General features: G+C 43.1%; 1 protein-coding gene across 1 annotated transcript; it reads right to left on the bottom strand.

The window, feature by feature from the left end:
- Positions 1-57628: 57628 nt before the first annotated feature.
- LOC126252558 (spidroin-1-like) lies at positions 57629-135527 on the bottom strand. The gene is made up of 3 exons (XM_049953459.1): positions 135243-135527; positions 101165-101290; positions 57629-57940 (listed from the first exon to the last, which is right to left on the bottom strand). Exons 1-3 carry the CDS (start codon positions 135525-135527, stop codon positions 57629-57631), a joined length of 723 nt encoding a protein of 240 aa, XP_049809416.1.
- Between the last annotated feature and the right edge of the window lie 8652 nt (positions 135528-144179).

Here is a 144179-nt window from a genome sequence, read left to right as displayed (position 1 = left end):
CATTTCATTAGGCATTTCTGTAAATATCATAAATTAAGAGCTCCACAGTGTAATCATATGTTTTCAAGTTCGACCGTGTCGTATTTGCAACGTCCTGCCAAAATAATATGTCGTAAATGTTCAGGCAGTTTGATTAAGCAAATGCGGATGAGTTCTGAGGGGCTGTATGGATTTGAAAGATACTGATTCTTATGCAACATGTCTTCAAAATATTTCATAAGACTGGAAAATTCAGATTGTTCGAAACGTTTCATCATTATGATGCTATGTTTTACTCGGTCTTGTGTGGCTTGAGACCAATATGCTGAGAGGAAGGCATGGTAAAACTCTCCTTCACTGTGGCAATCGTGAATGACTGATCGCATTCTTTCAGCTGGTTCATTCTCTAAATAGCCACACATAAATTCTAATCTGTGCTCCAATGACCATTTGGGAGGAAAACAATGAGAGAATTGATAGAGCCACGCTTGTGGGTGAATGTCGTTGACAGAATTCTTAAACGTTTTTAATTTACGTGTAGTAATGAACAGCTTATAGTCAAAACCATCGTGTCGGCGAGTCGCATGTCGGTCATTGTTACGTCGTGTCGGCGGTTCAATCTCAAAATTCGGTGCACATTGCCAATTTCTTTCATAACTGCCGAAATGCCCTGTGTTATTATTTTGTGGCTGTTCCGTATTTCTATGTCCCTCTTCCCGTATTGGAGCGCGAGTGACCTCTGAAATACGTAATTCTTGTACTACTTGTGCCAACTGATCTTGCACTTCCCGGATTTCTCTTTTGTACTGTGTATTGATTTGATTTTGATTTTGTTTGAATTTTCTAATTTCTTCATACTCTTCAGTGTCAGTGAAGGCTACAGGTGTTGTGTCATTCAGATCATCATCTACCTTTATAGATAAGTTAGTGAACTGATCTGAAAGTTCGGCTACTTTATCCGGTAGTGTACTTATTTCCTCAGTGTGTTTTTCTGAACCAAGTTTCAGAGTATCTACTGTGTCCTTTAAGTTTTCCTGGGTTTTTGCAAGTTGCGTAACCGAATCGGTAGATGCAACTGAGTCAAATTTAGCTTGCAAGGTCTCATGATTTTCATGAACAACAGTTTGCAGTTCTTTTATGGCTGCTTCGTGATTCTGTAATGCATTTTCATGCCGCGAAAAAATAGGTTGAAAATGCTCACAAATTTGTGTTTTTACGTCATTACAGACTTTTTGACATTTCGATTCAATGTTATGTAACTCAGTAGTTAAATCTTCACGTGTTTGTTCAAGCGTGGTGTCTAACTTTTGAAGATTTTGTTCCATTGTGTCTAACTTTTTAAGATTTTGTTCCACTGCGTCCAACTGTTGCTGTGTTTGTCTCTGGTGTTGTTCTATTGTGTCTAACTTTTTAAGATTTTGTTCCACTGTGTCTAACTGTTGCTGTGTTTGTCTCTGGTGTTGTTCCATTGTGTCTAACTTTTGAAGATTTTGTTCCATTGTGTCTCTTTTGAAGCCTTTGTCCCATTTCTTGCATTAATTGTAATAACAATGCACTGGTGTCTGAAACATGTTCCTCAGTGCTTTTCGGCAGTGAATTTGCACCGGCAACATTCACATTTTGACAAGCAGAAAATGTGTCTTGACTTATTTGAGAAAACGGTGAGGACCCAAAACCTGAATCTCCAGTATTTGCGAGATTGTTTCCTGTCATTTCGGATTCCTGAGGCGAGCTGTTGCCGACCGATCGATCGATAATGCTTCCCTGTTCGCTAATTGTTTCACTGTCTACACCATTGTTTGACGCCCGCTCCATTTCCCTATGCACAGTTACCAAATGACTACTTTGAATGTCTGTTAATTCATTACACAGCGGTGCTGGCAAGCTACGCTCGTCGTCACTGTTATTTCTCAGTTTACTTTGTAGCCTAGTGTTACGTTTTTCACACGCCATTATTGTCACAATATTTCACACGATAACACAGAAAAGCACAATTTGAAGAGCAAAAACAAGAGAACACATTAACATAACACTGAAAATAATATCTAGTTAATTGCAAGCGCAGCTGCGAAATACTTGATGCAAATTTACATGCGTGCCACACCTGTTTTACTGTACAACAATGAAAGACTGCAACTACAAAGGAGATTCTCTCTACAATTACGCGCTAGCAATAAACAAAATCTACACTAATTACACAAACTACAAGAAAAAATCAGAAGATTCCAGTGAGGTATCCTCGGCTAAGGGTCGACATATGAAACATCCCCTTTTGAACAATTTATACACGACTGTGCTTAAGCTGAAACACAATATTTTTAGCGCAACGCAATCTGACTTTCAAAAATCCATACAAAAGAATGGCCCTGACTAACATTAACCTGTACGTTTCACAAATCACTTACCTCACAAAAATCTTCGCTACTCAAGCTACTGCAATACAGCGAGCGCCACTACTGCCAGCTAAATAAAAGATTCAAAGTACTGAAGGCACTAAGTACTGATAGGCACAGTTAGCAAATGAAAGATTTTGATAGAGAACAACCAATGTATTTACCCCAATAGTCGTAATATATATAGCAGTTCATGACAAATTTCAAAACTCCGCCATCTCTCCCCCACATCCACCACTGCTGGCGGCTCACCTCCAACTGCGCAACGCTACGCGCTGTTCACAGCCAGCTGCCTAACACTACAATGGCGAGTATTACAACAATGCAAAGCAGCCACAGACTGCACACAGCACAGCCAGTGATTTTCATACAGAGGTGGCGTTACCAATAAAAAAACCTCAACAGCCTACTTACAAACTGAGCCAATTAAATGGAACGCTGCGATTAAGGAGGATCTTGAAAGAGGCGGCATAACTCAGACAGACGTTATAGACAGAAAAACATTCAGATAAACCATCAAAAGCTACACTGATTGATTGTACCTCGTGTGGTCCTACTGGGCCCATAAGTGAATTATACCACTGTGAGTATATCAGTTTCAGTACTTGTATTTGTTTTCATTGCTGAACCTATGCGATGCTGAGAAAGTGTACTATCCCCACTGACTGACCAAATCTGAAGAAACCTCAAAGAGTAAAAGAAAAAGCTTGGAGTTACGCACCATGAAATCAAGATTGGGCAGTGTGTCCGGTCGTAAAAAAAGCTGGAAGCCGTGGGATTAGCTGACAAAGGATCCAATTTAAGGTACGTAATTGTAGCGTACGAATCATTCACACTGGTTCGTGAATCGTAGCATCAGCCATTGAGAAGTACGTAATGTTGTGTAAGTGTTAACTCTTTGCTTCTTCATCGCCAAAGGGGTCAAATGGTAAGAGGGGTAAACAGTGGTTTGAAACAGGTGAAGCTTTACATTTGATTGGCGCAATTACCGGAACAGATAAAGTATTATGATACCGAAAAATTACAATAAAGGGCGATTTTCACTCATCTTTTCCACCACTTGTTCATTCTTCTGTAAGAGGCTTATATTTTGCGCAGTTTTTGCCGTAAGCTACGTCATTAATGTTAAGAGATAATCAGGAACGAATAACAACGTAGCAAATAAAATCTTTGCCCTTAGTGTTTTTATTCTGTATCATGGAATGTCAAATATATATTAGGGTCAATCGTACTGAGGAACAGTTGAAACTGCTAAAATCAAAGTTCTAGGTCGCGATGGAACCCCTGTCAGACTCTATAAAGAATTTATTTCAAGCATAATATACCGTATATTCTTCAAACAAAACCTATGTCCAGAAGTTGGAAGAAAGCAGAGTCAAAAACCGACTACAAGAATGGTAACAGAAGTGATCCACTAAACTAACGTCCGATATTCTTGAAATTCGTCTGTTATAGGTTATTGGTACATATTTGGAACTCTACCATACTGCAGTGTCTCTAACGCAATGGCCTCTTCTACTATCATGGATTTAGAAAATATCGATCAGGAAAAATCGCGCTTTTCTGACATGAATTTCAGAAAGCCATGGATCAAGGTTATAAGGTGGATACGGTATTTGTAACCTTTCGAAAAGCCTTTGACTCAGTACTCCAGCAACGCTTGTTAACGGAAGTACGATCAAATGGGTATGAAACGAAATTTATCAATGTGCTGAAGATTTCTTGGTAGAGAGGACATCGACAGTTGTAGAGGTAACTTCAGCTGTACAGATCCTTGCTGTCCATGTTGTACATTAGATGAAGTTTTGAAATTTTCCGACTTTGCCACAAGAAATTAACTTATTACATCTTGCACGATTGGCCAATTTCGGCCGTACAGGCCATTTCCAAGCGCAGTAGGCGTCTATATGTTTCAGAATTGTCATGTTATTAACGGCAGCTGTAGTCGATCAGAAAACGATTGCCCCACATGAAGAAAATGATTTTGTACATTATTGACCTGTCGGGCAATGTTAATCGGAACCTCACACTTTTTGCAGATTATGCTGTTATCTGTAATGGTATACTATCAGAAAAAAGTAATATTTTTCCTTTGAAGAACTCATCTCATTGACATTACAATTTGTACGTGAAGGCGTATAGATACCGCTATAATGCGACTTCATCTTTGTATATAGTAAAAATTGCTAATATTCCCTATAAATCGCTGTTTCATAAGCTAGTATTACCTTCTACTGTTCTATCAGAAATACGATACATATTACGCAGTTATAATTGATCAGATGATGGCGCAAATTCGGTTTAATGAGTACACGAATTCCACATCGAACGTTGTTTTTCTTGAAGGGAAATTAGTTCGGCTTTTTGCAGTGCGATGATGCTGAGCGGGCAGCAGACATTCAAGGCGAGCGATTCTCCAGCAAAAGACATGGCCGTAGGATAATCACGGACGTGAATGTTCTGCACGCGCAAGAGTATTCATCATTCTGTAAAACAGTTAGCAATGATCGATGGGCGTCGATATTTACAAAATGTCGGTGTTGCTATCTGAACCATGAATCGTTTAACGACGTTGTTGAAGACAAAGTATCGACTTTCCCTATCCGCAAAGAAACCAGGGTATTTGTTAAATCAAATAACAGTAGTATTTCAGATTCATTGCCTAAAAACTCTCTTCAGCCAACAATGAGTTCAAGTTTTTGAAATATCTCATAATATACTAAAGAAGCTGGTGGGAAAGTTGTACATTTGTGCAAACCAGTTTTGTGCGTGATTTGTCAATATTTGCGAAAATCTGTTCAGTTTGATAGGGAAGAAATGTACTGAAAAATCTGACAAACTGCCTGAGTTGATTACTGCTATGAAAAGTATTGTGATATTATTGAAACACAGTGTAGTAGCAAGTGATGAAGTAAGAAAAAAACCAAACCTCTGTCTAATACAAGAAGCATCCATTAGATGGTATTCAATGTTTTATATGAATGAAAGATTCTTGAAGCTGCGTCCATTGATTAATAATATCAAACTAGTGCATCATCCATGCAAAGAGGCGCAGGTACAGTAGGTCTGGCAGGCAGCCTTTATTGACTTTCTGCGACCTGAAGGCGCTACTCGTGAAATTTGTGTAGAAAATTACGTTGGAAGCGGTAAAGTTATGCCAATAACTAGTATGTTGAATATAAAAATATCTAACATGCACCCAATACAGACATTCGAAGAGGATCTGAAGAGAAACGTCATAACAGAAATCGAAACGCGGCTACTACCAACTGAAGTATTTACTTATTAGCCATAATAACGTTGCTCGCTCATAGCTTGAAGAATATACGCTCTCAAGATGCGTTAGCATATTCGAAGGCATTCAGAAGGATAAAGAATTTGCTTGGAGTTATTGAAACTACTGTCAGCGAGGAAGAGGAAGACGCACCATACATTACAGGGAAACACGGAAACCATATTTGCTTTATGGACTGAACATTTAAAAAAACGAAAGTAAATAATAATTTGTAACCTGGAACACAAACAGACCTAAAATCACAGTTTGGTTATTACCGGAAATATCGCCTTCTAGATCTTAAACAAGTCGATTAGAAGTATGAAATTACATCATCGATACTACCTGTCCGAAGCTACAGAAAACTTTAATATTTGAGCTGTATAGGCACATCGTCAGTTTCTGAAAGACAGTTCTCAAAATCAGGGTGTGTTCTCATTCAACAATTCAATAGACTAATGGAGAAGCTTCCCTCAAAAATGTCGTTATTACAGTCGGTGTTTATACAAATTCTTCGTCTAACTTCGATATTCAAAGTACTGGCGTCTTGGGATCGATTATTATCGGATGTCGACGTTTAGAGGTTGATGATCAAATCTGGTTCAAAATCGATGATCTACCATCGCTCGTCCCTAGAAGCAGTATTAATCTGTTCCAGACGAAACGGTTAATTATAGCTTTGCCTTACAGAGTTTCAGGTGTGCTTCACAGACCGGCAGTACTGTAGGGAAAGTAGATAAACTCCTTCTCGTAAGGATTAATGGAAGAATTTTTTGTAAGTGAAGTGTGGATCATGAAAAAAACTGAGTAGGAGACACTCAAGGCATCTAACAGCTGATTCTGTAGAATGAACTTAATAACTAAGTGGACAGACGAAGTAACAAATAGAGAGAAGCTAGTGAAAAATTAACAAAGGAAAACACTTACCACAAGAAAGGACATATTAGTGGGATATCTTTTATAGCTCCCAGTTAATCTGCTTTTTTTTCATCAGTCCTGGTTTGATGCATGCCGACATATTATTTTGTACTTTACTTCTTCCCGTTTTGTATCAGAGTATTTCTTTCGTAATCGGTCCCGCGTCTCCTGCAATGTGCTAATCTCTTCAGCTATACATATACAGGGGACGGCCGCTGTGACCGAGCTGTTCTAGGCGCTTCAGTCTGGAACCGCGCGACCGCTACGGTCGCAGGTTCGAATGCCGCCTCTGGCGTGGATGTGTGTGATGTCCTTAGGTTAGTTAGGTTTAAGTAGTTCTAAGTTCCAGGGGACTGATGACCTGAGATGTTAAGTCCCATAGTGCTCAGAGACATTTGAACCACACACATGGTGAGTCTCGTAAGACGTAACACCTCTTTTATTTCGTGAACGGTTCCAGACACCGAAAGGAGGTTCCCGGCAAGTGATAGTACAGGGACATGTACTTTGGTATCTGATAAAGAGCTGTGTGATCTTGTGTCGATCGAGATATTGAAGCAAGTGTAATCTTTTTAGTACAATGATATATTCTTTTCAGCATAATCCGAAAGCGCTTGAAAAGACGAGTACAGTGATATAACGTTTGTTGGTGTTGAGGTTGAAGTTGAAACTCTTTGCAAAACAATCAGAGAAATATTTTAACACTGAAAGGCACATGCACCGAAACCGGCTATTGTCTTGTAAACACGCTCATTCCAGGCTACGTCGTTGTACAGGCCTTTCGACTGCTTACTCTTCTGCACAGCAGGACTAGCAGGAAGGAACTTGGGATCAGCCAGAATAGTTTCATTCGCATGTTGCATCGACATAAATCCGATCCTATCATGTGTCACATCAGGCACTCGGAGGACATGATTTCGAAAGTCGATCATAATTTTGTTGGTTTGCTCTGATTCGCTTGAGAGACGATACTAATTTTCCAAAGTGTGCTCCTTACCGACGAAGGAACATTTTTGAATCAAGGTAACGTAAACACACGTGACATACACTATTGGGCACTTCAAAATGCACGCTGGTTTTGTCACGTACGACCGTGGAACGTAAACTTATGGTGCGGCATTATAGGAAACACCATTGTGGGTGCTTACTTCGTCCGAGGGATGTTAAATGAAGATAGGTATGCACACTTTCTTAGGAAAATTCTATCTGTTCTTCTAGAACAGATACCAATGGATTAGCGATAGTGTATGTGGTTCCAATACAACGGCTGCCCAGCTCATTCTTCCCGTGTTGCAGCGAAAACACTGAATGAAGAGTTTCTTGACCGTTGGAGAAGACGGAATGCTGCAGTACAAAATATGGCCAGGTCTCTGGATTTGACTGCTTTTGATCTCTATCTATGGGGAACACTGAAAAATGTAGTTTATCACGAAGCCTGAACTACGCCAGACGATATGCGCTGTCTAACCGTCACACCATGCAACGGCATATCATCCAACGCATTTTCACCTAAGACCTGTCTCTCAAAGGGCGATTGTAAAAGTGTATTGTAATCGACGTTAAACAATTTGAGCACGTACTTAAGTAAAGTGTAAAACTATGTTTCGTTGAGAAAGTACTTATTTTGAGGGTGACATGTCGTCAGTCATTCTGAATAAACTGTTTAGTTTAATTACAATTTCGGATAGTATTTATAGACTCATTTGTCCGACAACAGGTGATTTACTTCAAGAAGCATTCAGGCGGCTCTAGGAAAGAACAAGATAGGTGTTTTTTTCCAAATCTAAGAGAGTTAGTTTCCGTTTTCCCATGAATAGGGCTGTTTACCATTATGAATTATGAAAGACCAACGCTTCTGTTTCGGCTGTGACAATTCAGCAGCAACGAGTAGGGTTTCAATGGGAAGCTGCCTGACGAAATTGTAGTTGTTTCCAAAAAACCTGGAAATGTACACACATTTGAAATAGTTTTTCTAAGCACCAACTGATGTTCCAGAATCTTGCATTTACCATATATTCATACACAAAAATCATAGCAGACACTGTATCTACGTCGTATAAGAAATGAGGTTTTATCTTAGTAGCGTATTTTTGTCTTGCTGTATGACAGCTCTGTTTGTCGGTGTTTATGCCATAATATCTCACTCTGCCACATCATATCCCGAAGTACATGTCCCTTAGCGTACTATCATTTGCCGAAAAGCCCGTTTCGATACGTGGGTAAAATGGGTGTTACGTCCTACGCGGTTCACCTTGTATACTGTAACTGCTTTGTTTTTTCTAATCAGCGTCTTCCGTTATAAAAGCCAAAGGAAACGTAAGGAGACAGTAGTTGAGAAAGCAATGAGACGGAATTGTCACCTACCCTCTCTTATCCAGTCTGTACACCGAGAAACGAGTAAAGGAAGAAACATGAAGAAACTTGGTGAAGGGAACTAAAGTTCAGAGAGGAGAGCTAAAACCTTTCAAGTTCAAAACTGCTTTATAAAATACACAATTGTGCCTCTATTTCTTGTTGAAGACGATCGATTTCGATCCAACATCTAACCATCTTCGGGTCTCCTACAAGAAAAGGAGAAAACCAGATAACAAGTGCGTACAGTTCTAACCACTATGTATATAGACATTACGTGTAGGCCATCACATGTTTCATACAAGAGAATACTTACAAACGCAACTCAGCTATTCATTGTCACAGTTGCAATACAAATTATAACCTTCAAGATTTGCTGATGAGATTGCAGTTCTGTCAGGGACGGCAGAGGACCTGGAAGATCAGCTCAACACAGTGGATAGTGTTTCGAAAAGAGATTACGATGTTGACATCAATAAAAGTAAAGAAACGTAGTGAAGTATAGTCAAATTACGTCAGTGCTACTTGCGGCAAGATGGCTCCAAATTGTAGCGTGTAACATGGGAGTGTGCAACGGAATTATGTCCTTACTTGAGAAACAGCGTGCCATAACCGAGTTTCGAATTCGAGAATTTGGCCCACACATGGAGCACCTTCCCCCATTCAGCATGAAAATGTCGGACCACACACGAGCGCTGCGACATTTGTACCAATCCGCCGCCTCGGGTTCCCTGTCATCGATCTCCCTCCACACATTTCCGACTTGGTCCCATCTGATTTTCATCTGTTACCAAAGCTTAAAACACCATTGAGGGTTTCACTTTGTTAGTGATGAAGTAGTGCAAGCATTACTCAGCTTATGGTCCCGTGAACAAAGTCAAACATTGTACAGTGACGGTGTCAACAAACTGATCTCTCATTGAGAGAAATGTGAAAAAGAGCTAATGTGTTTACGGCTGGCCTGTAGACATGAAGAATAAAGATGAAGGATCGTAATAAACTTTATTTAAAGAGGTTAAGAGCATTGATATAAAAATTTCGGAGGCATTACTTTTCAGCACGCCCTCGTCCTAGACGCATTTTGCTCTTCCAAGAGCAAAATTATCGACTGCAGACTGGTTGCAGCGAAAAAAGCGTTCTTGAAAAATAGAAATATGTGAATATACAACACAAATTTAGATGTTAGGAAGTCTTTTCTTTAATTACCTGGCGTGCAGCTGTATTGTATGTAAGTGTATCGTGGACAGTAAACCGTACAGAGACGAAGAGAATAAAAGCTTTTGAAAAGTGCTTCAGAAGAATTCTGAAGATTACTTGCGTAGTTGGGATAACTAATCAAAAGTTAATGAATCGAACTGGGGTGAAAGAGAGCTTCATAGTTCAACTTGACTAAAAGGAAGCATAGGTCATAAGATACATCGTGAAGTGTTAAGGAACAGTTAATTCGGCAACGGTGGGTTTTGTTCCTCACAAAAAAGAAACAAACACTATGCGTTTCCTGCGCTGAACGAGAGTCCCGCAAGCGGTGCTCGGGTTCAAGTTCACAACCACAGAACGAGAGTCTCACAAATCTGTGTTCGGGTTCGATTCCACAGCCACTAAACGCCCATGGATTAACCGGAGAACGTGAGAAGTTGCAAGCCAGCCGTAAACACATTATGTTTTTTTACTTTAATTTTTTTGCATTAAGAAAAATTACAGAAAGAAAAACTAATCAGTATTTGTTCCAATTTCTTAGAGCACCTAATACATACCAGTAACCTCGTCACCTTCCGGTGAATATCAGTGACCTCGTCACCTGCCGGTCATGCGAGTTCCTCTGTTTCTTCTATAAGCTAAATACTACTGTTTTAAGAACAGACAGCGTCTGCAATCGTTGGTCAATATATTAAAAAACTAAAAAGCCGCCTCGATTGCGAAAAAAGCACCTAGTGTTAAGTGTTAACCCAGGTTTCGGCGTAGATAACTACACCTTCTTCAGAACAACAATAAAACCCACAAGTACCTAACAAGACCTTTGTCAATGATTAAAAGAACACCATAGCTATACATTTATAAACGAAAAAGAAGAGGAAAACGCAAACAGTACATATGTACAAAGTCAAAACCACTACTTAACTTAATGGTGTACGCTCCACCTCACACCGGCCTATGTTCGATGGCCATGACCCGCCATAAACTGCAGCTACAAACGGTCGCTCACTTACAAGCCTGATCCGCTATCTATGCACGTGCGCAAGACAAGGGAAGTTACTTGAATGCGCATGGGCATACGAACACGAGAAAGTTTATACATGGGTCGGGGCTAAATAGCCCATATATTCCCAACCGTTGATCAACATATATCAAAGAATGGTTCAGTTTACTTATGCCGCTAAGTATGTGTCTATCTGGCGTACATTGCGGCGCATGGGCCATGCAGAAATTGACATAATGTCCTTAGACAAAAACCTCAATCACTGGTTGCAAGACCATTTTTAGTGTCCTTTTCTGATACATTTAACATTTTTAAATAACCGGTTTCGGCTCAATGTGAACCATCTTAATATCTGACTGTATCTGTTTCAAGAGTAAACTGTTTAACTTTGTCAGCAAAATTTACAAGCTACATCACCAGATAATAACTTTTTTCCTGTGGCGTACCATATGAACTTTACTGTCAGGTTGGACAGGTCACTCATGTAACCAATGCAATCATACCTGAAGATGGTTCATGTTGAACCGAAACAAGTCATTTAAAAAATTAAAGCAATGAAGACAGACAATAAAGAAATACTACTTTATAAACCCCTTCACGCCAGACGTGAACCTGGGTTAACACTTAGACCAGCACACTCGGCGGCTGCAGCAGACCGTCGGGCTCTGCCTTCTATCAATGTGCCGTGTACTGAACACATCGATATCCTAACCCGACGGTGGGGGCGAAGTGAGGGAGGTCCAAAAAGAAACCAAGGTATGAAGAGAATAAGCAGATTCAAAATGTACAATGACCATTTCTTTCTGAAAGGAATTGAAGATTCCAAAACAACATATGATTCCTTGTTTCGGCTACAAAACCCTATTTTTCAACATAATCTCCTTTCAATTTACGCTACCTTACTGGGAGGCCTGTATGCCCGCATGGTACCACTGTACTGGTCGACGTCGGATTCAGCGTCTAGCAGCATCAAATAACCTCTTCATCATTCACGTTCTGATTTCCTTGGAGCGCATTCCTCGTTGAAATGGTCCTTCTTTGCTCTTTATGTCTTCTGTTATGCGGCGAGGTAGCCAACGGTACACGCCTTTCAGAGCCCCAGTTGGTGGACGAGTGTCTCAGCACTGCCAACAGAGATGTCCAGTTGAGCAGCGAATTTGATTGTGATCCGTCGATCACCTCGGATGAGAGTGTCCGCACGTTCCAACATTGCAAGAGTCACAGCTGAGTACGGCCGGCAATCACATGGGGGATCGGACAAGTATATGCGCGGCCTTGTTGTGATGATTACAGACGTCTCACCCTACGACTCACCGTGCTTTTGTTCATTGCTAGGTCTCTCTCTCTAGATGTTCTGCAAGCACCTAAGAATATCTGCGGTGTTCTTGTTTTCCCCCAAAAGAAAGTCAATGACAACTCTGCTTGGAACTCACCTGCGTTACAGACGCCATTTTGAAGGTTACGTACGGTGCGACTGCCTATCGAAACTTCATGAAACCATAGGGCCTGAAGTGGGAATATTCCACGAAGTCTCACAACAAATTTCACATTTTTTCCAACCGAAAATAGCCGGAAAAAAGGTTAGATTATCTACTGAACGCCTCTCGTTTGTAGGGTACAATACTTTTGTGATACGACTCGCAAAGAAAGGCTTGCGAGGAAAGCCGCATCGAACCAGCCCTCGTATTACACCAAGCATTGACCGAGAATATTGTCCCCAATTCACGTTAGATGCGAGGTACCATATGAGGCTGTCCTGTATACATATTGACGGCGGAGTAGACTCCGTGGTACAGTAAAAGTCCGTGATGTTTTTCATCGAACAGATGCTGACAGAGTATAGTTTTTCGTCAGAATGCTGAGGTATTCCTCGGTGCAAGACGCTGCCAGGACCAAAGAAAGTGGCGGCGGCTCTTCTTTCCGGCGAGCAGCGGTGAAAGTCACGGCCGCGTGCGGTCCGATTTGAGCGCGTCGCACGCAGGCAGGCGTCCTGGGAGCGGGCCGCCCCACTTGTGAGGGCGGGGGCGGCTGTGGGGGCGGCGGGGGTGGAGCCGGCGTCACGCTCGTGACCGCCGCCTGTCACCGCGACACTTGCTCTTCCGCACCTCCGCTTGTCGCCACGAAACTTCTTTACCGCCGCAAGCGGTGGACAGCAACGGGAGCTCTCTCGCTCATCCACAGACCAACTGCTATTAAGAATTCCTTACACCCAGTTGAGGTAGTGAGCACTCTTCGATCGTCAGTGAATTACCAAGCTACGTACCATCTTTATTATTATTATTATTATTATTATGTGTAAAGCTGGTAAACGCATATAAAAAACAGAGGAGCAAGAATTTTCTGATCACATTCGTAGACTTCAATAAAGCTTATGGTTCAGACGAAAACTGTTCCAAAGTTTGGAGGAGGTTACTTTGGATGGAAAATCCAGTGAACTAATTAAACAGACAATAGCAACACAGAATCCATGATCAAGTTAAGAGGAAAGCTTTCATAGACCTGCAAGATCAAAACCTGAGTCAGACACAAAGATGGACTCTTGTCTTTGCTCTTTAACACTAGAACACTAAACAGGGGGAGGGGAGGGGGGATGTCGCGTTACTATTAAACCAACGCAAATTTTACTGCACCAAATTTTCTTGAAACGAAGTCATAACTTATAAGTTACACACTAGTTGCTTACAGTTATTAGGTCTCCGGTGATATGTCACGTACAAAATAAGTACAAAACGACCCGTTTTATACCATGTAATGACAGTGTTAGTGCTCAAAACGTTTATGCTATGCATTACTTACAAATTGTTATAATTATGATGACTGCAAGAGTACTTTACACACAACGTGAGTCGAGAGTCTTCGGCTTTTCTTGCACTCTCATTCAGGGATTCTTCATCCGAGTCCTCACTTGCTGCTTCAACATCTGGGTCTGCATCGCTGTCATCTCTACACACAACATTATTTTCTTGAAGAAAATCTTCCTCTTCACTAAATTCTCCACTATCTATCAGCTTCTTGAAGAAAATCCCCTAGTATGTTCGTGTCAAATCAAACTCAGCACCACCCATACTATGCTAATTTCAGTAGAAAAAGACATGATTAACATTGAAGAGGGCTAAACAGATGTAAACTAACACTCTTCTAACTGTGACTGCTTGATATTTCACGTACAGTGACACAATGGGATAAATTCTAAGCTGTAAAACAAGTATGCCGACTATTAGAATACAGGCAAACCATTATCAAACATTCGTAATATTTACAAAGGCATCTTGCACCAGCTGACTGCTGGAGACAGGCAATAAATAATTCAGTCATTGTTATCAACAATGTTTTCCGTGAAGGTAGTCAAGAGCACGTGTTGCTAATGTTCCAAGATTGGCGGGAACCACAAAGAAATACCAACTGCAATCGTAAATTTCACGAGGGTTTAGTAATCTAGCGTTAACTTGGTATTTCATATGGTCAGCATGGAATGGGGACGAGAGATTAAAGAAGTGAGTGGAATACCACAGGGATGCAAGAAATGGGAATACTGGCAGATTGTCTGGCATTCGCAGACTATATTGTGGTATTATTGGCTTCATTAGAGGAGGCGGTTAGCCGAATTACGCAACTGCAGAGACAAGAGGCTGAAGAAGGCCTACAGTCTCTATCGAGAAGTCACAGCATATGAGAAACATAAAGGCTGCTCCTAGATGGAGGGAGATGGAAAGAGCGAAAATTCGGAAGATGGAGAGATTTAAATTCCTCGGAGAATAGAGAGAAACATAGTTGATAGAAAAAGAAGCAATGGGAGCACGAATAAGCAAAACGAATTTAGCCTTCAAACGAACTATGAACATCTACAATAAGACGAGTAATCGATCAATGCAAAATTGAGGCGCTGCCAGGAGTGATCCGCCCTGAATCCTTATGCATAGCGGGAAATCTGAGCCCAGTAAGAACGCGAGTAGTTAAGAGACTAGAAATGGTGTAACGAATGATTCTCATGGAGATATTGGGATCTTGAAGAACAGGAGACGGTCAATTGAGAAGGGGAGCTAACCAATAACGGTGCACCCAGACAGACATTGTGACCATCATTAGGAATAGAACGAGCGTGTTCTTCAGAAACGTTCTTCGACTGGACTACGGTAGATCAAGATATCAAATAACATGGTTTCTTGTCAGTGAGAGAACGAAAGTACGCTGGATACAAGAGGTACAAAGGGCTCTGGATGAAATGGGAAAACAGGAAACAGTGATTTACAAGGTGATTTTGAAATATAAAAATTATGCTTTCACATGTTTCCAAGACCGAAGGAGACATGGGACAAAATCATCATGGGCAGGAGAGCGAAGGAGGTATCTAAGTATGAGATTGAAAGAACACAGGACAGGGATAAAGACTAGAAGAAACGAAGCTGACGCGAATTAACGTGGTCGTCAGATGTCCAAAACGAAGTGTATGAGATCATTTGCGTTCTGCCCGAAGGCAGGTCTTCACACGGTTGCTCCCTATATCCTTCTGTACTCTGCCGCTCTCTTCATTTTCATGTATCTTCCACCTCCTTTAATACCTTTTACCATCTTTCACCTTCCACTTCTCTCCATTCTTCTCCACGCACTAATCTTTCTAATGCATTTACTATCTACCACTCCCGTCGCAGCATGTGGGCAAGCTAATTCATGTTTACTTTTGTTGTAGCTACCAGTAGTCTTCTTCTCTCCTCTATTGTTTCCAGAACCTGTTTATTAGTCATTATCTGTACCCAACTAATCCTTTTTATTCTCCTTGACACACATATCACAAAAAATATTTCCAGTCTTCTTTCGTTCTCTCTTCTCAACATCTGTGTTTGGGCTCCATAGAGTGCCACAGTCTAGATGAAACATTTCTTTAGTCTTTTCTCAGCTACAGGTATGTATCTACCCCTCCACATAATAAATCTTTCAATTGAAATCTTCCTTAGCTACCACAGTTCCGGCTTTGACCTGTGGTGGCACCTTCGATCTTTCCTTATTATGCTTCCTATATACTAGAAATCTGTCCCTCTGCTAATTTTAATTCATTTTTTAATTATTCTGTCTTCTACGCCAGTTACCATCCATTTCGTTTTCCTCTTAAATACCTTCAAACCCTGTTCTTAACAGTTCTCATTCAGATGTTTTAAAATTTTGTTTGCATTACTTTGTTTTCCTGGTAGCAATGCCATATCATCTGCAAATCATACACATGATATTCTCTTTCCTTAAACACAAATTCCATTTTTTCCAACTGAATTTTTCTCAATAATTTCTACTAATTATACAGTTTCCAGTCACATTAATGTGACCACCTGTCAAAAGTCTAAATAACTACGTTTTGCAGCGCGAACAGCTACGAGACGAGCATGAGGAAAGTCCGTCAGCTTCTGAAAGGTACCGACAGAAATGTGGGTCTATGTCGACTCCACTGCCGTGGTTTCTCGGTATGAGGATCCGTGGCGCGTACAACCCGATCGAGGTGCCACTGCTAGTGCTGCCACCTGCCGTTAAGAGTGGTTATTGCACGATGACGTCGAACATAGGCAGTGTTGAAAAGCAACGAGGGAAGGTAGCAGCCTTGTCTCGCTCCCTTTCCAATTATACTTTCCTCAGACCAAGGGGGCGAAAATATTACAAACAGTTTCGTCACATTTACAGCTGTAGATGTTACTGCAACACTTTCAGTATACGTTTCAGCACGAACTAGAACTTCTATACCGTTAAGGAATTCGAGCCGCTGTAGTTGAAATTACTTCCTGGTCTAGCTGACAATAGAATATGTGCAGACGCAAGGGTGTAAGTGCATTTTTCTACACAAATTTCTGAATAAAATTTAGACGTGCCAGATTGATCTATTGCCATCCCATTGCATTTTCGAGATATAAATCGAAAGGGCTACATGGTAAGTAACACACTTGCTAAAATTAAATGTGCAAATGAAAGTATGAGATAAAATGAACTAAACAAAATTTGTGTGTGTGTGTTGAATTGACAACTCATACTTGCAAAACAGGGGTAGTCCCATCCAATGAAATTACGTGTAACATTATTAGCGAAGGCCACATACAATGGAAATTAGCTTTAATAATATTAGAGTCGTGAAAGAACCAAGAGAGCAGGAGATTGTGGACAATCACAGCGGTGGACGTCGTAATAGTGGTAGTAGTGGTAGTAGCAGCCAAATTATTGACTAAGAAAAGATGTAACACGTGTCATTGACGTAGGGTATAAGAAATGTTTAGAAAATAAGCACCACACAGTATCAAGTGTTGACTGTCGTGGAAGGCTTGAGGAGATGTTACATGTGAGACATGTAAGTGCCCTTTTAAGTCATAGTCCTTTACTGTAGCATGACGTATGTAACGCCGAGTGTGTTTTAACTTTGTAGAATTCCTCCAGAAAGTGTTAGAAATAGCTGTATTGTCAAATATTATTATTTTTAATTTTATGACATTCGACAAATGCTGGTCTTCTAATGTGAATGCAGAGTGCTGGCACGAAATGCAATGCCCGATGTCGGAGGAGCTTTACACACTGTGAAGAAGGCAAATCCAGAAGAGTTCCACATCCAAGTATTTCACCAAAATTAAAGCCGCTTTCAGATGATATTTCATTTCTGAACTTTACGTACCTTAAATACAAAAAAATTACAAAACCTCAGTTGCCATGTGGTCTCATTGTTAGCCATTGATCACCAACTAAAACTGTGGTAAGATTACCCTAGTATTAATGATGAACTGTATGGCGTCTAAAGAAAATTTAAGTATAATGATTAACTCGTATCGATATTTTGCAAACAAGTCGTGTAAAATAAATTCCAAATGGTTCAAATCGCTCTGAGCACTATGGGACTTAACTTCTGAGGTCATTAGTCCCCTAGAACTTAGAACTACTTAAACCTAACTAACTTAAGGACATCACACACATCCATGCCCGAGGCAGGATTCGATCCTGCGACCGTAGCGGTCGCCAGGTTCCAGACTGTAGCGCCTAGAACAGCTCGGCCACCCCCGCCGGCTATAAATTCCAGTATTCATCAAGATTTCTAAGCAGATAATTTAAGGAATATAGAAATGCTACGAAGGGAGTGAGAAAATAAGTCTCCGGAATATCGATAACAGAAGAAGAAGCATGTACTAAGTACCCGAAGACATCTAACTCGGTACGGGAAGAAACAATAAGGGAAGAACTGTAAACTGGTTATCAGCCTCATGACTAGTATCAAGCGGCCCGCCACGAATTCTTCTTCTGTGGGCACCTCTTCAACACAGTGGAACACTTACTTCCACACGTCCCTCAATTATGCGTGGGTATATTTCAATTTTTGTGTTCCCCTACAGATTTTAGCCTCTACAAGTCCCTCAAATATCACGGAAATTATTTTCTGATGCCTTAACACGTGTCCTATCATCCTGCATCTTTTTCTTGTGAGTGTTTTCCCTATGTTCCTCTACTCCCCCCCCCCCCCTAGTTTGTGGAGAACCTCGTTATTATCAGTTCTCCCCCCCCCCCCCCAAGATTCAGTATCGTTTTACAGCACCACATCTCAAACGCTTCGATCTCTTCTTTTCCAGTTTTCCGCAGTCCATGAGTCCATGATTCACTTTCGTACAAAGATTTGTTCCAAACGTACATTCTCAGAAAAGTACTCCCCAAATTAAGACCGATGTTTGATAGTGGTAGACTTCTTTTGGGCAAGAATGTCCTTCGTACCTGAGCTAGTTTGCTTTCTGTGTTCTCTTGCTTCGGCAGTCGTGGTTTTTTTTCAACCTAGGTAGCTAAATTCCTTCACTCCTTCTACTACGTGTCCCAGTTTTATTGTTAAGTTGATCGTTAATCTCATTTCTGCTTCTCCTCATTACTTTCATTTGCCTTGTAAATTATAGAGTGCAGCAATCAGTCATCCTTTTTAGATTTTATTACACAAATCCAGATTTCGGTTGGTAGCTAGCCATTCTCAATACACTATTTTCTATTGTCAGTGTACGTAAGTCCCTGTTGTTCGGGCGTCAGTCACAGTTCTTTGAATACTTTCATGTCCAAGATCGGTGGGCGACGAACATCGTAGCACTCGCAAGCAGCACCTCACACTCCAACCGCGCGTGCACGCTGGCAGCGGCTCCGGCCCGACTCCGCGCGACGGGGACTTCTTGCTGCTCCACGCCAACCGCCCGACTGTTCAGGCCCGGAAACGGTGAAAGGATCAAATATACGTCGGCCGATGAGACGACCAACCGAACGACCAACCAACGGTCGTCCCGCTCCAATCTCCCTCCGTCGGACAGTTCACGTGTGTCGCCAGCGGTCGGCGAGCACTGGCTGCTGTCCGCGCCTCACCGACGCTCCGTCCCCGACTTTACTGCTGCTGCGTCCCGACTCCACTGCTGGTCCGTCTCCATCTCCAACCGCTCCAGGACCGATCTCCCACTGACTGACTTCCTTCGGACGGACGTCCCAGAGACACTGGCTCGGACCCAACCATGGAGAGGGAACACAACCGACATCTCTGCACAGGAAGGAACCGACGCAAATACACGTCGTCGATGAGGCGACCGACCGAACGACCAACCAACGGTCGTCCCCGCCACTACTAGCTGTGCGGATCTCCCTGGGGCTCCGTCCCCGACTGCACTGCTGCTACCGACCGCCCTCCTGATCTCCAGCTGACTGCCAGACACACACGACGACCCGGAAATACTATCGGTCGCTCCAGAGATGGTACGACAGGGCACTTACCGATACGCGCTGCTGCTGCTGCCGCTCACGGGTAAGTAAGGCAGGAAGTTAGTGACGCCAGTAAATGGAATAAGGAAACGAGGCGGCAGTACCGTAATAGAAGATGAAAAACAATAAATGGCATGAACACGAGCCGTGCACGGCTCAATACGTTTTTTCTGTCCAACCCATAAAATGTTTTAATGTTACTTAGAAGTCTTCAGAGTTCACTAAAACTGAAGCTTCATTTATTCAGTTGTATTTTTCACTAGACATGACTTTTTCAGAAATGTTTATGTACAGTCCGGGCTGAGCAACCAGTACTTAAAACAGATCTATCTAAATCATTTAGAACTTCCCTGAAGACATTATCATTGCCATTTCTCTTCTCACTATCACAATTACTGTCTTACCAGCAGTATAAGAAATCAACCTTTCTTCGGATTTGTGTTTTTTCACTCACCGCAAAAGATGCTGAGCCAAAATTAGAGGTTTCACCTGACGTTACGTCGAAATTTAAAAGTTTCACATGAATTCCATCCTCCAGAATTAAATATCTTACAGCATTGAGAACAAGTTTACCTTTACTTCTGTTTGAGCTATCCATAATTACTGTTACAGGAGTAATGTCTTTCAGAGAACGCAAGACAATATAAAATATAAATGCTGAATTAACGTTAACAAAAAATGCTTGTGTGTTGGCTCTAAAAGATAAAAATTTTGGGAATATAAATTATTAATCAGTTTAGATGCGCTGTCAGATGTTTTAAAACTGAATTCGTGGGTGAATAGCAGTGTGGTATGCAAATGTAGCCCCTTTAGCAGCACCCTGCAGATCACAATCCGCATCGTTGGCTTTAAAAATGTTCTTACGTTTGGTGAAGCTGTAGCACCAACAGCACTCCAATGTTTACCTGTTTTCACACGGTCTTTCATATCACTCTCCCCTTATGTGCACCGGGAAGCTCTCCAGTACGTAAGTAGGCGGACAAACTATGTTCTGGCACACTTTTGATGTCAAATTGACATCCAAATTAACTAAATTGCGACAGCTGATTGATTTATGTCCTTAACCTACTGTTCTGCTGAGTGGTGTATGACCCCCTGGGGGTTGATTTATGACTCTCTGGGGATAATCTGACCTCCTGAAAAATCCCCTCACACCTCCTCTCCTCTGACCCCACCCCTGTTGAAACCTCCAGCCCTTTCTCCCTCATCCCTCTCACCAATACAAGCACACTTGCAGACCTGTTATTTGAATAGCCCCCTCCCACTGTATCAATGTGATTCACTAATTAATTAAATCAATGAATTAATTAACACCTCCACCCCTGGGAAATCCCTCAGCCCTCTCCCTCCCTCTCTCACCTGGAAATTGTCCTGAAAAGGACATAGTCTATGACAGAGAGGAAGGATCTACGACAGTAAATAGAAACAAATGTCATTCACAGAGCAAAGAATATACTGTTTATTTATAAAATTCAGTTCTCAGGAGTTGGGTCTTTTACATGGTGGGAAAAGTTCATCATTCTCTACTATCTTGTAAAATACATCCAGAAGAAGTAATTGCTCACATTTTTTCTGATCGCACAAGGAATATCATCACGAAATCCAGCCGGCCGTTGTGGCCGAGCGGTTCTAGGCGCTTTAGTCCGGAATCGCGCTGCTGATACGGTCGCAGGTCCGAATCCTGCCTTGGGCATGGATGTGTGTCATGTCCTTAGGTTAGTTCGGTTTAAGTAGTTCTAAGTCTAGGGGACTGATGGCCTCAGATGTTAAGTCCCATAGTGCTCAGAGCCATTTGAACCATTTTGAACCACGAAATGCACATAAATATAACTCACTGCACGTAATCACACTGTTAGAAATCTTTTGATTACATCTTCACACTGACCGCAGGGCACAAATGCCGGCTGGCACATTGTGTGGCCACTGCTTCACTGGACTGCCCCATGCACCGGTGTCCAAGAGGTCGCACTATGCCCACTCGAGCCATGTGACCACTGTCGGCCGACGAACGGCCAGCTGTCTCAAGGTAATAGCTCAGCCATGTGGCTACTTCCTGTTGTGTGTCGCACTTGGGAGAATTATGATCAACCTGTCCAAACCAGCAGATCTTAGTGTCTCAGACTCCTTTTGTTGTGACCGTCTGGCAGCCTGGTCACTTCAACAGCCGTAGCTCCCTTTGATCATGGCGATGTTCTTCTTCACCTCAAGAGGCCTCTTCTTGATGCACAACCTGCACGGTCTGCTCTAAAACACACACCGTGCAAACCAGGTCAGGGGAAGCAGCTGCTTTAGGTGTTCGCCTTGCTGTACAGATATTGACTGAGTTAATTCACAATATCACTGGCAGAGGACGCTGCTAGCAGCAAACCCTCACCCCTTCTCCCTTCAATTCTGTCCCCTTCTCCCCCTCACCACGCTGGTTACTTCCAGCTGGCCGAAGCTTCTGGTGGCAGCAACTCTTTGATACAGCTAGCAGCAACTCTTTGACATTGATGCCTGGGGAATTACTCTCCAACAAACATAGGCTCTCCCCCCCCCCCCTCTCTCTCTCTCTCTCTCCCTCTCGGGTATATGATGTTGAATTTTGGTCCTGTAAGACGTTGTGATCTCCTGACCTTCATTGCTTACATAATCTGCCCGCACAATCATATTCCGCACATCAAGACGCTTCCTTCGAACCCAAACTCTATAAGATGAAGTCAATGTTGTATGAATTCATGTAAACGATATGCAAATAACCAATAAAACGCAAGTGTGCACCGTGGTTGAAATACTCGAGGCTGGCGTACACAGACACATTCAAGACAACGGTCACAAAAGCTTTTAGTTCGGGAGAGGCAAACACCACACACCAGGACACCGGTCCCTTCAGAGGTTTCCACAGGGAGCTATCTATGTCGGCCGGCGGCCGCCCATGAAGCGGACAGCGTGTGCCCGAGTGAAAGGGGGAACGACCCCGTGTTCGGCTTAAAAGCAAATTCCGCTACATTGTATGGGAGCGCCCAACCTATGCATTCTTTAAAAACATAGCACGCAGTTTCAGAGATTTTCACAGGGAGACAGCAAACGCCAAACGCCGATGCTACGGATTTCCGGATTGGCCGCCTTAAACGAAATGTCATACTCCCGTTTTAGAAGAGCAATGCTGATTGGCAGACGATATTTCTGATGCCTTGAGCTGAAGGAGTAATGGAAGAGACCGAAAGATATACCCCTTCACGTCTGGCATGGAGAGGGGCCGTTCCGTTGTCGCTCTTGGAGCGAGAACACATAACAAGAACGTGCACGCTCGTACGTGTACTCAAAGAGCGAGGAACAAGCCTCTCCTCAGTACTTCACTGGGAGAGCACCTCTGTCGAGAGCAAATCGAAGTGCGACTCTATATTGAGTCCCTGCGATTAAGTGTTGTTCACTGTGTTGGCCGCCACACTTATTGCGCTGTGTGAACGGACAGAGTTATAGTTAAACGCCTGTGAGCGAATTTTTGAGTGGCATTGCGGTGGACTGGTTATCTGACCGGTGTACCACACCAATAGTTAGACTAGGGGCGAATAGGAGCCCCTGACTGCATCAAGGCGTAGGGAGAGTTTGATTGGCGAAGGTCAATCCTGATAGTATGAGAGTTATCTTATTTGTCAGCAGCGAGTGGCGCAGACAGCAGTCATCACAGCATACGGTATTGTGCACAACAGCTCTTGCAAGCCCCATATTTTCTCCACAACAGTACACTTCACTGCATTTCACATGCGACAGCCTCGACCGTACCTAGCAACATTCTAACGGATAATTATTTAAGTTGAGTAGGCGCGGCAATAACAATCTCAAACTTTGTATAGAAATTTCATTGGCGAATCCTATCCTTGAGAGGTAACTCCACAATCCGAAAAGAACCAGTATATAACGTGTTCAGTTCATAACTAAAAGTGCCTCTGTGATTTCTCAGAATTTTTGCAAAATAAATAATAATTTTCGTTAGTTTCATGTTTTTCTTACACTAACTAGCACTACTCCAGTACCCAAGTATCCCACTAGTTACGTAAGAAATTTTGTGAATTTTTGTGTCATTTCCTTACAGCGGACGACTCCAGAAGATATTTATTGCTGAAAGTTTTTCAGGCATTTCTCTTTGGAACGTTAGGAGCGTCTGTCTGACTTCTGTAGTAGTGTGGGGCTGGAAATTGCATCTTGCAGGAGCCACAGGGTAAAGGATACATCTCAGATTAATCCGTTGCGCAGAATGACAGAACAGCACCCACACGCTCACAGTCCTTTAGTAATTACGCAGTATTGGCGACTACGCACTTACGCCTTACGGCGACCTCAGCGCCTCGGCTGTGCTCGTGCGCTCGTGTCCCTGTGAGAGGGAGCCGAGAGGCGACAAAAAGCGGGAAGCGGCGGCGCACCCAGGCCGGCCTGTGCCGTAAATACAGCGCGGCACGTGCGGCCTCGGCCCGGCTCGGCTCCTCGCCTCCCGGGGCGCCGCGAGGTGGCGCCCATGTGCGTCGGCCTCCCACAGACCGCCCGTCAACACCACACTCGCAGTCGTAAACTCTCGGCGGCGGTCACTGTCAGCCCTACCGGCTCACATTCCGGAAGGCGTTCGATACAGTTCCGCACTGTCGCCTGATAAACAAAGTAAGAGCCTACGAAATATCAGACCAGCTGTGTGCCTGGACTGAAGAGATTTTAGCAAACAGAACACAGCATGTTGTTATCACTGGAGAGACGTCTACAGACGTTAAAGCAACCTCTGCCGTGCCACAGGGGAGTGTTATGGGATCATTGCTTTTCACAATATATATATATATATATATATATATGACCTAGTAGATAGTGTCGGAATTTCCATGCGGCTTTTCGCGGGTGATGCTGTAGTATACAGAGAAGTTGCATCATTAGAAAATTGCAGCGAAATGCAGGAAGACCTGCAGCGGATAGGCACTTGGTGCAGGGAGTGGCAACTGACCCTTAACGTAGACAAATGTAATCTATAGCGAATACATAGAAAGAAGGATCCTTTATTGTATGATTATATGATAGCGGAACAAACACTGGTAGCAGTTACTTCTGTAAAATATCTGGGAGTATGCGTACGGAACGATTTGAAGTGAAATGATCATATAAAATTAATTGTTGGTAAGGCGGGTACCAGGTTGAGATTCATTGGGAGAGTCCTTAGAAAATGTAGTCTATCAGCAAATGAGGTGGCTTACGAAACACTCGTTCGACCTATACTTGAGTATTGCTCATCAGTGTCGGATCCGTACCAGGTCGGGTTGACGGAGGAGATTGACAAGATACAAAGAAGAGCGGCGCGTTTCGTCACAGGGTTATTTGGTAAGCGTGATAGCGTTACGGAGATGTTTAGCGAACTCAAGTGGCAGACTCTGCAAGAGAGGCGCTCTGCATCGCGGTGTAGCTTGCTGTCCAGGTTTCGAGAGGGTGCGTTTCTCGATGAGGTGTCGAATATATTGCTTCCCCCTACTTAAACCTCCCGAGGAGATCATGATTGTAAAATTAGAGATTCGAGAGCGCACGGAGGCTTTCCGGCAGTCGTTCTTCCCGCGAACCATACGCGACTGGAACAGGAAAGGGAGGTAAGAACAGTGGCACGTAAAGTGCCCTCCGCCACACACCGTTGGGTGGCTTGCGGAGTATAAATGTAGATGTGGAACTACTGGACCGATTTTAATCAAATTTGGTACACATATCACTTTCTGTCGGGAAATCATACCCTTACTTTACTCATCCAGAATCCGAGAATGACAACATTTAGTGACTTACGACAAACATCATTTCAAACCTCCATGAAACTTTCTCTCCCCACGAAATGATGAAATGAATGAAGGCTATCGCTTGCTTTTAGGCTCTCTTTTCACGCAATAAAACTGCCACATGAAACTGTATTCGCGGCACATTTGCATACAGTATTCACACACAACACTGGCTGAACCTGCAAAATTATATCATTGTACGACGCATAGCTCGGGAGATACGACGTCACAAACATTGAACTGCGTGAAAACGAATCTACAGTGGGAAATTCGCTGGATACATGTGTACAAATACATGTGAAAATGTTAAATACATGTGAAATATATTTTACACGTGCGTAGGCGGACAAAGACATCGATAAAAAGCTCATCCTAAACTCTTGGAACGATTTCCACCAAATGTGGTACAGTATTAGTTACTGTGTAGGGAAAGAACCAGCAACAAATTACTGGAGTGGGTGTGGTAACATAGAGACAGAAGGAAGGAGGAAGATATGGACAGACAGAGAGGGGGAAGAAGGAGGGAGGCACAGATAGAGGAGAGGAGGAGATGCACAGAGAGGGAGAGAGAGAGAGAGAGGGAGGGAAGTGGTCAGAAAGCGGAGAGGGGAGAGGAGATAACTGGTGGAGACAGACGAGGAAGAGATAGGCAGAAAGAGAGGGGAGGACGAGATGCACAGACAGAAGTGGGGAAGGAGAAACTGGACAAAAAAAGTGGAAATTATAGAGAGAGGGGAGATGAGGAGATGGACAGAGAAACGAAAGAGGTGCAGTTTGGTGGGGAGAGGGGGAGGAGCAGTTGAACAGAGAGAGAGGGAGGACGAGATGGTGGGGACCAGGAGGAAATAGACACAGGGGGGGGGGGGAGCAGGTGGACAGAGGATGGAGGAGCAGATGAGCAGAGGAAGGAGGGACGAGCAGATGGACAGAAAGATGGGTAAGGGGAGAGAGGGGAAGGAGGAGATGAAAAGAGAGTCTGTGGGAGGGGGGGGGATGGAGGAGGCCTAAAGAGGAGGACATGGACGGAGAGGAGGCGGAGGAGGAGATGGACAAAGAGACTAATAGAAGACTGGAATATGTACACCTCCCTGGCAACACTAGGTACTCAGCTGGCATTACTATTAGGGGAAGACAAATGAAAATCAGACAGATGGAAAAAAGTAAGTAAACAGTTAATTATTTCAAAATAAATCGCCATAACTCTTAATACATTTATCCCACTGTGAGACAAAACGGTCAGTGCCTTCACGGAAAAATATTTGCTGTTACCTGCAGAACCACGATTGTACCCAGGTGTCAGCTTCTTCAGCCGAAGAAAATCGAATGTCTTTCTTCAGCGCTTCACTGCTTCAGATCGGGACTGTATAGAGTATATGTAAGAGCTTCCCAGCGAAACATCTGCAGTCTAAACAACCTTGGCAAAATGTGCGCGGGCGTTATCCTGCAACAGAATGATGCCATTTCGACTATGCTGCAGAAGTTTTGGTGGGAAGACCTTAGACAGCCTCCATACACTCCCGACCTCACCCCATTCAATTTTAAAATTGTTGGAGCTCTGAAGAACGACATTCGTGGCAGTCGATTTGCTTCGGAAGGAAATGTTTTCGCCTGGGTACGATCATGACTCAGTACGCAACCGCAACATTTTTCCGTCATGTAACAAACAGGGATAAATCCATTAACAATTACGCCAATTGCTTTAGAAATATTAAACAGTTTACTAATTTTTCTGTCTGTCTCGTCAATCGTTTGTATGCTTTTTCGCTCAGGCGTTTGAACCAAGCAGAAAGAAGATTCCTTAGAAATTGCACTACGGATTCTTGTCCGAATTTTCACAGCCAAATAAAGAGAGGAATGGACAAATGAGGTATCAGATTGACCAGCGTGAAACCTAGTTTTGAAAATAAATATTTAAATCCTAGAAAGTATTCAGGATGAAAACTTAATTAGTGGTTTGAGAGAAAAATTGAAATATTTCACGAACAGCTGCTGCTAACTTTGTAAATGAAGTGCCAAAAAGTTCGTCTCTTCACGGCCTAGCCTTACGCGCATAAAATGTTACCCTGGTGTGATATTTAACTGCCAGAAAGGCTTCGTTCAAACCTAGTACTAGATTTAGAATTTCCGGAGAACAGAAAGAAAGCAAATGAGATGTCAAAAAGTTCATCTCTTCATCACTTAGTTATTTTTATGTAAAAACTTGTGTGGTACTTGATTTTTAAAATGGCTTTCTTCGAATCAAATACTAATTTTTGAATCTTCGAGAACAGCAGACTCTTGGAAGACAAATAAGATATCAAAAAGTTTATTCTTTCTAACCCCAGCTGTTTTGTGCATAGAAAGTTACTTTGGTGTGATATTTAACAGCAAAATGGTATCCTTCAAATCGAGTACTAAACTAGGATAATTCGACGACAGAAGACACTAGGAAAGAAAATAATGTGTCAGTAAGATTATGCTTCATGAACCATACTTGAAAATAAAAAAGATTGAAAAACGTCCGTCAGATGTTTTGTGAAATGATTTGTCTCAAAGTAAGAAACAAAACAGATTAGAGAAATATTTGACGTGCCTTTGAATGATCCTTGAAATCATGTGCAGCAAAAGAGGTGTGATGATGATGTTTGGTTTGTGGGGAGCTCAAATGCGCGGTCACCAGCGTGTGTACACATTCCCAGTCTGAACACAGTCCAATCTCGCCACTTGTGTGAATGATGATGGAATAATGAGGACAACACAAACACCCAGTCCCCGGGCAGAGAAAATCCCCAACCCGGTCGGGAATCAAACACGGGACCCAATGATCCAGTGGTAGCAACGCTAGCCACTTTTTTTAAAAAATCTCATTTTTTTCGTGATTGTTCGTTCTATTTGTTCGGTGCGGACGTACCATGACGCTTGTTCAAGTTCATCGTCGTTCCATTAACTCAGTTTTTTATTACAGAGGGGCGGCTAACCCTCTGACCGGACACGCTGAGCTGTCGTGCCGGCTTTTCTCTAATCTACAAAGGCGTGGTGAAAAGTAATGCCTCCGAATTTTATATGTAAAGATTCTGACAGATTTTTAAATAAAACAAAGGTTATTAACATTCTACATCTTTATTCTTCGTCATTATATATTTTCAGCCCACTGCCACTAGAAGGTTCCGAATTGCAGCGTTTAACATGGAGGGTTGTAACGTAACTATGACGGTGGATGACACACAGCGAGCTATTATCGAGGAATTATTCCACGGATGGAGAGCCCCTTCCTTCAGAATAGCAGTGCCAGGCCACACACAAGCGCTGCGACATCTGCAATAAGCGATGCAAGCAGAGGAAAGTTTGTGGCTCCGTCAACAAAGTCATATATTCTACAGTGACGGTATTAACAAACTGGTCGCTCTTTCAGTTACATGTGTTCGTCAACTGGGTGACTGTTGAGAAGTAAATATACAGACATGAAGAATAAAGATATAGTCGGCCGTAGTGGCCGAGCGGTTCTAGGCGCTACAGTCTGGAACTGCGCGACCGCAACGGTAGCGTAGTGTAGGCAGTCACTTGAGACGTTACCTAGTGGATATTCTGCTAAGTAGCTTCTCTAACCAACATAACATATGAGCAGACCAACTGTGACTGCTGTTTCTCGCACCTTAGATAATTGGGCAATGCACGTCTCTGTGTAAAATAAATGGTTCAAATGGCTCTGAGCACTATGGGACTCAACATCTTAGGTCATAAGTCCCCTAGAACTTAGAACTACTGAAACCTAACTAACCTAAGGACATCACACACACCCATGCCCGAGGCAGGATTCGAACCTGCGACCGTAGCAGTCCCGCGGTTCCGGACTGCAGCGCCAGAACCGCACGGCCACCGCGGCCGGCCTGTAAAATAAATATCTCGATAATGAATAAGGGTCGAGACGCACACGTCTGCTTTCGTGCGAAGGAGCTAACTCGCTGAAAATACCTGCAACTGTGATCCTACACTCAAATGCATTGGATGGAATTGCCAATTAATTAAAAAAACATAAATAATGAATAAAAGACAATGCAAAATTAATGAAAAGGGTTCTATTCGAACTTCGGTAATTGATGCAGACATCAGAGAATTCTGTTGAATGATGTTTATTGAAGAAAGAAAATCTCAAATATACGGGAAGTTGTCCTACGATAACCAGTTATACTGCTAACAGAAAGTAATTTTATTAAATGCAGTAATGTTGCTTTGACAGCGTTACGAGAATTATACTGAAATCCCCAAACTAAACAGTCATCAAAGACACCCGAAAAACTAAGTGGATTTTGTGATTGCAGTACACGAAATATTCGTCAGCTCAAAATAAGTGCCGGCCGTTGTGGCCGTGCGGTTGTAGGCGCTACAGTCCGGAACCGCGGGACTGCTACGGTCGCAGGTTCGAATCCTGCCTCGGGCATGGATGTGTGTGATGTACTTAGGTTAGTTAGGTTTAAGTAGTTCTAAGTTCCAGGGGACAGATGACCTAAGACGTTAAGTCCCATAGTGTTCAGAGCCATTTGAACCATCAAAATAAGTCAGAGCTCAGTATGAGAATTTTGGCAATAACACACGAGAAATCACAATTAGAAACTCATACGACTTCTATTTTCAGTTGCGTAATGTAAACGGAAAAGTTAAGAGTTCTGCACTGGAGCACACTCACACCTCGCGAAAACCGGAGTCCCTTCAGAAAATAAAGCATTGTAGCGGCGGTTCACCAGCCACTATCAATCACCCACACGACCAAATATCTCACTGTGCCACAGGGAGGCCAGCCTTCTACAAGAATTCGTGTAGAAAAAGTGCGTTCGTCAAGATCTAACTCAAAAGTGTCGTGAATCGCTCCCTTGAGTGCACCACTCAAAAAGTGTCTCCACTTGACTCCAGCAGTGTTCCGCCACAGACTGCTTGTGCATTTGCTAAAGGCTATCCCCACCAAAAATACATCGTTCTTATGTTCTACAGAAACGCTTTTGACTCCAGTTGACAACTTTTTCCTCTAGACTAATATATTACAACAATATTTAAATAAAGAAAAGTTATAAAGACCATTCACAATAAATACAAATAAAGGTTTGTTAAAAAACAAATAGGCCTAGCTAGCATTCTTGACAACAAATTGTCGTTAAACATTGTTTAAACAATTTTTATACCAACTTGATACAAGGGTCTTTTGGTACTCTTTTCAATCGTGGTATGAGTTAACACACGCGACTGACCACTTTTAAATTACCACGGTTTCTATTTTTAGTCAGTTAAAGTTAGCATTTAAATAAAGCTACTGACATAATACCAAAGTATTCATTAAATAATTACCTAGATATGACCAGATATGAGGCACTCAGTTGCTGCGTTATCATGGAGGATACGATGTTCTGACAAACATTTGAATAATCCAAATGATATAAAAACGTAATAAATTAATAGATAAATTTGATACAGATCTGTAGTTTTCAGGCATGAGAGCTATAGTGCAGTGCTGTGATCTGAGTATCGTTTGTTGAAACTGCACGAAGTATTTAAAAGTTGTTAATTCTAAAGCTCATTGTGAAAATATTAACCCTGTGAAATAATAACTTCTGTGTGTTTAAGGTGTTGAAAATATTATTATTTTATTCGATGCACTTCATTTTTCTGAAATCGCCAATATTTTCAGATTTGCTTCAATATGTAGCTGTGATGTATTATAGAATATCTAAGAGTTGTAAGTAGCCATATTTCAGACTGTCCTAAAGGCCGCCGTTTCTGGTACCTGTCCTGCACCTACCATGTGAGCAACCGTTCAAAAATGGTTCAAATGGCTCTGAGCACTATGGGACTTAACTTGTGAGGTCATCAGTCCCCTAGAACTTAGAAGTAGTTAAACCTAACTAACCTAAGGACATCACACACATCCACGCCCGTGGCAGGATTCGAACCTGCGACCGTAGTGGTCGCGCGGTTCCAGACTGTAGCGCCCAGAACCGATCGGCCACCCCGCCGGGCTGCGCAACCGTCGCCCAGCTGTCCCTGTTTTGGGGTTTACCCATTTCCAGCCACGCTGACCGTCTTTGAGTTCGCTTAGAGTGGCCGAGTGGCCCCGTCGCCCTGCTAACGCGGACACAGCCAAGCAAGCTAATTGACCTTTCCCCATTACCAACCCCAAATGGCCCTACAGCTCGCCTAAATATACCCAACTTTACACAGTTTAGTAGATCTGTTGCATCATCCGAGTGGTTTACCAATAAAGCGCAGTCTTGGGGCTGCCTTCCCCACGATATTATGTGATTGGCTTGAGATCCGTTAGGGGCGTTAATCACAACAGTTTTTAATTTTAAAAAAATGAGACCCAAAAACCTCACCGAGTCTTTAAAATTTAGAACGGTGTCAAGTAAACTAAAAATACGACGAGAACTATAAAATTAAGACACCCACACTTATGTGCAGAAAAGGTAACACCAATCTTTGCAGTTCACTCCTCCAACGTTCTTCACTGTAGACTATTCTTGACGAGTCGCTGTTAGTGTTAGTGGAGTAACGAAATACTGCAAAATCGTCCACAAATAAAGAGACATTACGTAGGACTCCTTACCGTAGACATTATACTCTTAATGGCTATGGCCAAGAGGATGACACATAAAATACTTCACTGGGAACAGCCTCCTCCTGGCAAAAACTAACAGCACGTCATCAATTCAATACCTAAAATGTGTTTTGACAGGAAGGACGGAAAAACATATGTGGAGATGGCTACGAAAGCCGCATTATTGGAGCTCTCCTAGAATACTGTCTTTTCAAGTATTGGGTGATGTTATTGGATCTAGATAATGCTGTTTACGTAGAAAAGTCTGCGTGACAGCCACCTCTAGCAGCGTCAGGTTGGCGATTGTGGAGCGATATCTCTCGAACACTGAGACCGATTAACGAGGCGGATGTCTCTAACATCCAGGCCAGACAATGGTTCACCACTCGCTCCAAGGTGTTTCGTACACAGATAGTTAATGGAAGCCGCAGTAACTGTTGGGATACGCTCTGTCGTTACCTACTTTCAGAAGTCACCCAATTCTGCAAACGTCGGTCGGTGGAGATAAGGAGATAGGAGTAACCGATGGGCAGCATTGTTCTCCTCTTCTAACAAGGAGGGGCTACCAGGGTCGGGATTGGCTTTTTGAAACCAACTACGTAGTGATGTAGCTTACGGTCCCAGGCATCCTACCGCCCTCCGCCGCGGCACAAATAATCGACGAAAAACTTTCGTAATTTTGCGTAATGTTCTAGAGCCTTAAGACTTGAAACATTAAGTGTATCCGCATGGTCGCATAGTTTTTAACATATGAATCTGCCTTGTCAGGTACTTCAAAATGTTCTATTTTTAAATGTTTATCAAGCCAACTTTGATCATTATTTTATCCAATTAAGTAATTTCTTTTAAAATTTTTAGTCCTTTTTTCACGTCATTATAGTTATCATATTAACTTTTTCATTTGCTCTAATTTTTTCTGCATTTCATTCTTTCCTCATTTGGAATTTTTACTTATAACCACAGTATTTAAACATTCGAAAGTGCCGATCTATGGGGTAAAAACAGAATAAACTATTTGTATTCGCTGTGCAATTATGCCAATAAGTATTTTTTGTTACGTACAAAATGTACATTTTTTGGTTGGTAATCGTCATACAAACATTTAAAACATAATTCTTGTTCCACGTGAACGAAAATAACGTAGATGAGGATTTAAATAAAGAAGGTATTATAAATAAAATTATATTGAAGCAAAATGCGGAATGGAAATAATAAATGCAGTAACATGGACGACAATGTAACATGATCAAACAGAAGAAGTTAAATCAAAGTTAATACAAAAAATAGTTGGTATTACACACAGAAACATTCCAAATGGAAAAAAATAAAAATAAAGGGCTAAAAATTAAGAGCAAATGAAGTTAAACGATGATTAAAATTACGTGATAGAGTCAGAGCTTTTTTTAAAAAAAATACATTTCAGCCTGCTAACTGAATAAACATAATGGTCAAAGACATTTCGATGAAGATTCTAAAATTAAAAAAAAAAAAGAGGTCGAACCCACAACCTTCTGCATATTAGGCTCGTTTGATAACCTCTACATCGCAACGCCGATTCATACAGAATTATCGATTTTAAAGCCCTATAACATTCATGCAAAATTAAGAAACTTGTTTAGGCGATTACTCGCAAATCACAGCCGCAGTGTGAGATACGGGCGTCCCTAACCTACATCACCGTATAGACGACTTCAAAACTCGATCTCACCACTGGATACAGCGAATTCCGTTTAATGTTGTATCACGTTTGTCTCTGTGTGGTCATGTTTAGTCCTATTGTCAAAAGAGACTGCTTCCTTGCATACAGTTCAAGAAAAACACACGAATTTGGCATATACAGTACTGGCCATTAAAATTGCTACACCAAGAAGAAATGCAGATGATAAACGGATATTCATTGGACAAATATAATATACTAGAACTGACATGTGATTACATTTTCACGCAATTTGGGTGCATAGATCCTGAGAAATCAGTACCCAGAACAACCACCTCTGGCCGTAATGACGTCCTTGATACGCCTGGGCATTGAGTCAAACAGAACTTGGATGGCGAGTACAGTTACAGCTGCCATGCAGCTTCAACACGATACCACAGTTCATCAAGAGTAGTAACTGGCCTATTGTGACGAGCCAGTTGCTCGGCCACCATTGACCAGACGTTTTCAATTCGTGAGAGATCTGGAGAATGTGCTGGCCAGGGCAGCAGTCGAACATTTTCTGTATCCAGAAAGTCCCGTACAGGACCTGTAACATGCGGTCCTGCTGAAATGTAGGGTTTCGCAGGAATCGAATGAAGGGTAGAACCACTGCCGTCAATGCGAACAAGAGGTGACCGAGATGTGTAACCAATGGCACCCTATACCATCACGCCGGGTGATACGCCACGAATACACGCTTCCAATGTGCGTTCACCGCGATGTAGCCAAACACGGATGCGACCATCATGGATTCATCCGAAAAAATGACGTTTTGCCATTCGTGCACCCAGGTTCGTCGCTGAGTACACCATCGCAGGTGCTCCTGTCTGTGATGCAGCGTCAAGGGTAAACGCAGCAACGGTCTCCGAGCTGATAGTCCATGCTGCTTTAAACGTCGTTGAACTGTTCGTGCAGATGGTTGTTGTCTTGCAAACGTCCCCATTTGATGACTCAGGGATCGAGACGTGGCTGCACGATCCGTTACTACCATGCGGACAAGATGCCTGTCATCTCGACTGCTAGTGATATGAGGCCGTTGGGATCCAGCACGGCGTTCCGTATCAACCTCCTGAACCCACCGATTCCATATTCTGCTAACAGTCATTGGATCTCGACCGACGCGAGCAGCAATGTCGCGATACGATAAACCGCAATCGCGATTGGCAAAAATCCGACCTTTATCAAAGTCGGAAACGTGATAATACGCATTTCTCCTCCTTACACGAGGCATCACATCAACGTTTCACCAGACAACGCCGGTCAACTGCTGTTTGAGTATGAGAAATCGGTTGGAAACTTTCCTCATGTCAGCACGTTGTAGGTGTCGCCACCGGCGCCAACCTTGTGTGAATGCTCTGAAAAGCTAATCATTTGCATATCACAGCATCTTCTTCCTGTCGGTCAAATTTCGCGTCTGTAGCACGTCATCTTCGTGGTGTAGCAATTTTAATGGCCAATAGTGTGCTATCTTCTTTGTTCTGGGAACTTAGTCAGCACGGCCTGGGAGCTATATAGAGCACATATGCATCTCTGTCACTCCCACTTGAAAACGTACGAGTAAAGGATTCGGCTTCTATCGGCAGCATTCGCATCACATCGTATGCGCATGTACAACACGCAACCGCAAGGTGGAGGTAGCGATTCTATTGTACCTTGAGTGTGTGCGGCTCTGCGGAGTCTTTATTGTACGCTAAAAGTCGGAGCTTGCCATCCAATAGAGAGGGAGAGATAGTAGTGTCGTCAATGTAACAGTCTGACGCGGAGGCTGGGAGGTGGGTCAGGCAGCAGTTTGTTTGTACACCAGGCCGGCTGTTTGGAAGACGCGGCCGCGGCAAAAAAGCAGTGTCGCGTGCCTCTGCCTAGCCATCTGCGCGGCACACCTCACACCTTGCTGCGTGGAGCGCCAGGCGCCGCGGGAGGCCGAAACACCGCCCTCTGTCCCCGTCCTGTCTATTCTCGTCGCGAAGCGGCGTTTGTGGGAGGAGCAGTAACGACGGGTGCCTACTTCTACAAACCTCGCTCAACAAGAAGGCAAGCACTTATCGGGTTGGTCTCGAGCTGCACTGTGTACGTGAGCCGTGTGTCGGCTCTCAACATATATCGCTCTGTTAAGATTGTTCTGAGTCCTTCCATTCCATCGTTAATTGATTCTTTCATATGTATCGTTAAGGTGCGTATGATTCTATTGAGATTCCCCTCTGGCGTCTGGCGGCGTGTCTGGTCTTATCGATCTTCGAGTCGTTGCTTCCTGTTAGCCTTGTGTAAGGGAATAAGATCTTTGGGGGGATGGCCGGTTGGTTGCCTATCGGTGACTAGTCGGTCGGCCGGTCGGTCTCTAAAACCGGGAATTAGAGAATGTCGTACGATGAGACCGCGGTGTGGCGTGGCGGTGCAGAGTTGGCTGTTGTTCCGAGAAGCCGCGTGGTCTATCCTGGCGGTGCGAGACGAGTGGGACGAGTTGACGGGACAAGGCTGTAAGCTCTTGCTGTGAACACCCGGGGGCCACGGCTGTGGTTCCGAGTCACTACTTGGTGGGAGCGGCAACGGATGTCTTTAAGTTTTCCGTCTGGAGGCGGGAATGATGGACTAGTAACTCGCCTAACCCCGAGGAGTGGTATATCGCCGCCGTGGGTGCAGAGAAGACGAGGGCTCCGGTGACAGAGCGCGTGGCTGCGTGACTGTGCCCAGTTGGGTACGCTGGCGGCGTGGACACGATCGGGTGTGAGGAACCTTTGCAGCGGAGTTCACCTGCTGTTTCTCTGATAAACTGCAAGTTAAGTTGGTTAAAGGTGTAGATGTTAATTGAAGATTTTGGTTTGTGCAACCAGCGTCTTTTCTGCCTTGTGGCCTCCTGCGTTCGGGCTTCCTGTCCCTGTCGCCGGTGTATTTATAGACAGTGATCTTTTCCGCTTCTTATTAGTACTGCCCGGTAGGAAGTGTATTTTTGGGCAGGGATTATTGTTTTAGATTACATTTTTTTCTGCCTTGTGGCCTCATGCGTTCGGATTTCCTGTCCCTGTCACCGGTGTAATTATAGACAGTGATCTTTTGACTTCTTATTAGTTCTGCCTTGGAGGAAGTGTATTTTTGGGCAGGGATTATGGTTCCTGATTGGATTCCTCCTTCTCCCCATGGACTCGCGTGAGGTCGATGTGATTGCTGAATGTGAGGCGTTGTGGGCCTGTTAGTCCGCTTCTAGCCTGAGCATCCTTCGGGAGACAATTGTGGCCGCCCTTACACCCGGTCGGTCAATTATTTCTATCCCAGGACATTTTGGTGGAATGACACGGTATTAAAGTTGTTAGTTATTGTAAAATGTTAAACGGTTGTTTAAAAAGGTTACGTTTGCCTTTCATTGGTGGGTTTTTTAAAAGTTACGTGGCTTTAAAATTGTTAGTTACTGTAAAATGTGAATGACTGTATCTTTACTTTGATTGTTTTAATCCTTTGAAAATGCTAGTTCTGCCTCCCTGTTAGCGAGCCCTTGTAATTTAATATCTTGTTGTGCCAAAATTTAAAAGAAGTGGCTCCTTACATGTTCGGTAGCGAAATTGTATGCAAATTGGTGTTTTGTTTCATTACTTGGAAAGTTTTAATTTTGTTATTAAATGCTTTATCAAAGTCTGTTTTAAGTAAAATGGCTTGGCTATTAACGGTAAAGTAAAGTTTTTAGTTTCATTACTTGGAAAATTTTGATTTGTTATCAAATGTTTTATCAAACCCGGTTTTAAGTAAAATGGCTTGGCCATTAACTGTAAAGTATGTAAAGTAAATTGTTTTGAAAAGGCACTCATGCCTGCTAGTTTTTTTGGATCTGTTCCTGGTCAAGTGGTAAAGAAATGACTTAATGGTTGAAGTAATCAATAAAGAAATTGTAAATTGCAACTCGACAGTAACCAACTAGTTTTGGCCCCGATTCCCAACTGGGGGTTTTCCTTGATTAATCGTAACACCCGTCTTAGTACGAAACTCCACACGAATAGTTAATAAGTTCGTTATACAGTCATTTTCATGTTTTCTGCATTGCTTAGTCGCTTTCATATTGTCATCGTCATCGTCATTATTATCTTCTAGGAGATGTGCTCCAAGTATGCTATCTGATCAAAAATACAAGGGGTGTTCAGTAAGTAATGCAACTCTTTGTTTTTTTTTTTTTTTTTTTTTTTTTTTTTTTTTTTTTTTTTGTCTCGGCCAGTGTCAGTTGAAGAAACACAGAATTTGCCGCGTTAGATCGTGGCAGAGGTATATACGTAGCCTTGAAAATGGCGTCTGTAACGGAAATGCATTCCAAGTGGAGAGCTGTCGTTGAGCTTCTGATGCCCCAAAGAAGAGCATCGGATGTATTCACAGGCTCTTGCAGAATGTCTACGGAGACCTGGCAATGGAGAAAAAGCAGGGTGAGTCGTTGGACGAGGCGTCTGTAGTCACCGCAACAAGGTCGAGCAAACCTGTCCCATCTCCCGCGTGCCAGCCTGCCGCGCACAGTTGTGACTCCTGCAATGTCGGAAAGTGCGGACACTCTCATTCGATACGAAGATGTTCGGCCACATCCGAAAGAACAAATGCCATTTGTGAAAGTGCAGCTCTCTAGAAGGAAATTACAATTAAATCAATACCATTAGCTGCTGACGGGCGTTGGTATTCATCAACGGGGAGAGTTGAAAATGTGTGCCCCGACTGGCACTCGAACCCGGGATCTCTTGCTTACATGGCAGACGCTCTATCCATCTGAGCCACCGAAGGCACAGAGGATAGTGCGACTGCAGGGACTTATCGCCGGCACGCTCCACGTGAGACCCACTTCCTCAACTTATAGTCCACACACTACGTTCGTAGTGCCCCTGCCATTATACCCATTACGCACGGCAGACAACGCACCGAGTCCCGTAAGAGTTCAGGCAATTCGTCTGCATCCGCACTGAAGAAGGTCATCAGCCGGTTAGCCTTAACGATTTGAAGATGGCATCTGTTCTTCCGGACATGTTAAGGGTAACTGGCTGATGACATGCTGAGTGTGCTGTGAGCACCCCCGTGTTCGGTCGCGCGGGATTAGCCGAGCGGTTTAAGGGGCTTCAGTCATGGACTGTGCGGCTGATCCCGGCGGAGGTTCGAATCCTCCCTCGGGCATGGGTGTGTGTTTGTCCTTAGGATAATTTAGGTTAAGTAGTGTGTAAGCTTAGGGACTGATGACCTTAGCAGTTAAGTCCCACAAGATTTCAGACACATTTGAACACCCCCGTGTTCCGACATCACTGTTGTCGCGTTCACTTGGCTGCCTTCATACGTTCCTGGTTTGACAAAAATTTTAGAAATCCTGTTTCATCCCGACAGGTCCGTTGAATTAGCAGCTCTTAATCCCATAGGAAATATTTAGCATTGGTTACTACATTGCGGTTATATTATTGTTCTCTTGTTGTTAGTTGTGAAACAACTTCCTGAAGCACACGTTTCCTGGGTTTAAATTGCTTTTTGTTTCCGCTTACGATTTGTGAGGTTATTTGTGCGAATATGTGCCGACCTGGAGTTTTAGTTAGTTGGTCTGCGTATCTAGGATGTCCGATTTTTTAGTCACGAAACCTGTGCTCCAAAATTTGTTTCTCACATGACAAAAGGAGAATAACAAAGTATTGACGGAGAAATAACACAGCCAACGGGTCGCAAATAATTTTTAATACACTGACCTAGGTTTTGACACCTCTAACGATGTCTTCTTCAGAATGAAATTTTAACAACCGTAAAGTCAAATGGCGAGCAGGCAATAATCAAAATTACGAGCAGACATGCTCAAGTCAAAAATTAAAAATGTTCCAGCAGTTGGTACGTATACCTTGTAAGGCTAGGCGCGCACAGGCGATTTTTCAGTCGAAGCGGCTTAACAATCGCTGACGCGGAATTACATTGTGGTGCGCACACAGCGGCAGGAAAATCGCAACTACTCTCAGTACCAGCATGGATTTCATCGAAGCAGCTTGTTTGGTGGCGCTTTTACTAAGAAGATGTGCGAGAAAACAGCGCAAATGTCGTTACTGGGTGCATCGGATTGTAAGTCAAAGACTAGTGAAAGGGCAGTTTTACAAATTACACGAAGAGTTACAAAATCACCCAAATAAATTCTTTCAGTACTATCGAATGAGTAAGAATAGTTTTGATACACTGCTTCAGACAGTAGGACCGAATATAACAAAACAAGATACGACATGGAGTATACCAGCTGAGGAGCGCTTATCAGTGGCTTTGAGGTGAGCACACATTATTTCATTCAACAGTTTTCATTGGCCTTTTACATTATTGATTAGATACATCAAGAGAATCATTTCATTCAACAAGTGTTGTTGCCATTTTACATTACTGATCAGATACATCAAGAAAATCACTACTGCAAGTCGAAACTGGCGAACTTGTTTCATGAGAAAACTGCAAAACCATGTTGCGCATAGAGGTTTCTGTGGTCTTGTTGCGGTTGTCAGCAGAGGGGCACGGGAGGTTCCGTTTCATTTAGGACATATGAAGAATGCGGTTGAACGAATGAAGATGCTGGAAAATAAGTTGCTTGAGTGGTGTCATAAGTCGCTTGAGTTGTGTTATAACACATGTTCGGATGCAGTGGAAAAATCGGTGAAAGCTGATAATATCTGGCATTCCTCATCACATTCAGTATTTCTATTTTCGCGTAATCTTTCTGTTCTTTGTTTAACTTCGCCAGCATGGGGATAAGCATTAATGCAAAATTGTTATCCTCATTAACTTCTTCTTTTTGTCTGTCTTTTAATATATTTAATAGAGATTCCTCGTATGACGTAACCTTCTTGGCTTGTCTTTTCGTAGGATGTTGTCCTTTTGTGCTCCGTGCAGTATTGTTGTTGTTTTGTGAAGACAAACTGGAGGGAAAACCTACTTCCTTGTTTCCTGTGCTACCGGGCATAATTTCGATGTTGCTGGTGGTCGGTCTGTCTTCTTTTTGAGGGAGCAGAAATAACATTGGAACGAAGTATAGATATTTCCTCCGTTTTCTTGCAGCCTCGCCAGACGAAGATTTTTTCTGTGATGCCAGTTCTCTCGCGAAGCAGTCCTTCAGATTTTTCCACTTCCTTTGAATTTCTTTACCTGTCGTAAATGAAATTATCGCTGTATATAATTTATTGTAAGTACTTACTTTAATACTTCTATGAATAAATATTAATGATGTTACTGAATATTATTGCTTCCAGATACCTTGCAACTGGAAATAGCTTTCGCTCATTACACTACTAATATATATTTGGAGCCACTACAATCAGAGAAATTGTGAAGGATACATGCGAGCAGTTGTGGCAATGTCTACAGCCTATTCATATGGCAGAAAAAACTGAATTACAAGAATTATTTTTCGACAATACTTTTGGCCGTAGTGGACGCTGACTATTATTTCACTGTCATAGACGTGGGCTCGTACGGAGCCAATGGGGATTCTAATGTGTTCAAGAAATCCAACTTCTATCAAAAACTGAAATCTAATCAGTTAAACATTCAAAATCCTCAAAAATTACCGCACGACGAGGAAGGAGAGCCTCAACCTTTTAATTTTGTAGGAGATAAAGCATTTGCACTGTCTAGACATATTCTGCGGCCGTACTCGAAGAAAAACCTGACAATGAAACAGCGTGATTTTAATTATAGACATTGTTGTGCTCGTAGAATGGTGGAATGTACTTTGGGGATTTTGGCTAACAAATGGAGAATATTTCATCGGCCTATGGATGTGGATGTTGCTTTTTCAGACATAATCATAAAAGCATGATGTATTCTGCATAATTTCGTAAGACGAAATGACGGTGTACCAACTGAGGACAAGTCGTACGAATACCTTCTGCAAGGCTGTGAGCCTGTAGGAATGAGAGCTAATGCGTGTGGTATGCAGATAAGGCAGATAAGGGACTATTTTGCAAACTACATGGTGACTCCACAAGGATCAGTATCTTGGCAATATGAAAAAATTTAAATTGTTGTAACTGTGATGTCTACATGAATGAATAAAATAAGTGAACCATGAAATACCTTTGTTAGTCTTTTCTGGTCCAGGCAGTTCAGTCCAGTTCCGAATTAGGCTGCAGCATACTTCTCCCATAGTTTCTCTTTCAAATTGCGACCACTGTATTCTTTCAATTTCCTGTTGTAGAGAGCTGGTCGCTTTTCTACTTCTGCAATTAGTCTTTCTGACTCGACAACACAGCTTACAATGTCATCCGTAGCGCAAATCCTGTTAGCAGACATGCTGCTGACGCACTGAACTTCTGTGTATGCAACACAGAGCGAGAGCGACTGACCGAGAAATCGCGTCGCTAGTGCGCGCGGGCCCATGCCACTGCCTGTGAATCATTCCACACCTGCGACAATCGCGTCGCGCGTGAAATAGGGCCGGTTGCGTCTTTTAAATCGCCGCTACTTTTTTGTCGCACGTGCGCGCGCTCCTATTCGAGCCACTGTGTTTCATTCTTGCGAGAAATAAATCGCGCGACGGAAAATCGCCAGTGCGCGCCTGGCCTAATGGACAACAGCAGACACACAACGATCATATTTTTTCTTTCCTTAACCCTTTGCACTCCGGAAGGCAGACACAGGGCGGCTCCGCGCGCTCTTATTTAAATCGCCCCCGCCTGGGCGGCAGTGCACCGCAGAGATTTGCGCGGATCTCTTTGTGGAAACAATGTGGCCTCTGGCCAACAATTGAGGTATACATTAAAACAAAATGTGTGATTTCATTCAGATATTTACGTATGCTTTTACAGTACAAAACTTTCCATTGTGTGGTATTTTTTGAAACACTCTTCAGGGTGGAGAGCTGGGTTTCGTGAGCATGTTTCGCAGTAATACACAGTTTCACGGCTGCCACCTTTCTTTTTTCTGTCTGAGCACACTGCACAACTCTTATGCTTGTTCCCAGGAAGCTTGTTGATAACGTGCAACTTTCCATTCAAGCGTTCCTCGTCATCAGAAGTTGAACGACGTCCTCGTTTCTGTCCTTGAGTTCTTTCTTCGGCAACTAATCCTCTTATAACACTTTTACGGAATGATATGTGAGATGGTATTGTCAAGTTGTTTTTCTCACAGTGATTCTTGTATAGTAAATAGCTGTTTACAAGTCCTACCTCCAACAGCCAGAAGTATAGTTTTCGCCATTTGAGACTTTTCATTAGAAAACCGTAACTGGAAATAAAATGGTCAGATCGATCAACTCCACCCATCTTTGAAGTATAATCAATAATCACATTCGGTTTCTTTATTTCTTCCCTTTCCTTTCTGTTTCTCCTTTCTATAAGTGACACTGAGTTATTGGCTTTTGTAGAAAGCATGAGAACTGTTCGTTTATCTTGCTATGCCAGAACCATCATTTTGTTGTTGCGGAGGCATTTTATTTCGTGTTACCTTAGACGCAGAGCTCCTTTCTTGATTGCAGCTGGAAGGTTTTTGCGATTGGCCTGAATCGTTCCTGTGAGATGCATATTCTGTTTCAACAGCTCATCAGCTAATGCAACACTTGTATAAAAACGGTCAGTGTACAAATGATACCCTGATTGCCCTGTAGCATTTCTGATATTAGCTAGCAGCTGGAGAACTATTCTCTCAGAAAAATTCAAGTGTGGACAAATCAATGACTCAGTTGTTACAGCTCCAAAATAGGGTATCAAACTGCAGATATAACCATTTGATGAAGCCGAAATTATATGAACTCTGAGTCCCCATTTTGTTGGTTTTTGAGGATTGTACATTTTGAATAATACACGACCCTTGAACGATACTGTAGATTCATTAGCAGTTAAATACTGATACGGTCGATAAATTTCGAGAAACCTGCCAGACAAGTAATTCAGTACATTTGTCACTTTACTCAGACGTGACTAAATCTGACTGTTGACATGTGTAGCACTCGTCGGATTAGAAACATGAAGTGCCCAGAAAATTTGCATAAATCGTCGGCGACTAAACAGTTGGATGATTGTAACCATTCTCTTGAAAAAAAGTCCTGCTAGTTCTTACACTTTTGTAATGTCATATTCAGTAGCACACCATGGAAGCGTTTCATTTCTTCCATGGTAACATTTCTCCAGTCCCACCATGCAGAATGTTGTGGAAGTGGTGTCACTTTATGTACACTCCTGGAAATTGAAATAAGAACACCGTGAATTCATTGTCCCAGGAAGGGGAAACTTTATTGACACATTCCTGGGGTCAAATACATCACATGATCACACTGACAGAACCACAGGCACATAGACACAGGCAACAGAGCATGCACAATGTCGGCACTAGTACAGTGTATATCCACCTTTCGCAGCAATGCAGGCTGCTATTCTCCCATGGAGACGATCGTAGAGATGCTGGATGTAGTCCTGTGGAACGGCTTGCCATGCCATTTCCACCTGGCGCCTCAGTTGGACCAGCGTTCGTGCTGGACGTGCAGACCGCGTGAGACGACGCTTCATCCAGTCCCAAACATGCTCAATGGGGGACAGATCCGGAGATCTTGCTGGCCAGGGTAGTTGACGTACACCTTCTAGAGCACGTTGGGTGGCACGGGATACATGCGGACGTGCATTGTCCTGTTGGAACAGCAAGTTCCCTTGCCGGTCTAGGAATGGTAGAACGATGGGTTCGATGACGGTTTGGATGTACCGTGCACTATTCAGTGTCCCCTCGACGATCACCAGTGGTGTACGGCCAGTGTAGGAGATCGCTCCCCACACCATGATGCCGGGTGTTGGCCCTGTGTGCCTCGGTCGTATGCAGTCCTGATTGTGGCGCTCACCTGCACGGCGCCAAGCACGCATACGACCATCATTGGCACCAAGGCAGAAGCGACTCTCATCGCTGAAGACGACACGTCTCCATTCGTCCCTCCATTCACGCCTGTCGCGACACCACTGGAGGCGGGCTGCACGATGTTGGGGCGTGAGCGGAAGACGGCCTAACGGTGTGCGGGACCGTAGCCCAGCTTCATGGAGACGGTTGCGAATGGTCCTCGCCGATAACCCAGGAGCAACAGTGTCCCTAATTTGCTGGGAAGTGGCGGTGCGGTCCCCTACGGCACTGCGTAGGATCCTACGGTCTTGGCGTGCATCCATACGTCGCTGCGGTCCGGTCCCAGGTCGACGGGCACGTGCACCTTCCGCCGACCACTGGCGACAACATCGATGTACTGTGGAGACCTCACGCCCCACGTGTTGAGCAATTCGGCGGTACGTCCACCCGGCCTCCCGCATGCCCACTATACGCCCTCGCTCGAAGTCCGTCAACTGCACATACGGTTCACGTCCACGCTGTCGCGGCATGCTACCAGTGTTAAAGACTGCGATGGAGCTCCGTATGCCACGGCAAACTGGCTGACACTGACGGCGGCGGTGCACAAATGCTGCGCAGCTAGCGCCATTCGACGGCTAACACCGCGGTTCCTGGTGTGTCCGCTGTGCCGTGCGTGTGATCATTGCTTGTACAGCCCTCTCGCAGTGTCCGGAGCAAGTATGGTGGGTCTGACACACCGGTGTCAATGTGTTCTTTTTTCCATTTCCAGGAGTGTATTTTTGATGTAGCATACCTATTCGTTTCATCAGCTATTTGTTGAAATAGGTTATGTGTAAAAATTAATTGAAAGAATCCGACAGGCGATGATGGAACAGAACTACTTTCTGTTATAAAACCACACTTTGATTCGTCAAAAGAAAAATCTGTGAAGTCAGTGGCAGTGTGGCTCCACATTCGCCACGAATCCTCTGCTGAATCACTAGAAACATGCACATTGTCACTGTTTTCTTCGTCATTGTCACTCTTTGTTTTGACATGAATCACTATCATAATCAAAATCATTTTCACTCTCGTTTTCACTTAGAGATTGCTCTAAAAGATCTAAAATCTCTTCCTCAGAAAGGACTGTACGTGAAGAACTAGCCATTTCGAGCGCGTGGACTTGAACGTAATACTTACATTCTTTGACTTAACACAGCCGAGTTAACACTGGTTCTCCTAGATGGCAGCACACTGCAGCAATAATGCCTAGTAGACTCAAAATACGTTTGAGAGCTTCGGAAGGTCGTGTCGAATGAGGCTCGACATCGCAGCGGAAAACAAATTTCGCGATGTCGAGTAGAAAGGGTTAAGGTTCTCGTAGGAGGCGCAAACACGCTTCGTTCTGTCCTCCTGCTCATGTCGTGTGATTTCACAGACCGGCAGTTGTAATTCATTGGAACGCACGACACTGCCCAGCAAAGCCAGGAAGCGGAGCCTGTTGCAAGCGAAAACAAACGAGCCCAGCGCTGGGCTGCCGACCAGATACGAGGTCGCGGAACGGACCGGAGCGAAGCGAGCAGGGCCGCAGCCGGCGGCGCGCGGCCGTTAATTGCGAGCAGAAGGCCGGCAGCGCGTGTGCGTGTGTGTGCGTGCGTGTGTGTGCGTGCGAGCGCGTCCTGCGTGGGGCCGCCGCCAGCGCCGCAGACCTCTCGCCTCCAGCCGGCAGCCTCGCAGGCGCGTCGCCGCTTAATGACACCGCGGTGGGCCGTTCAATGCCGAGTTATAAGGGCGCGCGCCACAATTGCGTCCGCTATGGCCGCCGCGGGCCCCGTTACCGCAGTAATGCATTGAATTAGACCGTAATACAAGCGGCGCGCCGCCGCCGTTACGTTTCTTCCGCGACGCCGAGGGCGCTCCGCGTCGCGACGCGCCGCCCTGGGAGTTGCCTGCTCTGCTCCGCGACGCGGAAAAAGCCTGGCGTCTGGCCGGCGAGCTACGCACAGTACCGGCGGCTGCACCGTGCACTGCGCACACTAATACCCAAATTGTGCTTTGCTGCGAGAAGCATCTTTACTTTATAGATGGCCAGCCAATTGTTTTGTAAGTGGAGGCTGACTGAAACTTCCCGGCAGATTAAAACCGTGTTCCGGACCGAGATTCGAATCTGGGATCCTCGCCTTTCGCGGACAGGGCACAGCCAACTGAGCTATCAAGTAAGTCGACTGACGGGACGTAATCACAGCGTCACTTCGCCAGTACATCTCTCTTCCAAACATCACAATAGCTCTTCCGCATAATTTGCATTCAAGATATCGCGAAGACACGGCTAGCCGCAGCCTAGGGGATTGTTTCGAAAATGAATTTCCACTTCCTGGCGGAGTGTGCACTGATTTGGCAGATTAAAACTGCATGGCGGACGGGGACTCAAACTTGGAACCTTCCCATGTTGCAGGCAAGCACCATACTATTTTTTTTAAAAGAAAAATGAATGGCACGACTACTCTATCCACCGACTACCAGTACTAAAAAAAATGTAATTAAAGAAAAAAGGTGCGGCTGGTCCCGGCGGAGGTTCGAATCCTGCCTCGGGCATGGGTGTGTGTCTTTGTCCTTAGGTTAATTTAGGTTAAGTAGTGTGTCAGCTTAGGTACTGATGACCTTACCAGTTAAGTCCCATAAGATTTCACAAACATTTGAACATTTTTTTTAAAAAAAAAGGATGAGCTGGACTCGATCCAGAACTCTACCGAGTACTGAGTTGGTTGGAATACAGAAGGCAATATAAACTTTATTTCCAAGGAAATACAGCAGATCAGCAGGTAACGTAAGTAAATTCAAATGGGGAAAACTGACCGTTCCTTATAAATGGACAGAAGGTAGAAATAATAGAAGGTTTGGAAGTGAGTCCGTGTGAGACGCGTGTCTGGCTCCTCGATATATACACATATATAATTACAATCTAACTTCTGCACCATTTCATTGCAGTAATGTGTTCATTGTAAATAAGTATTATAGTAGTTGTATTGCACGTTTATTACCTTACAAATAAATAAAAACTTTTTTATTTTAGATTCGGTGCATTAGTATTTGTAAAATGACTCTTTCATATAGTGTTTATCAAAAAATGACGATCATTCCACTAGGGACCTGTGCAATGGTACATTAGCTTATTTGTTTCAGTTGTAAATATTTGTCATGTATTGTTGTTTTTCTGACAAGTTATACATCCTGGAGGACCTCCTCACTACGGATCAATTGAAATGAAAGTAAATCTAATCTAAAAACAGCGCACGGGGGGGGGGGGGGGGGGGCGAGTGGACAAAGAAAGAGACAGTCAAGGACAATTCTAACCACGAAATTCCATGGAGACTGAGCTATCCCAACACGAATGACGACCCGCCCTTACCGGCTCACTTCTGTCAGTACTTCGTCGTCTACCTCCCAGACTTTACAGAAATTCTCCCCCGTATCTTATTTTCAGGAATGCTTGCCGCACTAGGTACGATGGAGAACTTGTGCGGGCAGATGAGGTGCTGGCGGAAGTGAGGCTGTGACGACGGGTCACCAGTTGTGCTTCGGTACGTCAGTTGGTAGAATATTTGTACCCGAAAGGCAAAGGTCCTGGGTTCGAGTCCCATTCCGGCACACAGTTTCAACCTGCCACGTTTCAAGTCAGTGCGCACTGCGCTGCACATTGAAACTTCGTTCTGATTAATATTACATATTAATTGACAACTCACGCGTTGGAACTTGGTGCGTCCACTTGGATCTCGGAACTTCAGAGGAGACTCTCCACTGTTGCCAGTGCGCCACAAAAGAGGGTAAGTTTGAAACATTCCTTCCATCTCGTTGTCGGAGCTTTCGCGGAATCGCAGGGTGCGCTTACTCGTGGTCACGGCTAGTATCCACGTACTGTTTATTACCTATGGGCGCCCTGTGAGACAAATTATGAGACACACTGCACTACAGATTTTTTTTTTGGAAACGTTTGTGGGCTACCTTGATCCTAGCAAACCCTGGACTGCCAGTGCATTTTGACATCCATAATCTTAGAATTAACCTCCTCTTGCACTTGCAAACAGACTCAATAGGAATTAACATCACAATTCCTTAGCCGACCGCGGTGGCCACGCGGTTCTAGGCGCTGTAGTCCGGAACCGCGCGACTGCTACGGTCGCAGGTTCGAATCCTGCCTCGGGCATGGATGTGTGTGATGTCCTTAGGTTAGTTAGGTTTAAGTAGTTCTAAGTTCTAGGGGACTGATGACCTCAGATGTTAAGTCCCATAGTGCTCAGAGCCATTTGAACCACAATTCCTTATGGAAGATTTGCAGGTCCACATTTTAAACGGGGGATGCTGCCATCACCTCTATGCAACTGCGGTGCATCGAGGCACACAGTCCAACACATCAAGGAGGAATGCAGCACCACGACATACAGAGGAGGCCTTAGCAATCAAACGACAGAACCAGTTGAACTTTAGTTTTAATTTTTGATTACCGCGACCAGTTTCGACCTCGAAGTCCACATTCTAGTCGTTACGTATCTGCCGTGTACTGTCCATATACTGTCTGTGTGCTGTCTTGTACTGTGTGTGTACTGTGCGTTCTATATAATGTCTGAGTAGGATGAGCGCATTGTGTAATGTCTGCGTACTGTGTACTGTCTGGGGACTGTTTGCATACTGTGTACTGACTGTCTACTGTGTAATGTCTGTGTACAGCTGCGTACTGTCTGTATACTGCGTACTGTCTGTCTACTGTGTAATGTCTGTGTACTGCTGTGTACTGTCTGTATACTGCGTACTGTCTGTCTACTGTGTAATGTCTGTGTACTGCTGCGTACTGTCTGTATACTGCGTACTGTCTGTCTACTGTGTAATGTCTGTGTACTGCTGTGTACTGTCTGTATACTGCGTACTGTCTGTCTACTGTGTAATGTCTGTGTACTGCTGTGTACTGTCTGTATACTGCGTACTGTCTGTCTACTGTGTAATGTCTGTGTACTGCTGCGTACTGTCTGTATACTGCGTACTGTCTGTCTACTGTGTAATGTCTGTGTACTGCTGTGTACTGTCTGTATACTGCGTACTGTCTGTCTACTGTGTAATGTCTGTGTACTGCTGCGTACTGTCTGTATACTGTGTACTGTCTGTCTACTGTGTAATGTCTGTGTACTGCTGCGTACTGTCTGTATACTGCGTACTGTCTGTCTACCGTGTAATGTCTGTGTACAGCTGCGTACTGTCTGTATACTGTGTACTGCCTGTGTTGTGTGTGCGTACTCGCTTCATACTACCTATTGCCTGTGTTGTGTGTGAAATCTTATGGGACTTAACTGCTAAGGTCATCAGTCCCTAAGCTTACATACTACTTAACCTAAATTATCCTAAGGACAAACACACACACCCATGCGTGAGGGAGGACTCGAACCTCCGCCGGTATCATCCGCACAGTCCATGACTGCAGCGCCTAGACCGCTCGGCTAATCCCGCGCGGCTCTTGCCTGGGTACTGTCTTTGTACTTTTCTGTGTGCTGTCTGTGTTCTGTCCGCGTATTGTCTGTGTATTGTGTACTGTCTCGTACTGTATACTGTTTATGTACTTTCTGTGTGCTGTCTGTGTACTGTCTGCATACTGTGTGCTTACTATATGCTTAGTGTGTACTGTCTATGTATTCCCACGACGACAGACACGTAACGTCTGTAAAAGGTACTCGTGGCCTAAACCGGTCATGGTAATCAGAAATAGAAAGTAAAGGACAACTGGTACAGTCATTATCCACAGTATAATGTGAGATATACACTGTGTGTCCAAAAACTTCCGACACTGATATTATTGTTTTAGCGTATAAATGACTGCAGAGCAATCCTACCGTGCATCTCGAACTAACAGCTGTAAATGTATCCAACCAGACAGTTGTAAGCATGCAGTGTAAGGGATTGGACGTGCAACCATAATATGTCGACTTTATGCAATCTCAGTTCGAGGTTACTCATTAGATTACTAATATTTTATTTAAAAACTTACTTCAAAACTTCTACATACGAAGGAAGGCGGAAAACATGCGAGATATTACACACGTAACATTCCGATGACTATTTTTATAAGACACTCAGAACTGATCAGGTAATTGGTAAACGTACTCCGCGAACAGTCAGTACACCACCTCCGCCTTGTTTCCAGCAACTCCTGCCGACAATCTCCTCCATAATCGAAACAGGATAACAGTTCAAAGTCCAAAATGGGGAAAGACACACAAAAATAGCACGCTTTATTTTTCCAAGGGTGTATGGTGGCTATAATTTCGCACCTGACAAGCACTCATCCACATACTTTGCCGTGATCTACAAACACAATTAAACATACTGAATGCTGTTCATACCTTTACGCATTAATATAGCAATCGCGCGTCAGCATTTATGCGCTCGCTTTAGAGCAGCTCGCTATTAAGACGAGAAATACATAACTCACTTTCCGAAAAATAAGAGAGCAAAGAGCAAACACAACAATCATCTGATTCTTGTGACATATTTGTCGTGATGCATCCTGCGCTCACGTAGGGTGGTTGAATGCGTAAATGATACAAAAGCTTACATCCTCTTCAGTTTATGGAAGTGTGATGTATATCTTCATTATCTAAATGCAGCCAGCAACAGCTCTGCTTTTCTTTCCTAACCTAAAAACTCTTGTGTGCTTCGAGGCTGCCGCAATAGATTTACAAGAGATGTTTCGTTACTCATAAAATGCTTTTAGATGATACTAAATGATGACGCACAAAACCTTAGACAGCCCTAAGGCACACTAGTGAAACGTAACGGATATAAGAGAAATGAAGAAGTTCAAAATAAGGCAAGGACGATGATTTAAAAATCACTCATCTGGCACCAGAGATCCCCCGATTCCCGACTCTCGACTACTGAAATTCGGAGACAAACAAAAAAAAAAAACTTCCCCCCCCCGCCCCCCCCCCCCAAACCCGTTTTCTCCTGACCCACCACACACTCACACACTGCCTTTCGTCTCTTACAGTCCTACTTTCCCGCTCTATTCCTGCCCCTCCCCCCCCGCCACCGCTGTTTTTCTGGCTGTTTTATATGTCTTTGTTTCTTAGTTCATACACCTATCTCTCTCTGTCTGTCTTTTAATTAAAATCAGTCTTTTGATTGGTTACATTTCGACATTTTTTTTCTTTTCGATTGCATTAGGTGAAGTGGCTATTGAGGCACTGTTTTTATGTGCCATAAAATTCAAATGCCTTTTCACCCTTCTCAATTACATTTGCCTATAGCCTTGCTTAATCTCTCGAGGCAAAAAGAAAAATCTGATGGCTGAATTATTCCCTCATCCTTGGTCACTAGCCTCTAGTATCTCAGTCTAATGAGACGTCGAGACAAGTTTCACATTAGTTCGATAATCGTTAGGTAATCCAGTTTATCTCCTACTGTACATCGTTTTTCTCTTTGAATTTTCTCCCGTGTTAAGTCGGTTGTGTATAATCAATACATATGCCTCTTACATTAACAAAAGTTTTCATCCTGTCATTCTTGCTTATTTCTTCTTAAAATCTTTACGTCGTATTTATATGCTATCTTAATTTACAGCTTCATTTACGGGCACTTCTGCATAATTACCGTTTAAATGCTTTGTGTTCCTCAAGTAGCAGGAAGAGGAAGACTGATAAATTTATAGAATCCTGCTCAGTTGCGCGATATGATTCCCATAAATACTTAAAGATGCAGCATAGACCTTGAACGTAAACAGTCTCTGGGCGGACATTATTTGCATCAGCTTAGGATTAACTCTCCTGTCCGCAGAATTATTCTGTAGTCATTCCGATGAACAAGGGTAAAACTGAACAGGAAATCCAGCAAACAAACCTGAAGAAGATATGTAATAATTTGACACATCTAATAATTTGACAATACGGTTTTATTTACTGTATACTAAAAGCCTTTTACGCTAACGATCATATTCATTTCTGTTTGATGAGGAAGAAGGTACTAAGCGGAAGGCAACTCAAGCACTGTGTGTCTTACATCAACAACATAATTTTCTCTAAAATTACAAATTTCTTTCAGGTCACTCAAAGCATAAACAGGATTATTTAAAAACTGAAGAAGGGAGCTAATATACAAAATAAAATGTAAAAATTACGTGATATTTTTAAAACAAAACATTAAAAATCAACCATATATCTCTTAAGGTAAACAAACCGACATTTTCATTTCATATAACCATACTACAAAAGTATTTACACATTTAAGAGATATGCAAATGCAACAATAGCCACACATCACGGAACATCTACATACATATTTCGCAAGCCACCGTATGGTGTATGGTACCATGTTCCAGTAGTACTCAGTTCGTTTCCTGTTCCACTCGCAAACGGAGCGAGGAAAAAGCGACAATCTATACGCCACCGCCCTTCCACGATATGTACGTTGGCGGCTGCAGAAACGTTCTGCAGTCAGCTGCAAATATATGGTCTCCAAATTTTCTCCACAGTATTTCACGAAAAGAACGTCGCCTTCCCTGCAGGGATTCCTATTGGAGATGACGAAGCGTCTACGTAACACTCGTACGTTGCTCGACGCCAGCAGTGACAAGTGTGGCAGCGCGACTCTCAATTGCTTCGATGTCTTCCTTCGGTCCGGCCTGCTGGTGATTCCGAACACTCGACCAGTACTCAAGAATGTATCGCGTTAGTGGACTATATGCGGTGTCCCTTATAGATTAGCTGCACTGTCCTGCAATTGTCTCAGTGAAACGAAGTCGACCGGTCACTTTCCTTACTACCGAACTTAAGTGCTCGTTCCATCTCAAAGCGCTGTGCATCGTTAACCCTACATATTTAATCAATGTGACTGTGTCAAGCAGCACATCACTAATACTTTATTTCAATGTAGAAGGTTTATTTTTTCTACTCAATTGCATTAACTTACTTTTTCAACATTTAGAGAAACTGCCATTTATCACACCAAATACAAATTCTGTCTAAGTGATCCTGTATTCTTCTACAGTCACTCAACGATAATACTTTCCTGAATTCTACAGCGCCATCAGCAAACAGTCGCAGACTGCTGATCACCCTATCCGTCATATTAGTACATGAGTTGAAAGTATTGTAAGTACTAAATGAAAAGCTTAAGATAAGTATACTCAAAATATTCGAGATTTACTGCCATTGAAATAAAAGAATAAACTGCTGCTTGTAAAACTCGAAACTGAATCAGCAATTTTTTCATTTATTTCCAGGTGTATAAATATTTATTCTTGTTTTTATATTACGAAAATATTTTTTTTCATTGTATGCAAATATTCTTTTGATATGTCATATTCTAAGCTAGAAAATGTAATATATATGATGAATTACAATACTAGAATCTATCTGTATTATTCAGTGTCTGTTTCTTGCCAATAACCAACAAGAAAACTTGTAAGTTATGATAAGAATAAGTGTGCTCCTGTGAAGCAGGACACTCCGAATTCCGCAAGTTCACTTTATTCTATTATTCCCTATGCTTAAGTAAGAAGATGGGACTAATGATAAATTTACGCGTGTTCCTTTTAAAGATACGCGAAGTATTTGAGATCTTTTAACATGATACATCACGTTTGAGACTGAAAATAATGATTTCCGAAACGCCTGTTACGTAAACTAACAAAAAGTGAAATTCGAAAATAGCAATAGGTCTGCTAGCAACTGAACTTTTTTGGCAGTGACAGGCTTTCAGCTATCACTTTACATTTTATCGAATGAGAAAAATCTTTTACTTTCATTTTACCTCTTATTTTTTTATTTTTGTTTAGCTTTTAGTTTGTGGATCGTAAACTAGAACAGAATTCGGTTAGTTTGCTTTAAAGAGATTAATATTTTACGATCATGAAGTGTGGGGAAATATATGCGCTCTGAAGAACAGAATGAAAAAAAAATTGAACAACTTCCTGATTAAGGGCTTGTCTTCAAGAAAGTGTAAGCCACCCAAGACTAATTCTAAACTTCTTCTTAGTAAAGAAAGCCAATCTTTAGAGGAAATCCGATCTCTTCGTGGTAACTGCAGAGCTAAGGAAACATGTCGTCACTGTTTCGAAAAGTCTACTATTAATGTTATATTAACTTTTTATTGATTGTTTTTGATTTGTTATGATTGATTGGATTCATATTTAGTTGTTCTCTATTTCTTCCGTAAGAAAGCGTCTTGATTCACTTGAATAACTCTCTAAATAACAGTGAATCTGGTTCACTAGTTTACTTCCATGTTTTATAGCAGTATCAGGCGTTAAGTGTTATTGTCTCATTACTCGGTTTACTATTCTTCGAAGCAACTTTCATTTTCATTGTTTCAGGCGGTGAAGCTTATGTAGTTCTTTATGTTTACTTTTCCTAAAATATTTTAAGCTCGATTTTTGCCTTAACATGTCTCCTTATTTTCTACTATACCTGGTAATCTCAAATAGGGGAGCTTCCAGTACAATACCTTTAAGAAGGCTCAAGGAACAAATGAAACTTATGATTTGGGAGTAACAGATATACCAAGTTTCCATGTAGCCTTTCAGTCATGTACATTGAGATAACGCCTAGTCAGTGATTTGTTTACTTAACCCAACTCCTGTTTCTAGCACTGCAAAGGTATGGAAAGAAGGTTAACATACGTCGAGGTCGTTGAAGACAGAGAACTAATATTAGTCACATAAGAATTGGAAAGCAAACTAGCCATGACATGTTTACAAAGGAACTATCAAGACATTCGCATGAAGGGAATTAGAGAACCCACAGACTTCCTAAACACGACGTTTGAATGAGGATGTGAATCATACGCTGAATATGTCCCATGTCGCTTGGTTATCAGTATAGTGTCATGTAAAAAAGAAGCGGCGTTTACTCTGAAACTGAAACACGTCACATTCAAAGAAGGAATAAAAGGAAGGAATATTAGGGTTTAACTTCCAGTCGACCAGGAGGTCATTAGAGACGGGGCAGAAGCTCGGATTGTTTTTTTGTTAAGGATGAGGAAGGAAATCGCCGTTCTATTTCAAAGGAACAACCCCGAAATTTGCCTGGAGCAATTTAGGGTCCTCCCGTTACGAGTCCAGTGTGCTAACAGCTGCGCCACATCGCTTGGCTTTTAAATGGAGATAGACCTACACCTATCGTCACGAAGATTTTGTTAAAGATTTTATCACGTTTACCTACGTATTTATCATATCTTTGTTGTGCTTAGCTGCACAAGGGCCTGAATCCGGACATCACATTAGTGTAGACCATATATTCTGCAATATTGTGAGAGAGATGTTTACACTTTATTGTTTCCGTTACTTTTTCTAACCATGTAGCAGGTATTTGTGTTTCAGAAATATTCACCACCATCGCCACCGCCACTATTATCTTTTCCGCCATCATAAATACAACCACTACTACCATCATTACACACTATCAACTTGAGCATCAATGACGATATCATCACCACCACCATTATCATCGTCGTCATTACCGCAATAACTATCATCACCACTGTGACAACAACAAAAAAAAACAGTGCCACCATCATAACCATTATAATTATCATTATTGCGACCATCATAATCATCACAAACTTTATAATCGGCAAGAATGACATTATTGTCAGTAACATTATCTTAACCACCGCAACCACCACTTTTTGCTTAATACCAGCACCATAAACGTACATCATCACAATTACCACAATCATCACTTTTGTAAACATTAACATAATCGTTATTACCACCATTATAACCACAATAATCATAATCACTAAACCACTGCCAGTGTATTCACCAACATCATCTATCACCGCCAGTAAACCGTCGTTATCATCAATTTGAACCTGAAAAAACACGATCATTTTCAGCATCATCACCATCACAAATCTTTTCAATTACTTTATCATCACAATTGACTTCAGCACCATTGTTACTGCCATTAATATTACCATCAAACTGCTACCATAACCATCATCATAATTATCATTATTTTCACCATCACTTCATTACAGGCTCTATCATCAGTGACAATACCATTACCTTTATTAACATATTCATAACAACCACTTCCATAACTGAAAAACAGATTATCATAATCTTTACTACCGCCATCATTATCATGTTTATCAACATCATAACTACAATAATCACTACTACCACGACATCATCAATGTATTCACCAACACCAAGCACCACCATGACCACCACCAGCATCATTATTTTAACATCATAATCACCGTCACCAACATTATTCTCCTTACAGATTTATCACCACCACCATCATGAGTACAAATGATACATCACCACTGTCATTCACACTAACATCACCACCAAGCCACCACTACAATGAAGGACAGAGTTATCATTATTGTTGTCATAATTATTACATGTATTGTAATTAGCAACAATACCATCACTATCATTAATATCGTCACAATTGCTCCCAGCAGTACCACTGACATTAATACCACGACCATGCCACCACAACAGAAGCACAACCATTAGCAGAACCGCCATCATCATCATAACAATAATAATTGCACCACCAGCATTATCATCAAAATATTCACCAACACCAAATACCATCAGGTCCACCACCACCATCACTATCGTCATTTCCGATCATACAATCACCACTGCCACAGTAAATAAACACAAGCTTTATCGTCATCATCATCGTCATCACTGCCATGATCAAGCACAACAAAGTTCAACTACCACAGTGACCATGATCATTGGCACTAACATCACCCCGATGACACCAACACAACCATAATTATAGTTACTATTGTTTTCACAGTTATCATTCTCATTACGATCGTCATTGTCACCACATCCACTACCAAAATATTCATCGTCACCAACTAGCACCGCCGCCGTCACCACCACCACCACTATCAATACACCAACACCTTCCTCAGCACGATCGTTATTGTTATCACCATTATCATCAGAACCACAGAAGTGGCAGCTGTCTCATTGTTTTTTAATGTACAACTACCATCATTAATACAAACACTGCCATCTTCAGCAGCGCTACGATGTCCTCGGCAGCAACGGCAGTGTACTCCACGTGTTTCGCCCGGGCATCCCCTCGGGCGCCGGCGCCGGCGCCGCACGGGTGTTGCAGCCTCCCTGGCGGCCCTCTTCCCTTCCGTGCAGCCCTGGCTCTGGCTGCGGAGCCGGCGGAGCGCAGATAGGGCCCGCGAGTGTTCCCTCGGGAGCCGCCCGCCGCCCCCGCCGCCCCCGCCGCCCCGACCGCCCCCGCCGCCCCCCTGATTTGTGCACCGGTCCCCCGCTAATTACGGCGCCGCCGGCGCGTCCCTACGGTTAATTCGGCGAGGGCATTAGTACGGGCATTATGGCTGCTCCGAGGCCCATTCCCACAGTTTTTATTGGGCGCCCGGGGACCGCGGCCGCGTCTATCCAATCACGCTTTTAAAACAAAAACAGAATAACTTGCAAGGATGGAAGGGCCAGGGCGGCCAGCTGCCCAGGGAATTAAAAGTTACAGCTGCGGCGAGGCCCGGCCACCGGCCACCGCCCCGCCCTTGTTTTAGGGGCTTCCCAATAACATTCTTTTCCTGCGCGCCCGCCCCGTTTTATGGCCCGCTGGAGTTTTACATCGCGGGAGTTAAAGGGCACCCACCGGCAGCGCCAGGTGCCTCGCCACGCCTCTGTTGTAGGCGCGGGGCTAGGTGACACTTCACTGTGGACGTGTCCGAGTCTTTCGACTGTGACAGGAAAGTCATCGCGTGGAGGGAAAGTTACAGTTCAATGTCGCGTCGCTGTCGTCGTCTGCGTCTTGAAGTTCAGCTGGAGATCACTGGAAGAAGTGGCAGCCACGCCAGCATTCGGCGGAAGTGGTTTGGGATATGCACAGAAGACTTAATTCAGAATGGCTGGATAGGAATTTGAACCCAGCACTTATCAGTACGGCTCTAAAGTCGTAAGTACCACATCATTATACCTATTCGATCGGTCAAATGTCGATTCATCACCCTGGGCAACAACTATTTTCTGTTTTTGTTTCCGAACCGGTTAATCCATAGATAAGCGCGCCCTAGTTCCGATTCCACAGTAAATAATAGGTTACTCAAAATTTGTATGAATAAATCAGTTTTCAAATTGGAGGAGGACAAGAGCATGTTACCTCGAATACACCAATGAGTGTAAAGCTAAAGTAGAGCTAACAAACAGTTTTATAAGGCTTCCCCGAGTCCTCTATAACTACATCTTCTCTGAACAAAGCGGGTCAGGTAGTGGAGTGATAAGAGTCACACGCCATTTCAATTACCTCTATACAGCGACGTGTCCACTGAACCGACTTTCGACATTTTTATAAAGAAACTTCATTGAAAAGCTTATTCACTTACTGAAATATAAATTTTTACTTAGGTGATTGTCTTGCTGTTGCTCTCGTTGTCTTCTTTTTAGGTCTCGGGGTTTGGTTGTACAAAGAAACACACTAGTTCTAGGTTTGTCGTGTTAATGATTCGTTAAATTCCAAATGAAACAGTTACTTAACTCGTAGACAACTGCTTCATAAGATATGTCCCACAAAAGGATCCACAAGACTCTTCTTTTCACAGCTAAACATTACAATTTTATACAATCGTCTTCCCAACACTCCATCATACAACCATTCTTCCCGCCTAGTGCTAACAAGCAGAAGTACAACGATATCATTTGAGACAAAGAGGTTTAAGTGACATACAGTGTTATCAAAGATATTGTTTCGTTAACTGATACATAATTTAACAAAACTTGGCGGAACCGGTTTTGCACATTTTCGTATTAAACGTAAAAAATGATACTAATTACATAAAATGTAATGTTATGTCCTTGTTTATCATGTTAATAGTAACTGAGGTGACAAACGTGATGGAATACTTTATAACACCATTTCGAACCTCCTTTTTGCCCATCGTCGTGCAGCAGCCCGACCTGGCGTGGACTCAACAAGTCTTTGGAAGTCCCCTGCAGAAATATTGAGCCACGCCGCCTCTACAGCCGTCCGTAACTATGGTGCAGTATTTTGTGCACGAACTGACATCTCGATTATATTCCATAAATGTTCGAGGGATATCATGTCGGACATGTTATAAAAACGGATGTACTTATATATGTATGTTACACATATCCTCTTATTAGGATTTCAACGAAACTTGGTGTATATATCACTTACTGTCTGGAAATCAGGGATAAGGTCCACCTATCTACCAAAGGGATGGGGGTGAAAGAGCAGTGTAGCCAACGACGCGCGAATACGAATACGAATACTTTAAGTCATCCAGTCTTTGAGAATCAGAGCATTTAGAGACTTGTGACAAACATAATTTCAAGTCTTTACGAAACTTTTTCTCGCTGACTACTACCACAAAATGATGAAAGGAAAAAGGTTTATGGTTTATTACATTTTCGCTGTTCGCGCAGTAAAACAGTAGAATGAAGCATGACTTTTAATTTATTACTCCTGTCTTATTAACTCGATTCACAACACATTTCGCAGACAGTAATCACATATACCACTGAAGGTACCTGCAAAATTACACGATTGTCACCACGTAGTTCAGGAGATACAACGTGAAAATCTAACTGCAGAATGTAATTAGCTAGAGATACAGGTGAAATATGTGTACAAATACGTGTTATATGTTAAATATATGTGAAATATATTTGACATGTGCGCACGTAGGCAAAGAAAGGGGCAAGAAGCTCATCCTAAGCTCTTGGAACGATTTCCATAAAATTTGGTACAGATAGTCCGACTGCTTAGCTGGATCGCAGCGTGCTCGCCTCCAATGCAAGCGGGCCCGGGTTCGAATCCCGGCCGGGTTGGAGCTTTTCTCCGCTCGGGGACTGGGTGTTGTGTTGTCCTCATCATAATTTCATCCTAATCGCCAGCGCGCAAGTCGTCCAGTATGGCGTCGACTGAAATAAGACTTGCACTTAGGAAACACTTTCGAGGACGTCACTTTGGTAGTGATGAAGCGGTGCAAACAGAGGTACCGTTGTGGCTCCGTCAATGAAATCAAACATTCTGCAGTCACGGTATCAACAAAGTGGTCTCTCATTATGAGAAATGTGTTCGTCACCAGGGTAACTATGTTGATAAATAAATATGTAGATATGAAGAATAAGCAAGTAGAATGTGAATAACGTTTGTTTTATTTAAAAAGCTTAAAAGTTTTCTCATAAAAAAATCGGAGGTATTACTTTCCAGCATGCCCTCGTATCAAGGTAAATCTCAGCTGAAAGTTTTTCAATTTGCAAATATTAAATATTTTGCTTGTTTTGCTATATTCATTTAGATCTGTTACATTTCATGTGTTTAAAAGTCATTTTTTTGGTACACATATTAGTTGCAATCTCGAAATAAATACTGCTAGATAAGAACCTCTACTGTCCTGTTGGGGTGATAGTAATAACGTAGAGAGAGAATAAGGAGGGGGAGGGCAGACAGCAGGGGGGAAGGAGGAAATGAGCACTGATAGGGAGGATTCAAATGGTTCAAATGGCTCTGAGTACTATGGGACTTAACATCTATGGTCATCAGTCCCCTAGAACTTAGAACTACTTAAACCTAACTAACCTAAGGACATCACACAACACCCAGTCATCACGAGGCAGAGAAAATCCCTGACCCCGCCGGGAATCGAACCCGGGATCCTGTGCTGGGGAAGCGATAACGCGACCGCGAGAAAGATAAGGAAGAGAGAAGCAGAGAGGGAGGGGGGGGGGGAGGAAATGGTCAGAAAAAGGGGAAAAGGAGGAGATGGACAGAGAGAGGGGAAAGGAATGGATGGACAGAGAAAGAGGAGGAGAGGGACATAGAGAAGAAAGAGGAGGAAATAGACAGAAAAGGCTAGAGGAGGAGATGAACAGGGAGACGGGGAGAAGGAAGTGGACAGAGAGAGGGGAGTGAGGAGATGGGCAGAGGGGGAGGGAGATGGACTTACAGAAGATTAGAATAAACACATGCCCAGACAACGTTGTCTGCGCAGCTAATAGGAAAATAAATAAAATAAGTGTTTGTTTTTTTTCCCCTTAATATACGATGTTCGCTCATTTGAGAGCACCAAAAAGGAGCAAAGACAACTCAAGAGCAAACTCCTTAGCAAGGCGTAACGATATTGCCCCGAAGCTGCAAAGTCCCGCGTTGACAGTAATTAGACGTAACGGGATACTCTAAGCTAGGCGTCATTGCCACTTAACACCACGGGAGCCATCATGGGCAAGAATACACGTGACGAGAGGCAGTATATTCAGATCTGTGAAAGAATCTGTTCAAAGGCGCAGGCGCTCGGCCGGGCTCTAATGGGTGACTTTACGACGGGCCAGGCGGCGACCGGCCTGCTGATTGGAGCTGACGCGCCGCTGACATAACTCCTCCAGGGGACCACATCTCAGTTGACTCGGCCGCCGGCGGCATTTAAAATCTGACATCACCGTCAGTTAAGCGAGTTTTACTGCGCCGTTCCGCCTGATTATCCGCGCAAGCGGCCTCTGGTTTGCATCTGCTGTCGTTGCGCGTGGCTCTGATCTCTGTCTGTCTCTCTCTCTCTCTCTCTCTCTCCCGCAGAAGCTGAGACAGTTATGTTGTTAGGAAACCACTGAAGAGTGTTTGCAGAGCCAAAGCTCGGTGCCCCTATTCGAAATGAGTTGCTTATGTACCGACACCTGATATTTCTCTCTCTTCTTCATCCCTTCTTTCGTTCGATATTCCATGAACAATGCAATTGCAACTCAGTCACCCATTAGGTGAATACTACGATACATATACTGAAATGTTTCAGCAAGTGAAGAGGTGGGAGTGGTAAGGTGCCAGTGCACAAAAACATAACACGTCACCCACGAAACACTTTATTTAAGAAGTAGTATAAAAGTATCTTTCTTTTTCTTTTAAACACATGAAATGGAACAGACCTAAATGAATATAGCAAAACAAGCAAAATATTTTATATTTGCAAATTGAAAAACTTTGAGCCGAGGTTTAGCTCGATACGAGGGCATACTAGAAAGTAATACCTCCGATTTTTTTGTGAGAGAACTCTTTAAGCTTTTTAAATAAAACAAACGTTATCCACATTCTACTTGTTTATTCTTTATGTCTCCATATTTATTTGTCAACATAGTTTCCCTGGTGACGAACACATTTCTCATAACGAGAGACCAGTTTGTTGATAACGTGACTGCAGAATGTTTGGTTTCATTGTCGGAGCCACAACATTACCTCTGCTTGCACCGCTTCATCACTATCAAAGTGACCTCCTCGAAAGTATTTTTAAGTTTTGGAAACAGTGGAAAATCGGGTGGGGCCTGTTCGGAACTGTAGGGACGATAGTCGATAACAGTGAACGCAAAGCGTTGAATTCTTGCAGATGGCGCACCTTTCGTTTGTGTTCTGGCATTGCTATGCTCAAGGTGAGTGTGTTCTATGTGTGGACGAGCTCTTTGATTTCGAAACTGGATTACAGCATGCTTTTTCTCACGCACCGACGTAGTTACGTTACTTAACTCTGAGCCTGCTAGTGGCAGAGGGCTGCAAAATGTAGACATGAAGAATAAAGATGTAGAATGTTAATACAGTTTGTTTTATTTAAGAAGATCTTCGAGTTTTCAGATAAGAAATTCGGACACAATTCTTTTCAGGACGGCCTCGTAACATTACGTAGAACTTTTGTCTCAAACATATTGAATAAACCAGGGGCCGGCCGGGGTGGCCGAGCGGTTCTAGCCGCTACAGCCTGGAACTGCGCGACCGCTACGGTCGCAGGTTCGAATCCTGCCTCGGGCATGGGTGTTTGTGATGTCCTTAGGTTAGTTAGGTTTAAGTAGTTCTAAGTTCTAGGGGACTGATGACCTCAGAAGTTAAGTCCCATTGTGCTCAGAGCCATTTTTAATAAACCAGGGTGTGGATTCAGCTCTTGCTAAAACAGACAGAAAATGTTTAATCCGTGTTCCAAGGAAATACCAATCATCAATCTTTATTAAGCATTTAGTCAACACATCAGCTGACACCTGTAAGCCCAGCAAATCAAAACAACCAATGGGCAATTATAAAATACTATGGAATATAAGCTTCAGAGAAATATTATTTGAACTGTTTTAAGTGCCGTCCAAATTAAATAATAACGCCCAAAAGGCTTCAACTGAAACAGCAAGCTGTGAAATTAGTCCCGAGTACACAAATAAATTACATAAGGCGAGTGCAAGTAATAGAAATACACTCTTAATCAGAAACACATTATTCTTGCAATAATAAACAATTTTCTTACTTTTTTCCATCTGTCTCAATTTACTTGACTTCCCCTTATATATTCCAGGAGCAATGAAGTTAATTAAATATTGATACCGATTATTTGCTGTAAATAAGTAAGCCGGCTGGGGTGGCCGAGTGGTTCTAGGCGCTACAGTCTGGAACCGATCGACCGTACGGTCGCAGGTTCGAATCCTGCATCGGGCATGGATGTGTGTGATGTCCTTATGTTAGTTACGTTTACGCAGTTCTAAGTTCTAGGGGACTGATGACCTCAGAAGTTAAGTCCCATAGTGCTCAGAGCCATTTTTGTAAATAAGTAAACCATTGCTGAAGTGAAAGAAATCTAGCTCTGAGGAAGGTCGTTGTATGCGGCCGAAAAGTCGGTTTTATAGTGTATGTATTTTAAAGTATTTCATTTTATACTTTGACGTGGTACAACAACACCCATCTTGAGAGTGAAGATTTTCTTTGTACCTATTTTCCTGTTTCCTTTGAACTGTATTGGTGTTTCGTTGTTGTGATTTTCGGCGGGACTTGCTAGTATTCAGCTGGAGGCAGAGCATATATTCCATTCCAGTGGTCGTGTCTCGGAACCTTTCTGAAAGCAGTTTGGTTGCTCCAAGGTTTTTGTGGTGTGAGAAGTTTTACTGCATCACGTGGATCAAATCGAAGCTGGCGACCCTCGTTTTTAGACTGATCTGATGGTGAAGCAGAGCAAAGAATTCATGCGGGTCCACCAATGAACGTTTCCATTTAACCTGCGAAGCAGGTTAGGTCACGAAATTACACTATCCAGTCACATTAATGTGACCACCGACTATGTTCGACGCCAGCGTGCAATAACCACTCACAGACGGCAGGTAGCAGCACTGGCAGTGGAGGGTATATAAAGCGTGTCGGGGGGACGCAGAAAAAAGTGCAGTCGTTTGCCGCCGTGGCTGGAGTATACCGTGCATGGCAAAATAGCGCTATCCAAACCGCCGGCGAGGAGACTGTGTTGCAGCACGGGCCATACATGACAAGGGTTCACTACGGACGCGGAGACGTGTATAGGTGAACAGAAGTGCAACTGTTGAGCAACTGATCGACCACATGAAACAAGGGGTCTGGAAATGCCGTGTGGCTAGGGCTTCCCGTCGGGTAGACCGTTCGCCTGGTGCAAGTCTTTCGAGTTGACGCCACTTCGGCAACTTGCCTCTCGATGGGGGTGAAAGGATGATGATAAGGACAACACAACACCCAGTCCCTGAGCAGAGAAAATCTCCTACCCAGCCGGGAATCGAACCCGGCCCGTTAGGTATGACATCCCGTCGCGCTGACTACTCAGCTGCAAGGGGCGGACAACCAAGGGGTTATCAATAGTGTCTCGTCAACGGCCGTTCAGCGAACGTGTATTGCGTGCGGATCTCCGCAGCGGGCGCAGTTTAGCGGCGACGCCAGTACCGTCCACTGAGTGGACAATAAGCGTTTTTAGATGAATCACATTTCATTCTCTATCGGATACATGGCCTTTGGTGTGTACAGCGTAAAACGTCTAAAAGTAAACGCCCTGTTATGGCCTGGAGAACGGTTTCGTGGCATTCCCTGGGTGGTCTCGCTGGTCCGGAAGGCACAATGGGTCAACACAAGCGTGCATCTGTCCTTGGGAACCATGTACACCCCTACAGACAGTTTGTTTTTCGGCTTGATGGCATCTACCAGCAAGACAACGCAAAGTTCTGAACAGCTCGCAGTGTAAGTGCGTGGTTCGAAGAGCACCGTACTGCTCTGGCCCCAAAACTTTCCGGAACTAAATCCAAGCGTGAATCTGTGGGACCATCTCGATCCGGCTGTTCGCACCATGGATCCTCATCCGAGAAACGTAGCGCAGCCGGGCACGGCAATGGAGTCGGCGTGGCTCCACATCCCTGTCTGTACCTTCCAGAACATCACTGACACTCTTTCTGCGCGTCTCTCACGTTGCAAGAGATCGCTATTAAGGTTTTTGACAGGCGGTCACATCAATACGACTGAACAGTGTATCTCGCACGCTGCACATCGTCAAAAAGTACATGGATTCTGGCCACGGCCGCCAGTGCGATTTCGTGCGATACCATGGAATCTCCAGGGTACGTCCAGATGGAACGTTTCACGGTTTCGCGAAAGTCTACTCAGAAAGTGATATCTGACATTCGCGACAGACAGTGGACTGATCCTACTGTCAGCTTACGTCGAGATTGTGCACTCACACGCGAAGAAATTTATCAAAAGGACCACGTTCATGAGTTTTATTTAATTCAATATATTCTACGAGGATCACTCCAAAAGAAATGCACACTATTTTTTTAAAATCCATCTTTTATTCTACATGTTTGAAAGTTTTACAGTGTGTAGATACATCCTTTAGGAACAATATTTTCATTTCTCCGCATAATTTCCATCCCTCTCAACTGCCTTACGCCATCTTGGAACCAGCGCATGTATACCCGCACGGTAAAACTCTGGACCAACCTGTTGGAGCCACTGTTTGGCAGTGTGCACAATGGAGTCATCATCCTCGAACCTTGTTCCACGCAGAGAGTCTTTCAGTTTCCCAAAGAGATGATAGTCACATGGAGCCAGGTCAGGACTGTAAGGCGGGTGTTTCAATGTTGTCCATCCGAGTTTTGTGATCGCTTCCATGGTTTTTTGACTGACATGTGGGCGTGCATTGTCATAAAACAGCAAAACATCCTGACTTTGTCCATGTAGTCGAACACGACTCACTAGAGCTTGACGTTTCTTCAGTGCCGTCACATATGCATCAGAATTTATGGCGGTTCCACTTGATATGATGTCCACAAGCAAGAGTCCTTCGGAATCGAAAAACACCATAGCCATAACTTTTCCAGCAGAAGGTATGGTTTTGAATTGTTTTTTTCTTGGGTGAATTTGCATGATGCCACTCCATTGATTGCCTCTTCGTCTCTGGTGCAAAATGATAGAGCCATGTTTCATCGCCTGTCACAATTCTTCCAAGAAATTCATTTCCACCATTCTCGTACTGTTCCAAAAGTTCGCTGCATACCGTTTTTCTTGTTTCTTTGTGAGCCACTGTCAACGTCCAGGGAACCCACCTGGCACAAACCGTTTTTAGCGCCAACACTTTCAGTATTCTGCTAACACTTCCTTCCCCTATCCCAACGTAGCGTGACAATTCATTCACTGTGATGCGTCTGTCAGCAGTCACGAAATCGTTAACTCTCTGCACATTGTCTGGAGTGTGCGCAGTACGAGGCCTGCCGCTGCGAGGACAATCCTCAATATTGCCGTGCCCGCTTTTATCACGTAACCTGCTTGCCCACCGACTAACTGTACTGCGATCGACATCAGCATCTCCATACACCTTTTTCAACATCTTGTGGATGTTTCCTACTGTCTCGTTTTCACAGCACAGGAATTCTATGATAGCACTTTGCTTCTGACGAACGTAAAGTGTAGCAGCCATCTTGAAGACCTGCTGTGACGGCGCCACTCACGGGAACAGGTTGAACTAAGTTTGAAAACAAGCGGGAAGGATGTATCTACACACTGTAAAACTTTCATACATGCAGAATGAAAACTATTTCTACAAAAATAATGTGCATTTCGTTTGGAGTGACCCTCGTATGATACTCCTTTAATCATTGATTAAAAATTCTCGATCGCCACCTAGTCAGTATCAGTATTTAGCACTCTTTGCGTGACACGAAACAAATTTTAAAGGTTGACGACATTGAAACATCCTGCTGTGTCCAGTCCGTGTTGGCCAGCCGCTCATACACATTTCTTCTCCGAAAATCAGGCTGTTAAGTTGGCTACCTTACGGGTACTAACAACTCCACGGTGAGAACATCTAAACCCTAGTTTAGATTTACTCCTTCCCCAGGTCTTGGCATAGTGAGCTTTTGCATTCACACTAAATTTCAGCATCAGTTGAATAGCTATGGTTTCAACGTGGAGGAGAAGCAGTTTTCCTGGATTCCTGTCCGATAATCGTGTCAGATGCGAAACAATGTTAAAACTAATAGTCAACGTTAATAATTGCAAAGCGACCGTACCTCCACAACAATGTCGCATTGTTCCGCTTGATGCAGTAAGAGGAGAGTTGCGCTGTATGTTCCGCAATGTGATCTATGGTCAATTGTGTCAGCTACGTATTTGGACATGCACTGTCGAGATGTAGATTGGAATATATCCAACAAATAATTGAGAACCTTGGATGTAACTCTTTCTATTAGATGAAGAGGTTGGCGCATGAAAGGAAGCCATGATGAAACACATCAAACAAGTCAGAAGAGCGATGGAAAAAAAGAGAAATGTGGCTACCTGTTGGCCATTTAAAAGTTATTAAATAGCGAACTGACTTCCGTTTGACAAGAATGACGTTTTAGCCTCATCCTAATCATGTAATTAGCGGTACATTTAAATTGAGTTATTTTATCTATATGTATGCTATCAAATTATAATTTACAACTCGCCTACAGACTATAAAGTACTGTAGAGAAGAAATTATTTTTTTAATGTATTTAAAATTTCGTTTTCCGCCTTTCAGATGTTTTACGTTACTGGGCCAACGGTCAAAGATATTTGTATCTGTCATACTGAACTCTTTTTGAGCCGCTGATAGCTGTAGGTACGAGCAGCAAAAGTTTTCTTTGTCCTCTCTAGTTTTGTAACTGTGGACATAACTATTTTTCTCAAATTCTCGGGAATTATTTATAATGGCTTTCATTAACTAATGTAAAGATTGTGAAGGAGTTGTTAAAAAGACGAAGTCCTTCAAGAGGTGTGCGTTTTGAAGCTTAAAGAGGTGCCTACAAGATGATTGTGGATGAAAACAGTATTTAAATGCAAACAATGTTGTCTTTCTGAGTGATTACCCCAAAAATTATGCCTTAAGACTCTGATGAGAGGAAATGTGACAAATATTTTAAGATGATGATCTGGTTCTTTCTGGAACAAGCAGTTCTGCGAATAGCAAAAACTGCTAAATTGCTTGTATGAGTAGCTCAGTAATATAGTTTTCATCAATATGAGCACCAAAAAGATGGGGAACATTCTACTCTATTTACTATCTCCTGTTCAGGTGTTTCTGTTATTGTTTGTTGTTCAGAACTGAATACAGAATTTTCTTTTCAAAAGTAAGGGAATGTTGTCTTTCAGAGAACCACTTAATAAATGTTTAAGAACATTGTCAACACCTACTGTTGCTCTCTCTCTAAAAGCAGTAATTTCAAAACTTGTGTTGTCTAGAAAAAGTAGTAATTACTCTTGTTCTGGCAGGTACCACAGTCGTACAATGTTTCTGAAATAGCATCATTTTTCCCCTTCGAATGCAATTATTACTTATTTCCTGGCCAGCTTTCGATATTACACCATTTTCAAGCATTAGCTCCAAAGAATGGAACATATTTGCATACAACACTGACATAACAGGAGAAAATGACAAAATTACAAGTATTAGCGGTTACGTCAACACACATAATCAGTAAAAATTTGACGTGTACATAGCATGGCTAACAAGTTATCCGGCCACCAGTAAAAATAAAACTTACAACTATAGTGATGCCCGCCGTTAGTGCTTTTATACTAATCGTATTCGTGCACATGCATATCATGTAAGTTTTTATTAATTCAGTCTAGTGGCCCAACCGTCAGTGCCTGTAATTTGGTCATTTCTGACCCCTTTTGTCAATGTTGTATATAAATACGACCCCTTCTTGTCTATTTTAAAATAGCACGATAGACGGAATGGACCAGTAGTGGAAATAGGTAATAATTACAGTTGAAGACGTAAGCGTTGTCATTCCAGAAATCGTGCTAATTGTGCTTTAAACGTGTTAAATGTACGGTCATTGGCGCACGTAAGACATATGACTGGACCCTAAATCGAACATTGCGATTCTTTTTTCAGCATTTATTCCCTGCCACTAAAATCTTCTCACCTTCCCGAATTGTTTTAAATTGGTCTACAGTAGAAATAAGTAATAATTACTTCTTATGCTTTCGAGGCGTAATACGTCTTGAAAGTCAACTCGATTCAATATTTCGGCGATCCAACTGTTCGCCATCTTCAGGGGAACGCTGCTGATGCTGCTGAGACTCCTGAGAACGGAGGACTCAGCAGCATCAACAGCGTTCTCCTGAAGATGGCGAACAGTTGGATCGCCGAAATATTGAATCTAACTGATTTTAGTATCCGGCAGCAAACTGAAGAGATAATAAGTAATAATTACTGATGAAGGCCTAAAATGTTGTCATTTCAGAAAATGCACTAATTCTGCTGGGTGTCTATTACGTGGATGGTCATTTATATATACGAGGACAAGCAGTGTCTGCGAATTTTTTATATTAACTCTCTTCAGCTTTTTAAATGAAAAGAACGTTATTAACATTTCTCATCTTTATTCTTCGTGTCCACATATTTATTTCTCAACACAGTCACCCTGGCAACGAACACATTCTCTCAACGAGAGACCAGTTTGTTGATACCGTCACTGTAGAATGTTTGACTTTGTTGACGGGGCCACAACCTCATCTCCGCTTCAACGCGTCATCACTATAAAGTGAAGTCCTCGAAGGTGTTCTTTAAGATTTAGAAACAGATGAAAATCAAACGGGGTCAAGTCGGGACTGTAAGGAGGATCAATGACAGTAAATCCATTGTGTCAGATTGTTGCAGATGTCGTTGCCCTCGCGTGTGACCTGTCGTTGAAGGAGACGGTGCTCCATGTGTGGACGAACTCTTCGAATTCGAAACTCGATTACAGCACGCAGTTTCTCACGCACCGACGTACTTGCGTCACACACTGTCATGTAACACACTAGAGTTCGGAGCCGTAGCATCAGGGGGCTGCAGATGTGTGGACGCGCAGAATAAAGATGTAGAATGTTAATAACGTTTGTTTTATCTAAAGATCTTTAAGAATTTTCACATAAAAAATTGGAAGCATTACTTTTCAGCCCTCCTTCGTATAAAGAATACAACTGGATCCAGAAATGAACTTTGTAGTTTCCTTTTTGGGATTACTTCTCAGCACTGAAAGTTTCTCTCTTTCCAGTATTGTTTGAATTACCCATCGCAACCTTTTGCATTCTTTTCGTTTAGTATAATTCAAACCACTTGAGTGTGAAACTGTCACATGTTTGTTTGCAACTGCTACATCCAGAAAACGATAACAGAAAAGGGACAACTCGTAAATGATCAGAACAATCTTGCAAACCACAAAATTTAAATTGATTGAGCACTTAATATAACATTAAATATTCACATATAACCACAAGCTCCTTTTACCACTCCCAAATCCTCCTAGTTTCTTTCCTGTAATTACCATCGCCTCCCATAAAATAAAATCGAACCACATCTCTCATACACGACCATCCCCCCCGCCCCCCCAATTTCGTCTCAAATGTCTGTCGAACATCCAATACATTTGCGCATTAACTCACGCTCACACACACACACACACACACACACACACACACACACACACACACGCATGGACACACATAAACACACCAATTATATTAAAAATTTGTTGGTTCTCAAGTTGACAATGCTCTCAACCTACACGAAAACAAACGAAGAGACATAACGGCTGTAATATTGTGGTGCGTGAGAACACAAGTAACTTCAGTTCGATTCCAAACATTGAGATGAAGCGTAAATGACGCAAATGCGGAGTAATAAAAAGTGTAGAAAGGCAAAACACTGCCAAGTGTATATGTGTAACGAAGTTCCTTAGCTAACAAAGAGGGAAGAAGCAGTGGTTTGGAGAATATGTAAAAAAGAGACAGAAACACCGAAGGTAAATTGCACACCAACTCTATAAACGAAATGCTATTTTTAATCTAAAACAACAAAAGATGAACAACATATGCATCGAATTTGCAGAATGACGACAGAAGATACTTTATCAACAAAGGCGAAACGCTTCTGGTGTAAAATTCTCTTTAATTAATTGTAGTAAACTTAAAACGGATAAACCGATAATAATTGATCCACATATTCAAAGACTGTGGACGCATAAAAAAATACCAGCTGGCGACAAGTGAATTGTGGGTGTCTGGACCAGCTCAGCCGGCCAAAGCCGTGAGACGTGAGCCAGAACGCGCCCCGTGGCCGGAGAGGCTGCGGCCGCAGGCGGAATCAATGCGGGCCCCGGGGAGCCGCCATACAGCCGTAATATATACGGGCCGCTATAAAATTATACAAGCCATTTCTGACCGAGCGCCGGGACATGCTAATGCCAGCCGTTGCTTTACAGCCCGCCCGCGCCGCCGCCTCGCTGTAATTACAACTGGACAGCGGTGCCGCTCAAAGCACCCGCAGCCGCGCTCCACTGGCACTCGCCGTGTATCTGCGGAGGCGCCCACACAGGCCGCAGCGAGCGGCTTTCGCCAATAAACATGGCCGCGTTGCTGACCGCGGAGCAGACACGTTCTGGACTGGCTACTCACTGCTCAGCGCACTCGCTGAGAGATTGTCGACCACGTTACGCAATGTGTATACACATTCCAACAGGGAACAACAAAGATAAGAACTTAAAATGATGGTACCAACAAGACAGTCACTCCGACAACACCGTGTCAACATATGAAACACGAGAAACCAACCTGCTAACATATAGCCTTAATTCACCAAACGTATGTAGAATATTTGAATGATATTTCCGCCATTTGACTTCTTCATTTTATGTTGCTATTATATATAACACTGAAAAAAAATTTTGTGCAAATGCACAGAAAATGAGAAGGACCAAAATGTACATCAGAATGTCATTTCAATGCCAGATTAAAAATTATCGAATTAATGCTACTTACATGTTGGACATAATCAGACTTTGTTAAGTGCAGTCATCGTAAAGATCTATTGAACCTAGTGTCCCAATATGTAGATAAGTACAAAACCACTGATATGTATGGCAAACAGGTTTCAAACATGTTTTCAAGCATAAAACAACTCGGTCATGGGATGAACATTAATACAGTAGTTACATGTGCAGTGGACATGGTCTGAGAATATACTATGGAAGTTACTAGTTGTTTCGTGGTCAACGATGAATAGCTTTGGTTGTAAGTCTGTGTTGTGTAATCCATGATTACAGAAAGGTCGTAAGTACATAAAATCATACATCTTTGGAAGAACAGTGTTATCTCTGAATACAAGATGAAAACAAAATGCTTATAGCACTAAAATATAACATAATGCAAAAAGGAGTAGCCGATATCATATACTTGTTTAAATGAGAAACACCTATACATTAGCGCAGTTTAGAACAATTATAACTGTGAAAGAACACAACTCTCTGTCGAATCTTATTATAAAGTGCGGCTATGTGTCATACATGAATGTGATACAGGAAATTACGGAAGTTTGCCAATAAAATGTTATGTGTTGTAGCTAATATGTTGTAGAAGAGTCGTAATGCATGAAATGTAAGGCATTAAATGCACAATTCACACAATGATCAGATGTTTATAAGTACAAAGTGATGGGTGGTGTGGTGGTGGCAGGGGTTGGAACTGAGTCGGGAATAAAGAGTGTGAGAGTAGTGTTACGTAGGTGATGAGTTAAAAGTATACCTATTAAATAATTTACAGTTTATTGACTTTTGTATTCAGTTCATTATTACTATTTTAATTCCTTTAATTTGTATGATGATCTTTCCTAAAACAACGTATTTTGTAATGTGAAATAGTTTATTTTGTTAAATACTTGACAATACACTTGGCCTGGCTCAATCCACTGAGCAAGGCGGTTTCCTCACAAGACTTTGTTTACTTGACCATATCCTCATGCCACACAAACAACTGGTAGAACAAATGAGTTCCGTCTGCCTTTTTCCCTTGCCTTTATAGATTTTGAAAAAGGATTCGATTCGATCAGACATCCAGCTGTATTTGGGGCTCCAACAGAACAAGGAGTAGAACAAAACCATATTACGTAACATACAGGAAACCTCCACAATGTTTGTGAATGTTGTTGAAGAAAGCAACGAGTTTCCCATTGAAAAGGGTGTAAAATATGTGACTCTTGAGTTTCCAAAAACTATTTTCAGCAGTCCTAGAAAAAAAATGTCTAAACTGAATTGTAAAATAGATAAAATCCAAGTTCTGCGAAAGAGATTAAATAACATGTGCTCTACTGATGATACTGTTATATTTGCCAAGAGTAACGGGGTTAATGGGCAAGGGGCACTACGTTCGCAGCGTGTGGATACGTTGAGAATTTTGATGTGACAGGAGGTGTGCTAAGGTAGTCCGTGCAGTTGCGATGATTGATCGCTGTGTCCAGATGGCTTAGTGGTTTGCCGGCACAGCAGCTCAACGTGTTCGGTCAGTGTGTTAGATGTTCTCTGTAGGAAAAAAAAAAAAAAAAAAACTGAGTGACTGGGTCAACGATGAACTTGAACGGGTGTCATGGTCCAAAAAAATGCAATGAACATTAACGAACAAAATGAGATCAGTAAAAAAATGAGTTCAGAGCAGCTGCCTAGTATGCAGGAGATCCCGGTCCTCACCCCGGTCTGGCACGAATTCCCCACGGATTTACATCACTTCCCACACGCAGCCAATGTTTGTAATTCATTTGTGTCTTTGGAAATAAATAATTTATTAAGAACGTTTTATGTGGCATACCAGGAAAAGTACTGGTTCTAAGTGCCCATACGAAAGCTTTTACAAATTGATCCTTGGCCAGTGTGGCCGAGCGGTTCGAGGCGCTTCAGTCGGGGACCGCGCGACTGCTACGGTCTCAGGTTCGAATCCTGCCTCGGGCATCGATGTGTGTGATGTCCTTAGGTTAGTTAGGTTTAAGTGGTTCTAAGTTCTAGGGGACTGATGACCTCAGATGTTAAGTCCCATAGTGCTCAGAGCCTTTGAACCATTTTTTTTTATTCTTGCAAAGAAGAAAACAGCAACCATCCTCTGTTAATAATGTTTCTTATTTACACAAATAGTGTTGATACCGCTTTCGAATCGACGGGTTGTTTGATTTTTGTCGAACAACTAATGTAAACAATAACTAAAGCAATACAAACGTGAACAGCCTTCTGAAAATGAACCTGTCCCTTCGAAAGCGGTGTCGACGCTATTTGTGTAAGTAAAAAGCGTTATTAACAGAGGCTGGTTGCTGTTTCCTTCTTTGCTGGTATCAACTTGTCTTTTGCACACAGTTTTCGACACAACAACACGAACAAAGGTTTTGTTCCAAGTGCCATTTATACTGAGACACTACGTTTTATTTGTACTAATACAAGTACGGAAATACAGCATTATGTATTTAAAGAGTAGAACTGCAGTCAACAGAAACCATCTCTCACATTTTTTTTAAATTTAAAAACTCCAGACCATGCTCCATCTGCTTCTTCATGGTTTGGTATCTGGATTAAGTCTTGGGACAGACGTGGCACTACCGAGAGGGAAGGCCAATTTCAAGATGGTGGACAACAAAAACTTGTTATTATGCGCTGCAGCTGCTTGTACCATGACTGCATTGTGTGTGCATTTAGAAGACAAGCGGCAGAAAAAAGGAAACATACTTGGGTGAAGACTTGGGTTTTACATCGAAATGATGAAAGCGTTTATCAAAATTTGTTATGAGTTCTGCAAGTGGAAGATCAAGTCCTATATGAATTACTTACCAATGAATGAGAACGTATTTCAGTATTTTCTCAGTCAAGTGGCTTCTCGTATTACAAAAAAGAATATTTACTTGAAAAATGCTACATGTGGGCAAGACAGGCCAACCATAACATTGCGATTTCTTGACACGGGAGAGAGCTACTCTAGATTACAATACAGCTCTCGAGTACAGCAATGCACATTCACCAAAATAATTGCAGAAACGTGAAAGCGATTTATAAAGCGCTGAAAGAGGAATATCTGAAGGTAAATAAATATTTAGTACACTATATGGCCAATAAGAACAATTTTTATATTTGTATAATTTAATTACTAGAATTAGTGTTCCAACAACTACAAAATTAATAAAAAGTGCGAAACACGTGAAGCGTTTTTTTCAACCTGTGGCATACAGAGTTAAAAAATAGACAAAGTATAATTGAAAGCTAAGATTCTTTTTATTCTGGAGTGTGACCACCTGCTCTATTCTACACGCTTGCTGAAAAGCTGCCTGGATCTTCCGGGATGTAGAGATGGATGGCTGTAGCTGTGATTGTGGATGTGAAGTCACCTGTAGCATATTCCACCTGCCCGTCAGAACTTGATTAATAGCATGCATTGTTCCCCTTGTTCACCTCGCCACCCCAGTGGAAGCAAGGTTTTTAAAAAGGGTCGAAGGAAGACACCAACTAAACTTTGAAGCCATGTTTACAAACACACTACAGAGATATCAAATAGCTTCAGCGATGCCAGCGCTCTAAGCGGTTGCATTCCACATTGGAGTGAATGTAAGATGAACAACTTTTATGATCAAATACACGGTGAGGGTATAGATTTGATCATATTTCTTTGACGAAAGTCGAGATTTGACAAAGTTCCCTATTACAAAATCAAGTTTCTTTGACACAAATATTTGACGCATAAACTTTGACAAAGAAATATGGTAGTGTAATACCGTCCATACTTCAAGAACAGCTCCGAACCAGACACCCTGTAGCGTGCATTTCACTGACCCCAAGCCACAATCATTTGTGTCTTAATTGGTGCCAAGGGAGAGCTAATTGGAGATCAGGATGAAGGCCTGTTGTGTTTCCTGATAAAAGACGTTCTGCCTCTGTGTCAGTGATGGCCTTGGATTCGTTACAAGGAGGCCAACTGATGGCTTGCAAGCAACCTATCTGTGGCAGAGTGTGGCAGATATGATACGCGAGTTGGGATGGAAGTCATTAAAGCAAAGACGTTTTTCGTCACGGCGAGATCTATTTACGAAATTTCAGTCACCAACTTTCTCTTCCGAATGCGAAAATATCTTGTTGAGCCGAACCTATATAGGTAGGAACGATCATAAAAATAAAATAAGAGAAATCAGAGCTCGAACAGAAAGGTTTAGGTGTTCGTTTTTCACGCGCGCTGTTCGGGAGTGGAATGGTAGAGAGATAGTATGATTGTGGTTCGATGAACCCTCTGCCAAGCACTTAAATGTGAATTGCAGAGTTATCATGTAGATGTAGATGCTAGACAGACTGGACTACATGTGGAGTTATGGTCTGGGGTGCGATTTCGTATGCCAGCAGGAGCACTCTCGTGGCTTTCCAACGCACGCTGACTGCAAAACTGTGCGTAATTCTGGTGATTCGACCTGTTGTGATGCCATTCGTGAACAGTATTCCAGGGGGTATTTTACAACAGGATACCGCTCGCCCACATACTGCTGTTGTAACCCAACATACTATACAGAACGTCGACATGTTGCTTTGGCCTGCTCGATCACCAGATCTGTCTCCAATTTAGGACATCATCGGACGACAACTCCAGCGTCATTCATAACCAGCATTAACCGTTCATGTATTAAACGACCAAGTGCAATAGGTACGGAACTCCACCCATATACTGACATACGGCACCTGTACAACACAATGCACGCACGTTTGCATGCTCGCATTCAACAGTCTGGCAGTTACACTGGTTATTAATGTACCAGCGTTTCACATTTGCAGTTGCATTTCTCGCGCTTGCATTAACCTGTGGTCGTACAATGTTATTACCTAGACAAATGTATTCCCAAAATTTCATTACTCTCCATTAATTATTTTCTGGTGTTGCAATTTTTTTCTTCAGTGCAAATTAGACAGCAGTCGCGCACAGTGCGCTTTTGCGCTGTGCACAGTTTCGGTGAGACCAGCGGCGTGCTTCCTGGCGCGGCCTCCCCATCATATCAGAACCTAGGTGCGCACAAAGGGTCTGTGCAGAGGCTGTGTCTCACGTTGCCCCGTACCTGCGCCACGTCCTTGTTTAATATCAAATTTTTGTGCGGCCGAAACAAAACGGGCCCGCTTTGTCGCCGGAGGAGAGAGAACCCAATACTCGAGACGCTGAATGGCGCGCGCGCAGCCCCCTCCGCCCCCGCGCGGACAACCCCTGCCGGCGCGGGGTCGCCCGTGGTGGCCCTCAGATGCTCCCCCAATAATTGCAGCCAGCCCCGGATAATTGCGGGTGAGTGTGGGAAGGCCGTGAAACCCTAGCCGGCGCGCTTCCGCTCAATGTCGCCAGGCCACTAACTTAGAACAACGTTCGCGTTTCCCACACGCCTGAAAGGAACGCCCACACAATCGGCGCCGTGAAAAGATGTGCCAGGTGGGCGGGCCGCGGACGCCCACCTGTGACGCCTCGGCCTCGCCCCCACCCCCGCTCGCCCCTCCGAGTTCCGACGCCGGCCTGGGCAGGGGATCGCGTCGCTCGCCGCCCCAGCAGAGACGATTGAGGATTCGCACCCCTCCACTCCACAACAAACGCGGTTCTTCCCGGACGCTGTCAGGACTTTGGCGCACAAGCCACGTGTTCTCGGGCGTGGAGCAAGGTGTCTCATTGACTAACATGGGAAGTATCCCGCCACGCTTTTAAATGCGTGAGATGGTTTTGATTTCTGATTATCTTCAGACCCAAAACAAAGCAAAATTAGATGTGTAATTAGAAAAGAATTGTGCATAAGTGTAGAATTTACCTACTTAGTTGCATCAACAACCAGTCGAATATGTGTGCCAGGAAGTCATATAAGATAATTCCGTTTGCAATTGCGGTCATTGTTTTAAACTCGTGTAAGATGAAGGTCGGGGAAAAAAACGGGGGAGAAGCGGGAGAGCAAGCGGAAAAACGGAGCGAGACTGATAGGGAGAGGGGAAACGAACCACGGACGGGGGAGTGGTGGCAACGGTTGTTGTTGTTGTTGTGGTCTTCAGTCCTGAGACTGGTTTGATGCAGCTCTCCATGCTACTCTATCCTGTGCAAGCTTCTTCATCTCCCAGTACCTACTGCAACCTACATCCTTCTGAATCTGCTTAGTGTATTGATCTCTTGGTCTCCCTCTACGATTTTTACCCTCCACGCTGCCCTCCAATGCTAAATTTGTGATCGCTTGATGCCTCAAAACATGTCCTACCAACGGATCCCTTCTTCTAGTCAAGTTGTGCCACAAACTTCTCTTCTCCCCAATCCTATTCAATACCTCCTCATTAATAATTGCTATTAAAAACAGTCTTGATCACAATTTATTTAACAAGGTGACCGGTTTCAACCACTACTGTGGTCATCTTCAGACCATTGAGTAGGAACCTCTTTCCTCATTAGTTACGTGATCTACCCACCTTATCTTCAGGATTCTTCTGTAGCACCACATTTCAAAAGCTTCTATTCTCTTCTTGTCCAAACTGGTTATTGTCCATGTTTCACTTAAATACATGGCTACACTCCATACAAATACTTTCAGAAACGACTTCCTGACACTTAAATCTATACTCGATGTTAACAAATTTCTCTTCTTCAGAAACGATTTCCTTGCCATTGCCAGTCTACATTTTATATCCTCCCTACTTCGACCATCATCAGTTATTTTACTCCCCAAATAGCAAAACTCCTTCACTACTTTAAGTGTCTCATCTAATACCCTCAACATCACCCGACTTAATTCGACTACATTCCATTATCCTCGTTTTGCTTTTGTTGATGTTCATGTTATATCCTCCTTTCAAGACACTGTCCATTCCGTTCAACTGCTCTTCCAAGTCCTTTGCTGTCTCTGACAGAATTACAATGTCATCGGCGAACCTCAAAGTTTTTACTTCTTCTCCATGAATTTTAATACCTACTCCGAATTTTTCTTTTGTTTCCTTTACTGCTTGCTCAATATACAGATTGAATAACATCGGGGAGAGGCTACAACCCTGTCTCACTCCTTTCCCAACCACTGCATCCCTTTCATGCCCCTCGACTCTTATAACTGCCATCTGGTTTCTGTACAAATTGTAAATAGCCTTTGGCTCCCTGTATTTTACCCCTGCCACCTTCAGAACTTGAAAGAGAGTATTCCAGTTAACGTTGTCAAAAGCTTTCTCTAAGTCTACAAATGCGACGGTATTACGCTAAAATTATAAAAATTATAATTACGTAAAATTTCGGCTGAAAAATTGCGGAATTTGTTGTGGGACATTGTACAATATTTACGTTTTCAGCCTCTGTAGCTCCGATTGGTGGCCTTCAAAATGGCGTCTGTAACCGAGTTGCGTTCGAAGCAAAGAAAACCAGAGCGTCACAGATATTCATGTGCGCTTGCAGAATGTCTGCAGAGACCTGGGAGTGAACAAATGCACGGTGATTCGTTGGGCGAGGCGTTTATCGTCAACGCAACAAGATCGTGCAAACCTGTCCGATCAAGATGGCCGCCGAGTAAGTGACGCCAGAAACCATTTCCAGAAAGATAAGTGATTTAGACAGTAATATAATTTAGTTTAACGCCGACAACAAATTAAATACGTGCATTAGTGTATCGTTTAGTCTTGCCATTAAAGGTTTCACTTTTCTTTGCGTATTTTTTCAGAAAACACAAAAAGATCGTAACTTCGCGAAGTCGCGCGTAGGCTTACATTTTGTAAACGTGTTTGTTTCTTGTTTCACGGTAATTTAACTAGTTTCTCGGTAACAAATAAGTAAACTACCGGAAATAGCGTATAACTTCATTGTTTTAATACAGATTTCAGAAAAACAGCGTAACTTTATATCAGAAACTTGCCTATATACATTTGTTTATAGGCCTAATTCTCGTAACGTTTTTGGAGAATCAAAGTTAAAGTATCTCGTTTAATTGACCTTTTTTTCATTCCATCGAGTGAAATATATAATAAATAGCGTATACCTTCATTGTTTTAATACAGATCTCAGAAAAACAGCGGAATTTTAAATCAGAAACTTGCTTATATACATTTGTGAATAGGCTTAATTCTTGTAACGTCTTTTTTGATTTTCGGTAATTTAATTGATTTATTCTAGCTAAAGTATTATTTTTGCCATGAGTGAGAAGTGCCTGACTTGCCGTAGAATTGTTAGTTCCGGGGTTTGGTGTGATGGATGTAGTAGTTTTTTTCACTGGGGGGACTGCAGTGGCGTGGGTGTTGGGAAAGTGGATCAGGCTCATCAGTGGTTATGTAGGATTTGCAGCAGAGATAGGAAGATAGTGGAACAGGAGGGGAAAATTGCTGCCCTTCAGGCTGAGCTAGATCAGGCTAGGGAAGATCTGGACAGGTTAAGGAGGGAGAAGGGCAAAGAGAGGTGGGAAGTGGCAACAGGTAGCAGAAGGAACAGGCCTAGAACTAAGTCTGACAGTTTTGTGGTGAATGTCAAAAATAAGTTTGACCTGTTGCTTCAGTTAGAAACTGATGAGCCTCAAGCAGAGGTAGGTGTAGACAGGACACAACAAACTTTCAATAGGAAATTGAAAAAGAATGTAGGAAAGTTATCGAAAAGGAAGAAAGTTTTGTTGTTAGGCAGTTCTCATGCCAGAGGTGTAGGCCAACTTCTGCAGGAGGAATTAGGACCAGAATACCAGGTCACAAATTTTTTCAAACCAAGTGCTAGTCTGGATCAGGTGACAGAGGATTTAGGTTCACTCTGTAAAGGATTTACCAGGGAAGACACCGTGGTTATTGTGGGAGGGCCAGGGAACAGCATTGACAGAGATCCTGGGTACAGTATAGAGTGTGACCTGGTAAAGATTGCGTCGGCATCGAGACACACCAATGTTGAATTTGTATCTGTCCTGAGACGTCATGACCGGCCTCATTTGGACTCTTCTGTTGGGAGAGTTAATTTGGAGTTGGAACGGCTGCTTGGGTCGGGTGCGGGGGCTCATATTGGTGTGGTTCCTGTTGATTATCTCAGTAGGTGGGACTATACCAGGCACGGCCTACATCTCAACAGGAAAGGGAAGGGGAAATTGGCTGGGGTAATAGCAGGAAATTTAAGGGGGGGAGGCACTGCCATGAATGGTAAAATACCAGTGGTTACAGGTGTTGGAGCAGCACCTTTTTTAGGATAGGTAAGACAGAAAGATGTCAAGTTCTACGAGAGGTCAGGATTGAAACAAATCTTCAGTTTAGGAAAGAAATTAAACAGCACAATTCTAGCACATTGGATCACCAATCACAGCTATCAATTATAAATTTTCACCAATCACCAGAAATTTTATTTCCACCAAGTTGTAGCTCAGTCCTAGGTAATTGCATTGATGAATTAAAGTCACCCAACCCAGTTGACATAATCTGCCTCTCTGAACACCGTGTGGCCACTGGTATAGGAACTAGGCCTAAGCACAATGAGAAACTCAGACAGGAGAGTACTGCAAATGTTAGAATAAGGAAAGGTTCTCATAAAGGTATAATTAAAAATAATGTAAGTATATTTCATCAAAATATTGGGAGTTTAAAGAATAAAGTAGATGAGCTTCTGGTTTGCTTAGAAGATTTAGAAGCTGAGAATGAAATAGATATACTATGCCTGTCTGAGCATCACATTGTTACTGATATGGATAAGGTAAATGTAAGTGGATATAAGCTCTCTGCACATGTAATGAGAGAAAATATGGAGAAAGGAGGAGTTGCCATATATGTCAAAAGTTATCATTGTGCAAAAAGTATAGAAACAAAAAAGTTTTGTGTAGAGAAACATATAGAAGCATGTGCCTGTGAGCTTAAATTAAATAAATGCACATTTATAATTGTAACTGTATATAGGTCCCCATCAGGAAATTTTCACCTATTTCTGAAAAATTTGGACTCCTTGTTGTGCTATCTGTCAGACAGGGGGAAGCAAATTATTATTTGTGGGGACTTCAATGTAGATTCTCTGAAAGAGGGTAATAGGAAAAATGACCTTGAAGTATTACTCGGTTCTTTCAATTTGACACCCGTTATTGATTTTCCTACTCGGGTGGTAAAGGATAGCAGCTCACTGATAGATAACTTCTTTATAGACCAAGATAAGTTTAACCAGATAAATGCTCAGCCTGTTGAGAATGGTCTTTCTGATCATGGTGCACAGCTAGTTACAATATATGACATAGCTCCATTCAGCAATACTAAACAGTCCTCCAAAGTGGTACGTTCAGTCAACGATTTAACAATTGCAAATTTCAGGGAAAGCCTACAGCAGTTAGACTGGGATGAGGTGTACCATGAACCTGATGCCAATTTAAAATATAATTTATTTCATGACATTTTTGTAAATGCATTTGAAAACTGCTTCCCCAAGAAAATAGTTAAATATACTCGTAAGAAACCTTGTAAGAAACCATGGCTTACTAAGGGTATAAAAATATCTTGTAACCGCAAAAGGGAAATGTATCTGACAGCAAGAAAGAGTAGTGACCCAGAAACTATCAAAAATTATAAAAACTACTGTGTTATATTAAGAAAAGTTATTAAAAAATCCAGGAGTATGTGTATCATGTCTGAAATCAGCAACTCTGATAATAAAATTAAAACAATTTGGAATATTATTAAAAGAGAAACAGGTCAACCAAGAGCAGAGGAAGACAGTATTACCATCAAATTGAATGAAAACTTTACGAACAAAAAGTCAGAAGTTGAAAATATTTTTAATAATCATTTTCTAAATGTTGTGGATATAGTAGGATCCAGGTGTTCATTAGAAGATGCTAGGCTGTTAATGGAAGAGGCCATACCTATGCAATTTGATACAATTGAAATCTCACCCACTTCTCCCTTTGAAATTAGGAAAATAATAAACTTGCTTAAAAGCAAAAACTCACATGGAATTGATGGCATTTCCAGCAAAATACTAAAAGCTTGTTCTCAACAGATAAGTAAGATTCTCAGCCACCTGTGTAATAGCTCTCTGGAACAGGGCATTTTCCCTGATAGACTGAAATATGCTATTGTTATACCTTTGCATAAAAAGGGGGATAGATCTGATGTCAACAATTACCGTCCAATCTCCCTTCTAACAGCTTTATCCAAAATTTTTGAGAAAGTAATGTATTCAAGAGTAGCTTCACATATCTGTAAAAATGAAGTACTAACAAAATGTCAGTTTGGTTTTCAGAAAGGTTTTTCAACAGAAAATGCCATATATGCTTTCACCAGTAAAATTTTGAATGATCTGAATAACCGAACACCACCCATTGGGATTTTTTGTGATCTCTCAAAGGCTTTTGATTGTGTAAATCATGAAATTCTGCTAGACAAGCTCAAGTATTGTGGCATGAGTGGGACAGTGCACAAATGGTTTAATTCGTACCTAACTGGAAGAGTGCAGAAAGTTGAAATAAGTAGTTCTCGTAACATGCAAAGATCAGCACATTCCTCAAACTGGGGAACTATCAAGAATGGGGTTCCACAAGGGTCAGTCTTGGGTCCTTTGTTGTTCTTATTATATATTAATGACTTGCCATTCTATATTCATGAAGAGGCAAAGTTAGTTCTCTTTGCTGATGATACAAGTATAGTAATCACACCTGACAAACAAGAATTAACTGATGAAATTGTCAATACTGTCTTTCAGAAAATTACTAAGTGGTTCCTTGTAAACGGACTCTCACTGAATTTTGATAAGACACAGTACATACAGTTCCGTACAGTGAATGGTATGACGCCATTAATAAATATAGACCTTAATCAGAAGCATATAGCTAAGGTAGAATATTCCAAATTTTTGGGTGTGTCCATTGATGAGAGATTAAATTGGAAGAAACACATTGATGATCTGCTGAAACGTTTGAGTTCAGCTACTTATGCAATAAGGGTCATTGCAAATTTTGGTGATAAACATCTTAGTAAATTAGCTTACTACGCCTATTTTCACTCATTGCTTTCATATGGCATCATATTTTGGGGTAATTCATCAGTGAGGAATAAAGTATTTATTGCACAAAAGCGTGTAATCAGAATAATAGCTGGAGTCCACCCAAGATCATCCTGCAGACATTTATTTAAGGATCTAGGGATATTCACAGTAGCTTCTCAGTATATATACTCTCTTATGAAATTTGTTATTAACAACCAAACCCAATTCAAAAGTAATAGCAGTGTGCATAACTACAATACTAGGAGAAAGGATGATCTTCACTATTCAAGATTAAATCTAACTTTGGCACAGAAAGGGGTGAATTATACTGGCACTAAAGTCTTTGGTCACTTACCAAATAGTATCAAAAGTCTGACAGATAACCAACAAGTATTTAAGAAGAAATTAAAAGAATTTCTGAATGACAACTCCTTCTACTCCATAGAGGAATTTTTAGATATAAATTAAGAAAAAAAAGAAAAAAAATATTAAAAAAATAAAAATAAAAAATAAAGAAAAACAAAAAACACAAAAAAATAAAGTTGTTATATTAACTTAAGTATGTTGTTAAATTAACCTAATTATGTCATGTATTGGAAAATTCGACTCGTTCCACATCATTACGAAATATCGTATTCATGATCCATGGAACTAGTATTAGTCTAATCTAATCTAATCTAATCTAATCAGCCGCACGCCGGCCGTCCGCACACATGGTGGAGCGTGCGGACATTCTCATTCGAGGCAGTAGACGGATCATAATGAAAAACCTCGCTGCCCAACCGGACGTCTGTGCTGGTAGTGCTGATACACTCGTCCACAAGTTGCAGTAGTCTACCAGTAGATTGGTTTCATGCGGTCGTGCAGGCCGTCCCAGTAAGCTGGTGTAAGGCCGTCGCTCTGAACAGAGAGCCGGCCGCGGTGGTCTCGCGGTTCTAGGCGCGCAGTCCGGAACCGTGCGACTGCTACGGTCGCAGGTTCGAATCCTGCCTCGGGCATGGATGTGTGTGATGTCCTTAGGTTAGTTAGGTTTAAGTAGTTCTAAGTTCTAGGGGACTGATGACCCCAGCAGTTGAGTCCCATAGTGCTCAGAGCCAGCTCTGAACAGAGATTATTTTGAAAAACAGGGTTTTGCAGCCAAAAGAGTGGGGAATAATATGGTGTTTTGGAGTCCTAAATAAAACCAACCTGCTTTCAGAAAAAAATTTGTTGCGTTACTTACTGAACAACCCTCGCAAAATAGTGAGAAGGGAATTGAGAGATGGGAAAGAAGACTGAGACGAGATGGGTGGACATGTTACAAGACAGGACCTTACATTAAAACTGCACGAAATACAATTTCCAAAAGTTTTCAATTAAAGTTCTATTTTTCCCTTCCTCCTCTCTAGCTCCCTTTCCACCTTCCCCACCTCTACCAGATACCAATTTAAAGCACTGATCATAGTTGAAAAACACAGAAATGTGATATGAGGTACTGACACAGACACAACGGGTTCCTGAAGCAACTACATTGGCAATCTCAGCATTTAGGTACAGTTCTTCCCTACTTATTGTAAAACAATATACGATATATATTTAATTTTACTTTGTTTTAGATTTGAAAATGATCCAGGAAGAGCGAGTATTTAAGAATTTGTAAGTCAGACTGAAAAATAAATAATAATTGTTTTAAATTTCAATGCAGTTCTTCTTTCATGATGAGTGTGTCGGTCATATTGACAGTAAAAAATTGTTCTAAAATATGAAAATGTTCCTGGTGCTCCTGGCGGAGGTTCGAATCCTCCCTCGGGTGTGGGTGTATGTGTTTGTCCTTAAGATCATTTACGTTAAGTAGTGTGTAAGCTTAGGGACTGATGACCTTAGCAGTTAAGTCCCATAAGATTTCACACACATTTGAACATTTTTTTGTGTCTGGAGGATTTTTGATAAGCGGCGGTTCACTGCTGTGATACATTGCAACAATGACATTACAATTAATAAAATATTCCGGTTTAGTATGCCGTGGTCGAAGGGACTTCACTTTAGAACCCAACGTTTCCTCCCGATCTGCGGAGGATATTTTCAAGGGGGATCGTAGCTTTGCTGAACGTCCGATTCACAGCCTGGCTCGCTACTCGGGTTCTAAAGTGAAATCTCTTTGACCACGGCATAATAGCCCGGAATATTTTATTAACTGTGACAATTCCGGCCGTGAAAGTTTAGATTTGACGGCAATGACATTGTGACTAAAAACTTCAGCTGCTGAATTTAACAACTTCGTTCAGTACTGGTTTCAGTCTAAACGGCAGTCTTCAGGTACCTGAAGGCTCCCACGAAATAAACATCCTACTGCAGACGCAATACCATACAACATCTATAATAGCAGCCTGAGAACTGCCGGGAGTGACCAACAGTGGAATCATCACATGAAACAAATAGTAGGAAAAGTAGATCCAAGACAGATTTAGAGGATCTTGAGGAACTATATTTCCTCCAGGAAAAAAGTGGCTTACAGAACGCCTGTTCGACCGATTCTTGCGTATTGTGCATCAGTCAAGGACCGTTACGAGGTTGCGTTAATCAGAGGGAGAGAGAGAGAGAGAGAGAGAGAGAGAGAGAGAGAGAAGAGCCAACGACGAGCAGCACATTACGCGAGTGGATCGTGTAGTCAAGGCGAAAGCGTTACGGAGCTGCTCTTCAAACTCTAGTACAAACGCTAAAAGAGAGGCCTTGCGCAGCACGAAGAAGTTTATTGAAAATCCGACCATGTTTTCCAGGAATTTAAGTTTGTCGCCTACGGGACGTTAAAGCCTAATATCTTCCTTTCCTCTCTCTCTCTCTCTCTCTCTCTCCCCCTCTCTCTCTCTCTCTCTCTCTCTCTCTCTCTCTATATATATATATATATATATATATATATATATATATATATATATATATATATATATATATTCGCACAAACATGTGTTGTGGACTGCTTCCACGACTGTTTAAACCTATAAATAAACAAACGCAATCTACGCAAAACATGTGTAATGTATAAAAGCAAATTCACAATTCAGTTAAAGTAGGATTAATTATTTTCAAAATTTTTTGTTGACACTCCTGTAAAATAAGCTAAGCACAGGTCTCATTTATGTTGAAATGTGTTGAAACAATGTATGCTAATGTTGAAATATATTGAAACAATGTGTGTCACAGGTGAAATACGTTCAGACATTGTCTACTATTGGACAGCTATCTTTATGCACAGTGCAGTCACATTAATGTGACCACCGTCTGTGTACAACGTCAACGTGCAATAACGACTCAGAGATTGCAGGTAGCAGCACTAGCAGTCGAGGGTACATAAAGCGTGTCGGGGGGATGTGGAAAACAGTGCTGGCGTCGTAATGCTGAAACGGAGGGATTTATCTGGCGTCGAAATGGGCACGAGCATTGGATTCCGGGCGAAGGGTGGAAGCATTTCCAAAACGGCCAAGTTTTTAAACTATTTACGTGTTGCCTTGGTTACAGTATACCGTTCAAGGCAAAACGGCGCTACCCAAAACCGGTGCCGAGGCAATGGTGGTGCACTACGGGCCATACATGAAAGGCATGAACGGCGGCTGCGGAGAAGTGTACGGGGAAATACGCGTGCAGCTGTTGGGTAACTGACCGCCCAGATGACCCAGGGACTACCAATAGTGTCCCCTCAACGACCGTTCAGCTAACGTTGCTACATATGGCCCTCCACGGCAGATTCCTCCTTCATGCTGCCATGCTGACTGCTGTTCATTGGCCAGTACAGCAAATGGACGTCCACTGAGTGGCAACAGGAGGCCTTTTAGAGATGAATCTCGTTTTATGCTCCTTCGGACTGATGACCGTTGGCGTGTACGGCGTGAAACGTCTGAAAGCAATTACCCTGCAACAATCATCGGAAGGTTCGAGACCTGACTAGGGAACATTACGGCCTGGGGAATGTTTTCGTGACATTGCCTGGGTGATCTCGTCGTTCTGGAAGGCACCGTGGGTCAGCTCAAGCATGCATCTATCTTTGGGGACGAAGTCCTCCCCTGCATGCTGTCTGTTTTTGTTCGGTCCGATTCCTTCTACCAGCAGGACAATACGACGTGTCACACATCCCTGTGTCCGTGCATCATTCGAAGAGCACCGGGATGAGCTTACGGTATTCCTCCAACCACCAAAGTCCCCGGTTTAGGCCTAATCGAGAATCTTTATATTTTTTTTTTATTAAAAATAAAATTCCTCCAGCAGTACTTAAGATTTTTTATTTACTTCGCCACTAGTTTCGACGTTGCGTCAACGCCATCTTCAGGCCCGTACACTTTGATGAAAACGGGTACGGGGCTGAAGATGGCGTTGACGCAACGTCGAAACTAGTAGCGAAATAAATAAAAAATCTCAAGTACAGCTGGAGGAATTTCATTTTTAATAAAAATTATACCAGCTGTGTCCCCCACCTTCATCCAATTTAAATATGGATGTACTACAATCGAGAATCTGTTGGACCACCTCGACCGGGGTGTTCGCGCCATGGATCCTGAACCAAAAAACCTAGTGCAGATGGCCGCTACACTGGAGTGGGCATGTCTTTACATCCCTATCGGTGCCTCCCAGAACCTTACTGACTCTGTATCTGCACGTGTCGCAGCGGTCGGCGCTGCGAAAGCCTTTTGGCAGGCTGTCACATTAATCTGACTTGACAGCGAAATAATCTCTTCACCCGAGAAGACGAACAAAAATAACATATATGTCACCTAGAAGACACCAAATACCTGTATCCGTTGTGGGCGAGCGGTTCTAGGCGCTTCAGTCCGGAATCGCGCTGCTCCTACGGTCGCAGGTTCGAATCCTGCCTCGGGCATGGATGTGTGTGATGTCCTTAGGTTAGTTAGGTTTAAGTAGTTCCAAGTCTAGGGGACTAACGATCTCAGATGTTAAGTCCCATAGTGCTCAGAGCCATTTGAACCATACTTGTATCTTGCTTAGTACTATTTGCAAACAATATGTGTCCAAAGCTCAAATGCAGAGCTCTTAAGGAAAATACGCAGAACCGATGTATGGGACTGACGATGCGCAACACCAGTTCTAAAATTGTTTCAAGTTACTAACTGGCCAATGTAGCTGCAATCAGACTATAAACAGAGAACGCTTCTGAAAACTTCTTCATCGTCGCCTTTCTGGGGGAAATAATGCTGTGCTAAAACCAAAATTCCCACCTGAGGATGAACAAGGACTTCGAAACACGTCTTACTTGAGGAATTAAATTAAAGTATCCGATTAGATTGTGTTTATTTGTAGGTTTCTTACTCTGCTGTAACTTTTTATCGGTCTGAGAAAGTCATGTCAGGTGTTTGATTCTATTTAATGTTTTTCTTTTCCCTACAGAGCCGAACACTTTTATTGAAGAAAGCTTTAGTCGCTTCCGCCAGATTTCTTCCGATGTCTTCCTTGCTTCTTACAACTTGTTTGATTCGAATGGTTCTGAGAACTATGGGACTTATCATCTGAGGTCATCAGTCCCCTAGAAGTTAGAACTACTTAAACCTAACCAACTTAAGGACATCACACACATCCATGCCCGAGGCAGAATGCGAACCTGCGACTGAAGCGGTCGCGCGGGTCCACACTGAAGCGCCTAGAACCGCTCGGCCACACCGGCCGGCACAACTTGTTTAATCTTCATATATAGACAGGAGTATTGTATTACATCTTATGCTATTGAACCTTCGCCTGTTTTAACGATTTGGTAGCGTCCGTATTAGTGCAGTAATTAACATAACAAGATAGGGGAAGGGACAAGTCATTGTTCACAGCAATAAGTAATGTGTCTTGGTCCGCGACAGGGAGCTTCATAACGAAAAAACCATTGAGAAATACGGCCTTTAAATATTATTAGCTACATATGAAAATACATTTGCAGTATAGAATTGACCTGCTGATGCTATCCTAGTTTTTATCACTGTATAAACGCAATTCCTACAGTGCTAATACGGATAATATTTAGATGAAAGACTCTCAGCGGTCAGTATCATGCAAATGTTTGCTTTGCCGGTGTATAGGTTTAAAAATTTAACAGTAATAGAATCAGTATGACGACACTTAAAAGAGACGAAACTGCATGTTTCAATAACGGTTTCATGAAAAATAATTCAAACGTGCCTACACACAATGTACGTCACTTAAGGATCTGAATTTTGAGTCGTGATGAACGACAGTTAAAATTAAAGGGTACAGTACGACGGAATTCAGCTTAAACGGTTTGGCAATAAGTTAATTCCATGTTCCCTTGACCTTAGAACAAATAATGTGGAACGAGTGAGTTTGCAGGGTACGTATAATACTGTAAGTGTATTTGTTGTGATATTTTGGTCACTTACAGATTACTAAGTGTCACATTTAATAACATAAATGATCGTATTAACCTTTGACGCTACCCTTGCTGTTGGCGAAATATTCGTGAAGTTGACTAAAAAAGTTAACATACTCCTCCTGTACCATACACGTTATTAAGCTGTAGTAGCAATATCCGCCTAGCGAATAAACGATAAAGAATTTAGTGAAAGCATACTGTGCATTTTCTCAGGCACTGTCAGTTTTAGTGATGAGTAAAGACAGTTATTTTTCATTCGATTGCTACCGCTGTACGACAAGATGACCTGACTACAAGAGTGAACAGCACATTTCACGCAATAAATAATTTGTCTGTAAGTTGTGGGGTATTCCAACATATTACATCTTAGCACTTGTCAATTTTTCAGAGAACAGCGAAACAAAATTTAATTAATTAATAGAAATTTTATCCGTTATGCACTGTAAATTAACATCTACAGCCTCTTGCTACCTTGCTACCAAATTCCTTGAGCCCAGTTAATAACAGGTCTAGCACGAAAAGTAGATGAAGATGAGGTGGAGCATGTGGTGGTGTAGTACGGATTTGACAGAGCACTAAATGACCTAACTCGAAACAAGGCATCTGAAGTAGACGACACCCCCTCAGAATTATTCTTTGACAGAAACAACACTGACAAAACTCTCCTAACCGGAAGACAAGAAATAAGATGGAGATTAAATATCCTCAGATCTTAAGAACATGATAATCTCAGTTTCAAAGAAGGCAAGGTTGTAGCATGTGTCCTATGATATTCAATCTGTAGGCTAAGCACGTAAAGTAAAACAATAACGTATTGGAAACACAATTCAGAAAGAATAAAATAAAAACTTTGCGGTTAGCCAGTGATACTGAAATTGTGTTACAACCAACAAAGGAGTTGAAGAAGCAGTTGAAAAGAATGGATAGTCCCTTGATAAGAGGCAATAAGATGAAATCAACAAAAGACAATGGAATGTAGTTGAAATCCAGTGATGTTGAGGGAACTGCTTTAGAGCATAGGATACTCAAGGCAGGAGACGAGTTTTCCTCTTTGGGGAGTAAAATAACTAGTGAAGAAGTGGAGAGGATATAAAACGCAGACTTGCAAAGTAAAGAAAAACATTTCTACAAAAATCGAAATATGTTAGCATCTAGTATAAATTTAAATGTCAGCAAATCTTTTCTGAAAGCATTTGTCTCAAATGCACCCTTATACATGGACCGTAAATTGTGAAGAAAATAAGAAAATATAATCTTTTGAAAGGTGGTGTTACGAAAGAATGTTGAACGTCAAATCGTATAAATAATGAAGAGGGGAGAAAACAGTTTTATGCCACAACTTGAGTGAAAGAAGAGGTCGATTGATAAGGCACATGCTATGGCATCAAGGAGAGGATAATATGGCGTGTAATGGAGGGAAGTATGATGGGTAAAGCTTGTAGAGGAAACCAAAGCTTGGCTAGAGTAAGCAGATTCATCTGGATACAGGTTGCAATAGTTACGAAGAGATTAATGTTTTTGCAAAGGATAGAATAGCGTGGGAAGCTTCATCAAACCAGCCTTTGGATTGAAGCCCGCAACAACAAAAACAATAACAATGTTCGTTGATGTTCAGTACCTTGTCACAATATTCTGACCTGCACTCAGAGAATCCTGTAATAGCGGTTGTAAATAATAAACTGGAGATTCCGATAACAGTGACAGCTAAGGCAAACATCCTAGTCAGGACTTACAAATCATCACCAGGCAGTTAAGTTTAGCGGCGTTTTCCTAAATCACTGCAGACGAGTGCCAGTACTGTTCCTCCGAGTCGACACGGCCGCTACGCTTCACCATCCCTGTTCAACAAAGTGAGAGTAGTTAATCTAGTATACAGCGTAACTTGTGTCAAAATTATGCTGTTGATACGTCTGCATGCCTACATACAAATAATTTTGAAAATTGGTGTGCTGTGCCGCTTGTTGTCGCCGCGAAGACAACCTCCTTTCTAATCGACGGCTTTTTTTTTAACGTTTTGTGCGTATTATTAGTCCATTTTCTTCCTCTCCTGTGGAACCCTTTTCATATCGGAGTAGCAACTGCGATCTACGTCATCAGTTATTTGCTGGATATATTCTAGTCTGTGTCTTCCTGTACAGTTTTTACGCTCTACAGCTCCCTCTAGTATTTTGGAAGTTATTCCTTGATGTCTTAAAACATGTCTTATCATCCTGTCCGTTCTTTTTGTTTTTAGACTATAAATATTGTTTTTAATCTATAAATACTACCGTGCACTGACGTATTGTGTGTCCATATTTCCATAATGATCACAGATGGTGCTTTGAAAATAAAAGCGAAATGCGTCTGTTAAAAATTCTCTTTAACTGCAGTAAGCTTAAGATACAGAAAAAACTGATTGTAGCATCTGCTGTCATGGTCATGCAAATAAACATATTATGATTGAAGTAGGCTGATTAAGCACTAACATTTGTAACAGAATCCACATTTGCAATCCCAACGAGAGGCTTTTCTTTCACTTTTTTCTAGCTATCGAGAGGGCTTGTTTCAGTGCGAAAGCAATTTGTCACTTTGTACGTATATACTTGATATTTAAAAAAAAATAGTCCCTCTATTGGGGATTCCTGCGGTGAATCGCAGAGAGATACGTGAATCCTAATACGACTCTACCGAGCACAAACGAATATTTACTCTTGCGTGAACATATTACTTGTTGAATATCAAAGTCGTAGTGTTTCATAATTGTTATCGCTGCCATTCTCGAGATCATTTGTATCAAGGTTGGGCAAGGAACCAGACTTGAAAAATAACTGACTACGAAGTCTCCCAAATACATCCAACAAACTTCACACGAGTGCAGCCTCCGAAAGTGCCTTGTTCATTGTCAGTGGATGCTTCAATGAAAATGTATAGTGGTTTTCCTTTCTTGAAATAATATAGACAATTTCAGTGTTAATTCGTTTCGTCATGACAATTACGAAAAACATATTTAGGGAGGAAAAAAATTAGTATTTAACCTATCTTTGATCACGAGGTCGTTATAGACGGACCACAACATCAGCCGTGGCCATTTTGAGAGAACCCATATTGGCTCTCGCATGAAGCAGTACGGGGCAACCACGGAAACTCAAAATCTAGATGGGCCGACGACGACGATTTGAACTTTGCTCCTCTCTAGTGCGAGTTCAGAGTGCTAACCACTGCACCGCTTCCCTCAGTGGAACATACGAAACGTATATTAAACAAAAATGGCGTCGCTGAAATGTTATGCGCTGAAGAAACTTCTGCACTTTGGTTTCCATCTTATTACGTAAGAGTCATACTGTACCTGAAAAGACTATTACAATCAGGACAAACAGTCCTATGAACCAGGTCAGTTACAGCTTTACTACCTTCAGCCTCACTCTCTACTGCTGTTCAAAGAGTTCAAAGAGCCTACACCTAAACAGAGTGTCACTGCAAAAAAGCGCAGCCATGCTGATAGACAGTAGTTGATTCCACTTACCCACATTCTAACGAGATTCTGCCTTTCTATACTTGCGGAATCTTGCTCACGAGATACCTGTAGCTCCTTAAGTGCCACCCAAACTGAGTTCTTTGGACACCAAATGTTTCTTCATTCAAAATTAAACACAAGTGCAGCGGTTTCTTCTACAGATTCCTGAATATTTTCCTCTCTTTTTTATATATTCAGCACTCAGAGTTTCCATACCCTATTGAGGTCTTTCTGGAAAGTCAATATTCTCACGGCTCTTATTCACTGTTGGATTCATTTCAGCATGTGCGACATTATTTATCGTCATTATCCCAGTGCCCGGTCTGCCATCTGTTGCCACTGTCCCTCAGATGGCTAACTCTGACCTATTTTTCCGGCTTCAGTACTCGACGTTTAAATCCCAGTGCGGGATGTTTCTTGACGAATTTCTGCAGATGACTGGAACTTCATTTCTCCATAAGAGAAATAACGTCGTTTACGAAGCTAAGCAGTGATTTTTTTCCCTACAGTCCACATAGGTATGATACAAGATAGTGCAAGGTTCATTTGGCTGGATTATACCCTCCGCCATGCACTGTGGAGTGATGATCTGATTATCTAGTATGATCTGATTATCTAGTATGCGGCCATCCGATGGGCCCCATCGCACAATGCTCGTGAGGTTCACCTGCACCTTCTAAACACATTCGGAAACGATCGAGTTGTCCGCCGATCGTTTCCAAATGCGTGGCCGGCACGATCACCTGATTTCACTGCCTGTGATTTCTGGTCGTGGGGCTACCTGAAGGACAGGGTTTACCAGGGGAACATTCACACTCGTGCTGATCCGAAGCGCAGCACATCAAGAGAGGTAGCCAGTATACCTATGGACGTCTTCGTTCTGTTGTGCAGAATGCAATCCTGCACTTTCAGACTCTTCCGGACACTGGCCATATTGAGCCCCTTTTTGTAGCAGAAATTGTAACCGAATGTAATGGTACGATATACCATAGCAGCACATTAAAAGTGTTTCAGCTGAATTGATTCTGCATTATTTCTCTTCACCATGTCCTTGACATTGATGTTACCAAGTTTGGTACTCGTGAGGTAATTAGCTTCCGTGTTATAACCTGTTAAATAGAGAAAATTATAACCATCCGTTACAATGAACTACGAGCAACTATTTGTTTTTATAAGCGTTTATTTTTCCTTGGCTTTTCAGAATGCCTGGCATTCCATCTGCAGATGTTCACACTTATTTTCGTGCTGTGAACAACGTTTCTTAAGTAACAGTGTTGCAGAGCTTTGCAGCGAAAGTTGTTAATACAGATATTGTAAACCGTCGTTAGATGTCGTTAGTAAAGAAACAATGTTCATGACTGGCAAATATAAAGGGTAACTGAGCTGCCCCTGCAGATAGGTTTCATACAAACCGTAATGTCTTCAAAGACCATATTCTTTCACACACTACTCGCAAACGACTAGTCATACAAAAATTAAAAATTAAAAAAAAAGCAAGTATTTGTTTGTAGGAAATTTAATGTAGCTCAATTTTCTGTTATGATACTTTTCGCTGGAGGCCACAGTTTTCGAGTTATTCAAGAAAAACGCACTTGAAGGTCACTTTTGCACTTTTTCTCGAATAATTCGAAAACTACGATCTCTAGCGAAAATTCTCTATAAAAAAGCCCAGTTAATAATTTGCTGTAGGACTAACAGTTTGCATATAACGAGTGAGAGAGTATGAAAATCCAGCATGTGGATTTCGCAGGTGTTGTAGGTTGCACAAAACCAATCGGTAAGGGCAGCTGAATCGCCATTATCTGGAGGTTGGGCGAACATAAAATTAATGTACTCTCACAAACGTGTGTTTTGATGCATAATTTGCTGTCATGTCAGGAAATGGGTGCATTATCCCACAAACATTAACGTCACGGATGCTATAATTAGACTTTATGCGCTAGGAATGCTGCTGTTGCGTCACTTGACAAGGCAGCCTGTGAGGTTAAGTAAATATGTGAATCAGGCTGCGGGCTATCGAAGGTTGCCCAACCCTGGTCTAGAACTTATATTACTATACTATTCTACATCGTCCCCATTGAGATGTGCGTGTCTTGGTAATCCTTGAGTCTATGCGTACCCACATAGGTGGTCATTCATGTTGATTTTATATAGTTATATATAGTTCACCCCTTTAGTCGTGGTTGCTATTCTCTATTATGAAGGTAACACTTCTTATTAGTCTTCTACTTTGTTTGCTATTGACGTTAGTTCGATAGTGAGAGCGTACATTTGATCTTAAAGACCGAAAGTTGAGAAGCTGCTTTTTTATACGCGATGTGCAAATAATGTTAACGTAGTCAGTAGAATTTGGTCTTTGGCAGTAGCTTGTAAACCATGAGTTGACGATATACGTTTCTTCTCACAGGACGTGGTTGTGTCTGTTTTAAAGGTAAATTCACAGTACGTCAACCACTGACCTCGTTCGACGGAATGTTGTTTTTCCAGAAGTGTTTACAGCCTTTGAGGGTTTTCCAGCATTAGGGAACGGTAGGTTGGGCACAAAAACATGCCTAACATCAGAACCTAGTGCCCATATAATTACACTGTCTGACAAAAAAAGGGCCCCAGAGGAAGACGAAGAAATGAAATACAGTTTCACGAGTTGAGAGAGTATATGATGTTATTTCAGAGGTTACAAAGCGAATCAAATTTCCAAGGAACTTGGCAGTATGAGACCACTTATCAGTTCGACGTTGCACCACCTCTGGTCTGAATGCGTGGGTTGGGAAGTGTGTCATAAGCTGTTGTGTCTTCTCCTGAGGCAAGCTTGACCACAACTGTTGTAATTGGTCCTCAATATCCTGGATACAGGCACTGCGGCAGAGTTTTACATCAAGCTGGCCCCTCTCGTATTCTGTTGGGAACTGATCTGGGTATCTACAGAAATACCTCACCATCACCCAGACATTTCATAGAAACATATGCCGTGTGTGGACATTGTCCTTTTGAAGTTGGCAGCACGGAACTGTAGCACGAGAGGTAACATATGAGGAAAAAAAATCGTGGTACGTTCCTATGGGACCAAACTACTAAGGACATCAGTCCCTAGGCCTGCACACAACTTAATATAACTTAAACTAACTTAGGCTAAGGACAACACACACACCCATGCCCGAGGGAGGACTCGAACAGACGAGGGTAGCCGTGCGAACCGTGGCAACAAGGCGCCTCAGACCGCGCGGCTAACATATGAGGACGCAGCATGTGCGTGGCATACCGTTGTACCATCAGAGTTCCCTCACAACTATTATCTGTGACCTGAACTCTTTCCCAACAGCTCCTAATACCATGACGCCGGGAGTAACAATGCAGTGCCTCTACAAAACATTGGAAGAATGGGACCTCTCACTAGGTCGCTGCCACACTCGTCAACAGTGGTCAAGCAGGATAGTGCAGAAACACGATTCATCGCTAAACATAATGTGACACGTCGCTTTTCCATGCTTGCTAGTCAGCATAACCACTCTAAAGGTGTCCATATGTGTTGTCGTCTGAACTACGGCATATATATGAGACAGTAATTCTCTGCTCAGACTGCTGGTGGTCTCTAACTAATGAAGTTGAATGACAGTGAATGTGGCAGGGAGTCTATTGTTCTCGGCTGGCAGGTGCAGATGTGAATGGGTCACCCTGTGCGTGGTCCACATGAAGACGATCCTTGCTTATGACGGTCAGGCGTGGTCGGTCGGAACCGTGACGATGAGTATCCCTGCCTTCACATTCTAATGCAGTCCAACATCGCGTCATTCTCACACCCGAATGCCCCAAAAACCTGGACATTCCACGATTCGACCAGCCGGTCAATTTGAGACCCACAATGAGGCCCCTTTCAAGCATTATCAGCTGCTAATAATTCTGTCACACGACTACTAGCATCTCTGTGTTCTTCACAGTAATCATTCGACATCAGACGCTACATACCGTACCAGATCTCGTAACAACATGAACACGGACAACACTAATGCTCTCTGGTGAACATTTGAAACATCCCCTTACTGTGCTGGCAAACCCCTTACGTTATTTGATTTTCAAACAGCTGAGTAAAACTGAACGTGCGCAGACATTTCTCTCTTTACTTATTCTGATCATCAATAAACTGACACACAATATTTTTAGCGCAACGCAGTCTGACTTTCAATAATCCCTACAAAAGAATGGCCCTGACTAACAATAACCTATAGATTTCAAGAATCACTCACCTCACAAAAATCTTCGATACTCCAATACTGCAATACAGCGAGCGCCACTACTGCCAGCTAAATAAAACATTCTAACTACTGAAGGCACTAAATAGTGATAGGCATACTTAGCAAATGAAAAATTTTAATAGAGAACAAACAATGTATTTTCCTTAGTAGTGTTCAAAAGTCATAATATATATATATATATATATATATATAGGGTGAGTCACCTAACATTACTGCTGGATATATTTCGTAAACCACATCAAATACTGACGAATCGATTCCACGCACCGAACGTGAGGAGAGGGGCTAGTGTAATTGGTTAATACAAACCATAAAAAAATGCACGGAAGTATGTTTTTTAACACAAACCTATGTTTTTTTAAATGGAACCCCGTTAGTTTTGTTAACACATCTGAACATATAAACAAATACGTAATCAGTGCCGTTTGTTGCATTGTAAAATGTTAAGTACATCCGGAGATATTGTAACCTAAAGTTGACGCTTGAGTACCACTCCTCCGCTATTCGATCGTGTGTATCGGAGAGCACCGAATTCCGTAGGGATCCAAAGGGAACGGTTATGGACCTTAGGTACAGAAGAGACTGGAACAGCACATTACGTCCACATGCTAACACCTTTATATTGGTCTTTTTCACTGACGCACATTTACATTACCATGAGGAGTGAGGTACACGTTCGACGGGCGTTTCATAGGACGTGGAGGACGCATAAATTGGCCAGCCCGTTCTCCTGATCTTACACCTCTGGACTTCTTTCTGTGGGGTACGTTAAAGGAGAATCTGTACCGTGATGTGCCTACAACCCCAGAGGATATGAAACAACGTATTGTGGCAGCCTGCGGCGACATTACACCAGATGTACTGCGGCGTGTACGACATTCATTACGCCAGAGATTGCAGTTGTGTGCAGCAAATGATGGCCACCACACTGAACATCTATTGGCCTGACATGTCGGGACACACTCTATTCCACTCCGTAATTGAAAACGGAAACCACGTGTGTACGTGTACCTCACCCCTCATGGTAATGTACATGTGCGTCAGTGAAAAAGACCAATAAAAAGGTGTTAGCAAGTGAACGTAATGTGCTGTTCCAGTCTCTTCTGTACCTAATGTCCATCACCGTTCCCTTTGGATCCCTACGTAATTCGGTGCTCTTCGATACACACGATCGAACAGCGGAGGAGTGCTCAAGCGTCAACTTTAGGTTACAATATCACCGGATGTAATTAATATTTTACAATGCAACAAACTGCACTGATTACGTATTTGTTTATATGTTCAGATGTGCTAACAAAACTAACGGGGTTCCATTTAAAAAAACGTAGGTTTGTTTTAAAAAACATACTTCCGTGCATTTTTTATGGTTTGTATTCACCAATTACACTAGCCCCTCTCCTCACGTTCGGTCTGTGGAATCGATTCGTCAGTATTTGATGTGGTTTACGAAATATATCCAGCGGTAACGTTAGGTGACTCACCATATATATATATATATATATATATATATATATATATATATATATATATATATATATATCAATTCATGACATCCATTCTTACAAATTTACTGTCTATGATGGATACACGTCCAGATCATCCGCTCTCAAAACTCCGCCATCTCTCCCCCCACATCCACCACTGCTGGCGCCTCACCTCCAACTGCGCAACGCTACGCACTGTTCACATCCAACTGCCCAACACTACAATAGCGAATATTCCAACAATGCCAACCGGCCACAGACTGCACACAGCAAGCACAGCCAGTGATTTTCATACAGAGCGCTACGTGGCGTTACCAACATAAAAACCTAAACAGCCTACTTACATATCCCCCGCCTACTTAAACATTCTGTTCAAATGACTCTGAGGACTATGGGACTTGAGATCTGAGGTCATCAGTCCCCTAGAACTTATAACTACTTAAACCTAACTAACCTAAGGACATCACACACGTTCATGCCCGAGGCAGGATTCGAACCTGCCACCGTAGCAGTCGCGCGGTTCCAGACTGAAGCGCCTAGAACCGTTAGGTCACAACGGCCGGCGAACATTCTGTCACACAGAACTGCAACTAAAATAATTTGCACATTGGTCAGTGTTGTGTATGTGCACGGAGTTAGGTTAACATCGACATTGTCTTTGCGGTGATTCACTTTCTTTTGTCAGGCAGTGTAAGGTCATCATTAATTTAAAAACGAGCCGTGAAGGCTGAATTCTATGAACTCGTTGGCCGCAAGGTCTGTGTCCCTGCGTGCGGCGCAGCGCTACGGTAGTATCCCTCCGTAGCTGCAGATTGCGGTAGTTGGGTTGGCCAGTGCCCCCGAGGAGGCGGGCCAGCTGCCCGGCAGCTGCCTTGCCGCTGTGTTGGCCACGCCGCCGTGGCGCGTGTCGCCTCGTCACACCGCACTGCCCTCCGGGGCACCTGCCACCGCCGCCGCCGCCGCCGACTGCCGGCCCACATCGCACGGCGCCAGCGACACGCTCCTCTGGCGCCCGTATCCCAGCTTCCCAGCTCCCTTCCCGCGCACCTGCCGATTCCCAGGCAACTGGCGCAAGGCCTTACTCGCCAGGAGCAAGGTGTTCAATTATCTTACGGGACTGCAGCAGGGAACTTCCTCGTCAACTGCCGATATTTGGACAGATAAACAGTCCGTCATTTTCAAGGTGCATATGAAAGGCATGAAGAGTTGACAAGAAGAGGGACAAGCTCCTGAAGAAACGTCACTCCTTAGGAGAAACCACGCTAACACCGCGTAACATCGCCTCTTGCTTCGGTAACTGCCTCAGTACGGCTAGCAAGGAAGTCCAGAAGCCGGCCGGTATGGCCGAGCTGTTCTACGCGCCACAGCTACGGTCGCAGGTTCGAATCCTGCCTCGGACATGGATGTGTGTGAAGTCCTTAGGTTAGTTAGGTTTAAGTAGTTATAAGTTCTAGGGGACTGATGACCTCAGCTGTTAAGTCCCATAGTGCTCAGAGCAATTTGAACCATTTTGAACTTGAAGGTGCTAAGTGGGTGGCATATAGATACACTGGTGTGCGAAGTGCAACACATCTGTGCAAAACTTCGTCGGATTTTCACAACTGTTTTAATTTCGCGACCGATGGCATCTTGCAAAAATAAATCTCATATAACAAAATACATGTAGCGTAGGTTATCTGCACTGGTGTGTGTCATACGTAAGGTCGAAAGTAACTTACACATGATTTGTCACTGTCAGTTAACATAGCTCGATGGAAATGGTACAACAGATAGAAATAACTCCTGCAGTGTAGTACATTTACATCTACATCTATACAGATACTCCACAAGCCATCGTACAGTGCGAGACGGAGGGTGCCGTGTACCACTACGAGTCATTTCCTTTTCTGTTCCATTCGCAAATGGATAGAGGGAAAACGACCTTTTATATGCCCCTATGTTGTTGTTGTTGTTGTTGTTGTTGTTGTTGTCTTCAGTACTGAGACTGGTTAGATGCAGCTCTCCATGATACTCTATCCTGTGCAAGCTTCTTCATCTCCCAGTAACTACAGCAATCTACATCCTTCTCAGTCTGCTTAGTGTATTCATCTCTTGGTCTCCCTATACGAGTTTTACCCTCCACGCTGCCCTCCAATACTACTTTGGTGATCCCTTGATGCCTCAGAACATGTTCTACCAACCGATCCCGTCTTCTAGTCAAGTTGTGCCACAAACTCCTCTTCTCCCAATTCTTTTCAATACCTCCTCATTAGTTATGTGATCTACCCATCTACTCTTCAGCATTCTTCTATAGCACCACATTTCGAAAGCTTCTATTCTCTTCTTGTCCAAACTACTTATCGTCCATGTTTCACTTCCATAAATGGCTACACTCCATAAAAATACTTTCAGAAACGACTTCCTGACACTTAAATCTATACTCGATCTTAACAAATTTCTCTTCTTCAGAAACGCTTTCCTTGCCATTGCCAGTCTACATTTTAAATCCTCTCTACTTCGACCATCATCAGTTATTCTGCTCCCCAAACAGCAAAACTCATTTACTACTTTAAGTGTCTCATTTCCTAATCTAATTCCTGCAGCATCACCTTATTTAATTCGACTACATTCCATTATCCTCGTTTTGCTTTCGTTGATGTTCATCTTATATCCTACTTTCAAGACACTGTCCATTCCATGCAACTGCTCTTGCACGTCCTTTGCTGTCTCTGACAGAATTACAATGTCATCGGCGAACCTCAAAGTTTTTATTTCTTCCCCATGGATTTTAATGGCTACTCCAAATTTTTCTTTTGTTTGCTTTACTGCTTGTTCAATATACAGATTGAATAACATCAGGGAGAGGCTACAGCCCTGACTCACTCCCTTCCCAACCACTGCTTCCCTTTCATGTCCCTCAACTCTTATAACTGCCATCTGGTTTCTGCACAAATTGTAAATAGCCTTTCGCTCCCTGTATTTTACCCCTGCCTCCTTCAGAATTTGAAAGAGAGTATTCCAGTCAACATTGTCAAAAGCTTTCTCTAAGTCTACAAATGCTAGAAACATAGGTTTGCCTTTCCTTAATCTATCTTCTAAGATAAGTTGTAGGGTCAGTATTGCGTCACGTGTTCCAATATTTCTACGGAATCCAAACTGTTCTTCCCCGAGGTCGGCCTCTATATGAGTTCTAATTTCTCCTATCTTATCTTCGTGGTCCTTACGTGCAATGTATGTTGGCGGCAGTAGAATCGTTGGCAGTCAGCTTCAAATACCGGTTCTCTGAATTTTCTCAATAGTGTTTCTCGAAAAGATCGTCGCCTTACCTCCAGGGATCCCCATTTGACTTCCCGGAGCATCTACGTAACATTTACGTGTTGTTCGAACCCACAAGTAACAAATCTAGCAGCCCGAAGGTAACCGAAAGATATATACAATGATACGAACAGAAATGACTCTTTTATTGAAACACAATCATTACACTAAATTCTCCGCTATACTTGACGATGCCCTGGACATTAGAAACGGTAAAATACACTTCCTGACAGGTTGTGTGGCCACCACGGACGGCACTGCTTGCTCTACAATGTGCTTACGGCGTTCTTCTGGTACGACATTCCATTCATCCGCTAGCTTTGTTGACAGCTGCGGGATGGTCGTTGGTGCATGTGGACGTAATGCAAAACCTGTCCCGAACGCATCTCGCATGTGTTCGATAGGATTTAAGTCGAGGAAACGGGCAAGACAGTCCATCCGCCCAATATCCTTTCATTTCAAGAGTTCCAAGAACCCCTGCACCTGCGCTGTTCGGTGCGATCACCCGTTGCCATCCATAAAAATGAAGTCAGGGTCGGATGACCCCTGAAAGGACGCAAAGGTTGGGAGGAGTATAGTGTCACTGTAGCCTTGACTGGTGAGTGATCATTTTCAACGATTTGGAGGTCAATACGACGTATGCAACATTATGTTTCCCAATACCATAACAGATGGACCACCAAAACTACCATGTTCAACAATGGTGGACGTACCCTCATATGGCGATATGTGGAAACACGTAATGCATCCAGGAAGACAGCGTATTTCTTTCAGATACCTTCTGAGCCGGCCGGAGTGCCCGTGCGGTTCTAGGCGCTACAGTCTGGAACCGAGCGACCGCTACGGTCGCTGATTCGAGTCCTGCCTCGGGCATGGATGTGTGTGATGTCCTTAGGTTAGTTAGATTTAATTAGTTCTAAGTTCTAGGCGACTGATGGCCTCAGAAGTTAGGTCGCATAGTGCTCAGAGCCATTTGAACCATTTCAAATACCTTCTGTAATATATTGTAGCAGTTCTTTGTATGTATGGACCAAGTTTCATCGAGCTATGTTACTTGTCAGTGGCCGGGCGCTGTGGCCTAGCGGTTCTAGGCGCTTCAGTCCGGAACCGCACGACTGCTACGGCCGCAGGTTCTAATCCTGCCTCGAGAATGGAAATGTGTGATGTCCTTAGGTTAGTTTGGTTTAAGTAGTTCTAAGTTCTAGGGGACTGATGACCTCAGATGCTACGTCCCATAGTGCTCAGAGCCATTTGAACTAACTTGGGAGTGGCAAATCTTCAGAAAGTTACTTTCGTCCTTACGCGTTACACACCAGTGTAGATAACCTTCGCCACATTTTCCCGAGGTGTCATCGGCCGCGAAATTAAAACGGCTGTGAAAATCAGACGAAGCTTTGCACAGATGTGTTGCGTAGTGTTTCTAGTCTGCCTGTCGATCGCTTCATGTCGCAGTTTCAGATCTGAGGGCACAGTGAGCACATAAAGATGCCTAGTGTGAAGTGCATGCTGTCATTAGATTTCCTCACACTGAGGGGTTCCGCCTGATTTCATGCAGCCCACATAACATAACTGTCATGCGTGGCAGCAAAGTGCGGCAGTGGTACAGAAACTTTGAAGCAGGACGTACCAACGATCACGATGCAGGTGGTCAGGAAAGGAAGTGAATGTCAGCTATGATCTCGTTCAGCTAGCGAATCAGGGGACTCCATAAAGTGATATACGAAGGGCAATTCAGAGCAAGCGAAGAGAAACGTGTCGTATGGTATTGTCTTTCTTCTTGACAATGCTTCGCCGCACACTGCAGCTGCAACACAGACGCTCCTGCAGCGTTTCCGATAGGAAATGTTTGATCACCCACCATACAGCCTAGACTTGGCTCCCTCTGGTTTTCATATCTTTCTGACAAGTACCGCTGATTATGAGGACAGCATTTCGGCACAGACAACGAGTTGCAAACCGGTGTTGAGAATTAGCGGAAAGCACATTTCGTTGCCTTATATGACGAGGGTATTTGAAAATTGGTACAACTCTACGACAAATGCCGAAGTCGGAGCGGCGACTATGTTGATACATAGCTGGAAAGTATAACTAAATGTTTCTGACAAAATATTTGATTTTCATTGTGGTTTACATATCGCGACCGACCAGACATTAAAAAAGTCCAGGTACGAGTAGGACTCGCGCACTAAGTGTTTCGTACAAAATTGATTACGTATGTAAACAAAAAATGGCTCTGAGCACTACGGGACATAACGTCTGAGGTCATCAGTCCCCTAGAACTTAGAACCACTTAAACCTAACTAGCCTAAGGACATCACACACATCCATGCCCCTGGGAGGATTCGAACCTGCGACCGTAGCGGTCGCGCGGTTCCAGACTGTAGCGCCTAGAACCGTATGTAAACATTTCATCCATTCCGGGAATCGAGGGTTTGGACGATTTTTGCCTCTTATCGACAATGATAAGGATATCCCCTACGGTTTTCAGGATTTTCGAGAATTACAGTTCACAACGTGGCTGTCTTTTAGAAACCATATATAAATTTCAGTGCAGAAATAACAGAGTCAACCGGCTGCAAATAATTGTTTAATATATTTACCTAGGTTTAGACATCTCTAAGGATGTCTTCGACAGAATGAAAATTTAGAAGCCCTATAAAATAATATATAGAAAAATAAATTGACGGAAACATTAACCAAGATGAAAAATGTCATATCATAGAAAGGTTACTTATGTAAAGTTACATCGCTAGAACGCAATAGTCAAAGTTGAGAGCAGACATGCTCAAGTCCAGAATTAAAAATTAAAAACGTTCTAGCCTTTGGTAGATACACCTTGTAAGAAACATCAGACTGAGCGGCCCAGTGGCTTACCTTGCTGCTGCGAAAACAAGACAGAAGTTGCGCCACCTATCGTGCGCCGACAGTGACATATTCCCATTTGAGACACTATAACACAAATGATCGAATAAAACAACAGTTAATTATAAAAATCAAAATTCAAAGGATGAGAACTTAATGTATTTTTGAAAATACAAAGTAGTCAACTAAATTAAGTATAGCTAAGAGCCATTTATTAGGCTTTGCTGAATTGCCCATTACTCAAAGAACAGAGTATTGTAGAATATTTACACAAACAGCTGCACAGTCCAAAAACATCTGCAGGATGAAGCTGGAAAACATAGTAAAATATTAAGCAATAAAATATCCGCGAGTAGTCGATTGAAGTTATTGCAAAAATGTTTGTTGCGTAATTGTAACTGTTCGTTGAGGATGAGGCTGCCGTTCTCAGAAAAACGCTTGAAAATCTCCAGTGCTTCGAGTACGTCGAGACTGTAACCTTTCTTTTCCCTATGTAAAATAGAAATCTCTTCAACGCTTTTCGGTTTGTGACCGGAAATTAACAGATGATTAGCAAAACTGGAATCATGTACATTAGGGCCTCTTTCTCCCAATAAATGTTCCTTATAGCTGATACTGAAAGATTTTCCAGTTTGTCCTATACAAAACAGGACACGTATCATAAATGATACATCCGATTGTGGCAGTATGAACAGTGCCTATCATAAGTTAGTTTGTTCAAAAAATGGTTCAAATGGCTCTGAGCACTATGGGACTCAACTGCTGAGGTCATTAGTCCCCTAGAACTTAGAACTAGTTAAACCTAACTAACCTAAGGACATCACAAACATCCATGCCCGAGGCAGGATTCGAACCTGCGACCGTAGCGGTCTTGCGGTTCCAGACTGCAGCGCCTTTAACCGCACGGCTACTTCGGCCGGCAGTTAGTTTGTTGACGATATAATATAAAGGTCTATTGTTTTTCGAAATAATTATTCTGTCATCAGTAGTCAAAACCTAGACAGTAAAATTAAAGATATGCTGTGTGATCAGGATACTAAAGTGGTTTCGCTAGATATTAAGAACCTATATAGTAATATACCTGTTCAAACAACTACATACATTGTTAAATACAAACCTACATGTTTTTTTAAAAAAGCTATGTCTGATGAGCAACTCACGGACCTTATTCGTTTGCTAAAAGAGTAGTAAAACACAACTATTTTGTTTTCAGTGGCAAACTATACCATCAACCTGACGGCATGGCAAGCGGTAGTCCACTGGCAGGCATCTTGCCCGATAGTTTCATTAATTCGCTGAAATAAAAGTTATTCAATAATTTTTCAGCCACTGATCCGGGTATTTTGTCATATTCTAGGTACGTAGAGGACGTTTTGATCACATACTGTGGTTCCAGGGAAGGTATTGAGCACTCGTTTGGAATTTTTAATAGCCTTCACGAAAAAATCAGCTTCACTTGTGAATTAGAAAATAATGACTGTCGGATACATTACGCGACCTTAGTATTGCCATAGACAACGACAGACTTACCTTCGGAATTTTTCGAAAAACCAGGAGTACAGATCAGATTGTGCCCGCTTCATCAGTGGATCTTCATTCCCATACAAAAAATCATTTTTCCATTCAGACGTTCATCGTAGTTTCTGTACCTTTATCACCAGGGAAGCTTAATGGTGGGATGAATTTAATAAAAACTATTGCGGATAATAGCGGTTATGGGCCGTGGTCAGTTGAAAACATCTTCAAAGTTAAGACTGGCACTAAAGTGACTGCTTTAGACGTAAGTAGTATTTCTGACAATACCGAGTAAAAAAAAGTTTCTTCATTTCCATTTTTAGGCGCTATTTGTAATACAGTTTGTCGTCTTCTTGTTAAAAAACATGGACGCAGAGTTTCCTTTTCTACTAATAATAAAATGCAGAAAAATCTTATTCACAATCTCTAGTCCACAATTGCTCCTATACACTGTTTATAGTTTTATAAAATCCTTATAATACGTGCCCTGTCTTTTATATAGGACAGGCTGGAAGATCTTTCGGTCTCAGGTATAAAGAACATTTACTGGGAAAAAGAGGCACGAATGTACATAATTCAGCTTTTGCTGGTCATCTGTAAACCGAAAATTGTTGAAGAAATCTATCATTTTACATAGCTCTGACACATCCCAGATGTGTTCGATAGGGTTCAGATCTGGCGAGTTAGGGGCCCAGCTCATCAAGTGGAACTTGCCAAAGTGGTTCTCGAAACACTCCATCACACTGCTGGCCTTGTGGCATGGCGCATTATCTTGCTGAAAGCTGCTCTTGCCATCAGCAAACACGATCGTCATGAAGGGGTGTAGGTGGTCTGCAACCAGTGTACGATATTCCTCTGGATGTCCACAAGAATGTTCCCCAGAGCATAATGGAGTCGCCACCAGCTCGTCTACGTATATAGGTGTCAAGGCGGATTCGCGGACTCCCACTGGCATGATGAAACAACTGTCGGGATTCATCGAAACATGCAACGCTCTGCCACTGTGCCAACGTCCAGTGCCGATAGTCACGTGTCCATTTCAGTTGTAGCTGCCGATGTCGTGCTGTTAACATTTGCACATATATGGATCGTCGCTTGCAGAGGCCCATCGTTAGGAACGTTCGGTGCACTGTGTGTTCAGACACACTTGTACTCTGCCCCGTATTAGGCTAGGCGCAAATTGAGACGCGTATAGCGCGTGTGCCGCGACGCAGCGCAGCGCGCGTTTTTGTAACATCACAGATTCAAATGGGACCGCGCAAATTGCGACGCGACGCGACTGGGACGCGACACGTGCCTGTGCCAGGTCGCGCGGCGTTGTGGTTGAGGCACAGTTTCTCGCGCCGCGCGTCGCGCTTGCCACGCTAGCATCGTGGGAAATTTAAGGAGGGGAGCGGAAAAGTAGCCCGGCCATATGCTCACATCGGAACGGCGCATATCAGCAGTGGTAGTATTGCCAATACGATAAATTTTGTCTTACTGTGTACTGAATTTTATTGCCTTTGGGTAGTGTTTCGTTTTTCGCCATTTAAACGCTCCAGCTTTCTTCGTTAGCACGTTATACTTTTCTGTTATTTATATCTGCATAGTTTTGTTTTGTTTTTCTTCTGCCAAGAAAAATGTATACTTCAGTAACTGATGAGCCATTGGCCGCTGGAATTGCACCATATGCCTCCGTGATGTTTTCAGGTCGCAAGAAGGGACAGAGGGTAGTGAATAAGGAAGCAAGGAATATTATAAAATCATGTGATTAAGAATCAAGGCAGGAAAGCAAGGTTATATTCTCGCTGCATAGTAAGCTAGCGTATCTGTGCGATCTGTTACAAAAATTTAGAAATGGATAATCTCCACAGGTGTGATCCCTTTGTTCTTGTGGTAAAAAGCGTCCAAGATCTAAAGTATAGAAGTTTCACTGTGATTACTCTGATATGTATGTAATAATGTAATACGACACACTGTACTACATGCATGTGAACAACATATTTCCACTGCAAGCTAGAAACAGTCGAACAGCAGTCACAAATAACAATGTTTTAATTGGTTCGCCGTGATGAGAAAAAGTATTTCAATTGTTGCATGGACATTATCAGCATTAATAAACTAATTATACAACAACAGGCTACACAAATGAAGAAAATGGTCGGTATTATTACGAAAGTAGGAATATCCTAAAAGAGTGTTATGATTAGATATATTTAATTTGTTAAAATGTGCTGCTGACAAAGGCAGATCTACTTTCATGACAATGTTTTTCGAACTCCATTTCACAAGGCACACATGGCTAACTTGTGCATTCCTGTCGCGCGCATTATCCTTCGCTGCTGACAATACACTGACCATTGTGTTGTGCGACAGATCAATTGTTTATTTTTGTCAATAACAACTATTTTATTCGCGATCACGCATTGTCAATTTGGCAAGCCCTAGGTGAGTAAACAGTATCTGGTATGTGCCTATCATTCCGCCTGAAGGAACGCTCGTCATTATTTTAATACTGCTCAGATCAAGAGAAGGAATAAAATCCTTTGGTAAGTTTCCATTCCCCGCCACATTTATCTTGGTGACAGGTTTGATTGTACTTCCTTTGTCACAGTGTAATTTGCCAAACTCATCTCACGGGAGCTATTGCGAGAGAATTCTGAAACGGAGTGCCTCATTAAACAAGTAACTGGCAATTACAGAGCTCAATAGCTTACGAAAAACGTCATAGTGTCGGTTTGCAGTAACATAAAAGAAGAAATTTCATTTTTATTTTCATACTAGGAAGCTCTTGTTTCGCTAGCTGTCGATAAGTCTTAAAAATTGCAGTCACTGGAGTGAAATAAATAAAAAGGTAAGTATAAGTAGTGATATATCGCCATAGATAAGAAAGTTCCATGTGTTTAAGAATTGGCAAAACACTCTCCTCCTTGTGTGCTATCTTTTGCCAAACTTTCGTTTCGATGTCTCTAGCGGCTTAGGAGATATGAGAAATGTTGCGAGTACTTGATTCTCGCGGGCGTGAGATCGGAAGTGAGCGCGCTACATGGGATCCATTTTCTCGAGATCGGAGGCAGATAGAGACCTCCTCCCAAGTCTAAACAAAAATTCAACATGTTACCTGAATTTCATATGCAGCAGCCTATGGTGTATTACACACAAAACGCAAAATCATAGCGACCCCTAAGTTTCGTTGCAAACTTTTTGAGTTTTGCGTAGTGTCGTACTTAAATGTGTACATAACAATAAGAATGGCCATTAACGAGATGATGGGCACTTCGCCAAAAAGCTGACATATAACGCTACAAGTAAGGCAAAAATGAAACATTTTCAGTGAATAGTTTCTGTAAAATCGTTTGAGAAAGATAACAGGTTGAGCGCGCTTCGGTTCTGTCAGCATAGAGCGTCGCCAGTCGAGAGGTGCGAAGTATGGTGTACGCGTCGCAATATGCGCTGGACCAGCGCGACTCGTGCGGCACGTGCGTGTCGCGCTGTAGTCTCGTGTCACGTCACACGTGCTATACGCGTCTCAATTTGCGCCTAACCTTGTTAGTTCCGCCAGAGTTCGCTGGCTGTCCTATTTTACCGGTCTGCAAGTCTACGACGTCAGACATCTGTAATGAGGGGTGGCCGTCCAACCCCACGACATGTGGACTTGGTTTCGCCAATCGTTGAAGACATTCACCACAGCACTCCTCGAACACGCGACAACTCGTACAGTTTCCGAAATGCTCGTGCCGAGTCTTCGGGTCGTCACTATCTGTCCTCGTTCGAACTCAGATAGTTCGCGAGCTTTCCCCATTCTATATACGGAGAGCACGATAACATCACATGCATAGTGCGTGTGTCTGAGTGGCAGTCATTCCTCGCCAGGTGACACTGCTAGTGCCTGGACGGTTCAAAAATAGTTTAAAAAAAGATTCAAATGGCTCTGACCACTATGGGACTTAACTTCTGAGGTCATCATTCCCTTAGAACTTAGAACTACTTAAACCTAACTAGCCTAACGACATCACACACATCCATGCGCGAGGCAGGATTCGACCTGCGATCGTGGCAGTCGCGTGGTTTCAGACTGTAGCGCCTAGAACGGCTCCCGCAAAAATGGTTCAAATGGCTCTGAGCATTATGGGACTTAACATCTGAGGTCATCAGTCCCCTAGAACTTAGAACTACTTAAACCTAACTAGCCTAACGACATCACACACATCCATGCGCCAGGCAGGATTCGACCTGCGATCGTGGCAGTCGCGTGGTTTCAGACTGTAGCGCCTAGAACGGCTCCCGCAAAAATGGTTCAAATGGCTCTGAGCATTATGGGACTTCACATCTGAGGTCATCAGTCCCCTAGAACTTAGAACTACTTAAACCTAACTAGCCTAACGACATCACACACATCCATGCGCGAGGCAGGATTCGACCTGCGATCGTGGCAGTCGCGTGGTTTCAGACTGTAGCGCCTAGAACGGCTCCCGCAAAAATGGTTCAAATGGCTCTGAGCATTATGGGACTTCACATCTGAGGTCATCAGTCCCCTAGAACTTAGAACTACTTAAACCTAACTAGCCTAACGACATCACACACATCCATGCGCGAGGCAGGATTCGACCTGCGATCGTGGCAGTCGCGTGGTTTCAGACTGTAGCGCCTAGAACGGCTCCCGCAAAAATGGTTCAAATGGCTCTGAGCATTATGGGACTTCACATCTGAGGTCATCAGTCCCCTAGAACTTAGAACTACTTAAACCTAACTAGCCTAACGACATCACACACATCCAGGCGCGAGGCAGGATTCGACCTGCGATCGTGGCAGTCGCGTGGTTTCAGACTGTAGCGCCTAGAACGGCTCCCGCAAAAATGGTTCAAATGGCTCTGAGCATTATGGGACTTCACATCTGAGGTCATCAGTCCCCTAGAACTTAGAACTACTTAAACCTAACTAGCCTAACGACATCACACACATCCATGCGCGAGGCAGGATTCGACCTGCGATCGTTGCAGTCGCGTGGTTTCAGACTGTAGCGCCTAGAACGGCTCCCGCAAAAATGGTTCAAATGGCTCTGAGCATTATGGGACTTCACATCTGAGGTCATCAGTCCCCTAGAACTTAGAACTACTTAAACCTAACTAGCCTAACGACATCACACACATCCATGCGCGAGGCAGGATTCGACCTGCGATCGTGGCAGTCGCGTGGTTTCAGACTGTAGCGCCTAGAACGGCTCCCGCAAAAATGGTTCAAATGGCTCTGAGCATTATGTGACTTCACATCTGAGGTCATCAGTCCCCTAGAACTTAGAACTACTTAAACTTATCTAGCCTAACGACATCACACACATCCATGCGCGAGGCAGGATTCGACCTGCGATCGTGGCAGTCGCGTGGTTTCAGACTGTAGCGCCTAGAACGGCTCCCGCAAAAATGGTTCAAATGGCTCTGAGCATTATGGGACTTCACATCTGAGGTCATCAGTCCCCTAGAACTTAGAACTACTTAAACCTAACTAGCCTAACGACATCACACACATCCATGCGCGAAACAGGATACGACCTGCGATCGTGGCAGTCGCGTGGTTTCAGACTGTAGCGCCTAGAACGGCTCCCGCAAAAATGGTTCAAATGGCTCTGAGCATTATGGGACTTCACATCTGAGGTCATCAGTCCCCTAGAACTTAGAACTACTTAAACCTAACTAGCCTAACGACATCACACACATCCATGCGCGAGGCAGGATTCGACCTGCGATCGTGGCAGTCGCGTGGTTTCAGACTGTAGCGCCTAGAACGGCTCCCGCAAAAATGGTTCAAATGGCTCTGAGCATTATGGGACTTCACATCTGAGGTCATCAGTCCCCTAGAACTTAGAACTACTTAAACCTAACTAGCCTAACGACATCACACACATCCATGCGCGAGGCAGGATTCGACCTGCGATCGTTGCAGTCGCGTGGTTTCAGACTGTAGCGCCTAGAACGGCTCCCGCAAAAATGGTTCAAATGGCTCTGAGCATTATGGGACTTCACATCTGAGGTCATCAGTCCCCTAGAACTTAGAACTACTTAAACCTAACTAGCCTAACGACATCACACACATCCATGCGCGAGGCAGGATTCGACCTGCGATCGTTGCAGTCGCGTGGTTTCAGACTGTAGCGCCTAGAACGGCTCCCGCAAAAATGGTTCAAATGGCTCTGAGCATTATGGGACTTCACATCTGAGGTCATCAGTCCCCTAGAACTTAGAACTACTTAAACCTAACTAGCCTAACGATGTCACACACATCCATGCGCGAGGCAGGATTCGACCTGCGATCGTGGCAGTCGCGTGGTTTCAGACTGTAGCGCCTAGAACGGCTCCCGCAAAAATGGTTCAAATGGCTCTGAGCATTATGGGACTTAACATCTGAGGTCATCAGTCCCCTACAACTTAGAACTACTTAAACCTAACTAGCCTAAGGACATCACACACATCCATGCCCGAGGGAGGATTCGAACCTGCGACCGTAGCAGTCGCGCGGTTCCAACTGAAGCGCCTAGAACCGCTCGGCCACACCGGCTGGCCGTGCCTGGACGAGTTTGTATCGATAGTATATCGGTGGTCATAATATTCTTGCTGATCAGTGTTAGTCAACGCAATCCAAAGATACGGCTATATACGTCACATATTGTGATGCAAACTTTTCCATCAAACTCTACAGGATACTTTCCATTGACCTGGAATCATGAAATTTGCCTAAATGCGTCAGAGCTCGTCGCCTCTCGCCTCCCAGGAATTTACGGGAATTAGGTGACATGTGCGTGCAGATGGGGTGCCAACTCCCTTCAGCGACCTACCAAGGCTTCCATGACACGATGCGTCATCGCTGTTAACCGTAACAATATATTAGGTAGGTGGTCATAAAGTTCTTGCTGATCAGCATAGAAGATAACGTTTATTATACCGCCAAGGGATCATAGCCCGCTGACCCTGTGGCCGAGCGGTTCTAGGCGCTTCAGTCCGGAACCGCTCTGCTGCTGCGGGCGCAGGTTCGAATTCTGCCTCGGGAATGGATGTGTGTGATGTCCTTAGGTTAGTTAGGTTTAAGTAGTTCTAAGTCTAGGGGACTGATGACCTCTGATGTTAAGTCTCATAGTGCTTAGAGCCATTTAAACCATTTTTGAAGATAGCCGTTGGTGTGTGACATAAAATACGCTTACCGTTCCTGAGAAAAAGAGTTTTGAGTAGTCGGACAGATATACAGACTGACAGACAGACGGACGGACAACAGAATTCTCCTACAAGGATTCAGTTTTTTACGAACTGAGCTACGGAACCCTAAAAATATTTCCCGTAATTAAGAAGAAGTATTTGGACATTCCCGTACGCAGCTTAAGAAGCGATGACGAAGCTGATACTTGAAGATACTAAGTGGTTCGCATGTAAGTATGTAGGAAGTGAGTCGTTAGCAGAAGTGGCGTCTGGCTAGCCGCGACGGTACGCCCGAAGCGGGCCTCGAGCGGCTTAGTGTGTGCGCACGCGTTGCCGCGGCTGCATTACGCTCCGAGCTACAGTAAGCCGCGCGGCTGCACAGCCATTACACTTAATTAACGGCCCTCGGTCGTAATGCACCGGCCGGGCCCGGCCGTGCGGCGCACCCTCTCCGCGCCGCCATAACGATGTTTTCTTCATTGCGCCAGTCCATCATTTAGAGGTGTCCGGCGTCACGGGCGTAAATAACAATACACGGCCGCACGCCGCTGCCGACCACCTGGGGGCCGCCCTTCAATAATTCGCCCTCACTTGCGCCACGTATGTGATTCCGCTCGCGAGTAACTCACGCCCGCCACGTCCCCGATACCGCTAATGGCGACTAACAAATGTAAGCCGGGCGGCGCGCAGCCTGCCGTGCAGGTACTTACGAGCGCCGTGATTTGAATCCTGGTTACGCCGACTTGACGTACGGTTTCTGCGCTTTCCTCAAATCACTCCTGCCGAAGGCGTGATCACTGCACGTCACCTTCGGTAGCTCTACTGCGGTAAAATTAATGACCTCTCAGCGAAGTGTTACATTATGTCTGATAGATGAAATGCATTTCAGCTTCTACCTGCCGCAACCACAACACAACGTATCCGGGAAAAAAATTATTTTTGTCGTTTGTAGTTTTACTCTCTTTTTGTCTAATGACGACCGGTTTCTGAACCAAGTGCCATCACCACGCCATTCTACAAGCAAACAATCACTGTACATGGTTAAAATATTTCTTGACTATCCACCGTAATGGATTATGGGAACGCAACCGTATGTTATTAATTATATAAATAAAATAACACCTAATTTATCCGTTTTTCTGACAGTTGAGCTCTGTAACTCTAGATTACGTTGTTGTTGTTGTTGTGATCTTCAGTCCTGAGACTTGTTTGATGCAGCTCTCCATGCTAATCTATCCTGTGCACGCTCCTTCATCTCCTAGTACCTACTGCAACCTACATCCTTCTGAATCTGCTTAGTGTATTCATCTCTTGGTCTCCCTCTACGATTTTTACCCTTCACACTGCCCTCCAATGCTAAATTTGTGATCCCTTGATGCCTGAGGACATGTCCTACCAACCGATCCCTTCTTCTAGTCAAGTTGTGCCACAAACTTCTCTTCTCCCCAATCCTTTTCAATACCTCCTCATTAGTTACGTGATCTACCCACCTTATCTTCAGCATTCTTCTGTAGCACCACATTTCGAAAGCTTCTATTCTCTTCTTGTCCAAACTAGTTATCGTCCATGTTTCACTTCCATACATGGCTACACTCCATACAAATACTTTCAGAAACGACTTCCTGACACTTAAATCTATACTCGATGTTAACAAATTTCTCTTCTTCAGAAACGATTTCCTTGCCATTGCCAGTCTACATTTCATATCCTCTCTACTTCGACCATCATCAGTTATTTTACTCCCTAAATAGCAAAACTCCTTTACTACTTTAAGTGTCTCATTTCCTAATCTAATTCCTTCAGCATCACCCGACTTAATTTGACTACATTCCATTATCCTCGTTTTGCTTTTGTTGATGTTCATGTTATATCCTCCTTTCAAGACACTGTCCATTCCGTTCAACTGCTCTTCCAAGTCCTTTGCTGTCTCTGACAGAATTACAATGTCATCGGCGAACCTCAAAGTTTTTACTTCTTCTCCATGAATTTTAATACCTACTCCGAATTTTTCTTTTGTTTCCTTTACTGCTTGCTCAATATACAGATTGAATAACATCGGGGAGAGGCTACAACCCTGTCTTACTCCCTTCCCAACCACTGCTTCCCTTTCATGCCCCTCGACTCTTATAACTGCCATCTGGTTTCTGTACAAATTGTAAATAGCCTTTCGCTCCCTGTATTTTACCCCTGCCACCTTTAGAATTTGAAAGAGAGTATTCTAGTCAACATTGTCAAAAGCTTTCTCTAAGTCTACAAATGCTAGAAACGTAGGTTTGCCTTTTCTTAATCTTTCTTCTAAGATAAGTCGTAAGGTTAGTGTTGCCTCACGTGTTCCAACATTTCTACGGAATCCAAACTGATCTTCCCCGAGGTCCGCTTCTACCAGTTTTTCCATTCGTCTGTAAAGAATTCGCGTTAGTATTTTGCAGCTGTGACTTATTAAACTGATAGTTCGGTAATTTTCACATGTGTCAACACCTGCTTTCTTTGGGATTGGAATTATTATATTCTTCTTGAAGTCTGAGGGTATTTCGCCTGTCTCTTACATCTTGCTCACCAGATGGTAGAATTCTGTCAGGACTGGTTCTCCCAAGGCCGTCAGTAGTTCTAATGGAATGTTGTCTACTCCCGGGGCCTTGTTTCGACTCAGGTCTTTCAGTGCTCTGTCAAACTCTTCACGCAGTATCGTATCTCCCATTTCATCTTCATCTACATCCTCTTCCATTTCCATAATATTGTCCTCAAGTACATCGCCCTTGTATAAACCCTCTATATATTCCTTCCACCTTTCTGCTTTCCCCTCTTTGCTTAGAACTGGGTTTCCATCTGAGCTCTTGATATTCATACAAGTGGCTCTCTTTTCTCCAAAGGTCTCTTTAATTTTCCTGTTGGCTGTATCTATCTTACCCCTAGTGAGATAAGCCTCTACATCCTTACATTTGTTCTCTAGCCATGCCTGCTTAGCCATTTTGCACTTCCTGTCGATCTCATTTTTGAGACGTTTGTATTCCTTTTTGCCTGCTTCATTTACTGCATTTTTTATATTTTCTCCTTTCATCAATTAAATTCAATATTTCTTCTGTTACCCAAGGATTTCTATTAGCCCTCGTCTTTTTACCTACTTGATCCTCTGCTGCCTTCACTACTTCATCCCTCAGAGCTACCCATTCGTCTTCTACTGTATTTCTTTCCCCCATTCCTGTCAATTGTTCCCTTACGCTCTCCTTGAAACTCTGTACAACCTCTGGTTCTTTCAGTTTATCCAGGTCCCATCTCCTTAAATTCCCACCTTTTTGCAGTTTTTTCAGTTTCAATCTACAGTTCATAACCAATAGATTGTGGTCAGAGTCCACATCAGATTACGTTATTTTAATAAATACAGCGACCAGCCACTTTTTATATATTTTTATTTAAGCTAATACGCGTTTCGGGCTTTCACCAATCTTGAAGTAGCGTGATACATTTTTGAATCTTCAGTCAGTACATGACTACAACATCGACAGCAAACTGGATGCTGTAGCTGTCCTGTACAGAGTAACAATTGTGTTTAGCTATTACACTTCACGAGTTGTACATTTACGGTATATTGCTTTTTAGGTGGAGTTACTTTCTTCTCTGATTGTTTTTATTCCTATTACGGCGCCTATGGATGTGGCAGAAACAACTTTTTACTTTATTTTTGCAGAGAAAAGCCCAGTATCTCCCATGTTGCCGACTCAGATATTTGTATACACGCGAAAAATACATCTGTAGCGAAAGATTACATAATCTTTGACCATATATGTATTTTTCGAATATAAAAATAGGTTACATAATCTTTGACCACAGATAAACAGATAAACAAAGATGTCAGTCGGCAACATGGCGGATAGTGGACTGTTTTTGTGTAAGACAGAAGTAAATGAGTGTTTGTGCCACACTCGTAAACGCGAAAACGGAATGACAACAGAGTGGGAAGTAAGTACACTTAAAAAGCAATATATCGTAATTATACAATCCGCGAAGTTTAGTAGCTAAACAGAATCGTTATTTTGTGTAGGGCAGCTGCAGCACCCAACTTGCTGTCACTATTGTAATTATGTTTGCATAACTGCAGCGTGCTGGGTATAGAGGGACAGCAACTCATTTTAAGATTGTGATGCAAAAAGATACAGCCAGAGTTGCAACTAAAACGGGTGTTTATTTAGTCGGTGACAGGTTTTGGGCTACGTCAGTTCTCAAACCAACCAACGTTTGCGAACTAAAATGTTTGTACAAAGTCCGTACATATGCGTATGGTCCCAACTAACATTCATTAACTTTTTTATTGCTACTTTGACGGACATGTCATTTGACAAACATTGTTCGGTTTGAGAATAGGTATAGCCGGAAACCTTCACTGATTGTATAAACATCCATTTCAGTTGCTACTCTGGCTGCCTCTTGTTACATCACAATGTAGCTGTGTAATAAATGAAAACTCAAATATAATCTAATATTTGAAAAAAATTAAGGGATTGATCTACTCGCAGTAACAAAATCCCAGCTCCTTGTCACCCACTTCCTCTCCCGTTTCCGTAATATTGTCATCAAGTTTGTTTTCTTTGTATAGTCTTACATACTCATTCCGTATTTCACCACTCCATTATTTTATTGACACTGACTTGCCATTCGAGTTCTCTTTCCTCTATAGGTTTCTTTAATTTTGTGTTGCCCACAGTAATACCTCCTGCTTTAAATTTTTTACTTTAGCCATTCCTGGCTCTTCCTGTCAGTCTTATTTTTAGATATCTGTATTTCTTTTTGCCTCCTTCACTTGCTTCAGTTTTATACATTATCCTTTCTTTAAATTCAATATGCTGTGTGTTACCTAAAGAATTCTATTGGTTATTGTCTCAATGCCTATTTGATCCTCTGCTAGCTTTACTATTTCAGGTCTCAAAGTTATCCATTGGTCTTTAATTGTATTTCTCTCCCTGTTTCACTCAAACGTTGCTTAACGCTCCCTTTGAATCTTTCAAAAACTTCTTATTCTCTCAGTTTATCCATGTACCGAACCCTTAATTTCCTATCTTTTTTCAATTCCTTCGGTTTTAATCTGCTGTTCATAAGACACAAATTATGACTAGAATCCACATCTGTTCTTGGAAATTTTTTCGAGTTAAAATCTGGTTTAGAAATCTCTTTCTTACCATTACGTAATCTATTTGAAACCATCCAGGTTCTCCAGTTCTTGTGTATGTATACAAACTCCTTTCATGATTTTAATGCTAAATGTGTTTTTATTTAGGACTGTGTGAATCTGTGATTCATCATCGCTAAGGGGGACCCTCGCAGAGGGCACATTCTTTATTAATGCAATTCATGTTTATACGATGATCGAAGCGAGTTAACATGAATATTGTAGTCTTAGAAACACAAAAAATAACTATCTCATAATATTACGTAAACATAAATTAATATCATCGTAGTGTTTATCAAATTAAAACATTTGAATTGAGGAACATGACTTTGGTTTCGTATTTTATCTAAACAGTAAATATGAGAAGTAATCGACGTTTTCCTAGCAAGGTTGTAATTAATTCATTTTAACTGTGGTGAAGTATATGACTTAACAGAAGTATTTGGTCCTCGTCCTCCATTGAGACAGCTTAATTAATTTAAAACGTTGATTATAAAAAGCATCTAAAACCAGATAGTGGAATGTCATCGTATCATAGGCGACACGGTATTAGTTGAGGAAGTTATCCCTTACAAAATCTTTGCTATCACTGTGAATAAGTCATGATTATCTCTACAATAAAAGTTATTAGCTTAAGGGGACTTGGAACGCCCTATCCCGACAATGTTAAATTTAATGAATTGGCTTCCCTGTATTTCAGAAACGTCTGTAGCCATTGACATGAAACTTTTACAGGACATTAAACTGTATGTTCCGAGTCTACTGAACTACAATAATTGCATTTCAGAAACTGCTTTCGGAAAAACAATCCTTTAATTACACAGTTAAAATTTTGTGTACTTTTTTGTACGTTATCCTAAATAATTTTAATTATACATAACATTATGTCTTCCTTTTAGTTCAGTAGACTCAGGACGTATGTGTTATTACTCCCTGAAAATGTGAATACTCTTCTCGAAGTGGTTTCTAAGATTTAGGGAAAAATGTAACAGAACATGTAAATTTACATGAACGGCTTCTAAAGTTTCAAAAGACTGTAACTCACTTAATATATGCTTAATTTTTCATTTTTAGTCACTCAGAAGCACCCTGCATCATACTGTATATTATCCTCTTGATCTTTCTCCAAGTTTTTTCTTCTTTTCTTCTTCCCGGGTTCCTTAGTGGCCAACTGTGCTGCATACTCCGCTTTATGAATGCGAACCTTGTCCATCCGTTCAAGTTCTCTGATGCAGTTTGGTCCAGGATTAATTCCCATATGCTATAGCACTTTCACCCTACCAATGTTGCCATCATTAAAAGCAATAACAGCATTACTGCCCCCACTTTAGTGTCTTCATTCCAACAAATTCATTTTTCGGTAAGCGAATCCATATAAGATTACTGAACGACTCATTGGGATTTTGAGTCTGACCATGCAGACACTTCCTCAGTAATTCAGGATTTGCCAGGTCTCTGTAAATATGTTTTATGATATCCATGACTGCTGCTGGGATGGAATGTTAATGGCTGTATGAACTATTTGAGTACTGGGCATTGTGGTAATTGCACCATGAATCAGGTACAGGAGGGTGTGGTACTGGTTTTTCATGAGTTGACAGTCTGTGGAAGAAGATAGACCATACTGCCTGCTTTATTTTCAACAAATCCGCAATATTATTTCTAATGGCCATCCCATAATACTGCTGTAGTTCATCAATCATTTTGTCTGTCATGCTGCCTCTTACGGTTTTTACCACCGGAAAGTTTCTTGTCTCTCAAACTTTGTTTCAACTTCCTCAAATTGGTGCCCATCCTCTTCTGGACACGACCAATACAAACACATTATTTAATCTTTATAACACAGCAACCCATAGCCTTCTATATAAAAAATTACCGATTTTATTAGATCTTGAAGTAATGCACGTAAAAATTTTAACATTTTCAACTGGTGTAGATTATATTTCAAAAAATAAAATAAAATTCTTCCCATGTGAGTTTATAAAATTGCAAATTTTATAATCAGATAAAAATCCGAAAATGCGAAAAAAAAATTTTTTATTCTAACTCTCCTTAAGGTATGATCTCAAAAATGGAATCCAGAAGTACAAATTTCGCTCTTACGGTGACATTCGTTCGAGTAAATATCTGAATTACGTTTGGTACTAAACGTCAAAAGAAAATGCAGGAAATCCTATTCTGTAACCAACAGTGTGTCTGTATGCTACATCGGATCAACTTTTATAATTTGTAACTTGAGGTTGGAAAAGCACGGAGCTGGTAGTCTGAACCAATCGATGAGTTGTCGCTCGTGTATTTGCTAATGATACCTGTATACAAAAAGCAGTAGACTCATGAGAATTCTCACTTGACGCATAACATGTTTTGCGGCACTATGTGCTCATTTTTTAAACATAACAATCACTGCTTGATTGCGCAACAGATACTACAAGTTATCTGAATCGTAGTGATGTTTGATGAAGGGCAATGATGTGAATAATTCATCTACATGATTACTCTGCAATTCAAAATTAGAGACAGAGGGTTTATCGACCCACCTTCAAGTTATTTCTCTGCCGTTCTACTCCCGAACAGTGTGTGGAGAAAAACAGACACTTATATCTACCCGCAAAGCTCTGGTTTCAGATGTCAACATTTTTGTCTATCTCACTGCGTGTATATTTTGTGCCTATCGACAGACGGTCGTTATTTAATATCTTACGCTCATTTCATCTTCGGCAGCGACGATGTTTCATCATATTATGAAGCACAAAGAGGTTCGGGAACCACTAAAATTTGTTCTAAATGTAAAGAAAGTCGTTTTTAAACTCGAGTATACCAGTCGGAATTTGCAAAGCGTTTCGAGCAAGTTAAAATGATTATACTTTGAACACAGATATTCTCAGCCATTCTCAAGTTAAGGAGTGTCAACGGATCGCGAGTGAGGCGCGGACGTGGAAGCGTGCTTGGCCCATAACCCAGAGGTCCGTGGATCGTAACCACGCTCTGCTACCAGTAGGAATATGGTTTGGCAGTACAGAGCGGATCAGGATAAGGTTATGGAAAGGGTCAATATCAGTTACTGTTAGTTACACAAGAACACACAACTTTATTCCTTGAAAACACAATGCACAGTTTTCTCTTTAAAACAACAAGGATCAATTCATGGCTGAGGGCCCAAGTAACTTCTCAATAATAAAGTTTAAATAATTCCTTTTAAAACACAAGGATGTAGACAAACGGATGAAGGCCTTACTTAAGTAAAATTAAAATGTCCTTAAATAATTCCTTTTAAGGCACAGGAATTTAGACAAAAGGCTGAAGGCCTTACTTAATCATCATCATCATCATCATTTAAGACTGATTATGCCTTTCAGCGTTCAGTCTAGAGCATAGTCCCCCTTATAAAATTCCTCCATGATCCCCTATTCAGTGCTAACATTGGTGCCTCTTCTGACGTTAAGCCTATTACTTCAAAATCATTCTTAACCGAATCCAGGTACCTTCTCCTTGGTCTGCCCCGACTCCTCCTACCCTCTACTGCTGAACCCATGAGTCTCTTGGCTAACCTTGCTTCTCCCATGCGTGTAACATGACCCCACCATCTAAGCCTGTTCGCCCTGACTGCTGCATCTACAGAGTTCATTCCCAGTTTTTCTTTGATTTCCTCATTGTTGACACCCTCCTGCCATTGTTCCCATCTACTAGTACCTGCAATCATCCTAGCTACTTTCATATCCGTAACCTCAACCTTGTTGATAAGACAACCTGAATCCACCCAGCTTTCGCTCCCATACAACAAAGTTGGTCGAAAGATTGAACGGTGCACAGATAACTTAGTCTTGGTACTGACTTCTTTCTTGCAGAAGAGATTAGATCGTAGCTGAGCGCTCACTGCATTAGCTTTGCAACACCTCGCTTCCAGTTCTTTCACTATGTTGCCATCCTGTGAGTATATGCATTCTAAGTACTTGAAACCATCCACCTGTTCTAGCTTTGTTCCTCCTATTTGGCACTCAATCCGTTTATATCTCTTTCCCACTGACATTACTTTCGTTTTGGAGATGCTAATCTTCATACCATAGTCCTTACATTTATGATCTAGCTCTGAAATATTACTTTGCAAACTTTCAATCGAATCTGCCATCACAACTAAGTCATCGGCATATACAAGACTGCTTATTTTGTGTTCACATATCTTAATCTCACCCAGCCAGTCTATTGTTTTCAACATATGATCCATAAATAATATGAACAACAGTGGAGACAGGTTGCAGCCTTGTCTCACCCCTGAAACTACTCTGAACCATGAACTCAATTTACCGTCAACTCTAACTGCTGCCTGACTATCCATGTAAAGACCTTTAATTGCTTGCAAAAGTTTGCCTCCTATTCCATAATCTCGTAGAACAGACAATAACTTCCTCCTAGGAACCCGGTCATATGCCTTTTCTAGATCTATAAAGCATAGATACAGTTCCCTGTTCCACTCATAGCACTTCTCCATTATTTGCCGTAAGATAAAGATCTGGTCCTGACAACCTCTAAGAGGCCTAAACCAACACTGATTTTCATCCAATTGGTCCTCAACTAATACTCGCACTTTCCTTTCAACAATACCTGAGAAGATTTTACCCACAATGCTGATTAAAGAAATACCTCTGTAGTTGTTACAATCTTTTCTGTTTCCATGTTTAAAGATTGGTGTGATTACTGCTTTTGTCCAGTCTGATGGACCCTGTCCCGACTCCCAGGCCATTTCAATTATCCTGTGTAGCCATTTAAGAACTGACATTCCACTGTATTTGATGAGTTTCGACTTAATTTCATCCACCCCGGCTGCTTTATTGCACTGCAATCTATTGACCATTTTCTCCACTTCCTCAAATGTTATCCTATTTCCATCATCATTCCTATCCCATTGTACCTCAAAATCTGAAACATTACTGATCGTATTTTCACCTACATTGAGCAACTCTTCAAAATATTCCCTCCATCTGGCCAAGCAATCCACAGGATTCACCAGCAGTTTTCCTGACCTGTCCAAAATACTTGTCATTTCCTTCTTACCTCCCTTTCGAAGACTGCTAATTACACTCCAGAATGGTTTTCCAGCAGCTTGACCCAAAGTCTCCAACCTGTTTCCAAAGTCTTCCCAAGATTTCTTCTTGGATGCTGCAATTATCTGTTTGGCTTTGTTTCTTTCTTCAACATAACTTTCTCTGTCTACCTGAGTTCTATTATGTAGCCATTTTTGATACGCCTTCTTTTTCCTTTTACAGGCTGCCTTGACTGTGTCATTCCACCAAGCTGTTTGCTTCATCCTACCTTTACACACTACTGTTCCAAGACATTCTTTAGCCACTTCTAGTACTGTGTCCCTGTACCTTGTCCATTCCTTTTCCAGTGACTGTAATTGACTACATTCAACTAACTGGTACCTTTCTGAGATCACTGTTATGTACTTGTGCCTGATTTCCTTATCCTGAAGTTTCTCCACTCTTATCCTCCTACATATGGACCTGACCTCCTGCACTTTCGGCCTCACAATCCCTATTTCACTGCAGATTAAATAATGATCAGTGTCATCAAAGAATCCCCTGAATACACGTGTGTCCCTCACAGCCTTCCTGAATTCCTGATCTGTTATTATATAGTCAATGACAGATCTGGTTCCCCTGCCTTCCCAAGTATACCGGTGAATGTTCTTATGTTTAAAAAAGGAGTTTGTGATTACTAAGCCCATACTGACACAGAAACCCAAGAGTTGTTTCCCGTTCCTGTTGGCCTCCATATCCTCTCCAAATTTACCCATAACCTTTTCATAGCCTTCTGTTCGATTTCCAATCCTAGCATTAAAATCACCCATGAGCAGAACACTGTCCTTGTCCTTTACTCTAACAACTACATCACTGCGTGCCTCATAAAAACTATCCATCTTATCTTGATCTGTCCCTTCACAGTGCGAATATGCTGACACAATCCTAATTTTCTTGCTAGACACTGTCAAATCTATCCACATCAGTCGTTCGTTTACATACCTTATTGAAACTACGCTGGGTTCCATTTCTTTCCTGATGTAAAGCCCTACACCCCATTGTGCTATTCCTGCTTTGACTCCTGACACGTAGACCTTGTATTCTCCCACTTCCTCTTCTTTCTCACTAACAGCTAAACCGTCCAGCCCCATCTTACTTGCAGCCTCTGCCAGCTCTACCTTCTTCCCAGAGTAGCCCCCACTGATATTAATAGCTCCCCATCTCATTACCATTTGTTTGCCAACTCGTATCTTAGGAGTCCCTGGTTTGTCAGTTAGAGGTGGGACTCCGTCACCTCCAAAGGTCCGAGGCATTTTGCTCTGATTGTTGCCAGCATCATATTTAAAGTAACAGGGAAGCAGGTTGCTAGCCTTACTTAAGTAAAATTAAAATAGCTTCTCGGCTAAAGGCCCAAATAATACACTCCTGGAAATGGAAAAAAGAACACATTGACACCGGTGTGACAGACCCACCATACTTGCTCCGGACACTGCGAGAGGGCTGTACAAGCAATGATCACACGCACGGCACAGCGGACACACCAGGAACCGCGGTGTTGGCCGTCGAATGGCGCTAGCTGCGCAGCATTTGTGCACCGCCGCCGTCAGTGTCAGCCAGTTTGCCGTGGCATACGGAGCTCCATCGCAGTCTTTAACACTGGTAGCATGCCGCGACAGCGTGGACGTGAACCGTATGTGCAGTTGACGGACTTTGAGCGAGGGCGTATAGTGGGCATGCGGGAGGCCGGGTGGACGTACCGCCGAATTGCTCAACACGTGGGGCGTGAGGTCTCCACAGTACATCGATGTTGTCGCCAGTGGTCGGCGGAAGGTGCACGTGCCCGTCGACCTGGGACCGGACCGCAGCGACGCACGGTTGCACGCCAAGACCGTAGGATCCTACGCAGTGCCGTAGGGGACCGCACCGCCACTTCCCAGCAAATTAGGGACACTGTTGCTCCTGGGGTATCGGCGAGGACCATTCGCAACCGTCTCCATGAAGCTGGGCTACGGTCCCGCACACCGTTAGGCCGTCTTCCGCTCACGCCCCAACATCGTGCAGCCCGCCTCCAGTGGTGTCGCGACAGGCGTGAATGGAGGGACGAATGGAGACGTGTCGTTTTCAGCGATGAGAGTCGCTTCTGCCTTGGTGCCAATGATGGTCGTATGCGTGTTTGGCGCCGTGCAGGTGAGCGCCACAATCAGGACTGCATACGACCGAGGCACACAGGGCCAACACCCGGCATCATGGTGTGGGGAGCGATCTCCTACACTGGCCGTACACCACTGGTGATCGTCGAGGGGACACTGAATAGTGCACGGTACATCCAAACCGTCATCGAACCCATCGTTCTACCATTCCTAGACCGGCAAGGGAACTTGCTGTTCCAACAGGACAATGCACGTCCGCATGTATCCCGTGCCACCCAACGTGCTCTAGAAGGTGTAAGTAAACTACCCTGGCCAGCAAGATCTCCGGATCTGTCCCCCATTGAGCATGTTTGGGACTGGATGAAGCGTCGTCTCACGCGGTCTGCACGTCCAGCACGAACGCTGGTCCAACTGAGGCGCCAGGTGGAAATGGCATGGCAAGCCGTTCCACAGGACTACATCCAGCATCTCTACGATCGTCTCCATGGGAGAATAGCAGCCTGCATTGCTGCGAAAGGTGGATATACACTGTACTAGTGCCGACATTGTGCATGCTCTGTTGCCTGTGTCTATGTGCCTGTGGTTCTGTCAGTGTGATCATGTGATGTATCTGACCCCAGGAATGTGTCAATAAAGTTTCCCCTTCCTGGGACAATGAATTCACGGTGTTCTTATTTCAATTTCCAGGAGTGTATATCAGGTCAGCAAAGGAAATTCTTTAAAAGGCAAGCATTTACAAATTTCAGCTAAAAGCCATATTAAAGAAAATTTAAATTAATTCCTCGGCTGAAAGGCGAATAATATTTCAACATAATAAAAGGCCACCATTAAAAACAATCATTTACACAGTACAACAGAAAAACATCTTAAGAAATCTTGAAATATCTTGACGGCTGAAGGCCCAAAGAATTATTCAAAATAATTAAAGACAAACCTTAAGATAAACATTTACACAGTACGGCTGAAAGGCATTTTAAGAATTCCGGATAGTTAGAGAGAAACCTTACAGACAGGAATTTACACAGTACGGCTGAAAGCCACAGATTTTAAAACAAACTCGGCTAAAGGCCTAGAATTTTAAATAAAACATGGCTGAAGACCTAATCTTAAAATACTTCACATAAGGCCATATCCTGAACATAGATCAGACAATATAAATACACGGCTGAAGACCTGGCACAGTACTTGCGACAAAAATCACAATCACAAATAGCAGGACAGTGGTGCTCCGAAGTGTTCCAAGGGTCGGCCTGGAGAGGAATCTCTAACAGTTTAGGTGAGACAGGCAGCCAAGGGTAACACTAAATAATCGGGTTGCAGCACGACCTAGGGACGGATGACGAACCAACTAACAACCTGATCAATTCCCCTGGGGCAACCGACCGACTGGCTACTCCAGTATGCAGACAGCATTCATCTGCTCATCGGAAATCACAGAAGCTACACACAGTTCCATGTAAACACTTGCACCAAGAACTCTGACAATCCTAAAACCAATCACCGTGGAACAACAAGGAGAAATGACAAGTCACACACACACAGATTTTCCATAAGCGGTCGGCGACCAGATACACGTCGTCCGATGAGATGACCGACCCAACGACCAACCAAGGTCGTCTGCACTCGAGTTATGAGTGTCTGCAACAGTCAGGTGAGTCTTGGCTGTCCGGAGCTCACTGCAGCTCCAACCCGACTCAACTCGATGTCCGTTCGGAACTCGGAGGCACGGCGACCCGGGAACACTGGCTCGGACCCACCCATGCACCCTTGCCCATCGGCGACGACATCTCTGCACGGGGAAGGAACCGACCCACGTCCGGCAAGATGACCAACTGCCGAGGCTCAGAAACGGCCAAAAGACCAAATAAACGTCGCCCAATGAGACAACCAACCGAACGACCAACCAGCGGTCGTTCCCGCTCCAATCTCCTTCCGTCGGACAGTTCATGTGTGTCGCCAGTAGTCGGCAAGTACTGGCTGTCCGCGCCTCACTGGCGCTCCGTCCCCGACTCAACTCCAGGCACACGACGACCCAGAAATAATAGCGGTCGCTCCAGAGATAGTACGACAGTGCACTTATCGATAAGCGCTGCTGCTGCCACTCACGGGTAAGCAAACAAGCATCCAAGTGACGATAGCAAATCGAATTAAAAGAAAAACGAGGCGACAGAACAACAAAAACAAGATGACGAGCAATAAACGGCATGCCCGCGAGCCGCGCACGGCTCAGTAGACCTAAGTTAAAGTCATGATGACATGGTCAGATATTGGAACGCTTCTGTTCTATGACTTCGCAGTAAATGGGAACGCTTCTGCATTGAGTCGGCCGCACCCGGTTAATCTCTGCCATATTCGTGTCACCTACATCGCTCAGCTGTTCGCCTGTATTCCCAGGTTCGTACATACCAACGGTTGCCAGAACCGTACCCCTGGCTGAAGAGTCCTACGCGTGGGGGAGAAATGTCACAGGCACGACGGAGAGTCCAGAATGAATCTTTAACTCCGCCGCGGAGTGTACGCTGCTCTCAGACTTCCTGACAGGCTGAATTGAGCACGGTGCCGTGATTCGATCCTGCAACCGTGAGTTTCGTAGACAGCTGTCGACTGAACAATAGGCCACGAAATTCTTGGATACGGATTCGATAACCGGCGCACCGCGCAGTTTTAATGTGTCAGGAAGTTTCACGGCAGACAGTAATGCCAATAAAACGACCAAAATGTACCATTTGAAGATGATTACTCTCCTTCAACACGTCGTGAATATGAAAAAGGATTTCAGCAGTGATGTTTATGTAAGTAAGAGTGTTAAGGTTTCTATGCTTGTCAGTTATAGTTGTTTTTAAGAGAGAGGCTGGCTCTGAGCACTATGGGACTTAACATCTATGGTCATCAGTCCCCTAGAACTTAGAACTACTTAAACCTAACTAACCTAAGGACATCACACAACACCCAGTCATCACGAGGCAGAGAAAATCCCTGACCCCGCCGGGAATCGAACCCGGGAACCCGGGCGCGGGAAGCGAGAACGCTACCGCACGACCACGAGCTGCGGACATTTAAGAGAGAGCACTGATACATAATATTTCAACAGAATTATGTAGTTCTATTAATATTAACTCTTACCGTTCATTTATTCTGTATCTACTTTCAATGATTATGCATACTCTGTAAAGAAACTACATCGCACTGACTGGAGCTAATTAAGTAACTAGAAGAAGAAAATTGCATGCAGCATAGATGACATCGAAACTTGATACTGTTTTGTTAATAATACAGGAAGTCTACACAGCCATCGTACTGCTACCTACCTAATTTCCTCTCTTGAACTGTGGGCTTTAGTGGAGGCAGCGTAGAATTGCTGTGGCGGATACCTCATACAGGGACTGTTGTTTCGATAAAGTACTAACTGGCGTTGTGGTCTTCAGTCCCAAAACTTGTTTGATACAGCTCTCCTTGCTAATGTATTGTGTGAAAGCCTCTTCATCTCTGCATAAATGCTGTAACATATACCCATTTAAAACTGCTCATTGTATTCAAGCATTGGCCTCTCTCTACAAATTTTACACCTTACACATCCTTTCATTATCAAACTGACAATTCCTTGATGTTTCACGATACACTGACAGAAAAAAATACCAGCACCAAGAAGGAGTTGTGCGAGATAAACGGCAGATGGTAAGCGTGTTTCCACATCTGAAAAGTGACGTCTATTTAAATTTCGCGCCAGTCGCATGATAGCGACGCTAGGAGCGCCACTATGAGGGTGCAATTCAGGTTTGCTTTAAATAAGCGCTGTAGCAGCTGTGAGCGTTAGGTACCTTTGGTGTCGGACGTAGTGAGCTGATTGTCAGTCAGGAACGCCTTTAAAAATACGAAGCCGCCGTTATCAACACCTCACTGAGATTGATTGAGGTTTTACAATAGGGCTACGAGAAGCTGGATGCGTCTTCTGCGATATTACAGAAGGAATTTACGGGAATCTAGCCAGTGTACATGATGACTGCGGTGGTCACAAGAATGTACGGTCGCAAGAAGACTGGACTCTGGACGGCCACAGAGAGGGTCCACCGTCGTGTTCGGAGTATGGCTGTGACAGTGACACAACGAAGTGTTACAAGTCGGTTACTTCAAGGTCAGCTCCGAGCGAGACGCCTTACACCGGCCATTTCACGAACTCCAAAGTCCAAACCACTGTTCGCGACCTCAGTGGTGTCGAGTGAGAGCGCATAGGATTGCGGAGTGAAGGTCTGTTGTGTTTCCTGGTGAAAGTTGGTTCTTCCTCGGTTCCAGTAATGGTCGTGTGTTGGTTAGAAGGGTGCCAAGTGATCGCCTGCATCTGTCTGTACCTCAGACACACTGGACCTACACCTGGAGTTGTGGTCTGAGGTGCGGCTTCGTATGACAGCAAGCCCATCTCGTGGTTATCCCACGCCCCACCCTGACTGCAAATTTGTGCGTCAATCTCATGATTCGACCAGGTATGCTGCCATTTAGGAACAGCATTCCAGGGGGTGTTTCCGACCGGATAACGCTCGCCCACATACCGCTGTCGCAACCCAATGTGCTTTACAGAGTGTCGACATATTTCCTTGATCTGTCTCCAATCGAGAACATATGGGACATCTTCGGATAACAACTCCAGCATCAGCATTCTGTTAGTCACACCGGCTATTAATCCACCAGCAATTCAAATTAGCTATGACTTTTTTCGCGCTGACATTAATCTGTGATACTGCAAAGTTAATCACATAAATGTGTTACCTAGACAAATGTATTGGTTCAAATGACTCTGAGCACTATGGGACTTAACTTCTGAGGTCATCAGTCCCATAGAACTTAGAACTACTTAAACCTAACTAACCTAAGGACATCACACACATCCATGCCCGAGGCAGGATTCGAACCTGCGACCGTAGCGGTCGCACGGCTCCAGACTGTAGCGCCTAGAACCGCTCGGCCACTCCGGCCGCCAGACAAATGCATTCACGAAACAAAGTTACTCTACATTAATTACTTCTTGGTGTTAGGATTTTTCCGTCAGTGTATGTCTTATAAACCGATCCTTCTTTTAGTGAAGTTGTGCCAGAAATTTCTTTTTTTCCTCAGTTTGAATCAGTATCCGATCTACCCGTCTAACAATACTCTTGTTAACAGCTGCCTCGTTTCTATACAAGTTGTATAAAACTTTTCGCCCTCTACATTTTATCCCTGATACCATCAGTAGAGCCGCGCGGGAGTAGCCGAGTGGTCTACGGTGCTGCAGTCATGGACTGTGCGGCTGGTCCCGGCGGAGGTTCGAGTACTCCCTCGGGCATGGGTGTTCGTCGTTAGGATAATTTAGGCTAAGTAGTGTGTAGGCTTAGGTACTGATGACCTTAGCAGTTAATTCCCATAAGATTTCAGACACATTTGAACCATCAGTAGTTCAGAGAGATTGCTCCAGTCAATATTTTCAAAAGCTTCCTCTATATTTTCAAATGCTATAATTGTAGACTTGGTTTTCGAGGACCTATCAAGAATGGGAATCATATTTGCCGTCGGTACCACTAAGTCATTTACTCGTTGTTCCTCGCAGATGTAGCGCTTATTGGCCTAAATTAACGTTCTTTTTATCTGTTTGGTTAATGGGTTGGGGTGCAATCGTCCTGAGCAGCAAAGAAGGGTGCCATTAATTGATATTTATTCGAGGCAGCCACATATATTGTGCTTAAGTGAAAAACTAACTTGGACGAAACTGTCAGGACTCTACTTACGGCTGTCATCAGACTGTAACTGTACCCACCATCCCCTTACTAGCGACCCCGAAGGCGACCTACCCTCATTCCTCTATGCTCCGCTACTCTCTTTGTTGCAACAGATGACTGCTGTGGAAACAGAACTTGTTGCCTCACAACCGCAGCTTTTTTCCCGTCTCTTTATAATCTACGATCAAAGGTATTTATAAGAAATTGACTGAAATGTAATAAACGTCTATTGCGTTGTAGCAGGAACCGCCACGATCTAAAACAGAAAAAGTCACATTTGTGTCCAAGTGCCGTGATGACAAAAACCATGCGCATACATTAATTACTAATATAGGTGGGCTAAATTTTGAAATAAGTGAAAATTAATGCTTTTGTCATATTTATATACATTATAGAACGCTTGAATCTCAGGCAGCTAGAGTGTGATGAGTGATTTTCAGAGATCGACACGACTGTTTGGGCACAAATGAGTGGCGTGAAGCTTCCATAAGAGGAATCAGTTGTAATTTTTCTTTCACTGTCATGGTTCTAAATCAGCTCTATTTTGGCCTTGTAAATTGTTAGTGCTATGCTGTAACTGCAGAGTTTGGTTGTAAATTCTCTGCAGTTTGTTGTAAGGAGTAGGAGCTGCTGGTATAGTCAGCCGACCGTGCTGGCAGAGGGGTTCTAGGCGCTAGTCTGGAACCGCGCGACCGCTAGGGTCGCAGGTTCGAATCCTGCCTCGGGCATGGATGTGTGTAATGTCCTTAGGTTAGTTAGGTTTAAATAGTTCTAAGTTCTATGGGACTGATGGCCTCAGATGTTAATTCCCATAGTGCTCAGGGCATTTGAACCATTTTGCTGGTATAGTCAGCTTCAATACACTGTCTGAAACAGCACACACGCACATAGTTGTTTCAGAGGTGGTAAAGCCAGTAACCCTCCTAATTGCAAGTAAGCGTAGAATTATGTTTCACTGTATATGGTAAGTGTGTAGTAAATGGTGTTTACGGTGTACCATATCAAACGCCACCCAATACACACAGCAGGTTATTTTTCTTCTTCCGTCATTGTCTCTGCAATCCGCGAGATTTCATAACTACCGTCGACGATGACTGATCAGGCGAGTCTCACACTACGTCTGACAACAAATAGTTCAAAATGGTTCAAATGGCTCTGAGCACTATGGGACTTAACATCTATGGTCATCAGTCCCCTAGAACTTAGAACTACTTAAACCTAACTAACCTAAGGACAGCACACAACAAATAGTATAAGGATCAGAACATTCAAATTTTGCTTTACTTCCGCATTGCTTAACGTGTTTGAGATAAGTAAAAATGACTATGTACCACTTAGAAAGAGGTTTTCTGACCATACATATTTGCGAAAATTTGGTCATTTGATTTCTCTCCCGTTATTTTTATGAAAATGTACACAAGTGGTAGAGCGGCTTCATATATTTTTTTTTTATCTGGGACCTACCGTTCCAAATTAAAATTAGTTCCCATACTTGGTTCTGACCAAGGTATTCGGGAGATTTTCCTTGATCATAAGGTAAATACTGGGTACTGGAACTGGTAATGCCCACCCCCCACACACACACACATGTCATCTATTGGGATTCCCTCTGCCCCACTACCTGTGCAGCTAGTATTTGGCTGGAAAATCCCTGACTCTTCAGTGGTTCGTTACCCGAGCAGCAATCTGTACCTCTAGGGATGTGGAATGAAAAGCTATAATATAAATTTTCGTAACATTGTGTTCAAGGACTTTTCCTGTGCATAGTCCTTCTATACATTGCTTCAACTTTTCTACTTTTCCTCCGTAGTACTGGTTTTCTTGATGTTCATACATCTACTTTTCTTTTCTCCGAAGGTTTCTAGTACTTCCGTATTGATGTTAAGAAAATTGTGATGTCGTTTGAGAATTTAGCCCATTTCCATAACATTCACGACAGGGACTGTTTTGGCCTGGATTTAGGTGTGGGGATTCCTTTCCGTCCCAGACAGCAGCGAGGCTGAGAGCACGTAATTAAGTGCTGTCACGATCGAGTGGAGGAAGAAGTCCCTAACCTGGGCGTGAACCCGGTTCGCCTGGGAGCGCTGCTCACCCGGCCGGGCCCCTCAGCGCCTGTCCCGTGTCCCGGCGAGGCGAGGCGAGGCGCCGGGCGGCGAGATGAGAGGGCGGCGCGCCGCCCCCGCAGTAAATCCACGGCAGATGCCGCGCGCGATACGTGCTGGCCTCTCGCGCCCACAATCTGCCCGCCTTTGCCGACGCATCTCCGACGCAGGCGCTGCCGCTCCCAGGGCCGCCGGCCGCCGGCGTGGCGAATTCCCCGCAGCTGTCGCTTTCCGGAAGTCAAGTGGCCGCCGACAGCACGGCGCTGCCGTCCCATGGTAAACGCCCGGGGCCGAGCCTTAAGGAGTCCTCCTCTCACGGGACGTGAAAAAGTTCTTGGACGAGGAGCTGGTGACATCACAGCATCGAATACGGGGCCGACGAGATGTCTGGGCCTTGTGGCGTGCGTCACAGCATGTGACGCTACAAGTCTTACGAGTGCCAACGGCCATCTCCGGCGGGGAGCGAGTTACTATTTCAGACGATTCTGATAGTTCTGAAACATGCGTTTAAATAAGTACAAGCTCTCAGTAACACATCACGAAGTTGATACGTTTAATGGCTACCTTTTCGATAATGCAGACATTTCCCGTGGGCCCTGCACGTTGCCAAGCGGTTACGATGAATGGCAGGCGAGACCACTAGTGTGACGTCATAAGTTCGTTGCAGGGCCAGTATTTCTCATGGGGTCCGGTGGAATTCCACGTTACATTACATTGCGAAGCTTGAAAAGCAGCCGTGTCAGATTTTTGCCTTACGGAGAGGAACTTCTCTATTCGAAAGCAGCATCGGTTTTGCGTCACTAGCAGAATTTAGGAGACGCCTTATTGTACAAACTCATAAGGGGATGAACTCTGTGTTTGGTAGTTTTTATGCTTATAGCTTATGTTGTATGAATATAAGCTGTTTCAAAACACCATCGCATTGATTATCTGTCGAAAAGGTGTTGTTTTAAGTGCGATTTGTTATAATAAAATTACAAGAAACTACATACAGGTAGGTAAAGTCTTGTCGTATTATAACTTGCGTGTTATGACAGTATACCGTTCCAGTGCTACGGCGCAATGATACTTTGTCAGTAGCGTCTTTGGTACAATTTGTTATAGTCAAATCTCGAATACAAACACTTGTAGTTACAGCCTTTAGACATTTTGTACAATATAACAAAGTGTCAGGAAGGCGTTTCTGGAAGTATTTGTATAGAGTGTAGCCATGTATGGAAGTGAAACATGGACGATAAATAGTTTGGACAAGAAGAGAATAGAAACTTTCGAAATGTGGTGCTACAGAAGAATACTTAAGATTAGATGGATAGATCACATAACTAATGAGGAGATATTGAAGAGAAATTTGTGGCACAACTTGACTAGAAGAAGGGATCGGTTGGTAGGATATGTTCTGAGGCATCAAGGGATCATCAATTTAGTATTTCAGGGCAGCGTGGAGGGTAAAACTCGTAGAGGGAAACCAAGAGATGAATACGCTAAGCAGATTCAAAAAGATGTAGGTTGCAGTAGGTACTGGGAGATGAAGAAGCTTGCACAGGATAGAGTAGCATCGAGAGCTGCATCAAATCAGTCTCTGGACTGAAGACCATAACAAAAACAACAACAACAACAAAGGCACTACTGTCGTTTTCAAGCCGTACTATAGCTGACAGCCGGCCGAAGTGGCCGAGCGGTTCTAGGCGCTTCAGTCTGGAACCACGCGACCGCTACGGTCGCAGGTTCGAATCGTGCCTCGGGCATGGATGTATATGATGTCCTTAGGTTAGTTAGGTTTAAGTAGTTCTAAGTTCTAGGGGACTGATGACCTCAGATGTTGAGTCCCATAGTTCTCAGAGCCATTTGAACCATTTATAGTTGACATCTCGTAAACTGTAAAGAGTAAGATAGCAGATTCACGTCTAGCTGCTTCCAAGTTTTTTTCCAATTTTTATTTTCTAAAAGATTCTGGGACTTTATTATTAATGTAGTAGAAGCATTATCTGCAATAGTCGATGATATTTATTATAAATAATGTATCTGAGGGAATTCTCGTTGCGTAGGACAACAACTAGAATGTTTCCCCATTGGCCATAAATCTGTATGTGACTGCCAGTCTATGCCGGATAGAGAAACACCATTTACACACTGAAAATTTTTGTTATTATGGAAATTTGTGTAGAAGTTATATATATACCTCTTGGTTTCATGAACTGCTCCGTGTTTGCATCTTGCTGATGAATATCTTTTTCAATGATGAAAAAATATCCAAGTTCATTGGACTGAAATTACGGAACTGACCTCGATCTTAAAACTTCCTGATGAAGTAGTTACTTAACAGCAATGGCAGTGAATATGACATCGAGAATATGGATATATGGATATCATGCATACGTAAACTGACAGTGGAATCTATACGTCAACAATATTCAGTTTAATACCGTAAGTGAGGTGGAAATTCAGTTGATTAACAACTGACTTCTACTGGGATGAGGAAAACCTTCACACTGTATTATACACAATCAAGTGTGTTTTGCTGTGAGTATCTGGGCTAGCATTGTAGGTGACTATCTCATTTTGTCTTGTCTTCTACTGGGCCGTCCGAATGGCCGTTTGTATTTAAAGTTCGTGCAAAGACTTCTACCTCAGTTGTTGGAGAACGTATCCTGGACTCTTCGTGAGAGGATGTGGATACCACAAGACGGTGCACCGCCCCAATTCAGTGTGGATGTCCACAACAATCAGTGCTGTATTCCCTGGTCACTGGATTGGAAGGGGAGATCATAATCCATGGTCTGTGAGGTCACTCGACCTGAATCCTCTTGATTGTTTCCTATGGGGATATCTAAAGTCATTTGTGTATGAGAACCCAGTAGATACGGAGATGAAATTAGTTGGCAGAATTGTAGCTGCCTGCGATGTGTTTCGAAGCACACCTGGGACATTTGTCAGAGTGCGTCAGAGTCTTCTTCGCCAGTATCATGCTTGCATTGACGTTGATGGCAGACAGTTTCAGCATATTTTGTAAGATACAGTATAATGGTAAGTACATTGTGTGAATGATGGTATTCGCTGTTAACTAATATAAGTCAACAAGTTCACTGTAATGTGATTTTGTTCCTATTATGTCCTAAAGCTGGCTTCTCCGACTCCAGGTTCCGTTCCTCAAACTGTCCAGTAGAGCATTCTGTATGTCCCGTTAAATTTTTGCTCGCGCTTACTGAAACACTATGTATATTTGTAGCGTGGATCTGTGCTGGGACGCCACAACAAATTCCAACAAATTTAATTAATGAGAAGAATAAAAGGAGGCTTTACTTTCTCGCTGGCTCCGGCAGTTGGTGGCCGTGAAATTTTTAGCTTCGAGGAGATGTAGTAGGGGAGTCACCTCCAGCTGACACTCCTGCTGGTGAAGGTGGGGGAGAGACGGATTCGGCCGGGCGCGCGCGTCTCAGGTAACGCCGGTGCAGGTGTGGGTGCGACGTGCGGCGAGGCGGCGGCTGCCGGCTGGCGGCTGGCGGTGTCCGTCACGTTTACGAGGCGTCCGTCTCTCCGCGGCGCGCTTATCTGTCGGCGGCGCCCTGTGTTCTGGTGTCGCGCCTCTGACGCTGGGGCTGCGGGCGTCGCGCCGGCCTCGCCGCAGCCGCCTCCACACTGTCTCCCCACGGCTCCTGCCCACTCGCCAAACCCGAATTTGCTATGTTGTTGTTGTGGTCTTCAGCCCTGAGACTGGTTTGATGCAGCTCTCCATGATACTCTACCCTGTGCAAGCTTCTTCATCTCCCAGTACGTACTGCAGCCTACATCCTTCTGAATCTGCTTAGTGTATTCATCTCTTGGTCTCCCTCTACGATTTTTACCCTCCACCCTGCCCTCCAGTACTAAATTTGTGATACCTTGATGCCTCAGAACATGCCCTACCAACCGGTCACTTCTTCTTGTCAAGTTGTGCCACAAACTCCTCTTCTCCCCTATTCTATTCAATACCACCTCATTAGTTACGTGATCTATCCATCTAATCTTCAGCATTCTTCTGCAGCACCACCATTCCAAAGCTTCTATTCTCTTCTTGTCCAAACTTTTTATCGTCCATGTTTGACTTCCATACATAACTACACCCCATACAAATACTTTCAGAAACGACTTCCTGACACTTAAATCTATACTCGATGTTAACTAATTTCTCTTTTTCAGAAATGCTTTCCTTGCCATTGCCAGTCTACGTTTTATATCCTCTCTACTTCGACCATCATCAGTTATTTTGCTCCCCAAATAGCAAAACTCCTTTACTACTTTAAGTGTCTCATTTCCTTATCTAATTCCCTTAGCATCACCCGAGTTAACTCGACTACATTTCATTATCCTCGTTTTGCTTTTGTTGATGTTCATCTTATATCCTCCTTTCAAGACACTGTCCATTCCGTTCAACTGCTCATCCAAGTCCTTTGCTGTCTCTGACAGAATGACAATGTCATCGGCGAACCTTAAAGTTTTTATTTCTTCTCCACGGATTTTAATACCTACTCCGACCTTTTGTTTCCTTTACTGCTTGCTCAATATACAGATTGAATAACATCGGGGAGAGGCTACAACCCTGTCTCACTCCCTTCCCAACCACTGCTTCCCTTTCATGCGCCTCGACTCTTATAACTGCCATCTGGTTTCTGTACAAATTGTAAATATCCTTTCGCTCCCTGTATTTTACCCCTGCCACCTTTAGAATTTGAAAGAGAGTATTCCAGTCAACATTGTCAAAAGCTTTCTCTAAGTCTACAAATGCTAGAAACGTAGGTTTGCCTTTCTTTAATCTCTCTTCTAAGATAAGGCGTAGGGTCAGTTCGTAGTTTGCTATAATGTTATGAAAAGAATAGTTGCTACTCACCATATAATGGAGATGCTGAGTCGCAAGTAGGCACAACAAGAAGACTGTCACGTAATAAGCTTCCGGCCAACAAGGTCTTTGTCGAAAACAGAGAACAGACACACACACATACACACACACACATACACACACACGCACGCACACACACGCAAACGCAACTCACACATACCTGACCACAGTCTCTGGCAGCTGAAGCCAGACTACGTGTGGCGAATACATCTACATCTAAATGTACATGGATACTCAGCAAATCACATTTAAGTGCCTGGCAGAAGGTTCCTCGAACCACCTTCACAATTCTCTATTATTCCAATCTCATAGAGCGCGCAGAAAGAATGAACACCTATATCTTTCCGTACGAGCTCTGGTTTCCCTTATTTTATCTTGGTGATCGTTCCTCCCTACGTAGGTCGGTGTCAACAAAATATTTTCGCATTCGGAGGAGAATGTTGGTGATTGGAATTTCGTGAGAAGATTCCGTCGCAACGAAAAACTCCTTTCTTTTAATGATTTCCAGCCCAAGTCCTGTATCATTTCTGTAACACTCTCTCTCATATTTCGCGATAATACAAAACGTGCTGCCTTTCTTAGAACTTTTTCAATGTACTCCGTCAGTCCTGTCTAGTAAGGATCCCACACAGCGCAGCAGTATTCTGTTAGAGGACGGACAAGCGTAGTGTAGGCAGTCTCCTTAGTAGGTCTCTTACATTTTCTAAGTGACCTGCCAATAAAACGCAGTCTTTGGTTAGCCTTCTCCAATTTAAGTTGTTCGTAATTATAAATCCTAGGGAATTAGGTGAATTATGGCCTTTAGAGTTGACTGATTTATCGTGTAACCGAAGTTTAACGAGTTCCTTTTAGGACTCATGTGGATGACCTGGCACTTTTCGTTATTTAGGGTCAACTGCCACTTTTCGCACGATTCAGATATCTTTTCTAAATCGTTTTGCAGTTTGTTTTGGTCTTCTGATGACTTTATTAGTCGATAAATGACAGCGTCATCTGCAAACAACAGCAGACCGCTGCTCAGATTGTCTCCAAAATCATTTATATAGATAAGGAACAGCAAAGGGTCTATAACACTACCTTGGGAACGCCAGAAATCACTTCTGCCCGCATCTCGTGGTCGTGCGGTAGCGTTCTCGCTTCCCACGCCCGGGTTCCCGGGTTCGATTCCCGGCGGGGCCAGGGATTTTCTCTGCCTCGTGATGGCTGGGTGTTGTGTGCTGTCGTTAGGTTTAAGTAGTTCTAAGTTCTAGGGGACTGATGACCATAGATGTTAAGTCCCATAGTGCTCAGAGCCATTTGAACACTTCTGTTTTACTCGATAACTTTACGTCAATTACTACGAACTATGACCTCTCTGACAGGAAATCACAAATCCAGTCACTTAACTGAGACGATATTCCAGTAGCACGCAATTTCACTTCGAGCCGCTTGTGTGGTACAGTGTCAAAAGCCTTCCGGAAATCCAGAAATACGGGATCTACACTCCTGGAAATGGAAAAAAGAACACATTGACACCGGTGTGTCAGACCCACCATACTTGCTCCGGACACTGCGAGAGGGCTGTACAAGCAATGATCACACGCACGGCACAGCGGACACACCAGGAACCGCGGTGTTGGCCGTCGAATGGCGCTAGCTGCGTAGCATTTGTGCACCGCCGCCGTCAGTGTCAGCCAGTTTGCCGTGGCATACGGAGCTCCATCGCAGTCTTTAACACTGGTAGCATGCCGCGACAGCGTGGACGTGAACCGTATGTGCAGTTGACGGACTTTGAGCGAGGGCGTATAGTGGGCATGCGGGAGGCCGGGTGGACGTACCGCCGAATTGCTCAACACGTGGGGCGTGAGGTCTCCACAGTACATCGATGTTGTCGCCAGTGGTCGGCGGAAGGTGCACGTGCCCGTCGACCTGGGACCGGACCGCAGCGACGCACGGATGCACGCCAAGACCGTAGGATCCTACGCAGTGCCGTAGGGGACCGCACCGCCACTTCCCAGCAAATTAGGGACACTGTTGCTCCTGGGGTATCGGCGAGGACCATTCGCAACCGTCTCCATGAAGCTGGGCTACGGTCCCGCACACCGTTAGGCCGTCTTCCGCTCACGCCCCAACATCGTGCAGCCCGCCTCCAGTGGTGTCGCGACAGGCGTGAATGGAGGGACGAATGGAGACGTGTCGTCTTCAGCGATGAGAGTCGCTTCTGCCTTGGTGCCAATGATGGTCGTATGCGTGTTTGGCGCCGTGCAGGTGAGCGCCACAATCAGGACTGCATACGACCGAGGCACACAGGGCCAACACCCGGCATCATAGTGTGGGGAGCGATCTCCTACACTGGCCGTACACCACTGGTGATCGTCGAGGGGACACTGAATAGTGCACGGTACATCCAAACCGTCATCGAACCCATCGTTCTACCATTCCTAGACCGGCAAGGGAACTTGCTGTTCCAACAGGACAATGCACGTCCGCATGTATCCCGTGCCACCCAACGTGCTCTAGAAGGTGTAAGTCAACTACCCTGGCCAGCAAGATCTCCGGATCTGTCCCCCATTGAGCATGTTTGGGACTGGATGAAGCGTCGTCTCACGCGGTCTGCACGTCCAGCACGAACGCTGGTCCAACTGAGGCGCCAGGTGGAAATGGCATGGCAAGCCGTTCCACAGGACTACATCCAGCATCTCTACGATCGTCTCCATGGGAGAATAGCAGCCTGCATTGCTGCGAAAGGTGGATATACACTGTACTAGTGCCGACATTGTGCATGCTCTGTTGCCTGTGTCTATGTGCCTGTGGTTCTGTCAGTGTGATCATGTGATGCATCTGACCCCAGGAATGTGTCAATAAAGTTTCCCCTTCCTGGGACAATGAATTCACGGTGTTCTTATTTCAATTTCCAGGAGTGTATCTGAAGTCCCTTGTCAATAACACTCACCTCTTCATGTGAATAAAACTGGTTCAAATGGCTCTGAGCACTATGGGACTTAACATCTGTGGTCATTAGTCCCCTACAACTTAGAACTACTTAAACCTAACTAACCCAAGGATATCACACACATCAATGCCCGAGGCAGGATTCGAACCTGCGTCCGTAGCAGTCGCGCGGTTCCGGACTACGCGCCTAGAACCGCTAGACCACCGCGGCCGGCATCATGTGAATAAAGAGATAGTTGTGTTTCACAGGAACGATGTTTCCTGAACCCATGTTGACTGTGTGTCAATAGACCGTTTTCTGAACTGAATAGCAACTATACTTCTCATAATATTGTTACATTCCATCCTGGATTATCCGAATTCGCAACAGTCCAATTAAAATTACTTAATAGTTGATGTCTGTCACTTGCCGTATTGCTATATCGGCTGCCGGCTACCGCTCGGTCATAGGTGACACACGATCACGTTGGGTCACTTCATAAATGCTGTTACTGTTTAACGCAGAGCTGTGGTGGAAGTGGCCGCTGCGAGGTGGGACGGAAATGCGAGATCCCCTGTCGACAGTAACTGAAATGCGGCAGACGACGGGTTTCTAGCCCTGAGTTTAAACTCGTGTCTAACCCAACCTCGACCTCTTCACGTGTACTGCATCAGTGAAAACGGCTGTCAGTAGTCTGCGGCAGAAGTACAATCACGATCGTTTTGTTCACGTTGATTAAACGTAACCTCTACGATCCAACTCAGGACATAAAAATTTCAGTTTCAGCACTAAAGGGAAACCGTGATTTGCGGCTATTATTGGTTACTTGAAACTATCTTCACACTGGCTATACGAGCTGCCGCGTTACCAACCGATGAGCAGTCCTCGTTGGCACTTGGTTGCAGATTATAGGCTATACAAGCAGATTCCAGACGTAAAAAGGATGACAGGAAGAAAACTAAGAGCAGATAAAAAAGTCAGTACGATGAGGAAAATGACGTAGAAGCACCGCGCCCGCAAACTCCGGCTCGAAACCTACGAGAACTGGGTGTTCTGAGCGTGGACGTTTTGTGCCACACAGCTCCAGATATCTACCAAGGGACTCTTGAAACAATTGCATGAAGAACCGCTGCTCTATTGCGT

Source organism: Schistocerca nitens, chromosome 4, assembly GCF_023898315.1.
Source record: "Schistocerca nitens isolate TAMUIC-IGC-003100 chromosome 4, iqSchNite1.1, whole genome shotgun sequence".
NCBI lineage: Eukaryota > Metazoa > Arthropoda > Insecta > Orthoptera > Acrididae > Schistocerca > Schistocerca nitens.
The sequence above is the reverse complement of the archived record's forward strand: the minus strand, read 5'-3'. Positions and strand labels throughout refer to the sequence as shown.

Bases quoted from the DNA above. Each gene is read 5' to 3' on its own strand.
- LOC126252558 (XM_049953459.1), bottom strand. From the start codon at position 135,527: ATGGGACGGCAGCGCCGTGCTGTCGGCGGCCACTTGACTTCCGGAAAG. The intron at 101,291-135,242 runs GTGAGCAGCGCT...GGGAATCGGCAG, and splicing joins GCGCTGAGGGGCCCGGCCGG to GTGCGCGGGAAGGGAGCTGG. The intron at 57,941-101,164 runs GTGTGACGAGGC...CGCCGTAATTAG, and splicing joins GTGCCCCGGAGGGCAGTGCG to CGGGGGACCGGTGCACAAAT.